Raw genomic sequence first — 144,179 nt, 5'->3', positions numbered from 1 at the left:
AATTTTAGATTAGAGGAAATGAAGTGTCAGTGTCAAAAAATAGGGAAAAATGCTAAGATCACTTTGGTGAAAAGAAATATCAAGAGACAAATCAGTTAGTTCTCACAGCATGGATTGACAGACAATAAAAAACATCCACAGATTTAACGTGGGACAGAGGGTACCGCATGCCAGTGCCGCTAGGCGCAATTCTGTAGTGTTCCTTTAGAGCCATTAAACAGAGTAGGGCTGAACTTAGCACCACTGGCATTTGCTACTGTACGGCAACCCTTTCTTTATCTCATGCCCAGAGAGAGAGATGGCAGGAAAATGTTAAATTGCAGTGTGAAATTTGGTTGAGACTGCCAAGAGTAAGTTTTGAACAAACTCACTGAAAAAAAGTATACAAATAGCAACTCATTTCTGCTAAACCTGATGATAGTTACAAGTCAACTGTAATACATCTAGGCTGGTGAGAGCTTTGTATTTTGGAGTTTTGTACCAGACTAGCTAAACAGAAAAAAAATCCCTAAACAATAGCTAGAGTTGCTGGGAGGCTACTTGCAGCTTTACAGATATTCTCATTATATTACAGGTTAAGTAGGTTACATGTTTGAAGGTAAACTACCAGCAGATATCTTGATTAAATATTTCCAGGCTAACATCACCCCCGTGTTTCACTTTTCAATAATTAATTCCATGTAGCATGTCTATTGTTCCGGTCACATAAAAGCTTTCATTATGGTCCTGATAGCATCATTAAGATTACACCAAATTTTACATGAAAGTAGGGATTCCAGCTCACTGTATCTGTACAAATAACATACATTCTCTACTCAAAGAGCAAGAGCTCTAATTTTGGAAGGGCACTGTATTCTCAAGTGAAGGTGCTCACAGAAGTAAAAATCTTGCTTAATGGAAACACTAGTATAGATTAAAGGCTTTATCAAGCAAAGGAAGGTCTGAATTATTCTACAGCTATATGATATATGCTATTTTCTAAGTATATAGGGGTGTAATATTTATATACTATGGACTTGCTAATTAAAGGTTATTGTACAAAGTAAAATATTTGATACTCATCCTTCTGCTCCTTTCCTAATTAGCTGAGCACATTAGTGGAGATATTAAAGCAGTACGGTTTCTGATTTCAAGAAAATCCCCTTCTTAAATCCCTTTCCTTGTTATTAATGCAGTGAATGAAACATTAATGCTGGTTTTCACCTAAATGTAGGTTGCAAGTGTTCTCGGTGGCACTCCAGCTATAAATGCTCAGCTCCCCCAGCACAGCCTGCAGTGCCTTTAGTTTGCACTTAAGAATTCCCACTGCACCCAGTTTCCTGCTTGTTCTTGTAAGCACTGAAGCAGCTCAACCACTAGGCAATAATCTTACGGAAGTGATTTTAATCACTAAAATTCCTTTGCTGGGCTACAGTATTTTCTACCTACTCTTTTCCCCTACCCCTTGCAATCAAGCGTGTTTTCAGCTCAGATATTATTAAGAGAAGAACACATGCACAAGGAAATATCAAAGGTGCTCTAAACCAAACTAGATCTAGGAGACCTTCTCACTACCACATCAGCCATCTTCCACCCAGTTGGGTCGCAGAGGAAGTAATAAATTTGACCCATACACAGCAATTGCTTTGTAATGTCTCATTATTGATTTGATCATTTGATATTGATCATTCTGGCATGCCAAAAGACTACAGCTTTCCTTACTCTCCACTCAGTGACATTTGCAGTTCTTTACAGCTACACCAACGGACCAGTCTGTTTCCCCTGATCCTTTCCCTTCTGAAGTCAAAAGATTTTCTCTGTGTCAGTCAGGGAAATTCCTTTTTCTGGTCTACCTCCTGAGGTTACTCTGTAGAATCTTTCCCTTTTACCATACATTTTGTCCTTTTTTTTTTCTAGAGTTGCATGGCGATTAGCAACCTGAATACGACTGGCACTGTTGCAATGGATGTTCATACTGGGCTTGAAACAAAGTTACTCTGGTTCTCCCAAAGTAATAAAGTATACTTCAAATTATTAAAGACAGTTGATTATACTAGACTCAAATTTTGAATCTGACATGGAAGAACATACAGAAGTGTCTCTACTTGATGAATCATTAACAGGTCAGAATTAAACTCGGAAACCTGCAGTATGAGTTCATCAGTAGATTCATTCCTTACTTAAGATATTTTTTCTTTTATCAGATAGAATAAGCTGCTTTGTCCTTCCATAGAGAGCTCTATATGAGATGCCATTAGCTTCTTAATACCTGCTTTATCCCTATGGACTGTATAAGGGTAAACTGTTAGGAAGTCTAATGCAATGAACTTCTATTTTTAAAGCTCATTTCATTAAGGAACCATAAAAAATATCGCTTTGATTTCCATGGGAATCAGATCAAATTCAGGGACCCATTGATTGCATTTGGTAGAAGAAACAGGAAGCAAAATGCTATCTCAGAAGGCCTAAAGTACAGCTTGAAACACTCCATATATCTAGAAGGAAGATTTCTTGGCTTTCAAGAAAATATCTTTAGAAAGAAATCACTGTGGTACTGCTCATATTTGTAAATATTTAAATTGATTTAAAGAAAAGTACCAAACATCTCTGGAAAGAAAGGCTTGGGAGGACAAAGTGGAATGGATATCTCTCAGCGGAGACCTTGTAGGCTCATATTTCACAACCCTGTCTGTCCCCATTAGTTCCAGTTGCTAGAGGGTTTGAATGGACTTCCCATTAAATGTTACACTTATCTCCCTCCCCCACATCCTTTATGCAGCCCTGTTCCTCAGAGAAAAAACTTGACCTGAAGCAAATATGAATTGCATAGAAAATTATATTTTGATTTAGCCAGATAAAAGATTTTTAGTATACTAAAATGGAAAGTACTAAAGAGTCCATAAAGTAAGACCATCCAAATGTAAAATAAACAAATATACCAACAGAACTTCACTGAGGAAATTAGTATGAAAGATTTTTGGAAAAAGGAACATGCCTTGGACATAAGATAATCTTTATTGGAAATAGCTGTTATTTCTTTAAATGAAAGTGTTATTGGCCTTTTTCTCTGGCATCATGAATTTTAAACATTTATGGTAGCATGGTAAGTTACTGTCCCTGGCTCTATTTTTTTCACATCTCCATTCCTAGAAGCATTTAATTAAGTCTTTGGGTCCCTTCCTATTCAAGATGATGGATGAATCCAAGGATGGATGAATCCAAGGACACTTTAGCGTATGGTTGGGTTCTTTTCTCAATTGCGATTTAACATTTTAAATCTAAAGGCCAAAGTTGTGGGTGACAGCCAGGTTGGAATGGTCTGGCAGGGAATGAACTGTTCTGGTCTCAGCAGCTCACTGCAGGCCTTTCGCTCGTAAATCCTTGGTCTGAGCGAGGCCTCCCTCAGCCACAGTCAGTTGTTGCCTCTCACGGCAAGGAAAGTGAGTCGGTGGTCTCAGACCGGGTGCTTGTGCATGGCAAAAGTCCCCTGCACTGATCGATACCCTTGATGACAGAAGTCATGGCAGAAAGGCCCAGGACCAAAATGAACACAGAAATACATTAGCACGCACAAGACTCTGCTCTCCTTGAAGTAGGTAGGAGAGGTATGAAGGGAAAGATTTCTGGGTCAGTATGGCAGGAATCAGTGCTGGTGCCAGGCTCTACTTTTTTGACACAGAGGACTTAGATTCCCAAAGAAATCCTGAGACATTTTTGTAGACAAAGTAAGATTTTGCACAAAGAAAGAGGCAGAATGTGGCATACCATGCAGGCAATCTGGAGATAGTAAATGATCCCTAACTAATTCTGAGATACCAGCTGCAAAAAACCTGGTCCTGTGTTTCTGTGGGACAAATGGAGAGCTAGAAACTTGATAACTTGCCCCTAAATCACCTAAAAAGTGTTCATCACAAATTAAAGCAAAAATCCAGGAATATTAACTCCCCTCCCACCTCCCTAAAATCTTGTCACTGAAACCACAAGCATAGCCATAGTCAACTACTTTTTACTTCACCAGATGGCAAAGACAAGGAAGGAGGAAGAAGCAACAAATCTCTGTTTATGATCCATCTTCCCCATCATTACGGAAAAACTAGTCACAGGCACAAAATGTTTATGGTTGATTATATAGAGGCAGTCAAAAGATGGAAAACATCGGCTATCAGGCAATGCTCCAGCGCCTTTGATCTAGCTGAAACACAGGTCACCTCATTGTCTCATGTGCATTCCCAGCCACCGCTAAGTCATTACTTGTAGACCTGCCCCTCATCCCTAAAAATGACAGATGCTGGTGCTACAAGGCGGATCTCATGGACGAGTCCCCCCATCGCCCCTGCCGCGGACCGCCAGCCCTGCAAGAGCCTTGCAGGCACGGCAAATTAAGCCTAAGATTCTCGGGATTCCCCACAACATAACAGCGATGCTTTGGAGAGTTTCTGCAGCTTGTTATGGGGGATGCCATGCATGGTTACTAGAGGGTATATTTTCATTTAGTCTGAATGCTTGGCACACTCTGACCGTAAACAGAAGCCTAGGTAGAAATAGATGGAATTATTTACTTACACTTGCAGTGATGAAAATGATTAGTCAATTAACTTTACTAATATACAGTATCTTGTGAGAAGATAAGGTGTCAACAAGCAACACAAGCTTCCAAATTGTGTCAAAATGAACAAGCTCCCTGGCATTTAGGCTGATTTATGGTGAACTATGACAAGTATGCAAATTATGAGAGTCCCCTTTTATGTTTACATTTGTGCATTTTTCTTTGGCTATTTCTGATGATAGGCAGATTAGTGCAGCTACTTATAATTTGATCTCATTGACAGAAGTGCATTCAGCTTGGAAAGATATTCTCCCATCCCAGCTCCAACTTCCTCTCCAACAACAGACTGAATGCACAGTGTTGGTAAATATTTTCAAGGGGAAAATGGCAGCTAAAATTAGCCATGACGACATTACAGTGATCACACAAAAAAAGCCTAGATGAAAAAAGTTTATAACATGAGACAGGTTCAGTTAGTTACTCAGTTCATTTAAGTAGTTCAGCTGGACAATTATAGACAGCTACCGATTCCATTACATAACCATAAAGCAATGTCCTCATGAACTTCTATTTGTGCATCACTGTATCTGTCCAGGATTTCTACATTTCTTTCCAGTTCACTTGTCAAATCCTTCTCCTTACACAGGATTTTCTCACTCCTAGGCTGTTAACTGGCACGTGTTACCTGTGCTTCAAATTATAATCTGTAGGTGCTTCAAGTCAGAGAGACACCTTAAACCATCTTCAACTGAATAGCCAGCTCAGGTACCAAATGTGATATGATCATAGGTTGTTTGACCTGGACCAGATGCTGCCATTCATTCTATGCAAAGATAACCTTAGGACCCTGCACTCCTATGCGTATGGGTGTTTTCACTTCCCCTGTGCTAACCTGCTGCTCCCATTCAGCAGAAGGAAGGGGAACCCTATAATATACAGCCAAGCAACAGGCTCCCCTCATGTGCATCCAGCTTTGGGACAGAGATCTTAAGTGAAACCAATCAAGGAACAAATTTTACCGCACTGCCCCAAATTCTCAGTTTGAAAAATGTCCCATGAGAAGTCCTGCTACAGTTGTTCCGAGAGAAAGGAGCAATGGTCATGCAAAGAGCCAGGATATTTGTAAAAGGCTTTCACAGCTGTAAAATCGCTCTTGGATTTCAATGGCTCACTTAGTGACTCAGATCTAATAATGTCATTTTTGGAAGCCATGCTACAGGGTATTACATCTGAGATGCTACTTGTCCCTGTAAATCTTCAGAGCACCAGTGAGAGGATAATGAATATCTCTTCAGCTTTATCTGGTTATGGACTAGCCCTGTCCTCTTGCAGACCTCATATCTCCAGACACTTCTGTGTAAACTTGGACAGAGTAGGAACTGCTATGTAAGGAATTTTATGAGATAGGAGGCTTCTTTTGCCCCATCATGAACTACAGTGAAAGCTCTTTCCTCCTGTGTGGCTTTATGAATTCAAAGAACCTTCAGGTCTTTGTAAAACAGCCTACAAAATCTTTTACAATTTCCTGAATGAGGAGCACTGTCCCCATTGGATTGAACTCTCCATGTCTTTGGTTTCAGTGGGCAGTGTTGGTCAAAAGTAAATCCAAGGGTTATGCTCTACAGAGAGCATACTTTAGAGATTTCCTGTGAATATTCATTTTCTATCTATCTTTGACAAGAGTCATTCAAAATATTTTGGTTGGTTTGGGATACTGATGGTTGTTTTACATGTACAAAATAGTTCACTCCAAGTGAAGGCCAACACTGTTCAGAATATAAGGAGCAATATGACTACACCTACACTTGCCCATATGCCTTTCGGACACCCTCTGTTACCTTGTCCTATTTAAACAAGGTCCAAGGCAGCTTTGTTCAAAGCAGGTTGGTTTTAATTTCCTGTGTGATGCCCCAGGGTTAAAATTCCCTTTGCTAGTAAGGAAAATGTTATACTTCCTGGCCTGCTGTGACATGGTATCAAAGTCAGCCATGTCCTCACCAACAGGTCCCACCCCACAAGGTCTGATCACAGCAGGCATAGCTGGGAGCTGGCAATGGGAGCCACTGGCAGCCCCACACATGGCAAGTGATGACCCAAAGCCAGGGGCTGTCCAGGGGCTCCTGACAGGAGCAAAAGGAGCTGGGGACAGGGACAGGGCTGCGGACAAGCTGAAACGTCTGACCTTCATTTTGACTTTATAGCTGTTCATCCAGCAGAGCAGCTATCTACATCACAGAGTCAGGTCCACCCAGGATGCAGGGCTGGAGCAGGCACCACTGCAGTTTCTGTGCATCTGGACATCTCGTCCAGGTAGTCCTGATATAGGTATATTCAGCTGTGAGGACCTTCCATCAGGCGTGTGTCAGGACAGTCTGAGGCAAAATCCAGGCTATGAAAAAAATACATAATACTAAAGAAAGGCCAAAACCAAAAGGAGATTTAGTATCTACATAATCAATTGTTCAGTGTGGGCCCAGTAGCCCCTTAGCCTCAGTTGCAGTGGCTCATATTTCAAATTCATCATGTCCTCCAATTCAAGCTCAAGTGGTAGACCAAAATGGTCCTATCACAATGAAGTAAGTGATGGTATATATCTGACCCATTTTTAGATCTTTTTATATTTTACTTAACTGAATGTTTCATGTAACTATGAATATTCAATTTTCTCTTTTTTTCTGACATTTGTCTCCAATGCACTGTGCTATCTATTCCAAAGCTTTCAATATTGCCAGCTACAATACAATTAGTGGCCAATGCAATCAGTGGTCCTATATCACCACAAACCCTCCCTGGTGGCTCCAGACTCTTCATCTCAGTCATTCATTCAAGGGTAAGGTGTTTGCCGATGTTCTACCTGGCCATAGTTTCTTCCCTTTTAAGGGAAAGATAATAATCATATATAAGATAATAATAATAATATAATGATGAAGAAGAATTATATGGAGGAAAATAAAAACACATCACACTTCTGTAGCCAAGCAATGATTACAATGTCATATTGGACTACTCCAGGCTAGAATGCCAAAGCAATCTAGATTATTTAGATCTGATTCCAGCTTGAACTTCTCTCACATCTATAAAGTCTGTGAACAAAAACACATGTCTCAACACTCACAAGCCTTGGATTCAGATCTAAAAATTGAGCAGGTCTGCAAGAGTGAGAGTGATGCAAAAACTCTCTCATCTGAGTGGATTCTGAGCATTAGCCAAGTACAGTCACAATTTCTTCAGGGGATGCCAATATTTCCACAGCAGCTTCCAGAAGAGTGAAGAGGAAGAGGCAAGGTAACGCCATCATCTTTGCCTTCTTGTACAGCTGCCACATATACCAATAAGTGACATCCTCTGAGCCAGTTGCCACTCGGGAGCTACAGCACTTCTGCTGCATTTCTACAGGCCACTTACAGGTGTGAGAGTCTGGGAGAAGACCTAGAAACTTTAGAATAGGAAGCTGTTTTATTCACTTTTTTTTTTCTTTCAGATAGCTGTGGAAAAATTGAGACGTTTGGGAAACATTAAAAAAAAGAAGCATTCTTCACAGAGGGGGAATATTCTCTCTCAGAATTAACAGTGAGAGAATTGGTGTAATCTTTTAAAGGACATAGCTGTTGAACCTCAGACAGTCAGTTTTCCCTTTATAAACATCAAGCCTTTCGCATGATGTTACTTCACCAAAAAATTATGTTATTAAAATTCCTTCATTCCTTTGGTCAGATGACTTAATATTGTCTGTGCTGGCAATACAAAAATATATCCATATACATTTTCATGGAGTCAAGCTATGTATCTTCTCTGAGCTCTATTTTCATTATTCAAACCCCAAGAACACATATATACTTAACTCAGAAATAAACCTGATATTTTCTATGTATTAATTACTTTAGAAATATAAAGCTTCTAGGAAGAGGTAATATATTTTACTAGACCAGCAGTCATAAAGTCATATAAATAGTCAGATAAAAGTCATTACCCTGTAAAGTTTCTCTCTCCAGTATCCTTAAACCACCAAGGTTAGAACACCAGTATTCACACGATTTCCACTAGAAAACACCAGAAGTATACTTCACATTCTAAAAGTAAACAAAATGTAGTTTTGATAAACAAGTAACAACCCCACATTGAAGCTTCAGACTTCAGTTACTAGAAAATAAACACCTGCAGGAAAACCTGATAAAGCTTGGGGAGGACTGTTGTTTCCAAGGGTTTCAAAACTTCCAGAAACTTTGCATCTTTAGCTCTATTTAGAAGCCAGTTGAACTCACCTGGAGCATTTAAAAGACCTGAAATAAACTGCTGCACAAATAAACTCTTCTGAGCACTCAGTTGTACCATGTCCAGGTTCAGTCCATCACATAACGTTAGAACATACTTGCTACACACAGCAAAGCTATATGCCTAGCTTTAATAAGCAAAGCCTAATTTAAAAGTAGAAATGAAAATGGAACCAAGTACTGATCTTACTCTGGAAGCAGCATAGACATTGTCAGGACACCACAATTTACTTATGTCCCTCCTTTTATTAATGGAAAAGAAGAAAACTGGAGTAACATCACTGATTCTGAGAAATACGAGGGCTTAGTTGTTGCCAAGAATATGTACTCACATCAGTGGGAGAGGGCACCTCTCTGTCTGCAGGTCTTATGCTCCTACCAGACCTCTAGCACATCTCTGGGGTAACTAAAATCATATGAAGTTTAAAGGTGAGTGCTTTAATCCTACAGGGCCCAGAGAACAGAAGGAGTGAGGAACAGGAGTAAAGGCCAGGACAGTATCCATCACTGATTATTGTTTAAAAATAAATAGTTAGATGACTGACTTCATTTTTCTTTTAACGTATAGATGGTGATACTATGCAAAGAGTGAACACAGTTATCAGGAAAGCAATATTTTGTGAAGCTATCAAAATATGTAGGAAATGACCTCTGTTTAAGCTACCTGCCAATGTCATTCTGTAATTTGACAGATAGTGTAACAAAACTTGCATGTGTAAACTCATCCGACGTCATAAGTTACATATGTGTAGATGGTTCATTTAATGTTTCTATCTCACTCTTTATTGCATGTTATTTACTTGCTTGCTTGCTTTATTGCTTGAGTTATTTACTTGCCCAATAAAATGAGCTTGCACTAGACGTATGCACACCTCAGGGCTGTGTGCTAAGATCACAGTGAAGGGTTATGTTGTTCCTGTCAGAGAGAAAGAAGCTAATTTTCTTATTATCCAGCCTTGGGGAGTACACTGCCACCTTTGCCAACATGCCAAAGATGGCTTGTTATATTTTGTGTCAGCTGCTCAAGCCTCAGCCTAATTTCTGTACGATCAGCAAAGACATCAAATATCCTGACTGCTGATCAACAGGAGCAGTCAAACTTGTAGCCATAGACTCCAACCCCAGAGGACTCATTGATTTTAATGTCCATATTAGATACTCAAGTATGTCAAAAATTCAGATTACTGAACTCATACCTTTTGAACTAAACCACTCACTGAGTCTAATCAAATGGCCAGTTCTTCCTCTCTCTATGGATAAGTCACTTGCAATGAAGCATGCAGTTAAACTTCTCAGGAGTCAGTAAGACATTTCTTTCTTAAATTCAATTTATTACTTTAAAAATGAAGTAGTGGGTAAGTTTGGGGGAAGTATATCAGTAGAGACTCTGATACTCAGTCTTTTGTTATAATCAGAGTTTCAGCAATAGCAGGAGCTAGATCTTTCATAGGAGCCAGTCTATGCTACTATGGAGCAACCTTCCTCAATAACCGAAAAACATCACTGAACCGAAAAGTCTCTGCTGCAAGAGCACAGCTCATTTCATACACACTTGGCCATGCAGCAGCATTTTTATGTGTGTGCATGCATATTACTTTTGAGATACCCAAACAAAATCCCTCTACTGAGCACATGATCCTTCTGGCCTAAAAGATAAGAAAATAAGCCTGTGGGAAGTGTTAATTGCATTGCCTGAAGCAACACCATAAGAAACTTGGACAATCTAATGATGAACATGGGAACTAAATATATGGAGAGCAGTACAGAATTTTAGCATAGTATTTCTGAACTGGAATTTCTGTAATCAAACTCTGTAAAACAAGTGTAGGCTTGCTTGCTTCTAAGAATAGCACCAATGTGAACATAAAGCAAACTATACTAATTTCTGTGTACATTGTATTGAGATCATGTTGATGGCTGTTCATTTTAAAAGCAAAGCAAGGTTAAGCTCAAGCTCAGTAAAATATCTTAACTTTAGACACATGCTTTGCCCGAGAGGACCTGCCTGCCAAACGAAGGCCTGACGTGATCAGATGAGAGAGGTTCAGGAGCTCAGGATATGCACTCCTATAAAGAACTGTAACTGCAGGACAGCGACAGGCACCTCTCCTCTTACCCGCGCAGCTGCTCTAGAAATACTCACTTGTTTACTGTCTGCAGCGGGCGCGCAAGGAGAGCACGCCTTTGCTGCTGCGCCGCAATTCAAAGGCGCACGTAACGCGGGGGTGCGTGCCTGCCGAATCCTCCCGTCAGCAGATGCTCTCAGTTTTCACTTCTTCTTCGCTGCTTTACAAACTCTCGGCTATTTTTTCTCAAGTTGTAGCACGGGGGTTCATAGAGATTACTGCCATTCTCCCCCTGCCTGTCATACACCTTGTTTCCAAGTATAGTCACTATGAGGGAACTGTCGCTTGCAGCCTTTGTGGAAAATTAATGGCAGACAGGAAAGGGCAAAAAAGACAGGACAGATGGCTCTGTCACCACCAGCAGCCTGATGCCACGAAAGACGTCCAGTGCCTTTGCAATGCCACTCCATTCCGCAGGCTTACTCTGAAGTTGATCCGATCGCGCCCTTGGCAGCTGTCTTTTTCCTTTTTTGTAAGATTTTTCCTTGCTCTGTTACCAGACTCGTACACGTGGCAAATGCGAAAGGTTGTTTTTTAAATTCATGTCTGGGTGCTGATGATCTGAAATACTGCTTAACTATAAGCACATGGGAATCCTGCTAGAAGTAGCCAGTGTTGAATAGTATTGTTAATAGGGCTTGTTTACGTGCTGGTTAAAATCCAAATCAAGATCAGCTGAGACCTAAAGGGGCAATGAGTAAACTTCTAACTCGGTAGGCGAGCAGGGTGATGTCACCTCACCTCTTTAAGCAGCGTTTTGTCTAGTTTCACTTTCACAGTGAAACACACACCCAGATTATATTGGGTGCACATTGGAAGCATGAAGAGTTGTCTTACTATGAGCAATACCACAGTGTGGTCCATTTCATGCCCCTAATCAGGTAAAGATGCGTTTAGGATTTTATGTGTTTGAAACATGATGAACCTTCAGTAGAGTTAGCAAGTTCTGCCATGACGATCGGATCATGCAGGGAGAAAGTGATCACCTCCTGCTCTGGAGAAGCAGGGCTGTAATCTCTTGTAAGGTAATTTCAGCCTATACAATCATCATTGTAAGAAAAGTTCTGCGTTGCATACAGGAAAATTTACTGTTAGGAAGGGACTGTTCATGCCAGGTGTATTTGCTTGCAAAGTCATATATTTGTACTATTTTGTTAATTAAATGCAGGATGAAGAGTTTTTCATTTCTACCACTTTTGATATTAAAGGAAAACATTTTTCAAGCTTGCACAAAATTATAAGAATAAGAGAATTAGACTGGCAACTGGAAGAGCTAGTGCAAATTGCAGTGCAAACTGGAATGGAACTGCTTCTCTACACATGAACATGTGTCACTGTCCCAAATCAACACACAATATTTGACTGCAGCTACTTGATGTGAAGAAATTTCAGAGATCTGGCATTTAATTGGGAATTCTGAGACAGAAATCGACAGACCATCAATCAATCACTGGAAATTCTTGTCATTCCTATATCTCACTCCTGAAAAGAGGTGCAGGCTGTTTCCCTGCAGCTAGGTCTAGACCCTGCATACTGTGGCCTTTTCACATGACATATTTGCATCAGACACCAACACTACTGTGTAGAGAAAAGTACTCTCATGAAAACATAGCTACAGAACTGCAGGAAGCTGAAACCCCAGCTTCTTCTATTTCTGTGAAGAGTTTGTTTCACCATCACAGCACTGTATCACCAGGTTTATGACAACACTTCTTATGTGGAAGCCTGCTATCCAGTTGCTCAAACAGGTTGATTTTCTTTTCCTCATCAAATTGATCTTCAAGCCTCATTCAATTAAAGGTTAAGGTGTTAACATTTTAAGGTAGAATGAAGCTCCAGTTTGGGCAAAAAATGTTCATTCCATAATAGAGGGTTCCAACTATGCCTAAGTGAAAAATATTAAAAGAATTTACACGATCTCAGTGGATCTGAAACAACTAAGCTTGCTACATTGTACTGTTGAGATTACCAGCATCCAACTTTGTGCCATTAGTCCACAAGTCACAAAAAACTACTTCGTGGTAACACACAGCATGGCCAAGTATTTAACAGCAGAATTTAATGAATATGTAGGATGAAGCACTCTTCCTATCATAAAGCAGTCATTGACAAGTTTTCTAGATTTAACTGAAATAGTCTGTATTCCTCCTGCTCCTCTGAGCCAGAAGCTGTAGCTTGGTTACACCATTCCCAGCAGCCCTCACTTCTGCTTTGTATTCAGCCAGATCAGAATGGGAGAATTTTATCTTTGAGATCTATAAAGCAAGATGATGCACACAGTGAAATTCAATGACATGACAATGTCACTTAGTAGATTAAACAAGGAAAGCTGCAAGTGCTTGTATGCCAATATATCTGTTTAATGAGTTGGTGTCCTTACCTTGTGAAGTCTCCCCTGATATATCGGTACTTAATACCTAGAACAGTAAGCACACTGCTCAATTGAAAAGTCTACTGTAGATGATACTACTGAATATGTTGCAACCAAAACTAGCTCATAGAGCTATTCACTTTGAGGCCTGGAAACGTCCATTTGTGTATTCCTCTCCTTGTGCTAACATTAATCAGAAGCTGAAAAGAAAAGGAGGGCTGGGAAGGATATAGAAACATAACTGCAGTCCAGTATTCACTCCTGACACTGGATGTGCTGTACGTGTGAGGTACTGTGCTGCAGTCCCTAGTGTAGTAACTTTGAATTAACTAACTCATACATGCAATTTCATGTCTCATTCATTCCAAAGACAGCTTCCACACTCCTTAAATTTACTGAGGGTACTGCAGTCATCATCTTTACCTTTTCCAGGGGTAACCAGAAGTATCCTCCTTCCTTTCCTGATGCTTTTGCCTCATGATCTCTGTTCTTCTCTCTTATTTGTCTTGAAAATTCCCCTAGCACTTTCGCTCTGTTCCCTCTCTTTAACTTGTCAAGTATTCTGTCCTTTGCTCAACTAGATAACTGTGTTTTCTCAGCCTTGGCCTAGGTGTGCCAGTTCTACTTATTATCTATGTGGAATATAAAGAATAAAGTGTTTCTAAGTGTTGTTCCATCCTGTTCAACTTTTTCATCAATGACCTGGGTGAGGGGACAGAGTGCCTCCTCAGCATGTTTGCTGATGATACTAAGCTGGGAGGAGTGGCTGATACACCTGAGGGCTGTGCTGCCATTCAGAGAGACCTGGACAGGCTGAAGAGTTGGCTGGGGAGGAACCTCATGAGGTTCAACAAGGGCAAGTGCAGGGTCCTGCACCTAGGGAAAAATAACCGTAGGCACCAGTATAAGCTGGGGGCTGACCTGCTGGAGAGCAGCTCTGCAGAGAAGGACCTGGGAGTGCTGGTGGATGACAAGTTGACCATGAACCAGCAATGTGCCCTTGTGGCCAAGGCCAATGGTCTCCTTGGGTGCATTGGGAAGACTGCTGCCAGCAGGTGGGGGGGGATGATGCTGCCCCTCTACTCAGCCCTGGGGAGGCCTCATCTGGAGTCCTGTGTCCAGGTCTGGGCTCCCCAGGACAAGAGAGACATGGAGCTCCTGGAGAGAGTCCAGCGTAGGACTATGAAGATGATCAGAGGACTGGAGCATCTGCCCTATGAGGAACGGCTGTGAGAGCTGGGCCTCTTCAGCCTGGGGAAGAGAAGACTGAGGGGGGATCTTATCAATGTGTACAAGTACCTAAAGGGAGGGTGTCAAGGGGACGGGGCCAAACTCTTTTCAGTTGTCCCGTGTGACAGGACAAGAGGAATGGGCAGAAATTGAAGCACAGGAAGTTCCGCCTGACCGTGAGGGGGAATTTCTTCACTGTGAGAGTGACGGAGCCCTGGCACAGGTTGCCCAGAGAGGTTGTGGAGTCTCCTTCTCTGGAGATCTTCAAGGCCCACCTGGATGCAACCCTGTCCAACATGCTCTAGGTGACCCTGCTGAGCAGAGAGGTTGGACTAGATGATCTCCAGAGGTCCCTTCCAACTTACTGATTCTATGATTCTATGATTCTAATAGAAAACAAGAATAGTAAAGGACATTTCTTTGAGGAAATAAACCTTTCAGTTGAAACTATAAATACAAGAGTTAGGGCTGCTGAGAAAAACTGGCCACTAGCTCTTGCTGTGGATGTCAAGTGGGATATAATATGTCTTCCATGGCTAGAAGGAACTGCAAATGAAAGTAAGGACTGTATGAGTGTGGTGCTTATGATCATGTGTGCTTAGGATCAGAGGGTTTCAGTCTACAGCAGAGTAAATAATCACAGGACTTCGGTTTTTGCAGATGGAGGCTTTTCTTCATGTTCCTACCTGCTAGGTATCACTTAGACATACCAAAATGCATCAGATAATTTCCTACTATTACATTTCCTTGTCAACAAGGCCATAATCCCCACATTAAAGTTATGTCATGATGAATAGGAAGGAAGAGTCCACTGTCATCCCCCTTTGAGGACAGAAACAGGGCCAATCAATAGCTTCACCTTCCCATTACAGAGCTTTGTGTCAGACCAAGATCCACAACTTGGCCACCTGCAGTTCTTGTTCCACGCTCCCTCTTTAGATGGCAATAAGTATATGTCACTGCCATGAGATTTCATTAGGAAAGTGGCAGAGGGAGTTTAGGAATATCAGGTTCTTAGGCAATCCACAAAGCCTAACATGAGGTTACTTTTTCCAGGCTGCAAGCCCATGTCAGGTGCTTAATGGAGGATAACTAAATAATATCTGCCAGCTTAGAGCATATGTTTGAAAAACAAAGGTGTTTTTAGAGTAAGCCTGGAGTTATGTGCACAAAATTGGACTGCAGTTCCTCTCTTTGGCAATAAGCATTGGTGCTATGAAAAGCCTAGATGATCCTTAATGAAAAAACAAGGTAAATGGTAAATTTACAACACCTGAGTATTTAGTTATTTCCTTTTCCAGACAGATAAGGGGAAAGACCATTTTCCAGAAAAGCCTAGAATTTGAAGATAAGGCTATAATCCCAAATTGGCTGATAGCGATAACTGCTCAGTGGCAGTATTTGGAGGATGAGCAGTGGAGTCAAACACTGTTTTAGGGACAAACCCATCGTGAATGGGGAGATGGAGCTCCCCTACTCCATAGGTTCGGATAGGAAGGCAGAGTGTGCTCTCTGGACTCCCAGTCAGAGAGCGCCACCCAGAAGCATAGTCACAGAGTCAACAAACTGCTCACTGGTGGACCAAGAAGAGCTCCAGAAACAGCTATGGGAAGGCTCATTGCCTCTCCCTGTCACCCATGTCTCCTATTTTCCACTGCAGTGCTGGTCCCACTCAGATTCCTGCAGCAGCACTCCAAGTGCTGTTGCAAGGGAAAAGGAGAAGGAGTTTAGCAAGTGAATAAAGTCTTCCCATCTTCACCACTCTTAAATTTACAAGCAATACTGGTGAGCTACTGCTACAGCTTCTTAGGAGAGAGAGAAGCCTTCCTCCTGCTCTTTCTCGGACAAAGAGTCTGTTGATAATCAGAGACTGACCCTTCGCCTCTTGCTGGGGATGGCTGAATGCAGAAATCCCATGGATTAGAAGTGACGTGGTGGCCAGGCCAGTCACATCACAGTGACAATGGAACCATTCTGTGTCTACCTGACACACAATTACCTCATACTTGCTGAACTCTGGAGAACACAGAGAGACAAGAGCTACTCAAAATACTAACTCCCAAACATCTCATCAGCTGTGTTGCAGCAAAGGGCTGGAAATAAGAAGGTCATGTTCAGTGACTCAGAGGTCATGTTCAGTAAGTAGTAGAGAGGGGAGGGGGAGAATGGGGATGCTACATGGGGCTACAAGTGAAAATACTAGAAGTCAGGACTATATGAACATGACCTGCACGTGGTCTTAGTTATACAGGATGCTTAGAATACATAGGATGCCTAGGAGGGCATAAACAAGGTGTTGGATAACAAGTTATTAAATGTCAAGTGAACTAAAATGTGTTCTAAACTGGGTCAGGTGAGCACTAATGAATTATATCTGTGTCAGCAAAATGGATAAATGCTTACAGTTGCTCTAGAAAGGCAGTTGCATGAAGTTGAACAAGATGTCTGTATCACTTGGACATTCATAGCGAGAAACATGGCTTACAGCATATGATGGTTACAATGCTTTTGTGAGGTGAATTTAGTACTTTTGAGTGGCAAACAAGGAAAAACCTGGAGAATATCACTGAAATTACGAAAATATATTTGAAACCTAGAATAAGTCATAGGATAGGAAATTAATGCCCAAACTGATAAAATGATTCGGATAGCTTCTGTAATAGAGGAAAATGAATCACAAGCAAAGCTTTTATGAAAGGAAGTGCATGCAGATGAATGGGCACACATGTGCAACATAAAGGAACATAAAGGAGGTGGAGAAACAAAGTGGCCCGCATGAGAAAGCACAGCCATCATCACCTGATGATGCCCAGACTAAGCTACCTACCCACTAGAATTTGGAAGTCATTAGTTCTTCATTCAGCCCTGTCTGCTACTAGTATCAAAGGTGCACTGCTCTAATATTCCCTCAAGAAATCCACACTACTCTGGTGAGATTGCAGATATCCCATTTCTTACCTACAGATTGATTCTCAATATCCAGAGGAAATGCTTGGAAGGGAAGGGTTGCTGAGTCCATTTTATTCATCAATCTGGAAGTACCTCTTGCCTACCTGTGTCTGAAGTTTGTTTTTTGATTGTTTTGGAAGAGAACCTCAAGAATCAAAAAAGTGGCATTAATGTTTGGGAGGGGGGAAAGGATGGAAAAAAAGATGCAGAGAAAGACTAACCAACAGTTCTGATCGTAGAGAGAAAGTTCTGGTCAACCTCTGTCAGCCACATCTTAGAAACAGTTCCTCAATGAGTGGCCAAGATCAAGGATGGACTATGGAGCTTCAGCTTGTGCAAGACTTACGTAGGAAATGAACTGTGATAATTGTGAGGGGGAATTTCTTCACTGTGCGAGTGACAGAGCATTTGCACAGGTTGCCCAGAGGTTGTGGAGTCTCCTTCTCTGGAGACCTTCAAGGCCCACCTGGATGCAACCCTGTCTACCATGCTCTAGGTTACCCTGCTGAGCAGGGAGGTTGGACTAGATGATCTCCAGAGGTCCCTTCCAACCTTACTGATTCTGTGATAATAATTCAGAGCATTCAGCAAGTTGTCAAATAAAACCTCTTGCTTTTCTTCCTTCCCATCCACCAGCTCCTTTTGCTAGGAATGATGTTAGGAAGGGCTGTGTTTCAGGGAAGGGTGCTGTTAATTGCAAGTTCATTGGAAGAAAAGTACAGAGCAAGCACATTTTTAGAACATTCTCTCTAATATATTGTGAAAGCCATATCAAACCAATGGAAATAATTCTTTCATATTTCCAGGGGCTGTGGCTGGTTCAGATTGTTCCTTAGACACCACCAGCTTTTATTATTTGATCTGACTCTTTAAATTTTGGCAGTGGCAATTAGTCAATATACGTATTCAGAAAAACAAGCATCAATAATGTCAGCCAAAAGAGATATGTGAGTAGTTTCTGTATATAGATGACATTTGTCACTACTGTGGAGACAGAGATGAATAGTTCTGTGTGACCAGACATAGACCACAGGCTCTTCATGTCTGCAAGATCTCCTTCATGACAATTCAGCCATCTACACCAAAGCATATATTTAAACTTTTTCAAAAAGCCACAATTCACTTGCTGATTAATTAATTGACAGCAAAGCCAGTCCCCATTAAACTTTTATTGAAGAAAGTTTGCAGTAAAAAGGAAGCAATGGCAACTCAGTGGTGGAAAGAATAATAGCAGTTGGGTCAGTAATGTTCAGGTCAACTGGCAATAGGGAATGGGGAAGGAGGGACTAAGAGCAGGAAAAGCAGACTCAAAAAAAAATGAGCAGAAAGCTCTCCCATTCAACTAAGCCCTATGCATTTGAAATTGATTAAGCAGCTCAGCTCAAATAAGTAATGTAAATGCTTGAATATTTGAGGGAGGAATTAATAATCTTCTGGCCTTTCCCAGAAATTCATGACCTCTCTGTGTCCTTGCTATACCGTTGTCCCAGGTCAAATAAATGCTTTATCTCCTCCTCCGTCATGTTCATAGAACAGGACATTCAAAACAGATCTTGAGTATTGTTTTTATTTTTGATTGAACAAGATGACAAGCGTGATGAAATTAAATAGAGAGTTTGCTTTTATATTAAAAACAGAACTAGGAAATTCTGTTCTGAAAAAACTGTGGGTGATTTAACAAACCTAAGCTACTTAAGATCAAGATCCTTAGCTACTTTGTCAGGAGAGAGGAACCTGTAGTACCTCTTGTAATAGCTTATCATTCCGACCAATCAGAAGCCATTGAGCAATGCTCAACATTTAAATTTATGCGAAAAAGAAAACATATCGCTTTTGTTGCACAGGAGATCAAATGATACGAGAATGAAAGTAATAACTTGTGTTTTAATGCCGCCAAACAACAGTTTAGACCTTGCATGGTTTTGATAAAGTTATTACTATTAAAGATGGATTCTTGCACACTTTTTAAAACTTTAGATTCTGCTATCAAAACACTTGGTACAATTTGGCTGAAAGATATCAAGAAAAAGATTTAAATCTTAAGAGTTAGCATCTCACTGCTGAGGATATACATATAATCACTAATCACGTCTAAAATGGGCAGCTCCTCTAACTCCATTACCCTTGGTGACTAGCCCCTTGCCAATTGGACAAGTCGAGTCTGCCTTGCATGGAATTTTCGTGATAGTCTCTCTTGAGTGGCAGCTCCTGACACCCAGCAAGTGCAGGGAATTTGCTGGCATATTGTGGCTCAGGCACAGCAGACACCCGAGCACAGCAGAAAAGCCAGCTGAGACCCTGCTAACTAAAGGCACTGAAGAGCGCTGGAAAAAAGAAAAAAAAGGGAGGTGGTTATTGGATCAGACCTGAAACACTGAAGGTTTTCTAATTAGCTTCTGTCCAAATAGTAATCAACAGCTTGCCTGCACTGTATTAATTAAACCCGGCAATGGCAATGTATTAAATTGCACACACATGCATACATGCACCACTACTGCTGAATTCAGATGCTGACAGTCACAACCAGCTCTCCATGGCTCCAGATAACAGTAGGCTGGAATAGCCCAGATAATCAAAAAGCCCAAATTACCGTCTTTGGGCTCAGGCTAGTGCTTCAGTCCTCTGCGCTTCTGGCTCTGCATGGGCTTTACTTAACCTGGCACTGAGGTGAGTTGAGGGCCAGCATAAGCACAGCTGCACCTCTTGGCCCTCTTGAGTCTAGCGGCAGGACGGGGAGTGCTATGCAGAGACATCTATTGTGGCAGTGAGGTCTAACATGGCTCTGCAAGTCTGGGCCTCCTCCAACCCAGAAAGTAGCATTCCTTGGCACACCTGGAGTGCCCACTGCATATTTCGCTGCCTCTGCAGCATCGCTTATACCCACAGAGAACGATCTGTCCATGAGGAATGAAATCAGCTCTGTCTGTGCCTGTGTGCACATGGCTCCGCAGATGTATTTCCTCTGGCTCCAAAGCTTTCATTAGACTGGAAGTGTTTAAAATACCAGACTGTTAATAGTGGCAGATATTTGCCAAAGAATAGCGGGCACATTTCTTACTGCTCTGTTGTTTAGTAAGTTTATTTCTTATTAACTTCAAGTAGGCTGCTTTGCGCTATAACTGAAGATGTCTCGGAAATTTCTGTTAGAGCAACATATCTCAGGCAGTCTCCCCAGCAGAGTTTTCTACAATTACTGTGTTACTCAATATGCGTTCAAGAAGACCATTTTAGACCAAGGAGAAGTGGGAAAAACCCAGAGACATTGTGTGGGACATTGCCAAACAGGCTGCCGTCGCTAGTGCTGAAGACCAAGCAGAGAAAGGTGGGTGTGATGTGAGAGGAAAGAAGTGTCACTGCTATCGGAGTGCTGCATCTGAGAACGTAGTCCTTGCACAAATGTTTGGACTGACTCATTTTTGCAAATGGAAGTGCTTGATTACTAAACAAGCCAAAATGCTTGTTTTCTAACCAGCTAATCTGCTGCTCTTTCAATTTTAATTTAGCTTTCCCAGTCAAAGTATGGCCTTGTAGAAGCCAGATGCCATGGTTCCTTCTTCTCAGGTAAGGACAGCCCTGCCATCAGATGACTAGATCATGTCCTGGTATGAAGCCAGGTCTATGGATGTCTACCATGAAGAAATGAATGGCATAATCTTGTCTTTAGCAGACACTGCTGTAGGAAACCTGTGGTCAGAAGGGAGCTAGAGAAGCCTGCTGTGTCCTCTCCATGAAGTAGATCGGCTGCCCTCTGGATTATGGGAGCCCAGACTGAAGAATTACACATGGCGCTGACATTAAATCACCATGCGTCTTGCTCTTTTTGGGGTTTTAAACATGTTTACCCTCTGTCGGAGAGTCCATGTGTGCTGTCACAGCTCGGCTGCCTAATTTTAACCCCACTAACGGGGCTTACTTATGCTCAGGATCCAGATTCAGGCCAGAAATAGGGAGGCGAGCACTGGTCATGTGCTTGACAAGGAGCCGGGCAGCGGGCCAAAACACATTGGAGCTGGGTGGAATTTCTTGCCCCTGCGAAAATGCGGCGCTAACTCGTCCTCCCCCAGCCGGCGCGGTGCACCCAAGCGCGCCGCTGCCGTACAGTGAACTGTCACCCGAAACTAACGAGGAGGATGTGTCTCCCGGCAATCCGAGCTGCGGTCAAAAGTTCACCGCTTGCCAGCCTGATGCCAACTTGGACCACGATTTCTGGAATGGTTAGAAAAATATTTTAATGTAATTCACCTTGCTACGCTATTTCATTAATAACCTCTAAAAATGCCAAGAGTGCGGCCTCCAAATTCCTTGACATCCTCAGCATATGACTAATAATAATGAAACTTTTTCGCTGGTGGAGCAGCCACTCTGTGAACGCTCTGCTTTTCCCTGGAGTTTCATGGGGTCTTTAGCAAATGCAGCACATTTGCCATGTTCGTTTTTTACAGCCTAGTAACTGCTGTTCAGCCAGGCTCATCTGAGCTAGCTCTTTGTCCACCCCACTATACTGCATTTTCTTTTCCCCTTGCTTTGTGCTATTTTTCTCACAGGGCATTTTGTCCAGGCATAATTTGGACGTGCGTGAAAAACTCTTTTACACATTACCTCTTTCTTATTTTCTCTATATTTGTTTTGATTCCAGTCTCTCGATGTCTTCCAAAATATTTTGTCCATGCAAAGCACGGAGTTGTTACCAGTTCAGGATTGCATACACTCTGTGCTGCATTGAGTGAAAGGGGCTCAGCCATCGGATTGAGGCAGAGCGTGTCTGACATGCCATTATATAACATGAAACCGATGTATACAAGCCCATCTTTAAAAGAGCATTTTACAGGGATCCCTATTTTTATATCTTGCTTCAAACATTTCTTTTTAAAAATAGTCTTTGGGGAGTCGGTGGACCAGATTCTGATCACTCAGTGCAAATCCAGAGCTATGGGATTGCCTTCTGCTCAATGGATGGATTTAGATTATCACAATCAGGAGTTTTATAAACATGTGGATGGTACCTAGAATTAAAATAACAAGCCAAGTGGAAAAAGCAGAACAGAGAGAAAAGTGTTTGGTTTGCAACACCTCCCAAACTTGGCCATTACATAAGTGGTTCAGATAACGATTACTTTACACTTGTGATTTGATAAAGCTAGTAGTAAAACAGAAATCCTCTTATCATCAGATTCTTTAAACCTTGTAATAAAGCCTGATTATGGCCCATGTACAATACTCCCAATCCATCCTTGACAAGTCCCTCTCCACTGCACACCAAAATTGGACAGAATCTTTTTTCCACAGCTCTCAGTGGGCATGGGAGTATTTGGAGGTATCATGCTAAGTCATTGGAATAACTCCTTTACCCAAATGAAGATCCCTGTGCACCTGGAAGGTTTGCAAAGGGGATATGAAGATATTCTTGGGAGCTGGTGATGGTTTTCCCACCATAAGAAGGACTCGAGAGAAAATCAAGAATACTGCCAAAAACATGAGTAGTTATAATCCAAACTTACTCTCTCCAGCAAGCTTATCTTCCTCAGAGGAACAGTTCTCTGAGGGTTATCCTGAGCACTCACCACTGCCACGCTGCCATATTTTGTATCAGGGATCTGTTCATACCTCACTCAGAGGTAAGCAGGCAGATTTAGGAATATGTCGAAAGGAGAAGAGGCTTAGAACTGTTTTTACAGCCTGATGAACTCTCAGGCTATAAGTTATTCTAACTATTAATTCTAAATTATCCCTTTCCTAATGAAATGTCATTTTTCCTAACAATGCCCTGTATGTGATGCAATTAACAGTTCATTTTAGATTAAGTGCGATGTTCATGAAACGTTCCATGTGCGCTGCAAACTTCTTTCTAAGACCTTCACTCACTAACAAATGCAGTCTTCCAACACGGGGTGAAGTTGGCCAGTGAAACACTTTTCCAGAGGTGAAATGAAGATGCAATATTTTTTTCCAAAATATTTTCCTATTTGCTGGATATTTTCCCCTATTTGTTCAAAAATTAGGTCCAGGGAAAAACAGAAACTTTCCAACCTGCCCTAAGGGTAGGCAAAAAAATGGGGAAAGGGAAACAGAAAAATGTATCAACAATAGCTTAATGGCATTTTAAAGTCCAGACTCCTCCTGGACAGCTGTAAATCTTCCTAACCCCAGTCCCCTTGGATCTTGAAATAGCCCTGACAATTAATGTTTGGACAATTAATGGCTGGAGAGTACAATTTTTGTGATGTGGAGATTTGATTTGCTTTGTAGAAAACAGAGACCAGCTTTCCTCTAAAGTATGGTCAGTTGTTATATTCGCAGCAAACACTGCTGTGTGAACATGAACACTGTTTAGTTATTTTTTTTCCCACAGGTTCGACCAATGCCTCCAGTCACCAGTTTATAAACCCACAGAACGTGGTGATGGAGCAGCTGCAGTCGGAGAGCTCCTACAGAGGGGGAGGAAGCATTCCCTTGCAGACGCGCTCTGGGAACAGCCACTTTCCGTGACCTCCAGGGTGGAAGTCCAGAGAGAAGGAAGGAACTGTTTCTGGCATCTTCTAATTTCAGAGAAGCATTAATTACTTGGCTGGCCACATGTTTTATGTTGATGCATTTCTTCCACCAGATATAAGATTTTTTTAAAGAAAATTGTCGTTTTCCCTGGTTTTGGTAGTTTTCAGGGGAAAATATGTTGGTTGCTGACAATTTGCATCCCCAGAGAATGAAAAATAATGCACACATGCATACATAAATACATATGTATATATATATAAATAATACACACATGTATACACATACATATACTATTCTTTCTTAATGTTTTCTTTGGAAAGTCAATATAAAATTAAACTTTTTAAACAGTCTTATTGTCTTCTTCACAGGAAATAGTTCTGCTTCCTGTTCATTTGTCACTCAATGATATATTGACTCGGGGAGGGGGGTGGATATCCCAGACGGCTTGTATAGCGGTGACGTACCATTCTGAGCAGTCTCAAACCCCACTTGACCAGTTAAGCCAAATGTGCATGCATTGCACACAAATTGATCAGTGGACAGAATCCAATGCATGTAAATTGATCAAGAAGATAGCTTTTGGAAAGAGCTACGAATACAGCAAGCATTTCTGCAGGCTTATTCTTAGTGCACTGGTATTGGCTCATGGTGCTCACACTGATTAAGTGTGCCTCTGAAAACTTCTGTAAACCAGCCCGGTTCCTCCACTCCTTTCTTGCCCTTCCCTAAAGGTCCTGCCTGTAGCAAACCATTTTCTTGTTTTTCCAACTGTTATTCGCTCTGAGTCAGTGAGCCTGCAAAGCTGGAAACCTCAGTGCAGGTAGGAGCAGGCTGTCAGAAGCATTTTTCACACATCAACAAGACCTGCCCTGAGTAGGTTTACATAGCATGGTGTCAAAGGAGGCTGTAGCAGCCAGCTGGCCATCCACGCTAGGAATGCCGCTTACACTGGCAGGGCTGATATGAGGGTGCAAGTTTCTAGGAAAATGTCCCAATACAAACACGGAAACGCAGGGCACCTGTTGAAGGCAGACTTGCTGCAAGATGTTGCAGATCTGGCCAAGAAAGCTGAAGGAACCATACTGGGACCTGCAGGGGCTGAAACGTTAGCTGACTTCAGAAAACACAAGTGGAAAGGACAACTCGGTCAGAGGAGGAGGGCATAAGGTGAAAGTTGCCCCCATGATAGAAGGGCAAGCATTAGGACTGAATACCATCAAGGAAAGCCCTGCCAAAGCTATCAAATACAATAGAATGAAATGGTGACCAGCTGTAATGCGTGTTATATAGCTGAACGCTAATAAATCTGTGCAGAGTTTGTAAAGATGTTAACGTTCCCAAAAGGTAGCTTTCCAACTTTCCTTTAAAAATAAAGAAAGGGGAAAAATATGGACTTGGTCGAGTTGTGTGAAATTAAAGGTTTTGGTCTGGGGCAGGTGTCTGCACAAATGACAGTGGCAAATGCTGTGGGTTCCTGAAAGACAAGAGACTCCGGGGGGTGAATCTTGTCTGTGGAGCTATTGCATGTTACACTGCAGGCTCCTGAACTCTGGGGAGCTGAAGTGCTCTTTCAAACCCACAGTTTAGTGTTCACCCTGCCCTGCCTTGCAGATCTGAAGGCTCAACTTGTAGATACTGAAATCTCAACCTTCCCTTTCCATTACATTCCCTTCAAATAGTCTCTACTTGGGCATTCAATAATTGTGAGAAATTCGAATAATATGCTATGAGGTGGACAGACAGGTAGGTAGGTAATCTCAGTGGGAACAATCTACCAAGCATTTAAACTACAACTTCCAAAGCATTTGGAGCTTTTCAATGTGAAGGTTTGTATATGCTTGGTCCATACTTTCAAATATATTTTAAATATTTTTTGTTAGTCTTTCTGATTCCTGCTGGTAAGTAAAAGGATTGAATCTTTATACCGATAAAGAAACTTTCAATTTGCTTACATTTTAGCATAAATGATGAATATATAGAAACACAGCTGAGTAAAAATGTTTTGGCTTAAAAATAAGTGTCTCTGTAGTAAGTTGATGAGGATCCCTTAGAGTTTTGTATAGATATATAATCAATACTTTACTATGTGCTCTCCCAAATGCAGAAGAAAACACGATTCTGACCATGGATGAAAACATGCAGGCTCAGGATGTCCTAAGCACCCTCGGAAAGTTCATTTTACTCTGGTGCCAGCTTTCTCTCATCTGTCTAAAAGCTGTGAGGCAGCATCACTGATTTAGAAGATTAACACTGATTCAATTCATGAAGCGGGTGTCGTCTTGCTTTTCTCAAATAACAAAGTGTGTAGAATAGCGTCACTGGACAGTTGGTTTTAGGATGCTACCGGGATTGAAAGAAGAATGTACATTTTTCAGTGAGATTCAGAGTGGAAATGAGTCCATGAAGGACTCTCTGGGCAGGGCAAACTGAAAGACAGAACTGACAAATGCTTAAATATTTTTATGGGCCAGTGTCTTTTGACCCACTGTCAGGACAGTATGCAAATATAACATTAAAAAGAATTTACAGACAACCTCTGAAACTTGAAGGAAGAGCAGGACACACACCCCTAACTGGTTTCAAGCAAAAAAGCAGCTGTAATCTGCATCTAAGGTCTATGGGATGAGAGAGAGCATAGGAACAAGGGGGCTACAAAATGTATTTCTACACTGTCTTCAAACAGAGTAACAATACTCATAGGTAAGAGGACCATTGCCATGGCACATGGTTGTATTTTGTTGAATAATCAAAGCTCTCCTCCTCCCAGATGAGAAGACGCTCACCTGGAAAAGAGCACAGCATCCAACATTTTGAGCTGTGTTTCCCCGGCGTGTGGCAGCAAGCTATGCTCCTTCCCGCAAGGGGCAGGAGCGGGACGCCCCGCGCTGCGGGAATGCAAGGACTGTGTAGTTTGCATGGTGCTGGAAGGCGAGAGACTGAAGTATGGCTTGGCACACACATGCTGGAAAGCTACGGCATACTGAAAGACATGCTTCTGTCCTCGGGTGGGCAGGAGGCTGGGGCGCAGCGCCGGGCGGCTGCGAGAGCAAGGAGCACGGAGGGATTCCTGGCACTCCTGCTCTTCCTCTGGAGCACGGAGCTGATGGCTGAGGGTTATGCCAAATTTGGTGCCTAAATATTTTCTGCCTGTTCATTTCTTGTGAAGCAGCATCTCCAAGTATTTGTTACCTTGTGATTATGATTACCGCACGTGCTTAGTTCTCATTGATTAACACAGGACTCCAAAAGGAACTTAAAGCTAACTTAGAGATTTCCTGAATCAGGATATTTTTCTGAAATGAGCTTGCATTCTCCATTATCTAGTCCAAAATCAAGTAAAACATTGTGATGTATAAACTGGACCTACATTTCTAAAGCTTAATTTGGTATGGTATTATCTCCATGAAGTCAGCTCAGGAGACCAGAGATACCTTAATGAATGTGAGTCTTTTTAAGGGAAGAAAGCACTATCATAGAAGAAGGTACAAAATGACTTACTTTCTCTAAATTCATGACTCATACCTCAGTGTGCGAAAACATCCTTCCTAAAAGCGTACAACCATCATGTGTGAAGATCCCACCACGTGACCAGTACGTTAGGCATATTATGATTTCCCTTTGGTGGTGCGTTAACTGCGTGGAACTTTATACCTATTCTATCTAGTATTTTTGTATACAAGCAGGGAGGTGGGGCAAAGATTGCATGTCTGCTCCATGGCATCTGGGACATCATTATTATAAATCATTTATCTCCATACTATCTTCTTATCTTTAAGTATTAAATGAAATAAACAAACAGAAATACAAGTGAGAAACTATGGTAGAGTTTCCAGTGTATGGTTTGGGCTATGATAAATAGGTATTATTATGAAAATCAAATGACATTTCTTTCCCATTCTCCCTCACATAGATGGCGTGCATACCTTCCATGGCAACTCCTTTTCTACTTTTCATCCTTTCTTAGTGTCTTCCTCTCTTTCTTGATTGTTTTTCCAACTTCTTTTCAAAAGCTGAGGTTTGCTTTTGCAATCATTAGGACTCAGTTCTCTGTTAGGTACAAACACAAAAATTTTAAAATATGGTCTCTGTAAATTTTCAGGAAACCAGGATATTTTCCAATCTTTTATCAAGAGGGGCACATTTCTGAAATCACACCTATTTACACTCAACTCTGGAACTACATGATTCGGGGGGATTTCAGGAGATGAGAACACAATTCCCTGTATCATGGCTCCACCTCCAGTATTTTGCTGTGAATTTTCATTTTGCTTCATTTTGCACTTATTTGGGGTAAAATATCTTCTGTTGACATTTCATAATGGCATTTTCTCCAGGCTTAGCCAAATGCACATTGAAGAAAACGGAAAGACTCCCATTTACTTCTGTGAGCTCTGTATTAAATCTTTCATGAGGGGAAATTTTACTGGTTGCCGTGGGCAAGATCGTATCATTCCAGAGCAGTTCACGTGTTCACTTCCTTTTCCCATCTTAATCTCATCTTGTCATTATTATATGAAAATCTGTGCAAATAGAAAAGTAGGCAGCTTACCTATTTATGCTTTACTAAAAGTCTGATATTATTATTTCCTTAAATCAAGCCACTTACTTCCTCAAGCAGCAGTCTCTCTCTGCCATCTACCTCCCTCTGCCTGAAATATTATCTAGAAAAGTGATAAGGAATCCATTTCTGAGGTGAAAATATTTGTAAGAATAAAGGCCTCACATACAAACAATTTATTTTTCAAAACAAAACAGACATGCATATGAATATGCACCATTAAAATTCTTGAGATTCGATACTGCAGAGAATCCACATCACATTCACTTGAAAAGTTTAGTGTACATATTGCACAGATAAGGCTGCTGTTTAAACAGCTTTGACAGAGCTTGGAATGAACACAGTCTGGTTTTATTTTTACATCATAACAGTCAAAAATGTAAGATAAACCAGAAAAAGACTATTTTGTGCTGACGAGTTTAGGAGTCTCCGTTAGGGGCCATTTTGCTGGAAATTGCCTCTCTGTTCTGAACACAGCTCTGGAGACATGTGTGTATATATTTTTTAATATATTTTTATATATTACACGTGTGTGCATTTATGTATATAAGCATGGAAACGCTCCTAGAGCATCCCGGCGAGCGCATCCCCGCAGGAGGCAGCCTCAGCCTCCAGGGCCGCAGTGCCGGCGGGGGGAGAAGTGCGCAGGGGTCCGCGGCAGCTCCGCGCCGGCACGGTTGGGAGAAGAGCCGCTAGCTCCGCTTCTGAGGGCAAACCCGAGCCTCTTCCTGCACAGAACTTCGTGGGAAAAGCTCTGGGAGTTCTCACGGCGAAAGAGCAAGCCCTGCACTCGACGCGTCCGGCGTGTTCTCAGGCGTGCTGATATATTCCCTCATGACAGCTCCAGGTTTCCCTTCCAGCCCTGCACGATGATCTCTTCATCTGCCGCGATCAGTAGAGGGGAGACAGGTGACGCCTGCAGCGCCCGAGCAGGCGCGCGAGCGCGCGCGGTGGCGAGGGCTGACTCGGGCGAGTGAGTGACACACGCCACATGCTGCGCCCTGTCCCCGGCTGCGGCTCCCCGCTAAATACATCATTGAGGAAAAATCGCCGCGTACATTCCAGCTGCTGCGCGCTGCGTCGCTCGAGCAGGCGCGTTGTCGCGCGGACGGACGCGCGCCGAGTAGGGTCTGTGCGCGTGGATAGAAGCTAACCGCTAATTTTTAGAGAGGTGAGGAAAAAAAGAAAAGGGTGAGGGGGGAAAAAAGCATACCTTTAAAAAAAAAAAAAAATTAAAGTTAACTCTAAAATGTTTCTGATCTCAAAAATTAAAAAAAAAAAATAACACTGTGTTCCTTAAAGCAGTGAAGGAGACAAGGAAGTCAATAGTATGTGTCCTGATTCTATTTCACCACGTGGATTTTTATTTTTAATTTCAGTTAATTCAGTGCCATATAAGCTACCAAACTAGCAGCTTGGTATAGCTGCTCCTCTGCAGCAATATTTGTGACTGCTCCTCAAAAACTCTGGGAACACCATGGTAACAGTTGCCAAGTCCTTAAAAAAAAAAAAAAAAAAAAAAAAAAAAAAAAAAAAAAAAAGCTTTTATGGAGCCTGAACACAAAGACTAACAGTATTTGAAGAAAAAGAAACAGCAATATTGATCTTAGTTCATGTCAGACAAATTTCAGCCATGTAAACTCACAAGCAGTGCATTCAACTTAGTTGTGTGTGCTGAATTCTTTGTGAAGGATTGAGAGAGAATAAGAGAGTGCAAAAATAAGAAGCCCAGTGAAAACTGAAATTTTTGTCTCATAAAGGAGGTATGACACACTAAAAATGGAGCACACAGCAAATGGACAAAAATGCATAAAACTGGAGTCAGCAGAAAATTCTTATTACATAGGAGCATTCTTATCTACTAGGTAGTGAACTATTCATCAGTAACCTGAAAGTCAATATTAAATCACACCAATAACACAATGGCTACAAGAATGGTAAGTAAGATGGGAAATGGGATATATGAGAAGACCTTAGTCTCTCGGAAAGTCTCTTGGCACTTTCAAATAAACAGCATGTGAATGGCAGCATGGTGCATCGAGAAACAAGGACTGCAGGTGATGGAAGGGATCGTGGAAAGAATGACTCTGCAAAGGCTCATGAGCAAATATAGGATTGCACAGGCTCACCCAAAGCAATGAGTCTGGTTACCTGCAATCTCCATCAGCCATGTGAGAGCTCAGAAGAAATATCCCTGTTATGGATTGGCAGAAGTATCCCTCTGACCATCCCATCTGCGCTACAAAACACATGAGTTTTACAAATTCATACCAGTGATTTTGAAAATAGCGTAGAGATCACAGTGGGAAAGCAAAGCAGCATGAGTTCCTTGTCTTTAATTGTGTTGTGGAAAAAGAGAGTAATCCTCAAATGTAAACAGAAGTTGCTAAGAAGAGATTTTACTTCTGTATATACCTTTGGCAAGAGAGGTATTAAATCAATAACAAGTTCTGGTGTCAACATTTTTAATACAATGTTGAAAAATTTTACAGGGTGCAAGTAAAAAGGCTGAAGAAATTATCTGAGCCTGGAGAAACTGCCTTAGAAACTTAAGGAGCTGGATCTGTGTATTTTGGCAGGAAAAAAAAGGTGATTATGTGGAATAAAATAAGTTTCATAGGAGAAAATATTACATATGAAAGAGCATTTTAGCTAAGTGAAGTAAGTCATTACAAGAACTAACAGCTGGAAGCTGAAGCCGGACCAACTCAAACTAGAAGTGAGAAACACTGAAAACTGTTAAGCACAACAACAAATTGCTAAAGGAATGGCTAAATTTTCCACCCATTTCATGATATCTTCCCATCAGGAAAGCATGCCTTTCTGAAATAGTGTAATTTAATCAGCAGAAACTTTTATGAGTTTGCAACAAGGTATATTATCAACATATACAGGAAACATACCTGTGATCAGATTCAAGAAGCGAAAGATCCCTTCTGGCCTTTATTTAATCTCCAGATTAAACATGAGGTTCTCTGCTCAAACTTTTGCAGATGGGTGGACATGTTGGCATTAGATGTACTTTTTCCAGGGAAGATGAGCAAAAAAAATAGTTGGACTATCATGTTTTCATTACTTTTTTGTCCCAGCCTTTATGAATGTTAATGCTTTGTTTGACGGTTTGTTTGCTTGTCCATCGAACCATTCACAGCAACATCCATTTCCTCTTTTGAAAAAAGCTAGAAGATAACTTTGATTTGCTTTATAAGATTTTTTTCCAAATAAAGCTGTAACTTTCTGCATCTTGCTTATTATCAGAACCATAATTCTTTACTCCTAACAATAAGCTACAACATAAGATTTTCTTTTCACATTACTACTGTGAAACATTGCCAGTGTATGACAAGGCCCATGTCAGTGTGTTAATGGTACACAGCTAATTCTAACCCTTGTCCTTTCAAAAAGTGTTCTTTGCTGCTGCTGTGATTTTCTCTGGGAGATGTGTCTCAGCTGTTTTTTCCAAGTCTTTGCAGCTCCTTATGTGACTCGACCTGCCTAAAATTCTTTAGTTAGAACCAAGAAAAAATATTTATATATAACTAAATATGCAGTGAGATCATTAGCCAGTATAGGTAGTTTGTGACCCTTGGTTTCCAGGATAATTTCCTATACAAGGTCTGATTTCACAGAGTGCATTGAAAAGGCAAAACAATGCCAGTACTTTTTCATGAATGCTCGTACTGCTCTGCATTAAAGCACCTGAGTTTGCTTGTGTCTTACATTAGCAAAGTTTTCAGTCAAATAGCTGTTTATTGAAGAACAGAGTTCACATCAAACTGTATTATCAGATCTAATTCCATAAACACGCATTTGAATGTGAAGTAAGCCCAGCAAATTCAGCCCTCAAGGAGGGATTCTCTGGGATACGCAATCTAGACTGTTGGTCACATCACAGGACATAGCATCACACGTTGCTTCTACACCTTGGGTTTCTTTCTGTGTATGAAGCAAATGCTCCACCTTGACAAATGTCAGGTGTTGCCACTTTGGTTTTGCACAAAGCTGCGTGTGAAAAGCTTGTATAAGTAGCAGGAAAGTACACTGTGTCTTTCAGAGTATGTATTTGAAGCAGACTTGCTTTCTGAGAAATGGACTTTTTCCACGTCACTCAGCATACTGTCACCTCTGAGATGCACACAGGTCTCTCCACCGTGGAGAAGGCGACATTCAAGCTGCCAGCCTGCAGCTCTCCTCTCTCAGGAGAGAGGTAACACAAAGAACAGTAGACTCAAGGTCCCATGGTCCCAAGTGAGGTCCTTCGATCTCTTGCTGCAAGGAGCGGAGGGGCTGTTCCTTAGCAGGCTGCCTTATTTTGGATGCTAGTCACAGACTGAGTCCTTACTTTGTTGCTTCTCTCTATCTGCTTATATTCAGAAGAAATAAAATGATAGAGAACGAGATGCATTTCTTTTTTTAAGGCCCAATACTGACAGCTCTTTCCCTTGTTCACTTCTCAGCCACTGACAAGAAATAGGGAAAGAGTTGTGCTGGGGCTGAACTGTGACATTTAGTTCCAGGTGGATGTTCAGCACGAAAAACAGATTTACCAAACTGATGGAAGGAGAAAATAATGTTTGAAATATGAATCTGGGTCAGGAGCAGAAAGATTTTTAAATCCTACTTAGTAGGCACTGAAATATTATTTTTGCCAAGGACAAGCATTCAGAATAATTCTTAGCATTTGGAATATAAACAATGTAATTTTTAGAGAAACAGACAGATGTTCATTTTTAAAGTATGAGGATTTTCTCGTAAAAATCAGTTAAAGAATTTGAGGTTTTCAACATTCAAAATGATCATTATTTTTAGATTTTTTCCACAATTTTGCAAATAATGAATATTTGAAAAGCAATTTTCTTTTCTTTCTTTTTTTCTTTCTCTTTCCTCCTTTTTTCTTTCTCTCTTTCTTTCTTTCTCTTTCTTTCTTTCTTTCTTTCTTTATTTATTTATTTATTTTTGTTGGCTTTATTATATAGGCTTAAAAATGACCGGGAAATGAGTCTCTATTCACATGGGTCTCTTTTGACCCGTTCTATGAATGTGAATGCTTCAAAGAGTTGGTGCTGAAATGAGCACTTGTACCTCTCAGTTACAAACTAATCTCCCTAAATTAAGAGTTAAAGTGCACTCATCAGCCCGTGGCTGTGTGTGTTGTCCTCCGCAGAAAGCTAGGGGCTGCGTCAAGTTTGCCTCCAAGATAATTTGGGCTTTTCACGTGCCCTTTGCCCCAAGGGTTGCTACTGAACGCGAAAAAATCGTCAGTCCCGGGGTTTGTCTTTATTCAAAATTTCTCAGCAGCTTCCTCCTCGTGAGACGACTCACCTGTCCCTGCTTTGCTCTATCCCGCCTTTAAGCCCCCGTCACTTTCGTGTGTGCCCCCCGCGGCCGGAGGCGCCCCCGGTGCGCGGCTCCGCTGCTCCGCGCCGCACCGCACCGCTCCGCGGGCGGGCGCGCAGTGCCGCGCGAGGCTGGGCGCGGGCGGCGGCCGCCGCATCCTGAGCTCGGCGCTGGGCTCCCCGGCTCCCGCGGAGCCCCTCCGCCCGCCGGGCGCATCTGCGGGCGCCGGGGCGCCGGCCGGGAGCCGCGCTGTAGCGGGGCAGGCAGGGAAGGAGGGACGGGACGGGACGGGACGGGACGGGACGGGAAGGGACGGGAGGGGGGTGTCACCTCGGCGCAGCGCGGCTCGGTGCCCCCCCTCACTCCTCCCACCCAGGAGCGCTGCCTCTTAACCCCCGGGAGCCTCCCTCCCGCCAAGCACTGCTCCGCGCCGCACAACGCGCGTTGATGACAAAAAAATACATTATCCGCCGCGCTCAGCCATGAGCTGTTTGGATGTTATGTACCAAGTCTACGGGCCTCCCCAGCCGTACTTCGCAGCAGCCTACAGCCCCTACCACCAGGTAGGCGCGGGGGCAGCGGTGAAGAGGCACCGGGTGGGAGGGGTGTCCTCTGGAGGATGGCCGTCTGGGGCCTTACCAAAAGGAAAAAGGGAAAAGGAGAAGGGGAGGGGAAAGGGTGGGGAAGCTCTGGGAGGCTGCGATGGTGATCGGAGCAGGACCGCATCCCACCTTCGCGCGGGGCCCGGCCGGCTGCTCGCCCGGGGTATGTCCGCCGGCGGCGATTTAAGGTCTGCGGGCTGCTTGGGGAGCGGGATTTTAGCCCTCGGTGGGTTTTTCGGTGTTGGGCGGTTTTTTGTTTGGTTGGTTTTGGTTTGGTTGGTTGGTTTCTGTGCGGTTTGGGGGTTCTTTTTTCTTTCTTGCTCCGAGGGGGGCTCCAGGCGAGCGCCGCGGCGACGGCAGCGGTGCCGGCGGCTCGGGGCCCCAGGCGGCACTCGGGGGCGGCTCGGGGCCGCGGGGGCATCCTGCAGCCGCCGCGGCGAAAAGCCTTGCCGGTCCTGACTGCGGGCTGCTATTTCACCACCCCTCTGCGATGGGGGGCCGGAGGGGACGCTCCGGATTTTCCCTCTTGAAGGCGTGGGGGGAGGGGATGTGAGGGAGCCGCGGTTGTCGGGTTTCTCCGGCTGCTTTGCGGGGCAGAAAGCCCCGGCTCCGGGGGGTGCTCAAGGCTTCGGGAAGGGAGCGGCATCCCGGGGATGCTCCCCGCTCCCGGGGCCCGCACGGCGCGGCGCTGTCCCACGGGGCGCACGGCGGCGGCGGTCGCCTTCGAAACACCAGCGGGGGGGGAGGAAGGGGGGCTGCGGCTAGGAATAAAGTCTCGCCACCGAGCTGCATGCAGCTCAGTCCGGGTTAGCAAGGGGATCGATTAATCCCAGGATTTCGATAAAATGACACTGCCAGACGCGAGAGTATTCCGTAGCATATAAAGTCCATCGAGAACTTTGCAGCCCAGGGTGTTCGCTGTCCCATCAAGATCCCAGATCATTTTCTCTGGGCTGCACCTGTCGGACAATACTTTCTAGCTCTGGGTTTTTCTCTTTTCCTCCTCCTCCATCTTATTCCTTCCAGAAATGGAAAGCGGGATATCTCAGCAAACGAAAAAGGGGATCCATAGAGACTGAAGCACCCCGGGTCCCCGGCGGGCGGCAGCTCCGGCCCTGCAGGGCCGGCGCCAGGCGGTCCCGCTGCGCCTCGCCCCCCGCGGCTCTGCGCAGCCCCTGGCGTGCTGCAGCCCGTGTGACACGGGTCTCCGTGACCCACCTCCAGCGCCTGGCACAGGGCCCGGAATACCTGTTACAAATAGCAAATGATGTCTTCCCCCACCTTGCCTCCCCCCTTCCCCACTGCTCCGTGACATTATTTAGGGGGATGATTACTACCTCAATGGTCGAGCCGGCAGCCAAGTGGAAAGGCGGTCATCATGAAGGAGTGACATTATTAAATATCTCGCGTGTCTTGGGCCCAGGCGCTGACTGGGCTCCCGCCCGCCCGCCTCCTCGGTGCTTCCCCCGCCGCCCGGCCCAGATCGGCCCAGCCCGGTCCGGCGCCGCTCCGCCCGCAGCGCCCAGCCCGCTCCGCGCCCCATCACTCATTTCTAGGAAGCTCCAGGCAGCTGCGAACACGCTAACGCTGATAAAGAAAATATGGGAAACATCCAGCAAGCTGCTGAATGCTCTTTCTTCTTCTTCTTTTCTCCTTCTCAACGGAATCCAGTAAAAACAGTTTAATCTTGTAGGAAATACCTGGAGCTTATTGCTTGCCAAGGAAATACTTTTCGTCCTGAAGTGTGTTTGAGGCTGCCAGCCCTTTCCCCCCGCTTCCTCCTCCTCGCCGCTGTGGTTTACAGGACACTTCGGGGGGCAGATTTTGCCGGCAGTCACATCTGTGCGAGCCGGGGGTCCCGCTGCCGCGCCGCGGGTGAGGGGCCGCATCTCGCCCCCGCGGCGGCCGCAGCGCCCCGACTGCCGGCGCGCAAAACGCCTTCGTGTGCGGGGCTCCGGGCTGCGAGCTCAGCCCGCCGCTGCCTTTGCAGCCCCGTCCGGCCGCGCTCTCCGCCCCACACGGAGCCCCCTTGCACCAGCCGCTCCCGCATCTCCCGCGGTCGGAGCTCCAGGCGCATTTGCAGGTTCTTCGCTGCCCCCCTCGGGACAGGGGGGTGCAAAGATGTAGCGATGGGGGGGCGGGTAGGGGGAAGGACGATGAGTTGCATCGTCGGGGCAGGCTGCGGGAGCGGCACGGGGGAGGCTGGGGCAGCTGGACCTGCGGCCGGTGTCCCGGGCTCCGCTGCACGGCATAACCGCCTGCGTTTTGTTTTTTTCTTTCCCCTCTCCTCTCCTCTCCCCTCCCCTCTCCTCTCCTATCCTTCCCCCACCGCCCGACAGAAACTCGCCTTTTACTCCAAAATGCAAGAAGCCCCGGAGAGCGGCAGCAGCGCCAGCACCAGCAGCTCCTTCTCCAGCCATGCCCCGGCCAGCATCAAGGAGGAGGACTGCAGCCCCGAGAAGGAGCGACCCCCCGAGGCCGAGTACATCAACTCCCGGTGCGTCCTCTTCACCTACTTCCAGGGGGACATCAGCGCCGTGGTGGACGAGCACTTCAGCCGGGCGCTCAGCCAGCCCAGCAGCTTCTCGCTCGGCAGCGCGAAGGCGGCGCGGAACGCCGGCTCCTGGCGGGGTGAGCGCAGGGCGCCGCGCAGGGGCGCGCAGGGCAGCGCCGCGCCGCGCAGCGCGGACACGCGCACTGCCCGCGCCCCGGCGCACGCAGCCGGGGGCCCGACGCAGCGGCGGGGAGGGAGGGTGCTCGCGGCTGGGGGTTAGCGCCCCTTTTCCCGCTGGAGAGGGAAAAAAAAGGGGGGGGGGGGGAGAAAAAGGTGCTTAAGCCGCGGGCGATTTGCCTCGAGAGGCGCTGCGGAGGGAAGCCAAACTCCACGAAACTCCAAGGGGAGCTTGAGCTGCAGGACCCGCAGCGCTGGAAAGAGCCTCCCCCGCCGGTCCCCGCCGCGGCAGCTTTAAGATCAGTGCGTTGACAACCGGCAGATTTTAAATGAAACACTCCCCCCCCCCCAAAAAAAAAAATAGTGGAAACGATTTCACAAGCTTCCAACCTTTAAAAAGCGAATTATTTATTTCCCTGAATGTCGCCCTGCGCAGAGCACCGCCTTGGTGGGTGCTGCAGCAGAGACAAGGACCCTAAATCGTAATAAACGGAGGCTTTCAAACAGCCTGCTGCACCGCCGTCCCGGCTGCGCACGGTTTCAGCCTTGCCCGACTCGCAGGGACACGCAGGCGACATGCAGAGCGAAGCATCTCCCTAGTTTCTCCTCTGCCCTCTGAACCGCCCAGCGTCGGCACTCCTGGATTTTCGGGGGCCCTCCCCGGCAGGGCTCCCTGCCCAGCCAAGAGCCTGCCTAAAGTTTTCCCAGCCTCTGCATGAATTCCTGACGGTGGTTATGAAGGTTGAAATACTAGTTGAACTATTTCACGGGTGAAAGATATTCAGTGCTGGAATTGATGGCAGGAGAGGAGATTTCCTTGCCCATAATGAACCACTTCCCTTTCTCCTGAGCAATACCAGAAGCTTAGAGCTGGCGTACCTCCCTGGCAGATGTGTATTATGAGCACAGTTTTTATTTGTCTCCAGAATGCACAGCATTCTCCATCAATAGCGCTTAACATCTCTGTCTATGCTATTAATAATCACTATTTCATCTTGCCCAGTGCTTAAGAAAAGGCAAATAAAATGCAGGGTCCTTGTCCTTTCCCCTCCCAGTCCTAAGATCTGCAAAATGCTTCCCAAATATAAGTTAAAATATACCCTACAAACAGGCATAAGTCCAGCTTAATAGATGGAGAAATTGCCCCCAGCTGTACAGAAAATTCAAGCTGACCCCCAGCCAAATCTCATCCTGCTCCTGTCCCCTTTGAAACTGCACTGAGAAGCAATCAGTTTCCCTGCAGGGTCAGACATCCTCTGAGCATAGATGCGCAGATAGGGAGATTATTACAAAGTGAAACAAGAGAAAGATAACCCTGGGAACTACTGTGGGGCAGTAGTTTCCAACTCAGTCTCCACTTTTAAGGAAAAGAGAAGACATTCCTCACCTTAGATAATTTATTTTCCCTAAATACTCACGAAAACAAATCTGGAATAAATTGTTCCAGTTTCATGGATAAGCCTCGGGCTGGGTCTGATGGGTGTTTAGCTGCAGAGGTATTCGCCCAGAACAACTCTTGTGCTTGGCAGTCGTCTGGAGGATAAAGGGAATCTGAGGGTTTGCTTTTGAGTAGGGGGTCTGGGGATGGGCAGAGCCCTGGGGAAGGAGATCGGTGTTTGCTGGGTGTTCATGCTGACTCTCCTCTTTCACTGTCTCCTCCGCCCCACTCTCTTCACCTAGACGGCTCCTTCCCTATGAGCCAGCGCAGCTTCCCACCGTCCTTCTGGAACAGCACGTACCAGCCCTCCTCCGTCCCCGCCACCCTGAGCAGCCCCTTGGCAGCTGCCGCCCACAGCGAGCTGCCCTTCGCCACCGCCGACCCCTACTCACCGGCCTCGCTGCATGGCCACCTGCACCAGGGTGGCCCCGAGCCCTGGCACCATGCCCACCACCACCACCACCACCACCACCACCCCTACATCGGGACACAGAGCACTGCCTACCCCCGCCCCGCCGCCATGCATGAGGTCTACGGACCCCACTTCGACCCCCGCTATGGCTCGCTGCTAGTGCCCACCGCCTCCGTCCGCCCCCACCGCCTCACACCAGCCTCCGTGCCCACGCCGGTCAGCCCCCAGTGCGAATTGGGCAAGAGCGAGGCGGGGGCTGCTGCAGCCTGGACGACACCGGGACCCTTCCCCAATGCCGCAGGGGACATGGCACAGAGCCTCGGCCTCAATGTGGATGCAGGTAAAGAGCTTCTCTTGGCCCTTTTGGGGTTCCTCCAGCTGAGCTCAACCTTAGCCCCTCTGTCTCCTTCCCCCTCCACTCACTGTCCTTAAGGTGAGAGGGAAGTAGCCCTTGTGGATGGGGAGCTGGGGTACCGCTTTGGGCAAATAAAGTAGGGGAGAGGGAGGTCTCACGGGAGACACCTGAGCTCTGCCTTTGGTGCCCCTCTCAGGGGACTCTTGGGCCAAGTAAATGAGGAAGAGGAAGAGGGAGGATGGGACCAGGCAACACATCAGCTCTGTCCGCACACTTTGAATTGCTTCAGACATGCCCTGAAGAAACTGGTCGCTTTGAAGGGCCCTTGTCCTGGCCCTAGCCCTGCTCTTGCATTGAGCAGCAAGTGCTAGGAGCAGGATGGAGCCGCCTCAAGGGTTTGCTGCCTCCGTGGGCTGACCTAGAGGCACAAGCACAGACTACCATAAAATTGAAGGTTTATTTCTAGGCTCTCCTTATTTTTTCCTCTCATTTTTTGAAAGGAAAATGCAATTGCAAATTGGTACTGGAATCTCATGGTCAGGTACCTGGACATAAGGCCAGGGGCCACAGTGGGGACAGGCATGTGACACAAGCACAGCCAGCACAGGCAGCACACCCAGGGCAGTGGTAGTGGAGGCAAGGAAAGCCCTCTCTCAGCAGCATTACCTTGCACTGCAGTTTGGTTGCTCCATCCACAAAGGGCTCCTCACGGTGGCCTCCCGCTGGGTGAAAAGAGCTGTGTGTCTGTCTCTGGTTTAGTTTGGGTTCTTCTCTTCACTGCTTCCTTCCAGTGCTGAGGAGTCTCTGGCCTCTTGCAGCAGTAATGAAGTTTGTCTTTCTCTGTCCTAAATGCCTATACCTATTTTTCTTCTTCCCTTTTTTTTTTTTTTTTTCTTCTCTCCATTCTCAGGTTTACAGCCTCAGGATAAAAGCAAGGATCTATACTGGTTTTAGAGCTGTCCTTCACTCCTCTTCCCCTGGCTCTCCCCTGTAGATCTCTGCCTGTTAGACATGGTGACATTCAGAGCTGAAATCGGGTCCGTTTGTAACAGCTTCTGGTCTTGGTTTGCAGCTCGACGTTACTCCTTCTGTGGTGGATCCCTTCTGAGCTGATCTGCTGCCTCAAAGCTTCCTAGATCCCCCTTGCCCTTTTCCAAGCCCACTGTGGCCCTGCAACTCGGGGAAAGACAACGGGATTTAAAACGACCTGGCAATGCAAGGACGATACTTTAGACTCATTTTGGAGAGGAAAATCCTTCTGTTGAAAGAGGAGAGCCAAAGACTTTGAACTTTTATTTAAACAAATTCCACACCCAGAACTGCAGTCAGACTACTTTAAAAGAGTCAAATGACATCGCAGATGGTGATGTAAAACCACTGGTCTTCTTACAGGGGACAGAGGAAACCTTCTTTTTTTTAGTGGTGTGAATATTTTTTTATGGCAGTGAAAATTATTTCTTGAAAGCAATGTGGGAAAACTATTTAGCAATTTTGAATGGGATTTTTACTTTACATTATAGAAAAGTAAAAGGAGAAGAAGTTGGGAATTCATGAATATTTTTGGACTACCAAAAAACTGGTCAGATCTTTCAGCTTTGTGGTTATGAGTGGCGACTGTCTAGCTTGGGCCACCTGCCTTGGGCTTACAGAAACGCAGCTGTTCCAGGGACAACTGTTCAAACTCCAGAAATACGAAAACCAAGGTGGCACTTCTCAGAGTTTGGCACAACATTTGCATTGGATATATATCTTTTTTTTTTTTTTTTTTTACAAGAAACATTTTATCACGAAAGAAAAATCCTATTAAAGGAGGAATAGGGGAAAGAAATGCGAAGAAACTGCTCCACCCCATCCTGACAGCCTTTAAGGGGAACACCGGCAAGAAAGGGACATAAGGACAATAGGTCTGGGTTACCTCTAATATTGCTCTTTGTCTATGTGTTGCTGTCATTTTGTCACTTTAATAGTTTTTTCTTTTTTGAAGGAAGAAATAAGATATCTATTTAACTGTAGGAAAGCTGAATTAAAAGTATCTTCTTCTTTTCACTCTGTGTGCTTTTATGAGGAATTTAAACTATACAAGAGGAATGAGGCACAGTAGAAGTTTCAGGATGAAATAGAAAAAATATCTGTAGTGTGGATGAAATGAGTTATTTTATTACTTTGCATTAAAGCTAAATAGAAATCTTAACAGTGCAAAATATTCTCTCCATGAGTATAAAATATAGCAATAAATACAAAAGAAGAAAAAATGCAGGAGTATAGCAATATTGTATTTTAGTATAAAGTATATTTGTAAGATGGGTTAATGCAAGGATGCCATTACACAATGACACATTTCTCAACAGACCTGAGAGAAGATGGGATTTTAGCTATTACATAGTGATAAATAATTAACGACAATAGTGCAGAAATGGCAGTTTTCCCCTCTACCTAAAAGCTGGCTTTCTATCTGCAAAGAATCTGACCAACACTACCGTATTTTTTTTATCTTTTTTTTTTATGTAATGTCTTTGGAGATTGACAAAGTTCAGTGTATTCAAGTGGAGAGTCCTAACATCACCTTTTTGACACTGGGAGAAGCAGCTGCCCTGCAGCAAATGATGCAGGAGAAAATACCCCTTGGTACTGCAGCAGCAGAGTTTGTTACCTTCCCACGTTCTGACCTAACGTGGAGGGAGAAGATAACTGTTAACATGAACCACATGCTGGAAGTGGAGTTATGAATAACTAACGTTTCTCCTGGATTGCAGATCAGCACTAACCACAGCAGTGGGGAAGAACGGGAATCTTAATAGTAAGAATAAAACAGAGCAGCGTGAGTAAATACTACGGGGAGCTGGCAAGGAGTTGCTCTGGATTACAGCGTATGCAGAGTATCCCCAGCCAGAGCACTGCAAATGGCAGCAGGTGACTTGCCGTGACTCCTTCAGCCAGACATACCCATGAGAATTTCTTCCTTAGTCTCCAATTAGTCAGATCCCAGACAAGCTGCAGAGGGCAAGTGAAGGACTTCAGGATTTATATTATCAGTTAAACCAAAAATGTTCTGAGGTGCCCGTTAAGAAGGTAGCAGCACTTTGCAGAAGAAAAGTAACTAAAAGTGGCATCTAACTTTGTTGTAGCAGAGGCTTGGGGATGGCAGTATCATTTTGTTAACATCTGCTTGCTGTTTTTTAGACTTTTGTAAGGTTTTTAAAAAAATAGATTAATCTGCAGATTAATCTGTCTCTAGTGTTAGCTGTGCTCCACTGCAACTGTTTCTTTTTTCCTTTCTTTTTTGCCCCTGTCCTCTTCATAAGGAGGAGGACTGGACAATACAGCCAAAATATATTTGGAAACATTCACATAAGCAAAACTGAGTCATTTGCTTCGTTGGCATTTACAATTCCTTTTGACTTGTGAACATCTTCAGCGTGAGAATTTATGCAACAAATACATTGCTATAGGTATCAACGCTTGCTCTCCAAATACTCATTGCATTGTGAAAGCAGGCAAACACCAAAGTCGAGACTATGGCTTAGGGTGGTAGGCATTTTACAAGCAACTTTTTAAAAGTGCTTCTACTCTGGCGGGATTGCAATCTGAACGATTACATGCCCTGTGCTGGCTAACCCTTGCAGAGTTTTGCTCCAGCTTATTCTGCTGTCCCAAGGGGGATCACCCCCAGCACCAGGTTAATTGCTTAATCATAAATGTTTGCAGGTAGCCTGGGAATACAAATACCGTGGTGCTTCTGCTGTCTAATTACAATTGGACCTAACAAACCATCTAGCCCGGCTGCAACAACACACCCGTCTCCTGACCTATTCATGCAAAATCTGGGGAAGGAGGCAGAGCAATTGGCTTTGCGGCAGTGTTGCAGTGCCAGGCATAGGGAGAGTATCTGCCGGGGGTGAATGTGAGCAACTTTTAAGGGTTTGTAAAGTGAGCTCTGGCTATATTCACTGCAGACATTTCTTTCTCGTGCAGAAAATAACTGAGGCTTAGCAAAGCACAAGGAAATAGTGGTTTAATGAACTCTGAGGTTAACACTGATCTTTGTCAGGGAAAGGATGGAGGTGGGGATGAGATATACTATTTACGGCAGCAACCTCCACCTTATTTTAGCAAGGAGCTCCCTTAGAGCAGCAATTAGAAGAATGCAGTATAGACCTCTTTAGAGAGATACAGAAATGCCCTAGCACATACAGTAGGCACAGTTGGCTAATGTTAGCTAGCTTTAAGATCTTGTTCCTTCTTGCCTGCCTTCTTTTCCAGTGGTTTTTCCATATGAGCCCCTGGAGGAGGAGGTGGGGAGGAAAGGCAGGGTTTGAATAATCCTCCGTGCCTCCCATGGATTTTTTGCTGCCCGGCTCCGGAGAAATGTATCTGCCCTGTCTCCTCCTTGGGTCAGGAGGGGCTGCCATCCCTTCTCACTTTCCCTTTGAAGTCCTATTTAAGTTCATGACAAGTTCTAGTGAGGGCTTAAAGGTTGGTCCCTTCCTAGAAGGGATGAAAATGCTATGGGTGGTTTTGGATGCATCAGGACTGTCTGACTGACAGTTCTCAGGCACCTTTTTCTGGGCAGGGGTTGTAATTAAAGTGCCCTTTCGACTGCAGGAAGGCGAGACGGCTCCTCTGGGGGACTGTGGTGTTCTGGCCGGCTTCCCTGGCCTGCCACCCAGAGGAGCAGTTGCAGCAGACTTGGTGGTGTGATTATTTGGAGGACTGAGGTATTTGTTTTGTACGTTGGGCAATTTTTCATGGGGAAGCAGGGGACAGTAAAGGAAAATGAAAAAAAAAGAAAAAGGAAAAAAGGAAAAAGAAAAAAGGAAAAAGGAAGAGGAAAAAGAAGGAAATGAAATGAGGAAATGGAAAAGGAAAATAAAAACAACAAAAGAAAAAAGAAAAGAAAAAAGAGGAAAAAGGGAAGAAAAGAGAAGAAAAATGAAAAGTGACATGCCTCATTTCAGACAGCCCTTAAGCTTTGGGGTTACAGCCTTGGGAACCAAACTGCTAACTTAGTTCCCAGTATGGTACAGTTTTCTCTAAACGCACTGCAGCAACTCAGACCAGAAGGATGCCCCTACTAGCGCCCATCTCTAATCCTGCAGGAGGAGTCAGTTTTGCTGCACCTCCTCAACAGCCTCCACACTCAAGGATATAACGTGCACAGAGTGTGCAAGGCCTAAACCCAGCAGTGCAGCAGCCGGGGTCGCCCACGTGGCTGCAGCCCCCTCCTCCTGAGCCTGCTGCAGGGGCAAGGGAAGGAGCCAGAGGCACTTGTGCCCCGCAGGTGCTGCAGCCCCTGGCTGTTCAGCGGGGACGTGGACAGGGCTGGGTGCCCACCCCACCAACCTGTTGGCCCGTTCCCCGCGGCACTGGCTGGCCCCAGGGTGCTCAGCCCATGCCAGAGCTTGCAGGAACCTTGCTTTGCTGGAGCAAAATGGAGAGCTGTCCTGCCCCACCTGGCCCAGATGTATTGTGCAGCGCCCTCCTCGTTCCCAGTGGATTCAGTCCTGACTTCCTCACCTCCTTTCCTCCCCTCCCTGACCTCAGGTTCAAAACTGCCTCTACATCTCACTCCCATCTCCCTTCTCCGTCTTCTCTCTTGCTCTCTGCACTCCACCAGCCTCATGCTTCAGCAATAGGAAGCAAAGGGATGAAGTTAGGAGAGACACAAACCTTCCTATCAGTTCTGTCTGTAGGTAAGTGAAGCACCTGTATTTATGCATGCAATAGAATCAGGCAAACACAGACCCTCTTCAGAAGAGCCAGTACGTTGGTTTCTGATCCTGCACCATAGCCTTGCAGCAGGGACCAAGTCCTGAGACCTAATCCAGTGGAACAACTATTTTTTTCCACCAGTGAAGTCCTAAAGACAGCCTATGACAGCCCCAGTTGCACACAGACACAAATGATTATTCTCTCTTGACAGACCTGCACAGCTCCCTCCTAGTATTTAACTGCAGTCACAGTGAGCTGGATCAGGAGAGAGACACTTGATAGCTGCTGTTTCCGTGGTTGAAATATTTGTAAAGTTAGCGCATAATCTGAAAGCAGAAGCTAATAAATTATAGGGTGCTAATTGGGGCCGGAGTGGAGCCGTCAATCATATTATCCTAAACACAGAGACCCTCATAACCTAAAAAGGCAAGAGAGACTCCAGGAACAGCTCCCAGTTGTCACTAGCCATGACCTCCAGTGAGAGCACAGAGAGTCAAGGCAGAGAGTTTATTCTACTAAGAAAATGCAAATCCTGTGGTTAAGAAGGCACTTGCATGTGTTTTTGTTTATCCTTGGGAGCATATTTCTTAGAGAATCTCACAGTTTTGCTTTGCCACTTAGCAATTTTGCCACTCTGGCAATTTTTAAAAATGTGCAAATCATAGGAATTTGTAATCTTTGTATTTGCATAGCCCTTAGAGTAAGTCACACATTTTTAATCACAGCCCAGCACCACTGCACAGAACTCCGTCTGCTAAAAGCCATGTTACGGTCCATATTTTCTGTTTGTTTTTCTTATGCCTAAAAACATATATATTTCTTAAAGGCTTCAGGAGTCTGTGATCTGAGCCAGTGCACAATTATGCAAATGTGATACCAGTAAGGCAGTCTCAGCTCCAGTCACTTCATCGTCATGCTTTCCTATGTTGTTTTCATCAAGGTCCTTCTATTTTATTCATATGATATATAGCTGAATCAAAGAAAGAAATTTGAAGAGATTTTTGGTGACACTTTGCTCCAAGAATTCATTTTTATCTTGAAACAATGAGAAGGTATTTCAGAAACCATTTCCATAGGGAAAATGTGGCAAAAATTGGGAGTAACCCAAAAGTGAGGAGTGGGATTCCTTGATTTTAGTGATGGTATGACTAATGCACGCATGCCTGACAACTGGACTACAGTAAAGCCAAACCCTTTTCTTGGTGACACCTCACCTGGCCCTTAGTGACTGCCTCATCTTACAACTGCAAGAACATAGCATGACTAAGTGTACAAACGCTTCTGAAGTTATTTCTAAATGTGTCATTTTACCGTCATTTTTGATGCCTATATTAATCATTTAACATTAAAACTGAATGCTGGCAGGGAGCAGAACCAGTCGCCCCTTCTCAGCTTGCTACCATGAAGACAAATGTCAGTGTCTAACCAGGTGACGCTGCCACTAAAGGCAAGAATCACCTCTGGGTAGAGCAGGCAAGAGGATGTGTTTGACAACTGAATGCAGTTTATATTGACTATCCACTCCCTTATCTCTGTGCAAAACAGGAGACTAGAGCTGTTTGTATAGGCTCATCATATTGTTGCAGCGGAAAGCCTTAAAGAATGGCAGTGTGGAAAGGACAGAAAAATAATCTTAATTTACCTGTTCTCAAACGGGAATCAAATGGCATATTTAAAAAATATATTATTTTATTATTAATTTATTCTTTCTTTTTCCAGTAGCAAGTATGTGGGAAAGCTCAGACAAGAATTAAGCACATGTGTGACGTACATTGCTTGCTCCTGCCTTCTTTTTGTTATTAGCCCATGGTCACCTGCACAACCTAATCTTCTGTTCTGCCGATCAATGGCAAAATTCTCACTGTAGCACCCTGGTGCAAGATCAGACACTGTACACTTATGTTTTAGAAAGTTTTGTTAATGAATTAGAATTACACAACTATACACAATGCATAAAGTGTACAATATGGACCAACAGATTTTAAAAATTTGGAAGCAAAAGCAGTGGGTGTAACAATAACTGTGGAGCTGTTGCTGGTCTCTTCCTCCTATGTAGTGCAAAAGTGTATTTAACAGCTCCTGCATATGATGTGATGGTGTGATCTCCACCTTTCTTGATGTCACCGTACTCAGAAAGTACAATAGCAAAGACCGTGTCAGCAAACAAAAAAACGAGAAAGCACAAAGTTGGCAATGTTCTGCTTGAAGAGCATAGGGCTGAACTGTGTGAGTAGGTTTCCATCCTTAAGAGCTGTGATGATGTCAGATTAAAGAAATTTGGAGACGTGAAAGAAGATATATCCACATAAAAGGTTAATTCTGTGACTCCTAGAATTCTTTAACTTCTATTTCTGTCTAAAAGAAAGTTAAACATATTTCTGGTTGGAAATTACTGAGAATTTACACAGGGTCAGCCCTTCTAGAAGGGTGCTTGAAATTGGGTGCTTGAAGAGAAATACACCAGAAGATTAATCAGAGTAGTTGGTTTCTGGTGCTAGAAATGCACATTGAAACTCCACTGAATTTCCTATAACACAGACAAAAGTAAGCATATCATACAATGTAGGAGAATAAAGGTGTTTCAGGGGCTGCATCTCTAACAACCACTACTGTCAGACAAGATAGGAGAAGAAGAAAAAGAGCCAGCTATCTCAACAGCATTGCAAAGGGGACTGGTATCCAAGTAGAGAGTGGTTATTTTACAGTTTTCTTACTGTAAAAGATAGTAAAAGTAAAAGGTAGTGATCCACACCCTTCAAACTGAAGATGTCACCTGAAGAAGAAGTTAATGTATTATTAAAAAAGGTTATTTTATATGTATCAGTCATGTCACTGGCAATAATGACAATATTTTGGCATCGTCACTTGGCCTTGAAGCACTGGGTTTCTGGTTATTTTCTCGTTAAAACATAATGCCAGTTAGAAGTGCCAAGTGACATTATAAATAGAGCCATGATAGTTTGAAAAATCCACTGGCGTGCAAGCTCCTGCAACTCACTCCAGTGCAAGCATGTGTGTGAGAAAAACCTTAAAGAATCCATTAAAAGAAATGAAGGTGAATTAGAACTTTTTAATCACTAACAAAGCTACAGAGACTCTTTTACAGACATTCTCTTCTATAACAACTATTCTTGTATCTGTTATAGCTAAGACCAGGTTTGTGTAGAGAAGAGGTAAGTTTGAATCTAGAAGAAAGCTTGTCCTCACTGTTAAGATTAAAATGAATAGTCCTAACCACAGATCACAGAGGATATGACTCAGACTATCATAGACAACATGTAGAAAATATCTAAGAAAGAAAAACATAGGAAAAATATCTAAGAATAAAACAGGAAAGAATGGAGACATTAGTTGATTCAAGTCAATAGTAAAACTCTCTTTGCTGAAAACAGCTGCAGGATGTCAAGCAAGAAGTGCTGTTTTCAGGCCTTAAATAAGGATCTTTTTGCCTTCCTTGTGCTCGGGATAAAGATGGTGAGGGAACCATATTTTGAGGCAACTTGTGGCTCTTCTTAGTCTTGTTGTATATGGTGCCATGAAAGCTGAGAAAAACCAACTTTGTTGAGTGGTGAGGAACCTCCTGCTCTCAAGCCCGGGTTCTGGCTAGAGCTTCTCAGGTAAGTGAGGCTGCAGTGCACACAGCTCTTGCTGTCTCTGTCCCCACCACCTATTAGCCTTTGGAGGTGAGATGCTTCTAGAAAACACCTGGGCTAACAGTATAGCAGTAAAACCTTTCTCCTTTCAACTTCAAGTTCCCCGAATCTTGAGACAATGCTATTAAACTGCAGATGGCAGAGTCTCCCGGAGTAGATGAGACCTGAATATTAAATATGAAAAAGGAAAAAAGGCAACTTAATGTTCTATATTTTTTCAGTCCCATGCTATACATTGCAAAGAAGCAATGACAAGCAAAACCCTCTTTTCCCTCTCCCATCACCTCTCAGGAATTCCTCCTTCTCAAGCTGTTTTTTCCTTTGGAGCTCCTGAGAGCCGCTTTGCCTTAGCTCTCATTTTACATTGCTGAGCGCTCCACCTGCAGCACACAGGGGAAAACCAGGTGATCCCACTGAAGCTCAGAAATCTCTCTCATCAACAGTACATACAAACAGTCCATAACTTTCTCTTTCACCTAATAAGAATTCAATATTTCTTACATAAGGCATATGTTTATGCGTGTACGATCTTGATTGTGGCCAGAAATGGAAAAACCCAGGTAACTATTTTTTGGACAGATTTGGTCACTGTAATGTAGGGTCAACACCCCTTGTGAGCAACTCTGGAACAGCAAAATGCAAAGATGGATAGGTGTTGCCTGGTATAGACCAAACCACTTCAGAGATGGAGCACAGTAGACCTACTATGCCTTAAAATATAGAAATGATGTCACTGAAAATTCTACTTTATTAAATAAAAAAATATCTGCTGATTCTACCCTGGCCCTTCACCTTTACAAAATAATTTACAGATATTAATTAATCACCATAGCACATATGGTATGCAGTAATAAATACTATTCATAAGTAGCAGTAAATATTTTTCATCCACTCATATGGATGTCAAGTTTACAGTTGAGAGATTAGATAAGTCATCTAAAGCCATTTAGCATGTCCATGTCTGTCCAAGCACAGATCAGAATTCAGTCACTGCCAGTGGAGAGCACAGCACTAGTAGGTCACCAGTGGTATCACATCCTGAAGCACGCTAACCATCAGGGCTCAGTAATCTCACAAAGTGACTGTGCTGGCATCAAAGAACAAGGAAGAGCCTGAGATGCTCACCTGGCTCCAGCCCAGATAGTCACCTGGGGCATCTCCTGCTAAATGCCTGGGGACACATAGCTCCTTCTCCCAGGCAGGGCAGCAGCAGTAGCTGCCCAAGTCCAGTCCCTCCCCATGCTTCCAGGCCAAACTGAAAGGGGCTGACACCAGTCCCCATGAGTGCTGAGAAGAACCACAGGCAAAGCAATTGCTAAAGCCCTAACGCTCACTGCAAAGTACAGTCTAAACTATGGCATGGATGTTTTTTATATCTAAGCAAGCTATAGCATCCTGCCCATTTGCAGCGTATTTTCAGCTTTCTGAATTTCCATCTTGGCAGAAGTATCTAACAGGACAAAGTATCTAATAAGAAAAGAGAGATTAAAAATTGAAAAGCCACCAGATTCTGAAAAAAAGTCAACATTGATCTCATACAACTCAATCTACTTGGGAAAAACTAACGGCCTTTGAAAAAGGCACTTCTGCTTCACAGGCTAATGGAGTTCTCTGAACTGAACAACAAATGTGAAAAAGGATGCTCCAGCTGAAATAGTCTAATTGGATTTCCAAAAAAGACCAAGATCCTCCATCAAAGGTTATTAAGGAAGCTAGATTTTCCATGAGGAAGGCTTCTCACCTGGATAAATAACTGGCTAAAAGATTAGAGAAAAAGGTTAAGCATAAATGGTCAGTTCTGGGAAAGGGATTCACCAGGAGAATTTCACAGGAGGGATTAATGCTGGGACTTGTATCATTTGGCACAGTCAGAAATAACATGGTGGGAGAGACAGGACACTAGGACAGTGATGAGGAGGCCCAGCTGTGATGAGCTACAGAAGGACTTCATACATCTGGAAATAAAACAGCAGGTGAAATTCAAATATAGAATGTTTCAAAGAGAAAGTGAAGTAACACGTCGAAATTATAATCATAACTTCACAAATAAAAGGGTGGGCTCTAAGATGGCCATTTTCACTCAGAAACAACATATGAGAATTATGATAGAGAATTCCTTTAAAATGTCATCTCAACACAGAGAGATCAAAAAGCAGATAAAATAGAAGGAATGATTAAGAAAGGAACAGAGAAGAAATGAGAAAACACCCTTATGCCACTGTATAATGCATGGAATACTATGTTGTGTGGGTCTCTCCCTCTCAAAAAGGAGATTATAGAACTACTCAGGATCTGAAGAAGAGCAGAGAGTATGGCTGAGGGTGTAGAGAAGCTCCTCCATGAGGAATAACCCAGTAGGCCAGGATCCCTCAGTGTGGGAAAGAGACAACAGGGCACAGGTGAGTGTGGGAATGACAGAGTCTGTAGAGTTATGGTACCATGAAGTAGGAGGAGAGGGGGTGGCTGTTCCCTCCCTCCCTATAAGAACATGGGACGACTCTAGTTTTCTGGGCTCCTTCTGTGGTCAGTAGAGATAGTCTCCTCCAAGAGGTGGCATTTCCACAGACCTTGTTCCTTCCCCAGTCCAGCTAGTTCTATAAAATCAGCAATGATTTGTGAAAAGCAAAGATGAGCCGTATAATAGGTGAACATGACGCTACACTAGATCTGGATTTGCTTTAGCATGTCACATTACAGCAGCCTTCAATACCTCTTTAGGGCAATTAAAGAAATATGCAATACAAATAGCCCTACATAATACTCCCCTCAAAAATGCTGAGTGCCAGAATGAATATTCAGAGGAGAGAAAGCAGCCTGGATCTCCATGGGGAAGGAGAGGGGAGAACAGTGCAGCCTCTCAACTGCATCGATGATGCAGATGTTCATTACACATCAGATTGTAATCAATATAGGAAGAAGGAGGTGTTTAATACTCTGAAAACCTGAAATAAACACAAGCCTGATCTATGTGGGAGAAAAAAAAATGCATACCAAAGTTGTTCATACTGAAAATGAAGATTTTGCATACAGAACTACCTAAGCTTCGCAAAGATGTGAGCTATAGTTCTTCTCTTTCAAACACTCCTTTTCAGAGTCGCTCTCTTGACATTGAGGTTTAAAAGTGTCTTCTCTTGGATCTTTACCTCTCAGTTCCTGGGATGTTGCTTTTGTGTTGGTTCACGTGAAAGAAGTCAGAGTTTGGGTATATGCACTGCCTGACTGCAGTAAAACATCAACTTTAGCCCATCTAAAATAGCACTGTTAATTCACATCCCTCTCCACTTCCAGTTCCTATCTGAATGGAGATTTTTCAACACCATGCCAGCCATAGTCTCTAGATGACTGCACTGAAATAACTGAAATTTGCTTATAATGACTAAAGCAGTACTTGCTGAACTCATGCCAAATCTTGAGAAGCTTAACACTGGGAGGCAGTTTCTCCACTGCTGTATATCAGCATAGCTTAACATATTTAAGTTGATTTACAGCAGATGAAGATTGTACCCATTGACTTTATAACAGTCTGTGAATGAAGCTTTTATTAAGAACCTTTCAGACTTGCTGACAGCAATTGCCATGCTCAGTGCATTTATGATTCAGACTTCAAACATCACTTGCTGGTTCTGCCAGTCCTTGCAGAAGAATTTTCCCAGGAGGGGCTTCTCCTTTCATTTAGGTAGCTTCCCCTGGCTAACAAGGGAAGTCAGGAAAAATTCTCTTACTAGATAGAAACCACACACTAGACCTGGTCTCACTGTATGTCTTAAAGAAGGTAAAAATACACAATATTGTATAACGTGTGTGTGTATGTATATATATATAGTGTGTATATATATATATATGTATGTATATACATAGTGTATCTTCTGGCCATATTATTCTTGTCATGTGCCAGTGACTCTCAGTTCAACCACCAAACCAGTTTCCCCATGTTGGATAGGCTCTTGCATCTTTCCTGACGCAGACCTACCCAGGAGACTGAATCCACTCAGGTTATCGTATTATGGAGATAGTCATGAGGCCCATGAAAGGCATTGCCAAGACAAACTTCTTGGCAGGATTCAAGGCTTTTCCTGCTTAAGAAGAAGAGAGCATGTGAAGTCACACTGATTTTCAAAATCTTTGTGACTTGCAGACTGAGCAGTATTCTTGAGTTAAGTGGAATTACACATGACTGTGAAATCATCTGGTGTGGTGACTACAGAACTGGGATCTTCCTGGTTTCTGGTTAATACAGGTTACTGGTTAGCAGATGTTACTTCTATTTAAGTTATTAAGATGGAATGGCTGTACAATCAATCAATCAGCACTTGATGAGGATGGAAATATTATACCATTATTTATTTATTGATTGGTCACTCACGGTGTGGTGAACACAATTTGGGGAAAAAGTGGTAGAAGTGCTACAGCTATTGTTACTACCAAATCCTGTTTGTATACCTGTTTTGTGAATGAAAACAACAATTGATTAATATAATTATAGATCATTTAAATGGACTTTGTTGGGATTTTAAGACCTTAAATCAAAAACTCTCTAATTTTTATTTTGTTTGAGTAAAATCTCCAAAAGGTCAAAAATCAAATTTCTTGTTCCTCTGTGTTGGATCTCTACTTAAGAAGCTTTTGAAACCTGATTTCAGTTTGGTGGTGCAGCTTAAAAATTTATACATACATCAGACTGTGCTTCTACTACTCATCAGTGCCCCCCACTATCAAATATTTGTACAAAAGCAAGTGCAATTCTAGATTACTGACAAATGTCAATAAACAGCCATGCGTAATTAGCAATTTACTATTCATGATGAAATTTTACCAAAAGCTTATTATATTTTATTCAGTATTCATTTTTTCTGTTGTTTTATTATATATTTTGATTTGATCTCCAAACACATCAAGGAAAAGTATTTCCCTTTATCCAAAGGCTCAGTCTAATAAGAAATGAGAGGATGACCAAGATTAAAAAGGAAAATGACAAGAAATATAAGAAAAAGAGGCTCATCTGATTCACAGATCAATTGCTATGCAACTTAACATAGAACATGATTGCAAAGATTTTTTTTAATTAAATAATAAAATAAACCATCTCCAACAGTGAAAAACACAGCCACCTTTCTTCAGCTGCTTTCTGATTTGGAGCTCATAAAACCACAACTACAATTTAAGCTAATTTTTCCAGTACGAAAAACCTTTTTTTCTGTGCAAGAATAAATGGATTTCAGTTGTTCTTGTTTTCATGAGCCATGGGTCCTGTCGATGGGACTGCACACCAGGCCTCCTTTCTAAGCAAGACAGTATGTATACCAAGATGTACCAAAAAAGCTGAGGTACATGTGGTTGAGTAAAGTTAATCAATGTAACAGTAAAATCATTTGTCATCTGATTACAAGTTTTATTCCTTTATCTGCTGTGAAACACTCAGATCATAAGGTTTAGAATATCTGAAGATACATAATTGTCTACTTATGCTCCTACACATCATTCAACACCTTATGATACTTTCTACAGTTTAAATATTTGAAAAAGGTGGGTTTTTTAAGAAGTCTTTATAAGTGTGGCAAAGTGCATAGTGTTTATCTTGATTTACGTCTTCTGTCGTAGAGCTTTCTCTCCTGTCCTCAAGCAGAGGTAACCAGACTTAACTAAGTTCAGTAGACTCAGCGATTCCTTGGTTGCTGTCTTTGACTAGCACCAAATAATTTAGGCCTTCTTGATTCCTCGTTTCCATTAAGGTGGCAGAAAGAATACTGTCTGAATCTGCACATGGAACCTCATTATCTGCATTTAAAACAAAAACAGCACAGTCATATACACACAGTATTAGCAAGCAAAGAAAGTCAGACAGCTGGTGGAGAAAGTTTGTCTGGTGACTGTATAAGGAGTGACTGATGATTCAAATTTATTTTCTGCTATTGCCTACATGGATTATATCTTTAACCAAATCACTGAGGGATGGTTCATCATCACCACTCATGCCATCATAGGTAGCAAAGCCATTATGAGTATATGATTTGCTTCTTCTAGTAGTAAAGATGGCCTACGTATGACCAATGTGATTTTAATCTGTACCTTTACATAATCCATTATGCTAAAGTGTCTTGTAATATAGGCAGTTTTCTTCCTACTAAATTCTAATAACCTCTTTTTCTAGAAGAGTTATAATATTCTGTCCTTCTAAAAGCTTAAGCTTGAAAATCCAGCACATTTTCACAATTCTAACATTTTTTTTTCTTAATTTGATGTTGTTCGTATAGTCAGAGTTGCCCAGAGTCTATTGCAAGGAATACATCTTTTTTTGTTTTAATGCAAAAATAATTAACTAAAATCTCAAGTTATTACTGTTGCTATTTTGTGTATTTATTCTTAGTAACACATACCTTTTTTTATTACCGTCCCTCCTTATTTTATTTCACAACTGGAAAACGAAGCATGTGACATGCAGGGTCATCTACTCGTAAGGATACCAAGCATTGCACTGTTGCACCAGACAACATACAGTTTATTATGTCACTGTAATCACCACCTCTCCCCTGCAAGCTATGAAGTCAGAAGTCTGTTCCACATGCTAGAGTCAGTTAGGAGATTATCAGGAAAAAATATGAAAGTGAATTTTAATTTAAGAAACCTATTAGCGAGATGAGGATTGGGATATAGAATAGACTGTGTTCACATACCACAGTGACTGACAGCTAAGAAAAATCATTTGATACTCACTTTGTCAGTTCAGGACTATTATGGCAATATTTAGTAATTCAATCCACACCAAAGCCTCATCAGCCAGTACGGCTTTTCTTTGTATTTGGTTTTTGTTTAATAAAGCTTTTAATGGAAACCCTCAGGGGCAAGTCGCTTTGGAAAAGGCATGCTAGCAAATGCTGAGGGCATGTTTGCAGCAAACTCTTAAGAGAGAAACCTTAAAATAAGGACCCAAGTAAAACCGGGTATTTACAGACTAGACATAAGCCGGCTGACCTGCCTAAGTATAGAACACCAGAGGAGCATTCAGATTTGTTTCCTGTATAAGTATCTGGAACTGATGAGGTGATGTTTACACAAATGTGAGTATGAGGTCACTGAGATATTTTTACCAGACATATAGATACATTACTAATTCTTTCCCCGACAGGTCTGAAGAACTACAGAATATATAAAATATTATAATCCTCTTTTAGCCTATATGACACTGCATTTCTCATTACACAGAAAAGGAGATATAAACTGAACACCTTGCCTTGCTTTTTACTTTTTGAGCTTTGCAGACAAAATAAGCAAGAAATACTATTTTTGCAGAATATGCATTAATCCATTCAAACACAGGAAGAATATAAAGTTGGTATCCTTTCTTCTATGATATGATAGAGATAAGTGATATTACATTCTTTCACAATGAGATTTTGACTGTGTATGCCCTTTCCTTCACTGCCATGTCTTTTCCTGTTAGCAGAGCATTCGGCACTCGTGAAAGCTTAGCACCATGTATACTGCTGTATAAGCCAAAAAGTCTATACAAATATGTCAAACTATGGAGTACAATGCTTGCCTCTCATACAAGTCGGCATTGCAATTTTTACTCACTTAGTTATTTGATGGATGGATATAGAAGAGACTGAAAATGAGCAGTTGAGAGAAAAAAACACAATATGCTGTGGAATTTCCCCTAAATATGAGAAGCAGAAGCAGCACCAACACTGGAAAGCCATAAGCCATGGCCAGCAATGGAGAGAAGCGTGAATACCCTTAGAAAGCCCCTTCCAAAAACCCATAAGAATTTAAAGGAAGGTAGAGGGAAGCTGGAGTGGCGAAGCAGATCAGCATATTCATGAGATATTATTCTTTTATTTTCAGTTTTAACATTGCTAAAATTAGTTGATTGATATATAGTCATGCTGGGTTATATGCGAGTAAATACCAGATAAACCATGTGATGTGATCCCCTCAGATTTCACAAGCAGTCTGGCTGAGCCAACAAAATGCCCCGAGAGGAGGCCTCCAAGGAACACCTTCATGGAATCTAAAGTCGTGCTGGGAAGTCAACTCCAAACACTTAAATCTTGTGGGGCTGTCTACACTGTAGACTGTTGCATAGTGTAGAGTTACGTATGTTGGTTTTAAACAACCTACCTCAGGACATGCAGCAGGCTAAGTCCAGATCTATGTACACGTTAAGCACACTAAAATCTGTGCTCTCGCAGGTAGACTCCTTCCAGTAACCAAAACAGTGTGTTCAAAGCTGTAGTTGCATAGACACCTGTCTCAGGTGTTAATTGCATATGATCTTGAACTTTTTGGGCCCTTTGCCTAGCAGAGGTGTTAAGCACAATATCCTAGCCAAGCTGCAGGTAAATTAATTACAATGCACCTCTTCAGGAGCAGGCAACAACCTTATTCTAAAGAACACCAAATCAAGTAGTACAAGAAACTATGACCTCCTGGCTCATGCTAATGAGGGACAGAGTTTGTTTGCTTAGTTTCCTCCAAGGATACTGGTCCCAATCTGGTAAAATCTGTGTTTCCCATTTCCAAATCTCAGCATCTCATTCAGCTGCTTCCTGTACTAAGCCAGCATGCAGTGTTGACCAGGCCTCTTGGGTGGGTTATGGATCCTGCCTCAGGGGTAAGAAACAATCATTCACAGAGTGTGTTTCATTACCTGCTTAGTAGGCTGTGTGTATCTACTAAATGTGTTGACATTCTTTGTGGAAGGGTGCACATTTTTACGATGTCTTGATAAGCAGATGGTTTTTAGGGAGTTTAATTTCAGAAGGTGATAACAGAAAAAAAGGTCAGTAGAAAAATTGGCTGGCAGAGACTGAACAAATTGATCTAGAGATACTAATCTTCTACTAAAATTATTTCGAGCCCAGATCCTCAGCTAGTGTATATTAACAGAGTTTCTTAGAAACCAGTGGGACTCCAGTGATTTACACTAGCTAACTATCCAGTCTGAGGTGTTACTAATTCTAGGTAATACATTCACATATAATTCTTAGCAGCTTGATATGGGAAGGATCACTTATTTGAGAAGGGCAGTCACATTTACTTTTTTCCCATTAATATCCTTGTTTTTCTCATACATGTTAGATTCTGCCCTTTGTCCTGTCCATGCACTTTATGTGCTAGAGTACAGGAGAATGGTTGATTTATGGAAATGGCAGAAAGATCTACTCTACAGTGGGCACATTCAAAACAAACACTTGGAGACTTATTTGTTTAATAAATATTAAGGGTGAAAACTTTGATTATCAAACCCTGACTTCTTCATCTCAGTTATGTCAGTCAGGGCAAGGAGACAGTTCTATGGATGGAGTATTTTACTGAAACCTGTTGACCACCTGCAACTGTAGGTATTGTGTTTAGGCTTCTGCATGCTTCCAGTAAGAATATAAATAGAACAAATATATAACTGTTTTAATGCTTTATTATGTATTATCAGTTATTATGATATATCAGTTGAGATATATGTTTTCTGTCTAATCAAGCATATCATCCCACATGGTTTCATAGAATCATAGAATCAGTAAGGTTGGAAGGGACCTCCAGAGATCGACTAGTCCAACCTTCCTGCTCAGCAGGGTCACCTAGAGCATGGTAGACAGGGTTGCATCCAGGTGGGCCTTGAAGATCTCCAGAGAAGGAGACTCCACAACCTCTCTGGGCAACCTGGTCCAGTGCTCTGTCACTCTCACAGGGAAGAAATTCCCCCTCACGGTCAGGCGGAGCTTCCTGTGCTTCAATTTCTGCCCATTGCCTCTTGTCCTGTCACACGGGACAACTGAAAAGAGTTTTGTCCCCGTCCCCTTGACACCCTCCCTTCAGGTACTTGTACACATTGATAAGATCCCCCCTCAGTCTTCTCTTCCCCAGGTTGAAGAGGCCCAGCTCTCGCAGCCTTTTCTCATAGCGGAGATGCTCCAGCCCTCTGATCATCTTTGTAGCCCTACGCTGGACTCTCTTCAGTAGCTCCATGTCTCTCTTGTCCTGGGGAGCCCAGGCCTGGACACAGGACTCAAGATGAGGCCTCACCAGGGCTGAGTAGAGGGGCAGGATCACCTCTTTCGACCTGCTGGCAGCAGTCTTCCTAATGCACCCCAGGAGACCATTGACTTTCTTGGCCACAAGGGCACATTGCTGGCTCATGGGTTGAGGGTGACTCACTAAGCTTTGCTATTCTGTCAGGTGCTAATGATGCTAAAAGTGAGGATTTTGCTCATCCTGCATTTCCACAGCACTAAACTACTTAAAGCATTGACTACCTATCTTTTATTTTAGTAGATTTCCCAATGATAAATTTGTGGATAGAAACCTATGTGCAAGATGCTGTCTTGAAGAACGCCAGTATAAGCCTGTTAAGGTTGTTTATTATCACTTATTACTTGCATTACCTAAGAGCACCAAAGAAAGGCCAGTTCCAATTAATGTGGCTGTATAAACAGGAAAGCATTCCCATTTCTCCAGGTCACAGAGTAGGATTCATTTTGCCTAGTTTTAATCATTCAGATCTTTTATGTTCAGTTTAAGCTCCTTGCTTTGGCTCCCTTTACAGTCAGTGGTCTACAGACAATGGGGTGAAAGGAGGGATTGAGTCACGTTGTGGAGATGCTTATTTTACACACTTCTCTTTAACAATAGTTTACTAGTACACAGTCAGAGTAACATCCTCTGAACAAGCCTACAACTCTCTGGTGACTATCAAAGAATCTAGATAGCCAGGGTAAACTCTGTGCTTATGGTTTAGTTGGCTATATCTATATACCCATAGTACACAAATGTCAGTTATTATCATTACAGTATCACATCATCTGACTGAGTTTTTCCCTCAGCATAAAGCAAAGTGTTACATTACCTTTCTAGCAATATCATATTGCTCATGCGTACTCTGTGGTATTAAACAATATTTGTCTAGGGGACAAATAAGAAATGATCCCCCCCACCAAGTCCCCTTTTGCCTGCAGTGCTGTAACCACTCACTGTTTTGGAAGAAGCCTTTTTGCTGACCTCTACTGGCTTTGGGTCAGCCACTTGCCAAGGTAAGTGGGGAAGAGGATTATTGACTTTCAGAAAAATACAAAGGAGACTAGATACAAGGTTTAAGAACTGTCTCTTATCTGCACATCTGTTTTAGAGAAGTTTCTGTTTGTCCAAGTGATTACTTCAAATCCAGAGAGGTGTGCAGAATAGTTTTTAAAAAGTAACTAGTTTTAGGAAAATAAACTTCTTATACACGGGGAACAGAAAACAAGTACTATTCAGCCAGCACAGTGGGTAGAGATGTAGTTAAAGGTGAAATCACTAATCTCAGATTTTAATACCAAATCCCCCAAACACAAATTTTTGCACCAAGATTTTAAAGGATCTAGTGACCATTTTAGTGAGCACTTTACTTGTTATAAAGCAAGTAAATACTTTGACTGGCTTTGGAAAAAAAAGCAGAAAAAGAAGAAATTGCTGAAGTCTGGTTTATCTTTCTTCACTTTTCAAGAAGCATCTCCAATTTATGGATTAAAACAGATCTTTTTCATTCCAAAAGTGTTTTCTTTTACTCAGTTTAAAAAGAACTATGGTTGGTAAAATAAAATATTGTGGGCAACAGCAACCAGCTTTTGAGGCTTTTTTGTTTCAGTTGCTATTCATGCCCATTCAAGTCAAAAGCATTTCTCTCCCAAATACTTTTCCTCTATCCAAAGAATGAACTAAAGAAAAACTGATTCAGATAGTTTTACTGAAGAAACAGCACCCAGCATATTAACAGCTTTTTTATAATGTGATTTGTTAGAAATCAGTATGGAAGAAACAATTTTGAGCAACAGATTTGAAGATGAAAGTTGTTTCCAGTCCACAGGAGAGCTACAAGATAACTGTGGAGATTGGCACAACAGGCTGCCCTGAACTTCCTCAGGCTTCTTCCAACTGTTTTACGTCTACTCTCTTCAGAGGAGCCACTTCTAGCAGTAACAGGGTAATGATCTGACAAAATTTCCGAGCAATTACACGTTTTCCTTACAGATCCAAAATGGATTATGGGGAGCATTTAGCAGCACCACTGGTAAGAACAGTCCTCCTGGGTCACAAAAGGACCAGGCTGCTTAATGCCCAGTTGCCTGGCGTAGGCAAAGAGGTTTGCCAGAAGAAATAAGCGTTTCCATCCATAAAGAGGATATATTTGGGAACTGAAAAAATACAGTGCTATCTTGCAAGAGTATAAAAGTACTTTTTTTTGTTACAAGAGTAAAAAGTTAATGTCTGCAAATAGATTACTTTCACAGCAACTCAGGATTGTCCTGTTAGCATGGTAACTCATGACACTTTACTTGCACTTGTTGAAACAACAGTCTTATGTTTCAGCAGTAAACAGAGGATTTTGGTGCTCTGGGAGCTGATTCAGCCTCTATTTTATAATTCCCATCTAATTCAAAACCACCTAGGTAACCTACCGGTGTCTCAGTCCTCCAGCTGGAAATTGCTTCCCTCACTTAAAAACTGTTGTTAACGAGTCTTGCCTGCCTGCATTCAATGTCCTGGGAAAGCACATAAGAGCAAGAAGGAAAAACTCAAGACTGGTAGAGCTCAGAACTGCCACGATGCAGAGCACCTGCAACAACTGTTCAGATTGATATTGTGCCCAAGCGATAAAATTAAAGAGGAACAGAGTATAGGTGGATTCAGATGCCGGACTCTCACTGATACCGCTTCTGGTTGAAATTAGTGTGAGGTAGATGAGGAAATATCCATAGTCCCAATAGAAATGCAGAAAATATTTAAAACAGCTGGAGCTTTATAAAATACTCATTGCAGTGCTTATTCTGCAGTCTGATACCCGAGAGAAACAGACCAGTGTTCTCCAGCCCGTGATGTTTATAAAAATGATACTGTTCCGGAACCACTGCTGCTACGGCCAGAGGACTGGTCAGCACATCCCAGTGGGCTGCTGCCTGATCTTCTGGTCCTGGAAGAGGTACTGCAACCTGCAGCCAGCCACCCCAACCATCAGGACCACAAAATCTGTCTCTTGCAGCGATTCCTTCCCTCCCTTCCAGGGAGCAGTGCCAGGAGCTGTAGGTATTGCTCAAGTATATTTGCTGCTATCTGATGCCTCCTTTAGAAGGGTAACTCCTGCAATGCCAGAGCTGGTGTCCCTTTGCCATCTCCATACTGTCCTGTTAGCATGCTGCCCAGGTCACTAGCGTAGTATCCGTATTAGTGCACCCACGCTTGCAGCCTGAGTGTCATACTGCACTGGCATTAATGTTGATGAGACAATCTAGTGTTTTTCAGCTCTCCCACCTATGACATAGTGATAATAGCATGCTCTGACCTGATAACAGTGTGGCTAAATACAGGTATGTAAAGATTCAACAGAATTTGGAAGATGTATGATCCAATGTAGGGCTAAGTATCATAGTTATTTTGAGGCCTATCATTTCACTTTGCTTGACATTTGGCTCTTTCTTTTGGAATCAAGTCTCTTGGTGAGAGCAAGCATTTCTTGGCAGGAGATTTATGACAGGAGATTCATTACACACAAAGGCCAATGACCGCCTAACTGTTTTGGAAAATGTCGTCTCGGACAACCTATCATGGAACTATCTTTTGGATTATTTATTTTGACTGTAATCTTTTCTACTTTTCTACTACTAACACAGGAGGTACTTCATTTAGTTCTAGCTTAAAATGAATGCAAATTTAAGGTTATTCTTATCAAAAAATGCTCATCTATTATAAGGCATTTTACACATTGCAGACCAAGACATATTCCATGTTCCAAACTGGGTCATTAAGGAACACACGTTTTAGTCTGAAAGTCTGAGTGGAACCTGAACTGACTGCTCTTGCTTAAATCAGCCGCGCTTCTGGAGCCAGTATTTCACTGAAATCCATTGCAAGAGATCTACACTGCCGGCAGATAAACAGCTGAATTAGTCTCTGGCCTGAGGGCTACAGAACAGCGACATGCATGTATCCCTAATCAGATGATCCAGCAACACTTAAATATTGCCAGGACTGTAGACCTTCAGTCACACACAGTAGGCTCATAAAGGCTGCGGCTGAGGAAAGGAGATAACCTACAAGGGAATTATGAATACATGGAGAAATAAGTATGTGTATTATAAGGACATGTAAAGAGTTTATCAAATGTTTGGTCTTTTAAAATACACCTGTATGGAAGGATGATAGGACGAAAATTCAAGCTACAGTGTTGTCTGAGGGGCATCCCCTGTGCGATAATCACCAAAAGAGCCCGAGAAGAAACAAGGAGGAGTTGGGAGAACTGAGGCATGAAAAGATGAAACAGAAGTACGAATAAAAGGTGCCTTGATTTCCCATCTCAATGCAAATCCAGCAGTGGGACTGAAGCAACAACAGCTGGACAGAGCCTATGGAAAGAGAAGTGTGGAAGAATGTCGGAAGAGGGACCGGGGCCATTGCGAGGGAAAAAGGCAAGGCTAGAGCATGCCAGGCAAAACAGCCTCTGGCTCTGAGAGTTATTGCCAAAGCTCAGGCTATACTGAGTTGCCTGCTTTCCAAATGGAATGGATTTTACCAAACTGGGTATTATAAACAGGTTTAAAGGAGTCTGATTTCAAAAATGGCCACTACTGACTGATCTCTGATTATAAGCTACATTATGCAGTACCACTAACTACTATTAAGGCTATTCTGAAAGTCCATTACACAATCATGTTTTCTGTTGTAAATTATTTTTCAAGTTTTAACAATTTAAATTTTCACAGCAGATGTCAGTCTCCATGTGTATTTTCATCTTCAGTAAGTTGGTCATTTCTAAGAACATTATTTTGTCCTTGGCAAACAAATTAAATACTGCTTTTTTCTTTGTGATTTCTGCTGTGTGTGGCAGAATCTGAAATTTTGGTAAAAGAATGACTTTTGTGTTAAGAATATGCATTTGTCATCCCAATGAAAATACTGACTTGCCTAAATTGAACAAGTTAACATGGGGAAAGAGTACAGTTTGCACATTAGTGTGAGGTAGATGAGACTTGCATTATGTTACAGTTGTACCAGGCCTGGTCCACCAAAATGGTGACAACCTATATCCCACAATTTCCTCAGCTCCCAGCAGCAGAGAGACAGGCTGCAGAGGTTAAAAGTTTCAGCCCTACCAAAGATTCAAAAGTTGTCTGGACAAGGTTTTTGGCAAACTCTTCTCGGTGACCTTGCTTGAGCAAGGGGGTTGGACTAGATGTCTAAATGTCCCTTCCAACCTCAACCATTTTGTGATTCTATGATTTTAACAGATACTGATACCACAGGAATTTCTTAACTCCTTTAGTTTTCATGTCTCTATTTTCAGTGGAGCTAGGAAACACAGAGCAAGGATATCTAAGCTAGGAAATCACATTAGCTCAGAATTGGATGCAAGCAGCCAAACAGCATAGCCCTGTCCGCAATGGACATTGCGTTATAGTAGCCATCTAAAAATCAAACAAGTCCAAGATGTTGTGTCCAAGTCTAATGTGTCAAGTCATCCAGATCCAAGCTATCAGTGGAGAGAACAGCAAAAGGTGATTCCTTTCATATTATGACAAAAGCCTAAAATATGAGAGACATGTCTGTAGACACCTGTTTCTCCTCCTGACTACAGAGCTAATCAGAGGAATATCATACACCAGAATTATTGGCTTTAGAACAGTGGTATTTAGGTGAGGTAGTCTATCCAAACAGAAGGCCTATGAGCTTGGGCAAAGTGCCTAATTAATTGGCTGTACTACTTTCCGGAGCCAATGCTAGGCTCAGATTTCTGCCAGTTTAAGTATCTCTTTCCCAAACTCCACTACTCAGAATGAAGATGCCCTTAAAGAAACCAAGAAATTACATTACATGCACAAAACTCTTCACTGTAGGATAAAGGGCTGTGAAATCAGCTGTTAGAAAGTAGGAAATTCTAGGCTGGCAGTGCTAGTGTGCTTTGGTCCCATCATACCTATGACACAGTCAGCCTTATAATGGCGTAGTACCTTTTCCTCATGACCTCAACCGATATCATGCACAGGCTGGGGTTGATGTAGAGAGAAATTATGATGGGGTAGGGCAGATTGACACTTGTAACGCTACACTGAGTGATAAAGATGAGAAAAATATCAAATAGAATCATCATTAACTGCATTGGACAATGTCTGTGAATGGAATATAGGTAGAAGCCTATAGAAAAAAGAACTACTTAACTATGTAATTAAAGACTATACCATACCTAGAATCAATTAGGATATTTTTTAGTAAACCATAAAGTACTGATGTATCAAAACAGTTTATCAAAGCGGACGATTTCCCAGTCCAATAACATTTTCTGAAAAAAAACCTTCAGAAAATTTAGAAACATCTATTTTTTAGAACAGGAAACAATTTTTCTGAGATTCCGTGGTTCTGTGTGATTCTGTGATTCTTTTAACAGGAATATTTTTCACTAGAAAATCATAATATAAAAAAAGTTACAGTAAAAAAGTTTGAAACAAAAATGAAATATTTCAATTGACAAAAACCTTCTTTTTTTGCAGATTTTCAGATCACATTATTCACTAAGGTTTCATCTTTTCCTATATTTAACCATTGAGGAATTACTACAGGATGGAACAAGCGTCTTGTTCTGATCCTGTCAGAATGTTCTTTTCCACATTTAGAGAATCTGAATCATAGTTGTACAAACAACTTCAAATTTGGTATTACGTAGTTTTTGAATTCCTGTCTTTGCAACCTTAATAATGATCTTATAAAATGGGGCTTTGTTGTGCCATTAAGTATATTGTCCCTAAAATAATCACGTTTTATTTATTCACTTTATTTCCTGACTGGGGCTATCACAGCTCAGGCTAGAATAAAGCTTACTTAAGAATCTAATTTATGTTTTACTTTCAGGCATTTGCTGACTGAACCAGTCCTCCTAAAGTACGTGCCCAACTTCTCTGTTTTGCTAATGGAGAAGAGGGAGATGCCTTTTAAAGTGGAGTGAATTCCCACCCAGAAGCCATCAAAAGCTCTCCTGACTCTGTGAGGAACATAAGCACTCCCTTTAGCAGAATGAGGTCATGAGGCATCTAAAATTTAGGTGCAAGCTGGACATCTGTGTGAGGCAGACTCGGTCTCGATTTCACAGTTTTTTCTGCTTTGTGATTTTATCCACTTTTTACCTAATGCATGATACCTATTGGTGCCTAATGCATCTTTACAAGTCCATTATGAGAGCAGTAAGTCTCATCTGTTCCCATTTTATAGGTATAAAATTCGAGGTAGTGACAAATGCAATAGAAAGAAGTGCTGAATCCCACTTGTTGCAGTTCATGGGGCAGAAGCAGTGGGAACAGCAGATGCTGGCCCAGACTCACCCTCAAAGGCTTCGTTGATGACTCCAGTTGCTGCCTTGCTGTCTTCAAGGCAGTGGACGAAGCACAGTGGAGAGTGTCTTATGTCTTGCAGTTTGTCCTGAATATTAAAGAAAGTAGGTCTGTTGTGAGGTTCTTGGGCCCAGCATTTTGTCATTAAATCACATCTAGAAAAAAAAAGATAAAATAAAAAAGGTAAAACATAAATATTAAAGATATTCGAATCATTCATCTCCAGGCATAAATCATTAAATCCTTTGAGAGGCAAGTACAGTCTAGATTTCCAACTGCTGAAAACTTCATATGTGGTGTAATGATTTTCACCAGCTGGTGAAGGAAGGAAAAGCAAAATTAAGGTCAGTTTTCAGGAATACTTACTACAAATTTTTTAATTTTTACAAAGCTGCATATTTTTGCGATTGAGAGTAGCTATAACATCTTTTGGTGGAAAAAAAAAAGACATTTGCCAGTAACACCTGCTCTCACCAAAGAAGTCACCAGTATTTTCAGTGAAAGCAGATAAGGTGATATTTCTCTTACAGAAAAGATGGGATCTCTAAAAACAGAAGTGAACCTAAACTCATGTCACCTCAACCTTAGAGAAAGTTTGGGGCAGAATCCAGCACTAAGGGGGTTAATATAGATTTCTGCCTCTAGTCCAAAACAAATACAAGTAGGTTTTCCCATCTAAGGCAAACATGGTATGAGTTTCCTCAGGATTTAGGGGAATCCTTGCTCATCTTGCACAAAATTTTTGGTACCATTCAGCGAAAAAATCTACCCTCCCTGCTTGTCTAAAGGATAAGGCTGATTTATATTGCTTACTTGAGGGCATGAATTGTGGCGAGTCCCAGCTACACAAAACCAAATCCTACAAAAGCCAGGGTGAAAACCAAAATGTAACCAGCACCTGGATGTGCTAAGTGTTTGGAGGGGAGAGATGTGTTAGGATTTCAAAACGGGGCGTGTAGCATTTGAGCAGTGAGTGAAAGGACGATTCAGGAAGCTGTTAATGGAATGCGGAGTATTCACCTCTAAGCCGTAAGTTCAAATCCTCCCCTGACAAGCAGCCTCTAAGACTTACTGCTATGTGATACCAGGCGTTAGTGAGTTATGTGAAATGAATTGGCTTGCTCGGATCCTCAATTATCCATCTTAAAAGGAAGGAGGCTGCTGTCCTTTCCTACAGATGTATATTTTACAAAACTCTTGATGACAGCTGAGAGGTATGTTTTGACTTCTGTTTTTTTCAATGACATTTTTTCATCAAAACTTTGGAACCGAAAGAAAACCATGATTAGAAAGTTTGCTTCGGAACCACCTTTCATTGACCTGTGTCATATCGCTGCAGAACTGGACAGAATGGTTGTTTTTTCAAAACAGTTCAGTGAAATCTTGAAAATGTGCTTTAGGAATCTAAAAAGTGCTAGTGATTCTCTACCTCTCTTAATCTCCTCAGCTCCTTATTTACTTTCAGCTGTACTAGTTATTGATGTCACAGGAAATACGGATGAAAAAGTACTAAACGGGACTCAAAGTGAAATAACTCAAGAGTTTTCCTCCTGCTGCCAGCAAAGTGTTTGCCACATTGAACTCTAAAGTCGGCATGAATGCCAGCAGCCAAACAATTTGCTTTCTAGCCATCTCCGTTTCTAGGATATCCAAGCGGAGAACATCAGCCCAGGTGCTGTGGTCCTCCGGGTTAGTGCTTGGTCTCTCATGAGCTGAGCCCCGCGCAAGTGGTAGCAAGGTGCTGAAACAGCGTTAGAGCTTGATGAATACACTTCTACTCTAACGGAGAGGGAGAAACGGACAGCCGTAAACCGACAGAGGGAGAAAGAAACAGGAAGTGATACATAAGTCAGTTAAGAACCAAGAACATGACAAATGTGAGTTCCGAATATTTTTGCATTCCTAAGATCAACTTTTCTCTTTTTAAATAACTAACTTTTTAAATAGACAATCTACTTCACAAAGCCAGTCAGGTTTATTACTGACTGGGGACATTCACTGCTGCTAAAAGTTAGAACTGGAATTTTCTCATTTTAGTTAAATTCCATGTTCTTATTTCCTATATCAAATTACTTACTAGTTGGTTTAAAAAATTAGTACCAAAACTGATATTTTCCACAAAGTATTTAATTCAGAGAGGTTTTTGATTTCTATTCACAAAAACTCTCACCCTTTCTCAGCACGTATCTGCAAATTTTGCTGGGACAGCTACTTTCAGGGTGATATTTAGCTTTCAAGGCTTATTGTGACATTCAAAGTCTTAAGTCATATGGCATAGACTTTCACTAACCCAGAAATGCACCAGCATGAGATTGATTAAGAAAGTAAAAGCCAGACTAATATATCTATCCATATATGAAAGACAACTGGAGCACATTCCTATATTTCCTTTGGGGTCAGACATGGACTACCAAATACCAAACTCCTTCAGTATGAAGGAGAGGCTCAGAGGATTCCCCTAACTCACTGGGAAAGCCTTACAAGCAGAAATCAAAAATAACAGATACAAACAGAACACTAGGTTTGTTAGGTTTAAGAGCTTATCTTAGGTGTACACCTAACATGTACATCTCTACACCTACGCTTTACAATTATGTTTTATCTGGGCTGGACAATAGGTAACAAAATGTCCAACAGAGTTGCATCTGTGGAGAAGGTAGGGACTTGAGAGCCCAGAAAACCAAAGAACTACTATTGGTTAACTAATAGTGGAGATTCAAAGTGAATTATCCCTGAAATTTTCTGTAGCGCATGTGAGCTACAGGACATTGCCACTTTTCTTTCAAGCAAGGTGGAAAACACCATTGATTTTCTTAGAAAAGAAAATAAAATTGTTGGGATGAGGTAGTCCTGTAAAGGTCCTCTGCCTTCATTTTGTGCACTTGCATTTTGAGCAAGCCTTTTTTCTCTCTCAGACCCTAAATCTCCCATATGGATTTTCCCAGAATCAGATAAAAAGCTTTTAGTATCAAGATTTCATCATCAAACTCAACCATGTAATTTAACATAGGAGTGAGCATTTGGTGGAACCAGAGCTTCAGATCAGCAAGTGACACCACGCTTGTACAAACTCTCCTAAAAGCAATCCAAAGGCATCAGGCTATTGGCGAGCTGAGCTCAGTTCACTCATGCCAGAATGTGGATCTCTGGCTACAAAACAAGTGCCATCATACACCCAACTCGTATTTCAATAAATGTGAGCTTGTTTGTAGATCTCCAAACCCCTTTTCCAATTTATTACTAAACTTCACTCACTTCACACTCCTCTGCGCAGAAGTAGATGATTCTCTCCCCGGAGCAATAGTTTGGGAGAAGAGAGGAAGAAGTTCTTCCATTGTCCCCTCCTCCTCAATCACCATCCTACTTTCTTACCGCTTTCTTATGTCCCAAGGCTTCTGTGTCAGCCCTACTTACCCTTGCAGTGTAAGCCTACCTCAGATTCCTAAACACTTCTCAGATGAAGCATTTTGGCCTTTGAACTCTCTTCCTATCAGTGATGGTTTGTTTTGTCAAATGACAATGAGCAAACCAAAGAGCCGAGGAGACAATTACTGATCGCTGATGTCCTGATGCAGGTTCAAAACCACAGGGCAGGAAGCAGGAATGTCAAGAATCCTGGCATGCCATTAATGACCAAACAAAGTAGCAAAAAGCTATTTATGCTACTGACAGAAGCTGCTTGCAGGTGCTGAGTGTTCACCAAATGAGATAAAAGATGGTACAAGAGTCTAAGAGCTCATTCAACCTCTTGGCTTTCAAAAACGAGGTTACTGCGATTAGGCCCTGGATCCTACAAGTTAAAACATGCAAGCCAGCCTTTAAGACCTACCAGGTCCTACCTCCTACACTAATTTTTAGGGACTGAAAAATAAGAACTACTTCAATCAAACACAGTTTTCATGATTCTAAAAAGATTGGCCAGATCTTCAGAAAAGGCAACATATGAGTCTCTGTGTGGGCCTGAATAACAAACAAGTATATGGATATACTTTATCACCTATAACTTTTATTCATGAGACAGCTATTACAATTTTTTTGAGGAAAAATTTCTCAGCAAAAAATATTGAAATTGAAATTGCCTCTCATTTGCTCTGTTATTTCCAGTTCTCTTTCTTCTCTGAATGCAAAACCTTAATGTCTTTACTTTCTCAGCTCCCCTAAGTGAAAAAGTTTTGTTCTTGTTAATACATATTTCTGCTACGCTACCTAATGATAAATTCTCACCAGCTCTGGAACTTGGAACGCTGTAATTGATGTGACGTCTACCAGGGAGATCAGGTTTTTCAATCACAGAATTATTCTTACATCATTTCCTGAGTCACAAGAGTAAGTTTTACACCTTAACTAGCTTCTCCTTCCATTCACAGGACCAGCTGTCAAGTGCATTGCTGTTACTGCTTATGCAGAGTGGGCGATACAGGAATTGAGACATGAAACTAGATTATACTCAATGATCATCAGGATCTGGTTCAAATTCCTCCTTCATACTCTTCAGGACAGTATGTGTTTGATACTATACATATATTTTTTCTTTTAATTGCATCTGAATTTTGTGCTCAGGAAACACACTTCTATTTCAAGGAAACTGAAAGTTTTGTTTATCTAATTCAATTAAAGACTAATCAGAAGTGCAGACTTCCTGCTCTGCTTTTCTTCTCGTTTTCTTGTTGTCCTGCTTTTGTTCTGTTTTTCTTATTGGCTTTTGTAGAAGTTATATCTGCAAAGACAGCATGGTTCATTTTCCAAATACATTCTAATATTAGCATATTTCCTGCAGCTATCAATGGGAGAACCAGTTACATCCACTTATATCATAGGCACAAGCTGTGCAGGAACCAGTAATTTGTCTCTTAAAGCCATCATACCTTCTAACCAATATTGAACTAGTGGATTCAAAGCTAAAACCCACTGCTGAAATGATGTCCAATTTTTTACCCCTTATTTCTTTGATCCAGCTATCTTTCTTCTGTACAGATACTTCTCAGCTAAGAAAACGCGATCGCAGAATTGGTAAGGTTGGAAGGGACCTCTGGAGATCATCTAGTCTGGCCCTCAAACAAATGGCCCATCTAGGGATCAAACCCGCGTCCTTGGCATTATTAGCACCACGCTCCAACCAACTGAGCTAAACAATGTCTGCATGCAACAGGTTAAATTTAGAAGAAACAGTCTGAAAGCAGCTCTCAGTTTAATCAGGTACTTTTGGCCTGTTATCAAATTACTACAAGATTCATGCCCAAGACTGAATTTATGTTATCTCTGAAATCCTGTTAAAAAGACCAGTATGCACCAACCATTCAATTTGACAACTTAATTTTCAGCTGTCGTTGAGTTTCTCATTCACAGGCTGAGTTACTGGATGAGTTGGTAGAGGGCTAGTGACTACAAGTGCAGGTTGTTTTATCTGAACAAAAAAAGGAGGAGGATGAATTCTGCATGTGCCTAAGTAGGCGTTTAAAATGATGGTCACTTGGCATTAAGCCTCTTGCTCTCTTATAAATATTACCAACAATATTCAAAGTTAACTTACAAATCATCAGGACAATTGTTTGGAGATTCCAGCCTTCCTCCTGACTGTACATGGTGTAAAACTTCTGTATTGGAGAAACCTGGATATGGCTGTTGACCCAAGGTTAATGTTTCCCACATTAAGACTCCAAATGCCCTAAGAAACACCAACAAATAACTTTAGTTACCTTAGTGATCATGAGCAATCTCCCTATCAGCAATTAACTAAAATGTCTCCACTCTAAGAATAAGACTCAGGTAAAAAAATTAGGAGTAAGTAGTTTTAATTTTACGTGGAACAATCCCTACATCCTTAAGTGAGTCTCCAGGATGGCTAAATTAAATATGTGGAATTGATACACTTTCCCAGACTCGTTCAGATATGTTTTAGAAGACTCTGAGCACCCACAGCTTCTCCAGGCACCACTCTCCATTTGAGCATGCCCTCACTTAATCAAGTGTTTAGATATCTTTAGAGGTGTCATTGGAAATGGAGAGAGTTACAAGTTCTCCTGAGCACCACTCACAAAGCAATCAGCACCTCATAGGGTTTGGTACAGAGCACTAAATGATTTTCTTAGATAAAGGTAAGAGTGGCAGTTAAATGGTTAGGTTGCAGGGGCTAAAGACTTAGATAAAAGTTTGGTGGGCTACAGCCTAGCTGTAAATGCCTATATCTACCCCAAAGATGTGAATCTCAGGCTTAATGGATCTATTTTTTTTTTCATGCATCCTATCAGAAGTCTCTGCTTCTTCACTGTAAACTCAAACTCATCCAAATGTCTGCTTCAATTATACTGTTGCAACAAACTACTGTGACCTTCCCCTGATGTTAACGAGAAATTTGCGTCCAGATAAAGGCATAATGACACAAATGAGCTTAAAAATAAAGAAGTCACTAGAAGAGCATCAAACTGAAAGGGAAAGTATTTGCCTGTAGGAAGGAAATGACAATTAATCTAATGTAAGACTGAATGGAAAAGCCAAGATGTTGGTAGCCAATTCACTGCCCAAACAAGCAAAAAAAAAAAAAAAATATGGTGGGCTTAGTACAATATTGTTTAATTGAATGATACCAATTCTTTCCAGTCAGAATCCAAAGTTAGAATCCAAAGCATTAAGTAAAAAAAATATATATATACATGCAAGTACTGTCATAGTGCCAAACTTTCCATTAGCTCACAAGATATCAGTTAGAAAGATATTTGCCTTAGCCTATAATGATTATACATAGCTATATACAAATTCATCATTGCTCTTGTAAATCATTCTTTTTCTGTGTGGGATTTAGCATTATTATTTGGACAATTGTATGGCTGCTAGAACTCACCAGACGTCAGAGTGATTGGTAAAGACACCATCAATGAGGCTTTCAGGGGCCATCCATCTCACAGGGAGTAGTCCTTCTCCTCTTTTCCTATAGTAATCATTTTTATAGATATCTCTGGCAAGTCCAAAATCACCAATCTTTACCACTCGGGAGCAGCTCTCATATTCCTTCACAGATACAAGGCAGTTGCGAGCAGCCAGGTCCCTGATTTGTAAAGCAGAAACAAGAGGATGGAGTTAGCATCACAGAGTAACTCAGGCCAAAGGGATCCCCTGGAGATCATGTGGTTCAACCTCCCATTCAAAGCAGTACCAGACATGGTTAGATCAGGTGGCTCAGCACCTCATTTAGTTAAGTTTTGAATGTCACCAAGGATGACGACTCCACAACCTCTCTGGACAACCTATTCCAGGGAGTGATCCTGCTCATAGTGAAGAACATTTTCTAATTTCCCTAGCTGCAACCTGTGCTCATCGCCTCTTGTCTTTTCCCTGTGTCCCTCTGAGAAGAGTCTGGCTCTGTGTCCCCTATAACCACCCATTAGGCACACAAAGACAATAAACAGGTCTCTCCTCTTGCCCTTCTCTTTGTTGCCAGGGATATGATGCTTGCCTCCTGTGCAAAGGGTCCTGCGTTTGAATCTCAGAGTAGCCCACCACTTTGTGATAGAGCTGAAGGCAATTCTAGCAAACTGGCACAAATTTATATTGTGCTCCAGGTGCTTTCCCCTCCACATCATATTGTGACATCTTGCCCAGGAAACCTTTTCCCAGGTAAAATAATTACTCAGATACTATGGGTAAAACTAGGAAGACCAAAAAAATAAGTTCTATACCTGTGTATGAAATGCATTTTCTCTAAATAGACACAACCTTTGCAAATATCCAAACATATATCCAAAAGATCAGTCACTGTCAGTAAGGGACTCTGGAGCTATAAGAAACAAAGACAGAAGTCAGCCATGTCTTCCAGCTTTACAGACTCAGAAAGACAGCCTGTATGTTTTCTCATTTGAAACTCATAGGACTTTTCCAAAACATGCAAAACACAGAGAGGTGCAAAATCACTGTACGTCAGAAAAGCAGACACCAATTACTGGCAGGGTAAACTGCCAAAACATTGCCCTGCAAGGGAGAAGAGCACATCTTGTTCTTTGGTGTGCGGCTAAGAATATCCCCGGACCCTCAGAATTGCTTCTTTGCTGTAGCAGAAGAAATGAGATCCTGAAAATTTTTTCCCCATATCAGGTTAGGTTTGCTTGCTGCTATATTTATTAGTAGAACAGATTATAGTGTGTATCACTGAATTCAATACTGACTGTGGATTTGATCTGATTTTGGCCTGCAGTCCTGCCATCCATATCCTTATTTTGTATGCTGACTACGAAAAAAAAATGACTTAATTGAAGAGGTTGATCCATTTCTCTCTTTCTCTTTCTTTCTAAAGCCTTTGGGGGTATAGACAGGGAGATCATCCTCTTCTATACTTGGTCTCTATCTAGCACATTAAGGATACTTCTGCTATTCAAAGAAAAATATATATATATATATGTGAGATCTAATAGACCAAATACGTGACCACCATCATTTATGATCACTTTTCAAAGCACTGTTCGTGGTGTGCATAGAAAGAAACTCAACAGGCATCTCATGACTGAAGAACAATTTTTGTCAGTGGCCTACTGACATTCAATCCATTCCATAGCACCTCTGCATTCAAATTCTGCACTTGAACACTGAGGTCTCAGAGCATTAGGGAAAAGCCAGGTAGGAGACTGCAGACACAGAAACGGCTGGACACCAACAGGGCCTTTGAGGAGGAAGAAAACTGAGAAACAGTGGGCAGCCACAGGTTAAAAAACATATCAGCCGGGGTTCTTACCCTACCTTTTGCTTCCTGGCTCCTCGTAAATAGCTAAGCAGATCCCCTCCTTCCATCAGCTCCAGTATCAGGTACTGAGGTTCATTTAACAGACACACTCCGAGTAACTTCAGAATGTGGGGGTGATCAAACTTACTAAAGAGAAGGAAACGGCTGTGAGATTATGTATGAAAAAGTCCAGCTTGTTGATAGCTAATAACTTGCACATAGCTGCCAGCAATGAATGAGCAGTTTGACTTTTATAATCCTGCCTCTATCGCCAGCGTGAACTTACAATGCTTGAATTTGCTCAGTCATGGGGAGAGACCAGGGACATTCATTCAAAATACAGACTTACACTATATTTTGGTGAGCAGTCTAATGCATGTACACACATTAAAAGCACACTTCATCATGTTTCAAGGAAAAGGGAAGTAAAGCAAGGTAGCCAAATGGCAATCTGAGCTAAGAATAACATGAATTGCAACGTATAAGTTAAAGGAATCTGTAGTATTTTAATAGACTGCTTTTACTACTGTAATCAGAGTAGAACAGTTGATTCAGAGAAATGTAAGAGCATGAGGTACACCACATTATTTACACAGTCCAAAGGAGAATTGTTTCTCACAGTACGTTTTCAAGAAAAATAAAATATGCAGGGGAAGTATTAGGAGTAAGATACGCTAGATATTGCCTCGTGTGTGTCCAAAAGGTTAGGGATTACGACAGAGCAATCAGCAGCCTGACATTTAGCACTTTTCAAAGAACAGAGAATATTTACGGGCTCTGTCAGTGCCTGAGCTTTCACAATTACATGTCTTGTGTTCAGAAACGGTTCTCCCTTCCGACTGCTGTGCGAAGGGACTCACACCGACAGTCCGAGAAACTTGACTCTACTGGGGAAACTGGTGGTGTCTAAAGTGCTGTCAAATACACCAGTGTAAACAAACAAATAAAGCAGAAAAACGTTTTTCTTCTAACCTCTTTCGATTCTAGTAATCTTAGGTGTGGTCAAAAAACTCTTTAACAAGAAGTGTGATTCTGAATTTGACAGCTCCCCCCTGGCCCCCAGCACATACCTCTCAGTCAGGCAACCCCAGCCCTAGCAAAAACAATAACCCGGGAAGGTGCACCTGGCACCTTCCTTACAGCTCAGCTCACCCAGACCTTTCTCCACTGAGCTGTCATTCATTACTTCCCAAGCAACGCATATACCCAAGAATTTGCTACATGTATTTGGACACAAATGACTCGCTGATATCCAGTATCAAATGACTGTTTGCAACACAGGTAACTCAAATATTTTCCAAGTGCTGCATAGTAAAAATAGAAGAAACAAACAGTCCTCGCTCAACTGGGACAGTATGCATTACACTGCAAGCCGAATTTTAATATGCTTTCAAAATAGCATATTTTGAAAATAGCATGTTCATTTTAAATAATGAACATGAGGATTTGTAAACAAGCAGGTATGCTTGTGTTCCCTTTCTGCCCTTTGATTACTTTAAGAGACCTTATAGAAGAATATCAGTAAGTACCCCTAAGCCCTCCAAGAGAGAATTAGATCATTCTTTTCTAGATTTAAAAAAAGAAAGCTTTAAAGCATATAAGACATACCAACTTTTTTCTTGATTTAATTACTGTTGGGCATATGCAATGTTTAATTTTTCCTATTCTCTCAGTTTCTTTATCTCACTGTATTGGTATGCATATGGACATACAATAGCATTTACATTTAGATATAATAATTTCCAATTACATATTTTTCCTGGATTTCTGGTTTTGGACTATTTTCTGCAGAAATAAAGCAGAACTGGGGATGCCTCCAAGATTTTCGCAAGGTTTTACCCTCAGTCAGTGTAGAGTGGGTGGAAAAAGTTACACAAAGAAATGCAAGATTTTTGTTTCATATGGAAACACAAACAAAAAAGAATTTTCTGAAAAGCAATTTCAAATTTAGTAGTACTGTGTTTCTGCACAGAATATAAAATCTTCCACTTTTCAAAAGATGCTTCTAATTCTGCACACACAAAATAGAAGTCAGAGAACTGCAGATCAGCACATCTGAAAACAAAACCTTGTTCTCAGTCTGAGGTACCAGCTGAGAACTTCAGCTCAACTTCTGCTAGTCTTTGTGGGGAGTCTGGAAAAGCAGAGTTCCAGCAGAAACACAGACCTTTCCATGTAAAACTCATGCATTGGTGGCACATATGTATTATCTGGTTGTATTCACCTCAGTAGAAGAGGTATGTGGCAGCCTCTAGTGGTAAACACGCACACTTTTAAACCAGATTTCCTCAGTAAATTGAAACTTGAAGCATCAGCTTGTGTTGATAAATTTATTCTCATAAAATGTGAGAAGCCAAATGCTGCCTAGGTGTCTTTAACAACTAACTCAATTCTAAGGGAGCAAAGATGTTGAGGTTTCTCAGTTCAAAACCCAATAAATCCATGATATAAGAATACCGAACCTACAGTTTGCATCTTAAATTTAGCAAATAAGTTTTATAACTTTGCTTTCATCAGTGATGATATAATTTCTCTGCAGAAACAGGAGGGCTCCCTAAAATGCTGCAGTAGTTTGTTCCGAAGAATGAAAGCACCACTGTCCTCTAGAAGGCCACAGCCCTCACCTGTACTAGCTTTAAAAGGGTGCCTGGTAGTAAAGTTGTCCTCACCTCATTAAGTGTGCTTCCTTCAGGAATTCACTCTTCTCGTGGTCTGTTGCACCTTTCTTCAAAGTCTATTCCACAGAAAGCAAAAAAGTAACGACACTCAGGACACCACCACCACTATCACGCAGCACTTAACTAAAGCAGTCAGATACAGACAGCCTCACGTACACTCTTCATACTTTTCAGGAATCATAAGGTGACAGTCTCAGCTTTAAGTGACTTTAATACTGCAGTGAAATCACCTGCAGCTCTCAACTCCATTTCTGTGGTATGACCTCTCAGGCTGTCTGCCCACCCAGTTCTGTTGCCAGAGAATTAGGCAGTTGCAATTACCTTGACTGCTACTTTGGACTCTCCACTTCCATCTGCCAGGATGTCTACTGCAGTCCCTTCATATACCTCTCCAAATGCTCCACTTCCCAGCAACTTGTGTAAGTTCAGTCTGTCCCGAGGGAAAGCTGGCAACAATCCAATCTCTGCTGGAGAAGGAAGAATGCTACAAAACAGTAACACTAATCATTTTTAGTAGTTAAAAATGGTTGAAATGTTATTAACATTCTTCCTCAAATGCAGCTGGTATTGTCTGTCTCATCAGACATATTTAAGGGGGACTCAGGCGAGGCCTGGACATTTTGGAAGCTATTGGAATACACCAGGCCTTTCCCTTCCTGTGCACTTGCATTTTCTTTCCAAGCGATCATGCAGAGTGCCCTAGAAGAAATCAAGGCCTCCTCCTGCCTTGGAGGATTCCAGTGCATGCCAGGGGACCAGCACTGCAAGGCGTACTTCAGAGCAGACCAGCCCTGCAGTTCAGATGTGGACCTTAACTCTGCATGGCAGGGATGAGCACACTGTTAAAAACCAGATCAGGGAAACTCTCTTGCTTTTTTTGTCCTGAAAATACACTTGCTCCAAGGACATACCTGACAGCATAACAGGCATTGGCTAGACCCACTGTCTCAGCCACCTCCCTGAGCTGAGCTAACTCTTTATCTTCCTTGACAAGTACTATCTGTCCAGGTGAGATTGGTTTTCTGGATTTCCATCGTTGGTGCCATACTGGAATAGAAAAACAGAATACCAGATATTTCACTTTGAAAGCATCCCAGCATGAGAGTAGACTGAATGGCTACAGGTTATCTGCTGACCTTCCAAAAGCCTGTGTACACAGGACATTTCAATCTGGTCAATACCTTTTCTCTACAGAAGGCAGAGAACAGCTCCTTGAGCAGAGAAACCAAACACTCGTTTCTGTTTACAGCAAGACCCAAGCCCAAAAGGCTGGTGCTATGTCCCAAGGAGAGGATGAGGGATGAGAGGGCAGGTTCGGCTTAAGGCTGGACCCTTCTGTTAGGGACAAAAATGGGACCCTTTGGTAAATAAATGCAGTACCCAACTTGAGAATTACAAGGTACAAGTTTTCATAAGGAGACACAAAATTATCAGAGCTCCCTCAGCATTCCTGGGCTCCCCCAGAAGGCAAACAACAGAAAGAAATGCCTGAGGGTGGAGCAAGCCAGTATGCTGTCACACACATTACAGATATAACCAGCCATCTCTAGGGCCCTGCAGGATGAGAACACCTGAATTCCCTCCAGCTCCCATCTCAGGGATCATTCAGCATTTCCCTGGAATGGGGAAAACCCTCGAAGCCCCTAAGTTCCTGTTATTTGAACTACCTTTTATTGTTGCCTGGCAAACCCAGAAGATGCAAAAAATGGCCACATACCAAAAACAAGCAGTACAACTGCAGTCAAACCTAGCATAATAATGCCAATCATAACAGCAACGACGGTGTCTGGGGAGGTCATAGTATCTGTTAAATAGAAGGGGAGTGTTGGTAAATGAGTGTGTATACAAACCATATCAACCCTACTGAACTAAGCAAACCTGTGTTCACTTGAGCTGCCTGCTGTCTTCATGTGCACAAAGCTCTCTTACAGGCTATATACAAACATCTATGTTTGGTCCAACTAATTCTCCTGCCCTAGATCATGGCCTTTGGTGATGTCCTACTGTGCATAAGGAAAAAGAAAATGCTGAACTGTTTAACCATTTAAGGTGTGATTTTCAAAAGCAGTCACAGAGTGTGGGTCTAACACTCCTGCTGAAAGCAATAGTTAGGTTCCCACAGGCTTAGTCAGCCCAGAAGCCCACCTTCACTTCAAGACTTATCTTGTGATGCAGAATACAGGGGTACAGAGACAAACCAGTATAAACAAGCACAAGCAAAGCTCAGGCCCACTGTCCCACGCAAAGAGTCTCTATGAGCACTAGCAGCTAGGATCACCAGATGAATGCAACCTTTTATCACCCCTTAGACATGCAACTTTATCTGTGCAGCAGTATCGTCATAAAAATAGCCAGCCTCTCTTCAAAAATCAGTGTGATTCTTCTGAACAAAGAGCTTGATTAGCAGAATTTGGAAGCACAGGGCATACCTTCGCCCAAAACGATAGCCTCGCTGGTGTCACTGTATTCACCAAGCCCCAGCAGATTTGCAGCTGCTGCTCTGAACTGGAAAGTTCCTTCTAAGTTCTCGGCCTTCCACGTGCAAACGCTGGCGCAGGAGCCATTGTAAACCACCTCCCACAAGGGCTTCATTTTGCTGGTGTTGTCGGACTGCGTCCTGCAGAGGGCACAGCAAAATAACACAGGTGTATTATTAATGAAGGGAGTGCTGCTTGCTGCTTCTCCTCCACTGCTCATTTCAATACCGCAGCTTTCACAAAATCTCTCTGCCTGCATGAAAGTTCGTTCTATTCATGGAGCATTGGCTGCAGAGCAGAAAATCATATCATGCTATTTCAGCAATGCTGGGAATCACACATCTTTAGCCTGGCATTGGAAATGAAATGCTAGAACCTTTTAGACATAAAAGGCTACAGCAACCTTTCACTTACTTCAGTATACACCTCACAGCCAAGTTTTCAAAACCTTCTGATTTGACTTTCAGGAAAAAAAACAAACAAAAAACAAAAACAAAAAAAACAAGCATTTATATTGTGTACCATGAGAGGTTTTGCTTTCTTGGGCCTAGAGCAACTCAGTGGCTCTTGTGCATCAGGTTTCACAAGCTAAACAGGAAGCAAGTCATTGGCAGTGAAGACACAATTCTTTAGCTAGCCAGTTTCCCATAGTATCTGCTGACTGCTGGATGCATTTCTTCCTTTCTCCATTGGACTGAGATTGATTGCTCACAATAAATTCAGAGCTGATTATTCACCAACCAAAAGAAGACCATGTATTTAAACTTGAAAGGCCATATCTGAAATATCATTTCATGTCACACAGGATTGTAATATTTCATGTGAAGTGACCTTCATCAATATGTCAAATGCTCTCCCAATATTCTTTAATGCAGAAAAAAAAGGACAAATACTTCTAAACCAAAGAGATATGTGAAAACTGTAATGTTTGTGTCCTTGGCACATTCACATCCTTACCAGAGCTGTGTGAAAAACAGGGGTTATATTTTAAAGGCTACGCAAATAATTTCTTGAATACTATTGGTCTGACTTCACACACTTCTACCTGAGTTAAAATGACCGCAAGATTCAACGTGAAGTTCAGTCAAAAACATCAACATATGCATTTTTTAACCACTGGAGAAAAACATATTTCATTAAACTAAAGCAACCTGTACCATGCATTGTGGATTCAAGAAGATGAGTGTGAAGCTGGAGCCCAGAGAAGAGAGCAACTAAAGCGCAGTCATGACACAGGACAAGGGACTGTCTTTTTTTTATCCATCCATAGCCAGCCAGGTACAAACTGGCTGCTGGCATATCAAAATTACCATGGTCTCATAGCAATCAGGTCAGTGCTGCTGTATACTCACAGAACTGTATGGAGGAAGCTTACAGCACCAGGAAAGTATGTCTGGGTGAAAACTTATATAGGTAAAGTATGCCCAGCTCCACAGTGCTGTCAGACCTTCGCTTTCATAAGCACCAAGTTAACCGAGGAAAAAAAATCTATCTGAGTTTAAAGTTTTGGTTCCTTCCATCACTCCTCATTTAGATGATGTCATTCAAATATCTCAGCAAATGGAACCGCTTCAGTTTTAAAGCCTTGCACTGATTACCTTAAAAACACACTCCTCCAGCATCCTGGTCAAAAATGAGAAGTTCCAAAGTCACTGTCAACACTCTAATACATATACTCTAATCTGTCCCATTCAGTCCCACCAAATGTGAATTAGCACATGCCTAATGAATGTGACATGTATAGTCCTGGTGATCTGTATTTTTTCACATAACACTTCAAAATTATCTAGTCATCCTGTCTTGGTGGGAATACCTTATGATCCTTTCTGGTAACTGTATAACATCTTTCCGTAAGTCCTCTGAATATTAGGATCTTTATATATTTTCATAGAGAATATTCACTAAATGCTTAAGAATTCTAATTTGAAAATATTTCCAAAGTTTCTACTAATTTACCAATATTTATCCAAATACATCCCTGTATCTGAGGATTGGCCTGGAAATCCTGTTAACATATATTTTCTTCTAAGATTTTTAGGAATTTCTGGAGGAAACAGGTATGCAATGCAAATCGTTCAGCAATGCAAGAGCACCCACCCTGCCCTCTGCTTTTCACAGGGACTCTGCAGTCATCCTTGGATTAGGACACGCCGCTGTGGAGGCCCTGTGCCGTGGCAAGGCCACGTCTGCCTCTCAGACAGCAGAGCATGCCACCAGAAATGCTGCTGCTGCTTCCCAAGCAATTTGGCCCCACAGCTTCTGGTCGCCGTCCTTCTTTAGAAGCAGGCAGGGATTTTTCTTGACCTGCCTTTGCACAGTGTCCTGGGGCTTCCTTCGAGGGAAGTGGGCAAGTACAGCATCTTTGGCACCTGAATTAGCCAGCCAGGCTTTTTTGCTGGAAAGGCCAGACATAGCTGCCGGAGAGTCGCCTGCCACCCCTCCAGGCCTAGATGCCTCCTGTGCTAACGGGTGCCTGCACACGCAGCTTACCTGCTTTCTAAGATGTAGTAGGTCAGGTTGCTGCCATTGTCTTCAGCTTTTTCCCACTGGACAGAGCTTTTAGTGTCTTCTGCTCGTTTTGGAACTCCTGGCTTACTGGGAACACCAGCTTTTATCGACCAGAGGGAAGAGACAGAATCGTTAAGAAGGGTTAACAGATCACAGAGTGAATTTAGACGTGCTCGTGGATATGCAGACATACAAAAGAAATTAGGATCTAGACCAATAATCCTGACAGAGAATAAATCTTTGCAACGGAAAAAATTCCAAATTTTCACTCACATGCAGACTTTCACCAGCCATGAGTTTGTATGGACATAGATATTTCATTTCAATTTCCTTCACTCTTTCCCTCTGTTCCACTTGGAAGGAAAGCTCAGTTCCTTTCCTCCTACTACTTTTGCAAATACATGATGTGTTTTTCAAAAACACAATTATTGGTTCTTAATACAAGAAAATTACCTGCTAAATTTTACAAAATATTGTGTTTGATTCTTCACATCCTGAAAACAATCTTAAAATCCTGTTATCCTACACTAAGTGCTTACCTGTAGTCTTAAAGCTTGTTGAAGAGGAGGTGCTTTTCACTCCTGTCACATAAACTACTGTTGCTCTTACAAAGTAGTTGGTAGAAGGAAGAGTTCCAGTGAGATTACACGTATAAAGAGGCCCTGCTGTGCACGTAGTGCTTGCAGGAGAAAACCAGCCACTTTTTGTTTGCCACTAGGAAAATAAAATATCATTGTGGTCAGCTCTGTCACCCTACTGAAACACATCTATTCCTGGGCAGATTACCTACTTTGCCACCTTTTAATACCACAGCAGAGAGATTATGCATGTGCTGTTTCAAATACGGGACTTTGTCCTCTTAAAGACCAAGGGCACAAAAACTAGTGTTTTCTTTGTTTTCAGGAGACCTATAAGTCCTGGTAGCCACAAAGGACAACAGATTAAGTGACTCCTTGCACAGTCAAAAGGAGCCTTCCCCTTGCTTATCTCCACGTAGTTTGTATTTCTGGGTCACCCGTGACGTGCCTGTGAGCTTGCCATGATGCAGCTGAAAGGAGGTGGTTTACAGGAATTGTGCTATGACATTTGTTTTAGGGCAGACGGTAAATGTCCGATATAGCTCTAATGAATCTGATTATCTATATTAAGGAGTCTGTTTGATCCAATTTAGCACATGACATTTTCTGTGTCCAGTGGTCCGGACACTAAAATCTGAAGCTTCCATCCATGTTGCTATCACTGCAGCACGTAATTCCACCTTACACCTGCAAGACAAGTTTTCCTCTCCAGTATTTTCTCCTAACCCTTATCACAGGAAAATAAAATTCAGATGCTTGGTTGTTCTTGATATTTAATGTTGAAATCCCACTTCTTTTCTTTCTTGGGCAGAGAGCTCAGATATCATTTGTAGCTACCAGACAGTTTGGGGGCAGTGAAAGAAGAGGGAGGGGACTGTACTGAAACAGGAGACCTGTGAGGAATTCTGGTGGGGTCATCCAGGATGTCCTTTGGCACTGTGGGGTAGTAAATGCTGCAGCTGCAACTCCCCCTTGTTCCTGGCAAGCACTACCTCCATCCTGACCCCAATGAGCCACTAAAGCTGATATCATCATGCCCAAATTAGCCACTGAGATGCTTCATATACATCCTGCCACCCTGTCCTGCTCACCAGGACAGAATTGCGTTAAGTTTGCTCTGATCTGGAAAAAATACTAAAGGGTATTTTTACCTTATGCAATTCAAACCAGAAGCTGGTTGCATTGATGTGCAGAGGAGCTTGCCATTCCAGCTGAAAGCTGGTATTTCTGGGTACTATGTTGACAGGTGCAGATGGAGTCTCAAAAGTTGTTGCAAAGACAGGGGCACTTTCAGAAAACCAGTTCTCGTCAGGGTGAAAAGCAAGAACCTGGCAAGGAAAAGGATGAACTGCACAACACAAGACCGATTGGAAAGCTGGCTTTAGCAACCGAGATTGTTTGGAAAAAAAAGGTGTTTTCAAACAAGGTAATACTCAAGCAATGTGGATCAAACATTTTGAGCCTCACAACTTCAGTGTTATAGATCTTCAAACTGAAAGTTTGCAGTTTCCAGGATTGTCCCTCCTCAAAGACTCCTCAGTTTCTCATTTCAGCTTTCTACCAAGATTCCTCTCTTTCTACATCTCTCTTAAATACCACAAGCTCTTATACAGGCATGCAGATATCATCATCACATGCTGGGCAGCGTTTTAGAATCAGAAAAAAACAAGGTGAGAAGGGACCTCAGCACATTGCTTTCCACTAAGTCATGATCAAATGTTTGTATTTTTTCATATATATATGCATATGCATATCCCCTTATACCATTCAAATCCTTAACCAAAAAAAAAAAAAAAGTGCAGACCAGATCCCTAGTCATCATCTGAATGTTTTCCAAGTCCAAGAATGAACTGTGAAAACCCCTCTCTGACTTTATTTCTGACCCCATGTTTACTTGGTTGCTTTTGAAAATGTCACTCTGATGTGTTAGTCTTGCTGTCCAGATGCCTCATTTACTATTTTCCTTTTAGCCTAGAATTCCTTTATCTATAAAGGCAGAAGTAATACGTTTTGTTCTTATGAATCCATATTGGACGTTTTTAACTCCCTTATTCTCCTCTAATTGCTTGTATATTGAAAATTTATCCTAATATAGTCCTAATAATACCTTCAGATATTTAAGTTACACAAACTGGCCTTTCCTTTTTGAAATTAGGTGTTACAATTGCTTTCTACTAGTCCTCTGGGACTGTCCCTCTTCCAAAAGCTCTAGAAGATAATCATGAACTTTCACAGACTACTTTATCTAGTTCCTTAAGCAGTGTAAGTCCATCAGATTCTGCTGATTTGAATGTGCACTACCAATAGCTACATGCAAATTGTCTTATATACCTAGTCACAGGTCTCTTGTTCATAAAACCTTTTTCCTGTTATGTAGAAATCCTCTTGTTCCTCCACCTTCTTGATTTTATCACTATGTTAAGTTATTCTTTTATGCTCATTCTTAGGGGCAATGGGACATGTGCTCAGGCAATTATTATTGGGATTATTTAAGGAAGCTGTCCCCTGCCTCGGCTCTCCACAGAGCCTCTCTGCTTGAGCTGCTGTCTAACAGCAGGACTGGCAGAGGAGTGATGTATCTGCACCTCAGTTCTCACACTTTGTAGCCCAGCATAGCAATGCAAGACACCAAAGACTTCACATGATGCTAACATGGGAGTCCATGTGAACTGTGGTAGCTGAAGGATGGCTATCCCATTCTGCTGCCTCTGCTAAACCTCCTCGTGTAGGCCTATTATTATATTTCCTATATTTCTGAGATCTATAAAAATTCCCATTTCAGTCTGGCAGAAGCATATAGATCATCTTCTCTCCATGACTTGCCTGGAAAGTGGAAGCAACTACTTAATCCAAAATCAGTATGCTTGCAACCACCCTTCAATATTCTTTTCTATAAAGATTTTCTTTGAAGGCCACTAAATAGTCAAGTCCCTATCTGCATTTTTAAGTCACTGTTCATCTTCTGCCTTTGTTAAAGAGTCAGCACTGATATATTGTTCTTGTTTTGAAGTCTGCATGTGTATTTTGTAGTATACTTTTCTTTAAAAATATGACTGCTGCAAGACAGAATCAACATTGTACCCTGCCAGCTATTAATTCAAACATGACATATATCTCTGTAGATCTGTCAGATGCTTTTTGTTTTATAGAACTGAGGAAAGATTGTTTTTGCTAAAAAAGGGAGAGGGTTATTTATTGAAGGAAAAATATCAATACCCTTGCTCTCAATAAAATAAACAGAGGTTTCTCTTTCATTAAAAGTTTCAAAATTGTTGCTTTCCTGAGAAAAGTCTTCATCATTTGAACATGTCCTATTTGCACTCTTATAGCCTGTTTACTGAACTATACCTCATGCTTCACAAGCCGGCCACAGATCCAGGTACCCTCCTTTGAGGGCAGACGTTTGCTGTCAGTTGACCAGCTCTTAGCACGTTGCATCAAGTATCAGGACAATTACAACAAAACTGCAGCAGAAATTCCTACTTACTCTCGAGGTCTGTCACATGCCCCCAAATAGAAAAGATCTCAGTTTTAAGAATTACATCTGAAAAATCCATATAGGAAGAAAACATGATGTTTAATTTTGTTTTGTCAGAAGACTGAAGAACTGAGAGAAGTCTGCCAAGTTTTGAGTTCTTATTTTCAAAATGCTTATATAACCCTGCTTTAAAGATGAGCAGTCTAAAGACTTGCAGGTTAATCAGCAAACAGATGAAACTGCTTACAACTAACTGTACCTTGAATATATTCTTTGTTCTAGGCTGGAGCCCGTTGACAGACCAGGTAAGTGTTCCATTTGGAAATTCACTTTTTCTCAAGGGTGTTGCTGGGACAGGAGTTAACAAATTGACAGTGATTTGATAGCGGATGGATTCTACAGGTCCATTCGGCTTTGAAGGTTCAGTCCAAGATATGTTGATAACAGTGTCAGACAAAACCACTGCCTGAATGAAACCAACTGCCTCTGGTACTGAAACAGAAAGAAAAACGAATGACTTTTTAGGTAAGGGTTTTACTGGAAAGGTTTTGTTTGTTTGTGCATTTGTTTCAGAGAAGTCAGAAAACGTCAACAGGGAAGGAAAAAATGTTATCCAAACATATGAGCTATTTCCAGCAGTTATACTCTCCATATGTAAAATTCATATTTTTGTGTAGTCATTCAGCACACAAATTCAAAAATATTTTCGGACTATTTTATTTTTTCCTTGACTATTCTACCATGTCATAGGAGAAAAGCAAACTGCTGCTCTCCTGTATTTTTACCATTATAGTCCTACCACAGAACTCGTGCTCTCTCTTAGTTTACCAGTTAGGTCTCAGATCTGAGATTAGCATGATGCTTACTTGGATATGCATTGAAAAATGTACCCATGCACTATAGCAATTGGAAAGTCTTTCCACTGATAGCAAAGTCTGAAAAAAACATGGCTATAACTTGCAATACAGGTTACAAAGTATATCCTTGTGATACAGGTTATCAGGTATATTCAGAGAAGAGTTGAATTGTTTAATTTTGGTTCTATAAATTCCACATTTTCAATATAATGCGAAACGGCATTAATTTTTGTCTGATCTAAAAGTTAGATTTCTTTAAAAGTTATTTTGAAACACTTTATATTTAAATCTCTGACAGACTTAAGGTTTGGCATAGCTTCTATTTATCTCTCCTTTCCTTAAAAGGAATCATAAAATTCAATACACTCAGCTAACATAAAGAGCTTTCTAAACTTTGGAGATGCACTACATCCTTTTTCTGTGGTAAACAGAAATACTGTATTCTAGCCTGTCAATCAAATGGACCACTAAGTAGTTTGTAAAAGAAAATCAAAACATTTGCAAGTACATCATGCAAGCAGGATGGAATGGAAAGGGCTATTAAATTAAACTAGGTCCCCAAAGTTCCTTTTTCCATAGAATCTTTCAATTAAAGAGTGTTTTCTTCTAATTTCTTTTGAAAAAAATGTTTCCAGAGTCCAAGAACAGTTATATATATATTCAGCAAAATGTTATATAGGCTCTGCACAAGAAGCCATCAAAAAACTCCATTTCCTAATCACTGTTTGCCATCATTTACAATTTTGCTCAGAAATAGATGCTCTAGCTTAGCTATGTAAACAAGAAACTGTGTTGTTGGTCTGACGTCCATATCAGCTGGTTACTCACTGTTTTGGAAAAGTCAGTCCTTTTTGAAGCTTGGAGATCACGAATTTCAAACTGTCATATGACGATCCCCAAACTCTACATTATAAAAATTCTTTTTTGCTATTGATCTGTCCAGGTAGGTAAAAAGTTAATAAGGTTTTGCACTATCTAGATTCCCAAACATATCAGGATGATGAGTACATCTGCTGTAATTTATGCCTTAGCTACAAGATTGCAGACTATTCAAGTGAAATGTGAGGAAGCTGCATGGGTTAGGAAGACAGATTTCCTGCTTTGTTAGCTAAAACATGTGGAGTAAGAGTGACACTCTGTGGCAAGAGCAATGCATTTATTTTTCCAAGTGTTTTTTTTTTTCCTCTCTCTCTCTCTCTCTCTCCAGCAAATCTTACTATTTGTTGGAAGTTTCAGATTAATCCAAGCTTTTTCATTTTGTTCCAGAATTAAGAGAATAACAGAGGGAGTTCACACAGCTTCAGAGGTGTTAAATAGCTTACACACTTCAAGAGGTTCAAGTAGCATCTGGTTACAATTTAAACTAGCAGTTACATTCATGAAATTGAGAACATAAGTGCCAGGACAGATATATATTCTGGCTACAGGTGGTTGGAAAATTTTCAATAAATGCAGTTTGCCCCTGGAAATTGCTGTTTTGTCAAAACTGAAAATGGGAAAAGCTCTGTATGGTTACAAAATTACGTATTAAAAATGTTCAGGGTTTGGGGACTTTTTTTGTTGTTGCTGCTGTTCTAGAATCTTCTTTTATCTTGATCCTAGTGTTTCGTTTTGCCCCAACTAGAGAATCCTGCTGAGTTCCATGTTTCATTTTGACTTGAGACTGAAAAATTCCATTTCAGCGGCATGACTCAGCCTCCAGTTTCACACGTTACCTTTATATCTTTCCACCAAAAGGATGCATATTGCTGCAGGATGGCTCAGATTACCACACAAAAAAAAGCAGCAGTGTGAAAACCTGCCACATCCCAGTGGTATTCAATCTTATTCAGTCAGTGGGCCCTACCAATTTACCAGTGCAGACATGGATCCCTGTGCAAAATAAATGAAATCTGCTGATTATAGGCCAGCTTTTCTGATCTTTTTTCCTACAGTCTCCTTAGGAGTAGTTTCACGATCCACACAGAATGGCAGCCTCTTTGCTTGATACTGCAGGTGCTCAGAGATCTCATCATTAGGTTATAAAAAAAATAGAGAGTTGGAAAAGAGTTTCCAAAGTATAGCAGGTCTCATCACTAGAGCAGAGCAGGTATCGTGCCTCCCCTCTTGTTCCAGTTTCTTTGGCAGGATGAAAAGAGGGACCTGAGCAGAAGTTTTCTTAAGGGATCTTGCCTCATGCGTTCTCTCCCACAAAAGTTCCTTAGCTGTCTTCTGCCTTAATTAGAGAGGTTTATTGATGTACTTATTTATATTAGCTAGTCCCTAACTCGTCCTTTTTATGCCCTAAGCAACACAGTGATGCAGGTCAAAAGCCCTATTCCTAGCTTTCCCATCTGGGTGTGAAAGGGGCTGAAACGAGCACATCATAATTATTGGAACGGACCAAAATCATGCTGGTGGCATTCAGGCCCAGAGATATAAAAATGAATTGGGTCTTTCCAAATTGATTCATAACAAAATAAGACTCAGTATCATAAGATTTTAATAGGCAGAACCTGCATCACCCTAGGAAGCACTAATGACGAGAGCAGTGACAGCCGAGAAGAAAAAGTCTTAGCATTGCATGCATCCCACACAGATGTAAACACATGCTAACATATGCATTCAGGCACAGCTTATTGCAAGCATGGTCCAAGGCAGAAACTGCAACTCTTTAGCCATTTTTAATCATAGTTTGTCTTTCCTCAGGAAGTCAAGCGCTAAAAGCTGTAAAGAACATACACGATCCTTACGACTCTTACAGGTTCTTCAAGTCTGGTCTCCAAATCTTTCTGAACACTACATTTGACTGATTACACAGATTACATTTTAAACAGAAAATTTCTCTACTTTCCAATTTACAACCAAAACTAATGCACACCTTTAACCGAGGTGAAAATCCCAATCAAAATCAGAACAAAGTATGAAACAAACCTCCATAAAGAGTTGTGCCAATTATCTCTTTTCCTACAGGCAGTTGTTCAGAAGAATCGGAATAGTAGTTTTTCGCAGTAACTTGTATGGCATAACTTGAAAATGGCTGCAGGTTGTCTATGACAGCTATAGGCACCTGAAATTCCTGTAACTTGGGATCAGATAATAAGTATGTGTTCTTAGAAAAGAGACAGTCACATGTCACACCAATCAACTGTCAATGAAATAGGAATGTTAAAAAAAAATACAGTAGCACTTTTGTATTCTAATACAATTTAGTGTGTGTATAAAAATGATAAAATGACAGTTTGGAAAATAGATCAGTACAAGTCTAAGGATCTGAGTTAGGATTCCAGCAAAAAAGCTGAGGTTGTAATTAGCATAGCTATAATACTATACTGTTCAGTAGCTAGTACTTAAATAGAAAATAGTGAAGTTACAAAAAAAAAAAAAAAAAGTAATAGAAAAAAAATTACTAGAGCAAGTACAACCACCACAAAGCACAAAGACAAACTGTATGGCTTCTGGACAGTCTCAACAGCTATTTAAACAGATTGATATCAGCCACAATTGTACTTTTAAAAAGTAGAAACTGAAGACCCGTTTCAACAAGATTTTAGCAAGGACATATTAAAAAGTCAAGGAACACTGGCACAGAGGAAAACTAAGGAATCTACCATTTAAACAAAGACAGCCAAGCAGAGATGAGAACTGCTGCTGGATATATGCTGAAGAAAATGTCTGATAGAGAGTTCCAGAATGGTTCATAAAATTATTAGAGGTGATATCCCACCCCCTGTCAATATATGATATCATATGCCTTTTTGTTCCAAAATAGTCATACCACTGTTTTTTGCAGTGACAAATGGTAGGTTGAGCTCCTGCGGTTGTTAGTCACTTCTCTGAGAAATACTAGATATGTCAGCGTAGGCTGGGATATGCCAGGGCATAGCTGCTGTGGCGAGACATACGGCAAACTTAACACAAAGCTGGTATTCGTCGTATTAAGGATAGTAGGTTTCTCAGTGTCTGCTGTTAGACTCAGGCATCTTTTATCTAGAAAGACACCAAAAAATTCAAAAATATAATTACTACTTGATTAGTTCAAACTTGCGTGTTATTGTACCACCATTCATATGGGAAAGTATTACCAGAAATGTTCCCTTTTCTTTGGTTTCAAAGTATAAACTGAATGCATCATGAGCGCAACGTGTTTAATTGGACCTGAATGTGACCTATTTGATTACTTTGGTGGCTGCAAAAGTAGCATTCACCAAAGTAAAGGCATGCTTATCTTTTATAAAAGGATAAAGATTTACTAAAGTATTCAGATTCTTCTTTAGGCAATAACTAAATAACCGGGAAATCCCAATTTTAATTGCTGTGTTACCGAGGGCAATACAGACTGCTGAGTTCAAACTCGCTTGTCACAGAAACGACAGATTTGCAGAGCAGAGGGTAACTTTCCCAAGCAAGGAAATGTTTCGTCTCTTTTCTTCCAACAAGCTCTCAATTGAAAAGTGCATAGTAACAACAGGGAAAGGAGAGACAGGTTTTGGAAGGAAACAGGGTGCATACAGGGAGAAAAGAGTAGAAAAACACTCTTCAATATTATACGAAAGGTAACAGAATATAAACCGTTATCAGTGTATGCATTTTTAAAATGAGTTAAAACTATATATTAAAATGGACTTGCTGCCAAGATGCTGAAGGAAGCGATGAAGGCACATACATAGGGGACAGGGCACTTGGACAAATGTTTGCCCTGAGGCCCGAACGATTGACCTCACCGTCAAGAGCTCTTCTCCCTACATGAGCAACCCTTCTATTCCCACCAGAGGCAGGTTCAAGCACATACGGGAAAGGGAATAACAAAGTCTGTTTGACAGACATAAATGTAAGGTTGAGCTTTTGTCAATTTTATAGTTTCTTAGAGTAGTAACACTCCCATGGGAAAAATCCCATACGGAATAAAGAATTGAGTCGTTTTCAGATTTAAAGTTTCTGACAGGCAGTTCCACAGAAATATGTTTACCCTGACAAGAAAATCCTTCACTACATATTCAGTCCCCTTCCTCCTAACCCTGAAGAGAAATCGTTCTCTCACAAAATCTGTGATAGGACAATAATTTTCACTGAGTGCTTCTGATGTGTTAAATGATCAACTGACATCATATCTCTAGATAGCAATTAAATAGGTTAGAACGACAGAAAACTCTAGCACAACTGCATGCACACATCACAAAAGCAGAAAAAACATTTCAGTCAACCCAGCTGGTCTTTGCAAACATCATTTTTTCACATATACACCATTTAGTTTCAACACTGAGGAGAAAAATAGGATTTTTCTTATTTTATTGCTTTAATTTCTTTTTCTCTTAAAAACTTAGGTAGTATGCATTTTCCCCCCTTCTGAAAGCCAAATCAGTATATTCCTCTAAAGATATTTCCAGGAGTCAATGTAAATGAGAAGAGCTCTGTGGGGATCTCAGGGCAGAAAGAGTCCCTGAGGACTGAACTTCAGGGTTTTCCTCTCTCGCCAACTAAGCCAATATAGCCTGCCGTTACTGCAGGAAACCCTATCCCTGAGCGACAGGGTTAGGGACCGATACGCTCTGTGCCAGGGCCAAGCCAGGCTCCTGCACCTGTGCCAAGCCCACGCAGACCTCATGGGAACTAACTTGCCCAAAGTGCTGGTAAGAATAGCCTGGGCACTCATCAGAGCAGCAATGAGCAGGAATAACTCCACTGGGTGGCCAAAACAGCATGAAATTCTTTCATTCCAAAGAAGACCATCCCATTAAAATATTCTTCTGCCAGATTTTTATAAAAAAAATTAAGCTAAAAAATTACTTTTAATACATTCAGCATGCCAGTAGGTGTTGGAAACTTCCCCACTTACAAACATAATTGCTGTAGGTACCATGACTTGTAAAACTAATATTTGTTTTTCTCATGTTATCCTTTTATGATGGTTTGTTTAAAACATTAGTTCTAAGTGAGGCTTGAGTCTACTAGCATGTAAACTCTAATTGCCTCTCAGGCATTTCTTTTCAGACCGCTTTAATAAGCAGAGTTCTTATCTGTTTGTCTCTGGAAGGGCATACATTTGTTTTCAGCATTGCACACTTCTGAACACCACCACCAGTTATCATCATAATGGGGATCATTAGTAAACTCTTGCAACAACACTTTGTGGCTACAGACCATCTTCAGGACACAGTGTTTGCTGGTTTTCTGTGTTTCAGCATTCATGACCTTTTCTAAATCTGCAAGTTCCAAGCAACTTTGAAAATAGGCTTGCTCTGGCAGTACATGCAAAGCCACATCCTGAGGCTTTCAAGCAAGGGCAATCTTCATTATCATTCTGCTCTTTCCCACATGATCCTCCACAAGGCCAGTCCCCATTTTCGTCCTTTTTTACAATGTGCATAGTGACTTGTTTCCCTCTGAAATGTGGTTGCAGCCAGCAAGCATGTTTTACATAAATATAGGCACCATGATTTGCAACTCAGATACATGGTCTGAAACAAATTTGTTACATTCATGAAAAACCCAAATCCCTGCTACCTGGATATGGTTGTACCGCTGTGCTGTAGGTTAGGATTTTCAGCTCATGATTTGCTCTTTTCTGAAAATAGAGTTTTTTGCTTTCTTTATTTGCTCGAAGAATTGTAGTGTATTCCTTTGTTTCAGCACTCCAATATATAAATTCTTTATCTACAGTCAGGCTGCCAACTTTCATATCTATAGGAAAACATCATATAGTTAAGATTCAGAATAAACCCCGAAGAGACAATTTTAAAAGAAAAGATGTATGCTTGCATTCACTGCCAGTCAGTGTGGGTAAGTATCTCAGTCATACCATGTCTTCAGAGACCTCCCTGGAAAAGTGATACTTTTTGATAGGACTCCTAAAGCTGAGACATTTTGTTATTTGGGTTTACAAATGCGTATTTGAGCACTTTTCATTATCTTTAGTTACGAGAACTGCAATTCAATTAACTAACACCACAAATCACATAGCACAAGAATGAAAGTCATCTGTAGAAACTTTCATTACAAAATGAAAAACGTAAAGCACTGACATCTCCCAGGAACAATTAAGGCAGCTCCTTTGGTAAAAGCACAATTTTACCCATTACTCTTCTAGGATAGAGCTGAAGACTGAGCAACAAAGACCAGGGCTTATGAGAGAGTCAACACAGATGAATTACCGTACAATATTCTACCAGCATGAAGTGCTCTCCCCACATCTAATATTAAAGTCTGCAATGCCACTTTCAGGCATAACCTGGTATTGTATCTTCTTATAGAGATAACCTGTAATAGGTATTTCTATTATTACATTACTGCAAAATAATATACTAATACTATAAAATGATATCTATTCATAAGTAGCCTTTGATGTTGTAGCATCTCCATTTGACTGACAAGCTACTGGAATACACATATGCATCAACAAATATCCCCACACTGCTCTTTCCTCTGCTTTGTTTCAAGAGGGCACAAAACTGAAAACACAGAACATAAATATTTTTGTCTGTTTTGCCTGTAGATAAAACAATTTGCTAAAGAAAGCATGTCATAAATGCTATTTTACTGAAACAAACATTATTTAAGGGGACAGTGACAGCAGCAATCACAAACAACCTAGAAACATAACAAAGCAGTCTGACCTTGAAAACTTGGTATTCTGGTAATTCTCCAGCAGTGGCAACCATCCACATCTGAGGCCCATATTTCATCTCTTCCTCTGATAAAGAGCAGCTGAGGTTTCTTGGAGTCAGATACATCAATACTTATAGGTTTTCCTAGCTCCGCTTCTGCCACATTACAGCTGCAGTAGTTCCTCATCTGATCATCTGCCAGTACGTTTCCCAATATATGGTGCACAGTGTCATTCATAATATCATAATAAAACATCTGGCAGCCATAATCAAGGACTTCTATCCAGTAGAGACGGCTATCAAAGAAAACGCACGGCTTACAGTAGAAAAATTTTGACTTATGCAGTTTTCCCTAAATGTAAATGGTTGTGGTCACAAACCTTCTTAACATTTACAACGAGATAACTACAGCAGAATACTTTCAGGGTGATTCTAGGTGTTTTACGTGATATTTTTAAACAGAAGATCATGATAATTGATCATTCTGGATAAAAAGGTTACTATCATAGAATCAGTAAGGTTGGAAGGGACCTCTGGAGATCATCTAGTCCAACCTCCCTGCTCAAGCAGGGTCACCTAGAGCATGTTAGACAGGGTTGCATCCAGGCGAGCCTTGAAGATCTCCAGAGAAGGAGACTCCACAACCTCTCTGGGCAACCTGTGCCAGGGCTCCGTCACTCTCACAGGGAAGAAATTCCCCCTCACGGTCAGGCAGAACTTCCTGTGCTTCCATTTCTAACCATTGCCTCTTGTCCTGTCACACGGGACAACTGAAAAGAGTTTGGGCCCCGTCCCCTTGACACCCTCCCTTCAGGTACTTGTACACATTGATAAGATCCCACCTCAGTCTTCTCTTCCCCAGGCTAAACAGGCCCAGCTCTCGCAGCCTTTTCTCATAGCGGAGATGCTCCAGCCCTCTGATCATAGCCCTACGCTGGACTCTCTTCAGTAGCTTCATGTCTCTCTTGTCCTGGGGAGCCCAGACCTGTACACAGGATGAGGCCTCTCCAGGGCTGAGTAGAGGGGCAGGATCACCTCTTTCGACCTGCTGGCAGCAGTCTTCCTGATGCACCCCAGGACACCATTGGCCTTCTTGGCCACAAGAGCACATTGCTGGCTCATGGTCAACTTGTCATCCACCAGCACTCCCAGGTCCTTCTCTGCAGAGCTGCTCTCCAGCAGGTCAGCCCCCAGCTTGTACTGGTGCCTAGGGTTATTTTTCCCTAGGTGCAGGACTCTGCACTTGCCCTTGTTGAACCTCATGAGGTTCGTCTCCACCCAGCTCTCCAGCCTGTCCAGGTCTCTCTGAATGGCAGCACAGCCCTCAGGTGTATCAGCCACAAGTATAAGTATACAAGTGTACAAGTACTATAAAAACTGTTTCTTCATACTGACTTCCATTTACATCGCTTAGATAGTAACAGGCTATCAGTATGTAAGTGTCATCTGAAGTCTTTACTCAAGAACAGACATCTTTTTAAAGTCATACATAACCAAGCTCAACTATAGCAGTATAAAAGTAGAACTAGACTCAGAGCATTCTATGACTTACAAAATGCCAAATACTCATTAACTGTAGGAAGCCCTTTTCAGCCCTTAGAAGCTGATGACTTCATGAAAATCATGTTTCAAATATGTTTTTAAAAAGGTATTAGTAGTATATACATTACCTTAAGAAAGGATAGGCCAACAGAGATGATAAAGTTGAATTCCTGTTACCCAGCTCTATGTTCAATGCTTTTAAAGATTTTATCTTGAGCTCAAGATCAATAACAAACATTTGAGTTTCATTCCATGATGTTCTCAGGGCAACAAAGAGGTGTCTTGCAACCCAGTCAACTGTGATGGCTGTGACATTGTGAAGAAATGCATCTTTGAAAAACTTTAGAAGAGAAATAAACTATTATTAAAATTGCATGGAAGCAGCATTTTTCCATTTGATGAGAAGTTAGGACATTCTGAAATTTTATTTGTTTCACAAATCATTTCTACTTGGGACAGAAAGTCAAAATATAAAAAGATGCCACAGAATGAAAATTCTAATATTTTTATAGAAGCAAAAATTGTTGTTTCAATAATATCAACTGTTGTATGTATTTTCTTGGGTTACAATGAAATTAAATGACAGCTTTTACTAAAATTAAACTTCTTGTATTTAGTAATGTGGTTTTGAAATTAATTTTTTTTGAAATATCTTGCCAAAAATATTCTTCCTGATAGAGATGACATTTTCCAGAAAAAAAAAAAAAAAAAAAAAAAAAAGGAAAAAAGGAAAAGGGGAAGGGAAGCGAGGGGGAGAAGGAAAGGGGGAGGAGAAGGGAAAGAAAAAGAAGTCATACATCATTAAAATCATACATTTTTAATAGGAAATCTTTTCCCAGGATATGTTCTGGCTTGTTCTAGTAGCTATTGATAAAAAAATCTGAGGTGTAAATTTTATTATACTTATTTTTATTGTCTTGCTAGAAAAATAAATTATCTAGTCATTACCTTTTTATATTAACATCTTTTATATTAACAAGAATATTGCATCTTTCCAGTTCTGTTTTCTCCATTGCATTTTGCCATTAAAAGTGTTCTTTTTATCCCGTTTATTTTTTTCCTGTTTTAAATATGCGGTTTTCACTTCTTCAAAACATAATTAGCCTCAAAATAATGATAATAATAGCCACACATTTTCTTCAAGGAAAGGAATGAAGAAAAGAGTACCTGAAACCTTGAAGTACTCTGTACGTTCAGAAGAAAAAGAGAATCTTCTAGGATATAGTACACTGTGTCATCATTAGCAGTATAGCAGATGTCCTTTATATTTTTCTTTGCCAAAAATTCCCATATGGTACGATTATTGTCTACGTCAGTAAGGAGCAACTTGTTGGCAGAAATGGTTATAAGAGTTGGAACAGGGAAAAGATCTAGAAGGAAAATGGTACAGTGGAATTGACAGCAAACGTTCTAGACAATAGCAGTCATTCATAATAAAAGCAAGTATAAGATAAAAATAAATGCTGGCCCTACACTAATTATATTTGATAATAGGTCGTAGCAAATATATGTCATAGCAAATAGTGGTATACATAATCTAAGCTTGATGTTGCCTTCTTGACATGACATGCAGACTCCCACGAATTTTTCAGTGGCATTGTGGATGCTTACATAGCAAATTTAAGCCTAGTAAAATATACATTTCCTCTCTCAGTCACCTTTCACACCTCAGTTAGAAAGAGCCTAGTAGCCTGCAGATTAAAGACCAAAAACTGCTGTTCCAGCTTACTTTAGGGTTGCTTAGAAAAATTAATCTAGCACTGTTTTGAGAAAAGGCTCAAAATTCACAAAGTTTAAGCAAATTATAAGAAATGTGTTCATCATTTCCTGTGGAAAGTTGTAACTATTTCCTCTGTGGTGCCTATCATAGGATGAAGAAAATGTCCCTCAGAGTAGGAGCCTATTTATCATATTACTAAATTCCTGTACCATTGAGTTCACCAGCTATTACACACAAAGCCTAAGAAGACACCTGAGTGGCCCATATGGTCCCTACCTGATGAATTTCTCTCTACTATAGCAGACAAAGGTCCTGGACCTGCGGAGGTGAAAGCTCTCACCTGTAGAGAGATGGGACAGGAGACTGTTAAGTAGCAATACTCAAGACCGCTGAGTGTTCAGAAAGTCCTTAGAGGCAATACCGACAAACACGTGAGCAGATCCCCTACTGCCCAAATGTAAAAGCTAAGAACATATATGACTGAAGGCTATTGTTGGCCAGTTCAAAGGCTATATTGGAAGTTGGACCACGGCTATCAAAACGATTTGTAGAAGTGGCCCAGAGAGTGGCAATTCACCCTACGTCTACCAGTTACAGCTCAAAGGAAGCCAGACGGTCTCTCTCCGTCCCTAGGCTGGAGGAATTCCCACTGCCGGGTGGCGCTCAGGCCTGCAGTGTTCTCCTCCATCAGCAGCTGGCCCTGCCACAAACTCTCATGTTTATAACACATTCTCTGTTCCAAATATTTTATCATGAGGGAAGCACGTCCTCTTGCCAAATTATCAGATAGAAGTCTCATATTACAGACATCACACAAATTCCTGCATTACTCCAGCAGTGGAGCTTCTCTTAATCTGTGGTTGTTTTACCTTCCACCAACTCAACAGGATCTGTGTTTAACCCATGGCTATTAGTGGAGGCTTTGGGAGACCTCTAGGAAAGCTTCCTTTTGGCCAGATCAAACCTGTATAATACTGCAATATTATTTTCCATCTTACTTAATGGGCAATGCAGCATACAGAAAGGTGAAGCCAAGTACCCAACGGGGAGTTAGTGAATCATCGATTGAGTGGAGCCAAGAGCAAAAACAAATTATTGCCCCAAGCCCAATACCATCTCGCAGCCACACACTTCAAGCTGTACTGATAACATCTAAGAAGCAAATGAGCTCAGCACTTTTTCACACCTGAAACCTTACTGTGAGCCTGGGAAGCACATCCTTGAGTGAAAAGAGCATCAGGGTAGGTTCAACATTGCTGATGTTCCATGCTGGGAAAGTGGCAGTAGCATTGCTCTGATGCAATAGCTGATAGTAGATCCTGAACTGCATTAATATTCCATTTTCTTTTTCAGGCCTATCCCACCTGAACTCCACATGGACTTTCTCATTGCCTTCATGCGGGTTATTAGGTAACACATATATTCTAGGGTTTAGTGGGGCTGAAGGAACTGTATTAAAAAACAAAACACAGATTAAAGTACTGCTGTTAAAACACACTCTATTTCCTGATTAAAACACAAACTCTAATTCCGAATTAACTGACTTAGTTTTGAGCCTGAGCTCTGTGACCTTAATGCTGACAGACAGCAAGTGGTGAGCTGCAAGTTAAAGAATATCTAAAACTTTATGGTGACCCCTTCCTGTTTTGTATCATCACATGGATTTTAGTTCACTTAACAAAAAAGAGCTATATGACAAGGCAGACTCAAAGGCACATATGTGCACTCAGATTGGCACACGTCTGTTTAGCCAAGCCCTGTAGGCATCAACGGAGCTGCAAGAATTTTCACAGCATAGAACAAACTCCATCCCTCCTCCTGCCTACCTCAAAACCTACCATATCTCGTATACTCTCTTAGTGCTCCTGTCATTCAGCAATATATCTTAGCTGATTTGAATTTGAATTTTATGTGAGCGAAAGTATACCCTGAAGTCAAATGTGCATTCCGTTTATTAAAATCTTAATAAGAGCTTTCTCATTCTTGCTCACAGTCATAGGTATGTGGTGGAATGTGCTTTCTGCTCCAAATTCTGTTACTGCAATGGTGTTCATTTACATTTACAGCTCATTCCTCTCAAGACTGGGTTTTACTTGTTGATGTAGACCTCCTTCCGGCACCCATTAAAGGTTACAGAACTAGGGATTTGAAAGACTGGTACCTCCTTCAGGGGCTTGAAGGACTGTAGATGTTGTTGGTCCCTTGCCCCAGTACGTGTATGGAGTGACAGTAAAATTGAAGAGTACAAACGGTTCCAGCCAATCGACTCTGTAGGACGGCACTGTCAGATTGTGGGGATGAAGGCACCGTTCACTCTCCAAAGACTGTAAATAGAACAAAATAAAACAAACAAAGCAAAACTTTTTCAGTCTCTCAGGAAGACCTTGAGTTCTCCAAATTTCCCCTCACCAACACTGGTTAATTAAATCAAGGCAGAGCTTCCCTTGCTGTGAGTGATCACTGTTTCCGTAACTCCTGTGGCAGTGTAGCAACATTCAGCAATCTGCTAGCAATCTGCCTTTTGAGTTGAAAGTACAGCTTGTCAAATGTGCTAAAATTAAGTGTGGGTGAAGGCTCGAATTCACTTTCAGGCAAAGGTTGTCCCACCGGCAGCTCTGAGGACGCTTCTATCTCAGAGTTGCTGCGAAGGCTTTCTTGAACGCCTTCGGGTGCTGGGAGCTCCTCGCCTGGCAGTTCACACCCCAGCAGCCAACCTGCAGCTACTGCTAAGCCCCTGCTCCTCCAGAGTTGGCCTCAGCAGTGGAGAAACAGGACAGCTTGCTTTATATTTACAGTTCAGTTTAGTTGTTTGACTGATTCCTAAATGCCTGAGAAGAAAGAAACTGTATTTCTGTTTAAAAATAGATACATCAGCTACTAGAGGCAGTAATATGTATTAGATAATAGGGAAGAATTGCATAAATACTCTCTCTTGCAGAGCTTTTGATCCCACGCAGTAGAAAACAGTTCCCCATTCCACATTTGTGGAGGCATTCCAAAAGATGTGGAAACTTGAAGAATTCCCTTTAATCCTAAAGGAAGACTCTGGCACTGAATCTGGGATCACCTTTGGTATAAAGGAAAAATTTCCTGTCCACAAAGAGAGAGAAAAAAATAGCAACAATTTAAAGAATAAAAGCAAAAGGTCGAGTTTTCAAATCTGGGTATTAAAATATTAAGGTACTGTAGAAAACCTGGAAAGTGGTGGTTAAATAGAAACAATGGTCTCTGAATAACAACACTAGGTAGTCTCTTTAGTTAACCTTACCGGCTTTTATTATTGCAGTTATCCAGCCATAGTCTGATAAATTTATTAATAAATTGCTATTGTATATATCTTCTGTCAAATGACTTTTAAGAATTTTAAGAATGAAGAATTACAGATTGTCAGTGAACACCTTTACTAAGGGGTTTAGATAAAGAAACGAATGTACCTGGCAGAGGTTTGAGTGATTTATGAACAAGGGTAAAGGCTGCAAACTCTGCTGGTTGTGAAAAAGGAATGCTAATGCTCTGATTGACTTCTTGTGTTGCAATGAACTGAAGACTATTAATCCAGAACAGCCGTCCGCTGTAGTATTCCAGTGCACTCTGAGATATTTCTGAAGTACTCCATGCTGCAAATTCTGTGACTATGACATTACCACAACTGTAAAAACACGTATGACGTTAACAAACTGAAAACACCTTGCGTAAAGAGAACAGGATTTATGCAGTGTTTGGCACATTAATGTGTTTTTCTTCCTCATTCAAATTCTTAATACTGATGGAGGAGGCAGGAAAAAAAAGGTTTTCTTTAAGTTCTCTACGGCAAAACACTTTTCGGAGTGATACATTGCAGGAACAGCAAAAACAAATCCTTCAGTCCTTTGGTTTCATTAGAAGATGATTGTAAAATGGCTCAATGTTCAAAAACCTAAAGAAAGTATTCTGATGAACGCGTGTAGAAAATAGAGTATTTTGAAAAGAAAATCAGCCCCCTTCCTCTTAGCAATTCCAGAAAAACAGTTGAGTTCCCTTCTTAGTTAAATTATTTTGAGGTTAATTCTACTTCATTAATACAAATCCCCAAATGAATTTGACCCTGCTAGTTTTCTTGATAACCTTCCATCATCTATGAATCTTTACTGCCATTTTCCTCTACCAGTATTTGGTCTGTCTCATTATTTCTGTCTAAATCTTAAAGGCCTTCTTCAATCCCGATTTATCTTCTGGGTAAGAGATTAAATATATTGTAAGAGGCATCATTTTACTATCCTAGAAATGTCTTTCAGCTTAGACACATGCTACCCAAAGCAAATTTGGAGAAGCTTTGACACACCATCAGGTCCATTAGGATGGATTACTTCTAATCTCTCTGTTCTGGTATGCCAGAGATGATTTATGGATGGCAATTGGTTCACAATAGGGCTGCATGTTCTGGCTAAAACTAGCCAACATATTTTGATTCTTTAAATGTTTACCATTGGACCATAAGCAAGTCTAAGATCAATCAGAAAATCCAGCTGATTGCACATGAAACAGGTTTGCAACATTATGAACACAAATGTATAAACATACTTAATTAATCTCAAGAGGTTTAATCTGATGTTTGTAGAAAAGGGGCTACAGTCCATAAAAAAAGAGAGCAAAAATACAGTTTAAAGAGCTACTCACTAATACCATAAAATAGCTTCTGTATGATGGACTTGCCACATGCATTCAGAAAAAGTTACCATTTGTTCTCATGGTCTTATTGTCATATATCTGAGTTGACCCACAAACACATGCATACATACACACACACAGTTTTGCTCATTTTTTTTCAGCTTTGCCTTTCATGGGTAAGGAAGCCATTCCATGCTCAGGAAGATCAAGAGGAAAGCTCACTGAGCACTAACTCAAGTGAGAAAATGATGTTTCTTCACATCCCAAGCTCCATGCAAGATGAACAAGTTACAGCTCTTGGCATTTGAAAAGTGTCAGGTGTTAGAAATGCCAATATAAAGTAGAAAATAAATGGTGATTATTTCCTAAAACTAAATTTAAAAATTGATGAGCATGATCTCAGTTCACTCAAGCATCCTATTCACTGTATTTTTCTCACACTGTAATACCATGTTAACAACCACCTCATAGCACATAGTTTGCTCTCAGCTAGATGTGACCATCAGCTCTACCTTTCTTCTTCTTCTTCTGTTCAATTAGCAACTAGTGTGCTCAGCATTGGATAAAATTTTGTATTTTTAAAGACTGAATAGCAAAAACTAGAAAGTACAGACTTTCTCACCTGTGCAAAACACTCACTTACCCTTCTTTGCAAAGGGAAACTCTGTATAGGTTTAGGCATAAACTATCTTGCACAAGCCAGTAGAGAAAACCATAGGTGAGATCCAAACTTAAACCTACCACCTTTAAAAATAAAAGAAAAGAAAAAGAAATTGCAGTTTGAACACTTTTAAGGGAGAAACCCTTCAGCATGGATGTTCTCCAGAAAGCATCATGAATAGCTCTTGATTGACAAAAATAACACTACCACCATAAACATTTATTCTAATAGAAAAAAGTAGCACTAGAAAATAATCAGGTCCTTGGTGAATACCTATTTATAGCAGCTGATGATTTTTTAGAAAACATTTTATAAGCATCTGTTATAGTGTTCATCCCTAAAGCATCTGATGCCTTCAGATACGATGGCAATAGTGTATCAAGTGGTTAGTGAAACTTCCCATTAAAATTTCCAGAACACCTCTGGTATTTTAATATTCTTTCTCCGAAACAGATGGTTGATATCCAGTCTGAAAGTCAGGATCACTCTTTGAAATAAATATTTCAGACCTTTTGTTTTTTATTTCCAAGGTTTGATTTTATGCATAGAATATTTAATGTGATACATTATTTATGGAAAATACATGCTAATTTTTTGGCAAAATATTCAATTTAAACAGGAAACTCAAATGCTTATATTTTAGTAAAACGTTTATTATTAAATGAGAGTCAGAGCAAAAAAACAAAACAATCTTCCTATTTATTGTTTCAATATTTCATTTTCAGTTACACTAGCTGCAGAATTTTTTGTTGATCTTTTTAAGCAGATCTAGTATTCAAAATACAGCTTTCTTGCCATTGTAATAAACAATAGATTCAATATCATAGGCAAAAATAATAGAAACCAAACATCTAATAACCTGTTCTATGAGTGACAAAAAATTTGCATTCACTAATTAGACTGCTAAACATTATGTTTGGTACATGTCATGTCATCAGCTCAGCTTACAAGTTGGTATGAGCCTCTCTGAAAAATGTTTTCCTGTAGCTCTCAAACCTTGCATACTCACATTCTCATCCAAAAAATAGTTGTAGTTATTCTTTTATAGGTTAAATTTCCATTATGGATGCAAGGAGAGCTTTTGTGGGTTGCTTTTTTCTTTCTTTTTTTTTTTTTTAAACTCTTCGTTAATAAACTACAGAAGACGTTGACAGGAAAGCAAATGTCATATCACTTAGTTGTCTGTTGGTCCGTATGTAAGTACATTCCTGACATATTTCTGCTGATATTGTATGTCAGGAAATCTAGGTTTGAATGATTGCTCCTGTAGGGTTTCTTGTTAAAAAATATCTCACACTATGCATGTGCTTGAGTACATATTTAGCGAAGCATGAACTATTTTATCCCACTCACCTAGCCTCCCTCCCACATTCATCAGCAAGTTATGTCTTCCTAAATCTACCTTGACTTTTATTTATTTATTTACTTCTAGGTATTTGGGTCTTCTTTCCTTTCCCCACTTTCTTTCTGCAGTGATTATATTTTCCCACAGACATGCCCATCTTCCTCCTCTCTACCCTTATATCCCTATCAATAAAAGGCAAAGAAATATTTGTACCGTTCACATTCAGGGGTTAGGCTGTAATACAACACCTCCCTTCTCTTATGCTTCAAAAATAGACTTTTTTCCATTTCATGGCAGATATTAGTCTTTGGATATGACATGTAGTTGGGATCATGCAATACAACTCCACATCATAAGATGAAACATAAACCTAGCTACTTGAAATACCTCTCGACTAGCAATAATAAGAGGCAACACTTGGAGGGTTCTGGCCCCATCTGCATACAGCACACTTGACACAGCTCTTGTATAAATTACTTACCTCTCAGGCATATTTTACACCACAAACTACTTATTTAAGGGCTTTGGACATTCTGGGCCAAATCCTAAACTGGAACATGTCAAAGTAGCTCTATCAAAATCAATCGAGATATGCCAACATGCACTAGCTAAGCTGTACAATTGATTGTAAAATAAAATGTCATAAAAAGACATTACTCTACCCAAAGAAATAACTTCTAAAGCTCTACCTTCGTATTTATTTAGGAAACGTATTGTTTCTATGGCAGGGATCTTGTACTCACGTTACTCAAATATTTCAGGCTGAAAGGATACTGCTGAAGACCCTGTGCTGATCAACTGAATGGCTATTCCTTATTAGAAAAGCATTTAGTAAATTCCAGCACAGATCCAATTTTATAGAAAAAACTCTCTAACTATTAATAACAACAATTAACAATTACATCTGTGTTTTAGTACTGAGGTAAGAGGTACTCTTTTCAGGATAAAGGACTCCATCGTGCAAGGGAGCTGCATATTTTTACTTGTACAAACATGAACTCACGTATTTAAATTGGCTAAAACAACCAACTCAATAGTTCCACCATTAAAGTATATTCTACTCTCTTGTTTCGATTGGTTTGTTTGGGGTTTTATTTTAATGAATAAACACCTGCCAACTGTAACCGGTCACTTCTTGATCTAGACGTGTTTACTTGGCTTTTTTCCTGTATGCATCACAGCAGGAGGCTGAGTTCAGGAAAGTCAGTGCATAGATTAAGGGCAGCAAGGAAGCAAGAGAAGAGATGTTTGTTTGTAGGAGGTGTGAATAAGTGGATGGTTGAAGGCTGGTATCACTGACATAGAAGAAGGTGCAGAAAAAAAATGACAGCAGTAGACAAGCAGCCTTCTTGCTGCCAAGGGCCTTGAAGCTGAGGACAAGAAATCTGAGGTTAGCATGAGGCAATTTAGAAAAATAGATAATAAAGCCAAAAGAGAAGGGCAAGAAAGGTGGTTTTAGCAGCTTAGATTGGGCTGCCAGTTGTCGGTTCTTACAAGCAGGTCACCCAGAAGATATGTGATAAATGTAAGCACGCTGTTGGGCTGGGAAAGAGTACCTCTTCCCATGAAGACGTTCCACACTAGCCATTCAGGAGAGTTGTAAGGCTAGTCCTGGAAAAAAACAGTAACCCTTTGCAGTCCAGATGTTATTCTTTACATGTGAAAAAAAGTTTTCCAATTCTTCTGCATTTATATTCACAAGTATAGCAGGTACCACACCAGCTGACCTTTCCAAATGCTAATTGCCTTTTTTTTTTTTTTTTTTTTTTTTTTGGAGAAACAGCAGCATCTTTTCATCCAGGCAAACAAGATTGAAATGTTCTGGGGAATAACACAAGGCTAACCAAGAGATAAAAACCCCTAAAGCTCAGAAAGGATTTTTACTGAAGAATATGTCTTTAGGTAAAGTGAGAGTACAATTTATAGGATAGAAGAAACAAAAGAGGTTTCTTTAGCAAGAGCCATGTTTTAAAGAAAGCTTTTGCAGTAATAGTATGTCTGGGGAGGGAGGTGTATTTTTAACACTTCTGTGATGGTCAGGTTATGCCTCACTCCAGTTCTTGGGAAAGAGGGAAAAACTCCACAGAGATTTGAGGAGGGGAGCATTCAGCTCTTCTTTGAGGCCATAAAGTAAAAGCACTGTAGTAGATGGGATGGTCCCTCAGCCTGACCTGCTTTGCTAGGTCTGGGGCTCTGATCACACCAATCCCAAGTCCTCTGGACTCCCTTAGAGCAGTAAGAGGGGTTTTTTTGGTCTAAGAATTGGATCATCCACCTTCTTTCTTCCAAATACACATATAAGGGGAAGGAAGGAAGGAAGGAAACAAAAGCAACTGTAGCTTCTGGGACTCTGGCAGGTTTTTACTTTGGGGGGGAGCTCAGTCCCAAAGTAGCTTGGCTGCATAAGCAACATTGAATCATGCCTCTCAAGAACAAGGACAAATCCATGGCATGGCAAATCCCGTGTAGTGGCAGTAGAAGAATAGGTTTGAGGAGAGTAAGGAAGATCTGTGAGGATTCAGCAGTAAACCAAGGATTGAAAAGGCTTCATAGGACTTCGGAGAGGGGTGATTGGAGAAGTGTCTCAGACCAAAACTGCTCGTGCCGGGACCTGTGAGCTGGGGAATGGCACAAAGGAGGCAGGATGCTATGGAGCACTGAGCTCCAGCTCTTTTCTGTAACAAGTTGATGCAAAAGCCAGAACTGACAACTCGAGTTAAGCCCTTTGGGAAAAATAAGTTTGGTCATTGAAAGAATATAATGTTCAGCTGGTTGTTCCTGGGCAAGTACATTTCACACGTGGGAGGAAGCAGCCTTACAACTAAAAAGATGTTTTTAATATCTCTTTTTGTTTCAAGTGTTTGATTTTAACATTAAAGGCCAAAGTTTCCATACAGCTATTATATGCAAGGCATGCTTTTCTTCTGGTCATAACAAGGCAATTTTGACAACCACAAACATTGACTCTATCCTAGAGACCTAATCACTAAAAAAAACACTTAAAAAAAATCACTCACTTGTTTACCAGAAAACTGTAGCTGTTCTTGTAACATAAGATAATGTTCTCCATTCAATCTTGTGCTCTCCACTGAGTACATTGTGGCCCAGTAAAGATAACCGTTCACTGAATCCACTACCAGATCCTTCACTAGGAACACAACATGAGCCACAACATCCATATGGCCTCCCAGCAGTGATTTTCTGAAGATCTAAGGACAAAAGAATTGCTTTTAATATCACCTAAATCATCAGCTGTGATTTCTTGAATGTACATAAGTACTTTCCAGTCTTTATCTCAAGTCTTTGTAAGCCTAAGGCTTTCAAAGCCTATGCCTTTGCATTTAAAGTATAAGATGAGGTAAAAGGCAAAATTATTAGTTAATGTTTGCCTGAAAGTAACAAAAGAAAAAACTCAAATTTCTATCCCCCTTGTTTTCTCCAGTTTTGGCAGCCTTCTGTCTGACTAAGTTTCTCACCCACTTCATATTCACTATTCACAAGTGCAAATGAGGGTGCAAGGCAGTGTGAAATCTGGCCTTCTAGCTCCAGTTTTTAAAACAGCTTCTGACTTTGCACTTACAAGAAATGAAAGGCATAATTTGACAGCACTGCATAAATTAGCACTGCAATTTTGAAGTCAAATACCTTTTAAATAATTCACATGTCAATATTCCTGATGTAAGAGCATACAAAGTGCAATTGTTTTCTTACCAGTAGGTATCTGCAAAATATCACATTATAGAGGCCAATCTTGAAAATCCCCTTGCAAACAAATCATATTAAATTTGCAACATATATAGGATTAAAATAAAGTCCATCTACTGCTTAGCTGAAAGCAACTTGGCAGCCTCCATTTTCACTATCTTCACTTAGTTTTACAATATTGAATTGTACAAAACTATTGACAGCACACGTGATTTGCCTGTTTTGTACTGGAATTCAGTGTCCTGTATTAGCAAATATTCGTGAACATTTTACTCCAAACTTTTGCATAACTGGTAAACCTCACAAGGAAAGAAAGGCCTCCTTGTTTTGTATAACTGTAGTAAAGGTCTAAATGCAACTCAGGTTGCAAGAAATAAGGACTATCTTCACAAATACTGTTTTACAGCCTTTCTTATTAGCTTGGTTTTAAAAGTGCAACTCTACCTACCGTATTTGCTTTGCCAGCCCAATACAAGCATTGGCCCAACCAGTCAAAGGCCAACAGTCTTGCATTTCTGATGTCAGACACGTAAGTATTCTCGGCCATACCCTCTCTCCTGTTCAATGACCAGGTCAGAACTTCCCCCATGGAATTGCTCCAAAACAGAGTATCATTATACCAGTCAAGGTCTTGAAGAAGGAAGGGAAGATATTAAGCATCTCACAAATATATCAAATTAAAAAAAATAAGAATAAAAAGGAACTAGAAACTTCACAGATTTTAAAAATCAGTATAAATAAACTCTAAGGCTTACTTAACATAAAGATAGGTACTTTCCTGTAGGAACCCCATACTTGCATGCATATACCTCTAATGAATATAAATATATTACATCACATTAAGATTCTGAAGGCACAAACTTTTAGCCCAGAGAGCTGCGTTCAGCTCTGCTGTAGCTGTTACGAAATCCAAGGGTTTCTCCAAGAATTAATTCGACCCATAAAGTATAAAAAAGATGATGGTCACAAAAGCTTGACTCAGTGAAACTGCTTCACTGCACACTCAAGTCTGGACAGCTGCAATGAAAGTTTTCATCTTTCAGTCTTGTTGATTAAATTTATGGAGTTCTGATAAGTGTCGACAAGTTGGTATCAGCAGCATCCAGCTTGATTAGTATTTACCTGAAACATTTCTTATATCAGGATAGAGGAATTCTCCTGGCCCATAGCTATCCAACCGCTGCTTCCAGAGCCCTTCAGCCCCCACCGCCAATATATACGGTTCATCTTCAGCTGATAAAGACAGAAAACTGAAATCACGCATACCAAGAAACAATTAATTTGTAGTATTTCTTTGCTAACAACAGGGGTGCTTGTTTCTAGAAAGTTACAGAAACACAGTTAAAACTGTCCTTGCCCTAAGGAATAATGGAGAAAGAACAAAGGCATGAAAGTACAATAATTTGAAAAAATTAAGTTTTAGACCCAGAACCTTGAGGTGATTTGAAACCTTATTTGATGCCTGAACACCAGCGTGGCTTTGGACCTCGCCTTACCGAAGTTGTGCAAAAGTCATCCCAGATCTCAGGTACCAACCCAGTGCCTTAAATTGAAACCTCTTCTCCCCTCAGATATATATTATTATGGGTAAACAAGGTTTCAAAGAACATTCCAAATATGTATAATCCCAGATATTGTACACACATCCATTTCCCCCATTGTCTGTACTAAAACTAAGAGTTCTCAGCTATTTCCTTCAGTGAGCCTGCACTATCCTGAAAACTGTCATTAACTCCCAAGACACTGCTCAAGCCAGAGACAGCTGTTCTTGTCACTTTACCATAGAAAGTGCTTTACAGAAAGCACAGGGAAGCATAAAGCCTCTCATATATATGTTTACTTGACAGTATGTCAAATAATTCATTTGTCATTACATTAGAAAAATATATATGCTATGTATGTATTATTATTTGTATATAATTAGTGTACTAACTACATACTAACATTTGTATATAAAATGATATACTAGTGATATACTAATATTAGTATACAATGAAATACCGGTGCTGTAGTTTGAGAACCTTACTAGTTTAACTACATGTTAACTTACTACATTCTTTAAAATTTCTAAGACAATCCTTTTTGGATCGCTCATTTTGCAGTCTTTGCCCAAAACCTGGGCACTTCAGCAGGTGGAAAGCTATACTGACTCATTTCTCATTTCTCCTTGGTGAAGAAGCAATTCTCACCTTCTTCTAAAGTCATGCCTCTAAACAGCTCTGACCAAGGTCCTTTGCCAGCAGGAGACACTGCTCTGATTGACACTTCATACGCTGTGAAGCTGGACAGACCCTTCACTGTAAACCTGGTGTCACTAATGTTTGAAACAACTCGTTCCTCATCAGAGGAGTGCTGAGATGATACTTTCACGTCGTAGGTCCAGTTCTGCCAAGCGGATGGACCTGTGAGATGTAAACAATCACACTATTATAGACTGGATGACTGTAGCAAAAGACATGTAATCTTTGAGAAAACTAACTTAGAGACTCATTTCAAAATAATGCCAGTATCAGAGAAATTAGGAAAGGGATAAATTAAAAATTTACATTTCTCCAGGGAACTAGCTAGAGCAATGGCCCTTCCTCCTATGAAGGAATTTGCAGGAACCAAAATTTTCCCCAACTCGGCCTGGTGTCACTGTCTAAACACATATGCACAGAGGATAGAGGTCAAAGTACATTCACTGGTCAAAAGCCACTAGTGTGCATTTTCTGTGTGGTATCAGCAACCAGCTGTACTGCCACGCCACACAATACTTGAGGTGAAGCCTTGCTTAAAATCCCTTGGAAATAGTAAATTAATCAATTGACTAAAACAAACTTTTATTAATTTAGCCAGTTGTTTTATTGGCAAATTTGGGGTTAAAATTTTCACACTGAGGTAACTCCACATGTTCCAGCAGGATAAGCTACTGAAGTCACTAAAGCCCCACAGCCAACAGAGTCATCAGGAAAAGGAGAACCAGGAGGTTTTCCCTATAGAAAACAAAGGACCGATCTTTTAAGAAGAAGAAGTTGAACTTACTGGTCCCAATAGTGGGTTCAGGTGGTCCCCAGCTGATCACAGCTTGGTCCGATCCAAACAGCACCATGACAAGCCGAGGAGGTGTCGGTAAAGGAAAAGGTTGAGTTGATGCCCCATAAAAAAGCAAGTTGCCAAAGCCAAAGTACTCTGGATATGCCAAACTGCAATCTACTATGTACTCATTGAAGCTAGAGCTTCCCACTGAAGAGACCTCCTCATGGAAAACTGCCCTGCCATCTGTGACAGTAAATGTGTTATCTTCATAAACAAAGCTCTCCATGTTGTTAAGTGGCACGTGTGATCGCAATGTGTGAAATTCTGAACCATCCAGAAAACCCGACACAAAAGCCTGCTTTGTTTTGTTGAAGAAAATAAGTCTCTTAGTCTGGAAGTTAATCATGAAGTCTCTCAGAGCACTAGATTTTACAACTGGTGAAGCTGCAGAGGCAGCCTCAGCAAGGAGTGGAAGATTTGCTCTGTATATGCCATCCTCCAGGAGACAGAAGATATACCTGGCCACGGAGCAAAAAAGACCCATATAACTACAACACAAGAACTGCGTAGATAAGTCACAAATACTTTAACAGCTCATAGACCTGCCCATCTTTGCACAGACAATAGGAAAATGCTTTTGGTTCTATTACCATATGTCCTGTGAGAATTAAGCACATCATTTTTCACCTCCTGGGTATCTGGCTGGTGGATTTGAGAATATTCTTCCATAATACCTCAAGTGTTAGGTGCAGACATTTAAAATGCAAAGAGCTTAATATTCACAAAGCAGTGACTGTCTAAAAAGCCAAATTTCTGCACTGGAAATTCTTTATCTCCTCTGACAGCACCCACAGGAGAGAAAATGCAGAAAAGAATACTATACAGTTCCCTCTTTTTCTGACTGTTTTGTAATTTGTTACCATTGTATTTTTGTTTGGCTAAGGGAAGATTTTGAAACAGGAAATAGATGATTAACGAAGAAAATTAGAGACAAGCTTTATAGCACTTCTGACACAAAGTTCTCAAAAGAGGACACTTACCCGTTATAGGGATCAGCTATAACCTTCCTAGGGGACGTAACTAAAAGAGGAGTAACGTCTTCAGCTACCATGCAGTTCTCTACACGGCAGACGTATATCTAGGGAATCAGAAGAGAAACTGGTAATGCATTTGTTGGGAGCTTGCTAAAGAGCAAACAACCTGGTCTGAGATGCCTCCAGGGGCATGAGGCTGGAAACAAAACACCTTTCACACTCTTAGGTCCTTATAGGCTCCTGTGTTGTCAGTCACCCAAGTGAACCATCTGCCCAGTGTGGCAAGCATGGCCATGAGAACTTACCCCAAAAGAGCTGTAGGTCACTCTGCCCTTAATTGCCTGTCTCTAAGCTGGGGGAAAAGCCTGATCTTGGGGTCAGGCTTTAAGAAGGATCTGACAGGGAAGGCACAAGAGGGAAGGAAGCCCTCTCTTGATCCTGGCAGGGATCTCAGGACTTCTCTAACTTATAATGGCTTCAGAAAGCTCTGCTGTCAGTCTGCTGTCAGTCTGTTAATCTACACCTGCATTTGCATAGTTTTCTCACTGCCTCTCTTCTTTCTACAGGATGTTCCCTGAGTAATAGGAAAAAGGTCAGGAATGGCCAGAGGCTTGTGGAGAAAAAAAAAAAAAATCCCCCACTGCTCATTTAGGGCAGCTTTCTTGTGTCCATTGTGCGTTAGAGAAATAAGAAGGAAATGCAAAGTCTGGCCGTTAACATATATGACATTTTGTGAGTATTCAAGTTTATCAAGTGCAGGGTTGTGACCTATATTTTTACTTCAAGTTAAAGCAGTTGTAAGCTGAGCTGTCATCACTGGAATGACATTCTTTCCCTCTTGAACATTTTTTTTTCATTTATGAAGAGTATTATAATCAGTAACTACTTATGACACCACCTTTCTGAGACACAGTAGGAACTGAACAGGCAAGATGGAAAGCAGAGCAACAGAAATCAAGTCACTCATTCTGGGTATGACCTGGATGTGAAGTCAATCTCAAAAACAATGTAGTTGAAACCAAAGCTATTTCTTTCCTGAGAAGAAAAGTAAGACAAAGAACTAGAGTTCTGTATTGCCTGTTTACTTTAAATATGACCTGATATTCAAGCTTATTTCTCTATTTTAAATCTCTGAAATATGTGAATATTATTAAGCTAAAGAATGTATTTCTATACTTATATTTAGTGCATATGTAGCTATATAAAAATCAGACCTTCTCATGCAAAATAAATCACAGTAATGACTCATATGAAATAAGAAATTAATTAAGTCCCAGAGCCCTACCTTTTCATTCATGATAAAGTATATCCTCTGGTAAAGCCAGTCTACTGAGATTGATGTAATATTCCCCCAGCCAGCATAAAAGAGTGTTAGGTCAGATACATCAGACATATTTGCAGCACCTTTCATCCAGATAGAACTTCCCTCAGAAAAATAGACAACTTGCTGATAAACATTCACAGAAATTCCTAAAAATAAAAATATATGTGCACACATATAACACAAGAAATGAATTTCATTTTTTTCAGTTACTTTTGTCTAATTGCCTTAAAATGAGGTACTTTTCAATCTGCAATCCAACACGATTGGAAAAAAGGTTAACTGTTTCTCTCCTCCATGTCTAGTCTTCATTCAGATAATGAGGAAACCTTTCTGCGTGCTACCCAACGACATTACCATAGACAACTGCTCTTCAGAAAGGTGATTAGAGACAGGATAAATAACAAGCAGACCAGCTGATACTGAGTCCCCTTCCCCAGGGCAAAGAGATGCAATTTGCATCTCCTCACAGAGCACCATTCACTCTAATTCAAGTTAGACATTATCTGTACCGCAACATTACTATAAAAGGGTATTTAGTCTGGGGCACCATTCATTCTGCTGGAGTCTTTGAACTATGGTAGATAAACTCAGATTTCCGTAATGTCTCCAAGGACCAAATACGGCACCAGAGCAGATAAGAGAGATTAGAGTCATGGGCAGTTTCAGAAAACATCGTTGTCTGGTGATTTAGACTATTAAATGCCTAGTTACAAGACACGCTGCCCCAGACCTACTAACACAGCAGCACATTTTAGGCAGTATCCTTCGACTCTTCATGTAATTTAATCCTTTAGTTTAAACCAGTTTCCTTCTTCACATTCATGTTGAGAGAATATACTCATTAATAATAGGGAAACGCCTGGTTTGGCTTCATCTTATCTCATTTTAGATACCTACTGTGGAGAAGTTCGCCTCTGAAGTTCGCCTAGATTCAGTGAAGGAGAGATGGCACTCATCTCCTCACAATGTCCTTCACGTTAAACGAGTCGAGACAAGTCCTGAAAGTTTCTCTTTCTCCCCATTGGCTATAAAGGGAAGCTAGACACATTTTCAGCCTAGTTGAGGCATATTTTGTCCCTGGGAAATATAGAGGTCTAAGCTGTAATTAGGAGAGAATGGGAGAGCCTGATCTGATTTACCTGTAATATTGTGGTGTATCACATCGTTCTGCAGGCACTGGGCTGCTTCCAAGAAAGATTCCATATACCTCTTCCTCAAGGACTGGTTTCTGGATAGAAAGAGCCATTTTGCTTTTTCCTTAACTAACAAAAGGAGAAATTCAGAATTAAGGCAGATAATTGAAACACAAAGAATCTTGCTAACTTAGATACCTCATTAATATTTGTGAATGTATGCATGCGCTATACTTGCACCAGGAACGAATGACTAAAATTAAAACTCTCCAGGTGTTGAAAGTGGACTGAGTTATTCACCATTACAGTGCCCTCACACAGGGTGAAAATGTGCCACACACATTTCAGACCGTTATTCCCTGTAACACAAATGAGTCCCCAGCGAAGGGGGCGAAGCTGCCTTTCACTGCTGCAAATGAGACCCTACTGACTCCCAAGAAAACAGAAGCACTAAGACATCCATGTCCCCCCGAAATCCAGCGGAAGTGGGATATTTAGCCCACACACGCCCACACCCAGGTCTCTCTGAAAACCCCAGTCCAACCATAAAGTTATCCCATACAGCTGAGGAAGAGTAAAGCAAGTGTTTTTACTTCACGTATTTCATCATGCTAATTGGCAATTGTTTTAAGGAACAAGTAACCCAGTATTCAAGAAGTCCTCACAGGTAAAGGTTGATAACAGGATAATATTGCTATCTTCTTCAGAGCAAATAAACTTTAATTAAAAATAATATTTTTAAATAAATTCAAGGATTTTAAGGTCAAGAAGGAGAATTATTGACACGTAACCCGACTTCTTGCTTATACAGGCCCAAGTATCTTAAAAATCTCTGCTGCAAATCCATATCTTCTGTCTGAGCTATGCATAGCTCTAGAAAAGGCATCTGGCCTTGCTTCTGTATTTCAAATCCCTGAAAGTCTACCACATCCCCTCCTAAATCGCTTCATAAACTAATTACCTTCATTTTAAAGACTGGCGCATTATTTCAGGTCTGAATTTGGTTAATTTCAGTTTCTAAACAATCCTCCACATTTGTCTTTTTCCTCTGGTTTAAACTACTATCTGTTATCAGACAACAATTCCTTATATGGGTACCAGGAGATTGCTCAAATGCTATCTAAATTCTTTCCTGGATAATGTAGACATACGGAGCTGCACGCATCACATGATGCACATACTGCAAGTCATTTTGGTAATGATCTCGGAGTAGAGCACAAGAAATTAGTATCACTTCCTTATTTCTTTTCCATTTTTTTTCCTGATTCAGGTCTCAAATCTATGTAGCTCAGTATCTGAGATGCAATAAAAACATTTCTGAATGTAATACTGGCAGGAAGGATTGCTCCTACCTACATTATCACAGAAAGAAAGCACATACCGGTTGAACTCAGAGGAATGAGCCAATTGCAACCTATAAGGGCTTGCGTTTTCCTCCACCACCACCAGAAGGTGTTTTTGGAGGGAGAGTTGTTTGTTTGTTTTTTAACTTTAATTTGTTGCTGACTGACTTAACGAACACAGTCAGATGTACCAGTCTGGACACTACACAAATACTTACGGCTTAGACTCAGCCAGTCCTAGAGCAAATCCCCGTGGACTATGCAGATGAGCACATATCAGTGTGTTAGCTGATTTGAGTTAGTTACAAAACAATTTAATTCACCTTTTGAAAAGCATTAGTGAAGAGATAAATTTAATTTCTCCAGGTAATAGCTGAAGAGAAATGACTCAGGGGCAGAGTTAAAATGTTTGCTAGAATTTGGCTAACAGTCTCCAGGCGTTTGACAACCAGAAATCCAGGTGGATTTCTTCATGGGAGGTAGCAGTCTTTTGCTTTTTTTCTTAAAGATATATTTTGAAAACATTGATGTAATTCTCACACTCTTATCTTAACACATACTTCTCTCTGGCAAATAATTAACAGTTCAAAAGTTCTTTGAATGATACTCATAGTATACCATTCCTTTTATTATTAATAAGTAGGCATAGTAAAAAATAAATACAAGAATGAAAGAGTGTCAGAGAAAATTGATATGATTTCACATATTTGGCATGAGACAGCCGAGGACTTTTGACAAACTTAATACTATTAGAAGACACACATTCGCTTGCAACTGTTAAAAGTCTCACCCTGAAAATGAAAGTGTGACGTCTCAGTCACTGCCTCAGACCACTGAGGTGTTTTTCATCTGTAACACAATTCAAGCTGAATTTCTTTGGGTCTACTAGAATCTCAAGTTATTACTGTGATGTGTATTCCAGCAACGTCTACAGCCAAAGAACAGGACTCTCTGAAGTGCTATCAGCTCCTCCTCAGTATATGACTCCTGACTGTTTACAGTCTAAATATCACTCTTTTCTTCTGGGTACACCGCAACCCAGTGAATGTGACTTTGCCCCCAGGAACAGTCAGCGATAAGGACTCTGCTAGTCTTGTACCTTTGGATTCTGGAGTCGTGATATTGGCTTCTGCAGGTGGTCCAGCACCAGCCTCATTCACTGCTACAATACTGAACCTACAGGAAATAAATAAGCAAATAAAGTTTTTTGTTTGGGGTTATCTTTTGAAACACTGCCTGAAAAATGTATTATCTTTTTCAGAACTACAACACTTTTGGAGAAGTACTCTTCCTATTCCTCCTTTTGGAAACCATGTACTTAAATAAAATGTTCTGGGAAACTTATAACAAAAATAGAACCAACCATCTGAACCATCTGAATTGCCTGAATTCGAAAGATGGGGCAGCAACAACATCTGGTAAAGCAAAATGCCAAATGGGGCCTCAGATTCAGAAGGGCAACCCAGTTACACTTGAAATGAAGGTGTGCATTTACTTGTGCAAGTAGAATGCAGCCTTTTGTGTTCAATAAAAAAGATAGGAATTTTCCAGATGCATAAAGGACCAGAGAGGGTTGCTCTGTCACTCCTTGAATACACTGAAAACATGCCATGCAAGCTTAAAAAAGAAAGCTTCTGCAAAGAAAATCCAGCTCCCTGGCTCTATATCAAATTGCTTTTCCCTCCTCCCAATTTTAATTATTCCAAATGAGATGGCTGTTTATGTGGAAATAACTCCATCATCTGAATGTAGATACCCTTGGTTTTGGCAACAACATAAGTAGGGAGAGAATTTTGTACTCAAGAAGTGGAATTTGGGCATGCTGTACAATCCAGGCAGGAGCTGCTACTGACATACTTGGTTACTTCTTTTCATACCTGTAAGTGTTGTTTGGAAAGGTGGAGTAGAACTGAAAGCTATGCCCCCTTGATGCTCTCAGCAGTTCATGATTTTTGCTGGTCAAGAGCAAGTTATATCCAACAATCAATCCATTGGGAAAAAGTGGTGGAGACCAACTAACTTCAACAGTGTTAGGACTTGAACTCTGAATATCTTTAATGATAGGAGCTGTAGTAGGAGCTGCAAAAGAAAGAAGTAACTGAATCAGGAATGCCATTTAAGATATTAATTGTTTTTCATTTTTTAAATTCATGTCTATTCATTCATACTAATAAATATGATCAGGGATAGTAGTAATTCATACGTATTATATAAGCTGTTGAGAAGTTAGACATTAGGACCAGGACTGTTTCTAGATGATCATTCAAAACAGCTAGACTCCTTGCACATTGCAAAAGGCAAATAATTCCCACTTCGGGTGTGTAACCTTTCAACTCTTCACTCCCAAATGTATGCCTCACTCTGCTACGTGTGAGAGAGGGCACAACAGGCATAGTCTAGCCTGTGAGTCACTACCCTCTGTATCGAATGCAGCGGTCAGTGCTGCATCCTTACATTTTCACTGAAGCTTATTTGGCACCTATACAGTGACCTTCCCGTAGAAGGAAATAAAAAGACAAACCTAGCCTCACAAGAAGGTTCTTGATTTCTCACACAGCTAGGATCCCTACTATAATATACATGGAAGACTGCTGGGAGCCAAGTCTTCAGCCTCCATAGACCTTCCCCAGTATTGTATTCCCTGGTCAGATGGGTTTATCACAGTCCATGAAGTACAAACCCTGAAGTTTTATTCATTCCTTCAACCTTCAATCCTGATAGCTTGTTTTTCTTTATTTTCCTGAGCAGAAGATGCAAGATGAAAATGAAAAAAGTACATATTTTCTCTAGGGTTATGGAACAAAGCTTTAGTAATTATTTCAGTATTAATCTCAGTGAAGCTGGAAAACAGAAAGATTGGAAAGCTGGAGAATATGGATGATTTCAAAGGGATTATGTTCACTATGCCATGGAACACAAAGTTGTGACACCTTCCCTAGTGCCTCATTGGAGTGCACATCTAGTTTTTAAAATGAAACTGTGCACGTATCACCAACAGGAAGGAATTTGTATCTTGACAATAACTTCTGTGCAAGATTCCTGATTGGAAACCATTTCTTATCTCAGTTCTATGAAATGTTGATCATAATCATGATGTCACATATTTTCCGTAAGACAATAAAGTACCAGGAAATTATATTAAAATTGGGCTTTTTTTCCCATGATAAGAATACTGCCACCTTTTCCTCTTTCTCATCATGATGTCTTGGTTAAGGAACATTGTTTATAAGCCTTTTTTGTCTCTCATAACAGGGTGCTGGGAGTTTCCTATCTTTCTGTTGTAGATCTACAGATTTTAAAGTGTAAGCATATTAAAAGACATGTCATAATCAACATTTCAGCAACAGTTAACCTCCATGGATGTTTGGGAAAAAATGTGTGTATTCTACTCAAAGAGCTCATGTGTATAATTATGCATAAAAGTATACAATGTGCTCTCACAATTTTGACCGTGTACTTTTCTGGGTATGTGTTTAAAACTAAAAGAAGGAAACAGTCCTAAATCTTTTAGCCCAAATAAAAGAACCTGTAGTATTTTAGTTCAGTCTTCTGTAGCTACCAAGCAGACAACATGCATATGCTTCTGAAGATTAAGCCTCAGTGTTTTCTATTAAACAAACAAGGAAACCTAAATGTTTCTGACAGGGTCTTGAAAGATGTTACTAATAGCGCAGTTCGTTACCTCCAAAAGCATGTGTCCGATAACTGGGACTCGATGGAGAATGGAGCTGCAGCTGAGATGTGATGATCCAAACCACTCGAAACACGTATTCTGTGAAGGCTTGAAGGTCTTTGACTGCATATGAAGTTTCAGATACTACCTAGACCAATGCAGACATACAGTCATTTTCTTCCTCCATTCTGTAGCTGTTACGTAAGGTGTTATCAGACCAAATAGCTCTGGTACAACAACATACATATTTAGGGATATTAAAGCTCAGCATCCTAAATTTAAATAGGAAGAAATTCTGGGAGATATTTTCACCACAGACATTGACTTTTCTTTGCTTCAGAATCTTTTCCCTTCTCTTTTCTTCAGAACAAAGCATGAAATCTAAATGATGATTGGATGGATGAAAGGATGAATAATAGTAAATTTGAAGGATAAGGCAAAAAAGCAAAAATAATAATACATTACACGCAATGTCTTTTAAGCTTTTGATATGTATACTAAAGGTTTAAGATTCAAAGGCTTCTGGATAGCATGATATATGTATGTCTTGAAGTCATCACTCTCCATTATTTCAACAATAGTTGATTCTAAAGAACTTCCTACTTAGCAAATGATCTTTAACTGTGATTTTTTGACTCTAACTTGCCATGCTCAATAAACTGGTGTGACAGATACAATGGTGAGATAACAGGCAAACAGCTGACACAATAAAAAACATCACGTAAGAATGACCATACAGAACAACGATCCGTCTGCCCAAGTATTGTGTCTTTGACGAGAACCAAAAGTAGATCTCCAGGGAAAAAAATATAAGAATGAAGAAAGCCTACAGGAATATTTCTCCAGAATACTCTCAGTCTTAGCTTTTTAAGAGCATGGATCAACAGGTAACAGCAGCAATGTTTCTGTTTAGTAGGACTGAGGGTGGGGTGCCATTAATTTATCCAGTCACTTTTTGAACTCCTTAAAATTTTAACTTCTACATACGTCAGGATGCAACTGAATACCTTAACTACACATTCTGTGAGGAAATACCTCTGTCTGCATGTTTTGAACCTGCTTGTTTCTATCAAGGTCCCTACTTCTTACATTGGAAAAGACAGGAAATAATTGTCCACTTCTCAGCTTCTCCATGCTACTCGTGATTTCATAAACCTCTGCCATGTGCCTAACATAATACCCATTTTTTTCTAACATAAAGCAAAGAGCAGAGACAACAAATACAGCCAGTGCACTACAAGTACACAAACAATCCTAATACATTTCACCTTTCTTAGCCAACTGTTACAAAAAAGATAAAGGAACCAGTTCATTCACATTCAGCCACTTCTGCTTCAAATTCTGTTCTTTACTCTCTTCCCTCTCATCTTTTTAGATATGATTGCACTTTGTTAATAATTGTCATTATTTTCCAATGAAACAGGACTGCAATATAAATAAAACGAGTCCATTTCCTTGCAAAGCAAAGGTAATTTCCCTTCTTTACCTCTGTGTACCTCCAGTCTCCAGGGAGCTGGCTGAACTTCCACTGAATGATATATTTCACCCCAGAGATGTTAGCTGGTTTCCATCCTAATGTCACATTGTGGCTTCCAATGATAGATGCAAACGGTGCTCTAGGCTTGTTCAAATAGTCTAGAGAGAAAATACAATAATGTGTTAATGGTGAAAACACATTACCTTACTCCTTAGAGCTGTGAAGCCAATAAAAATACAGAAAAGAGTATATTCAAAATGTTGTAGAATAAATCTCAAGAAACAAGTCAAACACATAGGTCTGATAAGCAATCCAGCTAATAAATGTGACCATAGCTCTGCACTTGGGTAAGTGCCCCTTTAGTCATAGGTACTTAGTAGATTTTTAATGAGTAGAAAACTAGAGAAGGTATGAGAGATTTCTGAAGACAAGATTTGCAAAAAACCTATTTCAATAGCACTATATTGCCCTAATTTTTCCCACGTAAGTCATAGGAGCTTTAGTCAGTGGTTGCAACAGAAGCAGTCAGATCAAAGAGGAGTGCTCTACAAAGCACTATCTTAAACAGTTCAAGTTGGATTCAGAAGGTCACATGTTCACCAGGGTGGGGGGAGAACAGTTTTACTGTAAGACAGTTAATTTCATTATATTTGCCAAAAGGAAAAAAGGGGAGAGTGGTAATTTTTTGATGAACTAAAAAAAAGATAAGACATTCCTGATTTTTTTCAAATAAATCCAGGTAGTGGAGCAAAAGTGTACTCTCAAAACTGAATACATCAAGCTGTGAATCAAACTCAGCAATACATTTAGACTTACTCTGTACTTCAACACCATAAGCATCTTCTGCACGGCTACAGCCAAACTTGCAGGAAACTCTCTGTTTAGGATACAGAACTCACTGGTTAGGTTTGAGTAAATGTGGTCTCCTACTAGATGTATGAAGACACTTTTTGAATACATACCAATCCTGTGCAAATGGTTATGTTCATTCTAAAAAAATAACAGAATCACAAAACTCACTTCAAATATTCCACCAATTTCAGCGGGCACTAAATTAAGGTCTTTGTTATCCCCTTGTGGAAGGGGCAAACATGGGGTAATTAAAGTTGGGAATAGACTTCTATGATAACCACAGAGTTTGGAAAAAATGTTTTTTTAACTTGATAATGATATAGTCTATATGTTGGGTTTCACTCTTTCCCACTTTGAATATCTCCTATGAACGTACTTCCCATGAATTTTCAAATTGTTGCAAAAAGTACTTTTTCAGAGCAGCTCTGACCAACTCACACTTCCTTGGAGAAGTTACTCTCAGCCTACAGGCTGCAATTATAACAAAACCCCAGAGCAGGGACTTCTCCACCTTTGCATCCTAATAATTCAAAGAATATTCAGTTTAGGGAGGGAAGACACATAGTGTTACCTTGCCTTATAGATGAAGAACTAAAGAAGAGGTGGAAACGTTTTACAAAAAGGATCCTAGTAGCTTAAAAATAACTTATAAGACTGAGTCTCCTGAACGCCTATACAAAAGCAAAGGTTTCAGCTTTTTGTAGACAGGCATTTTATTTGGGCTCATTTATTCTGTGAGTTGATTTGGTCTATAAAACTTGAAGTTCGTGTCATAGAGCAGCCACCTTTCAAGTGATAATTAACCTTTAGATCATTCAGAGGCAATTCATTATATTAAGTGGTTGGATATTTTTTGATTGCTCTCTTCCTTTGATTCTAGGAGATACACTTCCAGCACCCTATAGAAACTGGTAAGACAAGTTTTTCCAAACAATTCACTCACGGATGCAGCTGAGATTAATATATTTATAAACTAGTTTATAAATATATTCCGACACATATTATCTCAAATCCAGACAACAAGTGCCAAGTGCAAGCATTTAAAGAATTTTCCATATGTTTTCATACCTAGAGGAATAAAACATCAAGTAAATACAACAAATACAATAAAACAAGTAAATACAATAAAACAATAAGTAAAATATCATAAATAACAACAAACAAGAAGAACAAAACAACAATATCATGATACTAAGTAGGCAAAGGTTTGGGTATTAGCAGATATCAGTTATCAGCTATAAATTGGAGCTTTCCTTTACATCCAAGAAATGTTTATTTTGTAGAGGGTGGTGTCCTCAGAGCTACATGCTGACTCATAGCACTTTCAGCTCCTTTCGATACAATCATTTTCCAACCATTCGTCTTTTTTTCAAGTTTTTCTTTCTCCTTCTGATCTTTGTCAGAGCCCTAAATCCAATTTTTGCTTGAAGAAAGAGGATTATTGAAACTCCTACCCTTAGAAATTTTGAGAAAAATTTGCCATCTGCTGTCCCTGAAAGCAATAAATCCTCATATATTCTCCATCCATAAGAACTGCCCCTTTATAAGCCAGCTTCTGATGCCCTTTCTCCCGAATGCTCCCACTGAAATCAGTGGCATGCCTCTCTTTCTAGAAGAGAGGCAATATTCAACAGAAGTAATACTACCAGACTTGAGTACCAAGGTATAGTTCCACCATAGTGCTGAGCCAATACAAAGAAGTCCCACTCTGATGTCTCCTCCTCTCCCCTGCAGATTGCTATGACCTCTGCATGCACTGGTCTGGTGCTCGCCTGACCACATAGGAAGACAGTTCAGCCACCTGATCCAGCAGAAAGATAATCCAGCAAAAAAACCCTTACAGGGTCAGTGAGTTGAACTAACATATTGTGCAGCCAGAAGGGGAAGGGGGAAAAAAAATCAAACTAGTTCCTTGTTGCTACAAAGTAAGTTGATTATTCCTTGGATTGTTCCTGCTCTCCAAAATAAATAGTGAATTTTAAAACCATTGTCATGTTCAGAATTTCACAGATTAAAAAGCAATCAAAAAGAAAAAAAAATCCTTTTCATCAAGTTTTCCAGCCTCCCAATATGCTTGTGTTGTACTTGGGATTCTCTCCAGCTCCTCCATCTCTAACTTGAAGCATGTAGACCCCATTAGAGACAGTTTTCGTACTGAGGTCTCAACAGTCCCAACCAGAATCCTGCAATCATCTCATCACCGTCCTATCCTACACACCATGTTCATGTTAAGAGATCCCAGAAAGGCACTGTCTTTTTAGCAGCAGCACTTTGTTGACTCGTGCTTATCGCTCTAAATGCCAGTCCATCTGCAGCACAGATGGACCAGGCCTTGCACATTTTTAGGTCCCTTTTTAAGGGCAACACATTGGTCCTTATTGAATTGCATTTTACTTATTTTAGACCCTTTCTCCAATCAAAAGAAATGTTTTGTATTCTAGTCTAGCTCCCACTCCTCCCCAGGCTGGTGTCATATCAGACTTAATAAGCATTCTCTCTGGTTTATTGTTCATGTTATTAATGAAAAATTGAATAGGACAAACCTCTTGTGAGAGCCTAGAAAATAGTTTAAATGAATCTGTGCTATGTTCCATACTGGTATGATCAGAATGCTTTGTTTAAGGCAATAATATTTTTATATAGCAGTCTTCAATGCCAACATGTCCTTAGTCACCATGCTAGAAAGAAACGATTATATATTCAAATACTTTTCTCATTCTTCAGTTTTACAGAGTGCAAAATAATTAGAGACTTAGATTCATGAATTTGTGTGTCTACATTATGTTTCTTATCACTGTATGAGCATTGTAAGTGAACCTTTTTTAAAAAAAAAATGATTTTTAAGTTTGTATTGATCTGATGGCACCTAACTTACCTCACATTCTCTGGTATATGTCTTGTTCTGCCAACATACAAATTGAAAAAACACAGGATTAGCATAAATACAGAGTATTTCAAACAGATAATATCAATAACTTACAAATTTCTTACAGTGAAAGGTACACTATGAAACTTTAACATTGGTAAATAATGAAAGAAGAAAAACCCACACCTGAAAAATCTCAAAGTCAGCACAAAAATGATGCCAAGGCAGATGAGCTTCAGTTGTTCAAGAAAAAGATTCAGAAAAAGAACAGTTTAAAAACTTCCATGGCAGTTGTTCCAAATCTGTGCTAATTCATCTGGTTTGGTTAAAGCAAGAAATCAATCTAGTAAAATGCAGATGTAAATGCAGCACATGCCTTAAGTTTGAGATAGGCCCTAGAAAGGCAAAATCCTGAAAAGTACTAGATTGCCTCAGAATCTGGATAAGAGCTTGAGCTTAATGAACTCTTAAGCATCTCCACAATTTGACAAACAGAACAAAAGTTTTCAAAGTTACAGGTAACTCCTATAGCAAGAATTATGAGTTTCCAAATAGAGAAATTATACACGCACTGGGGAAGGGGCGGAGGGGAAGACATTACCTCTTTTATCATAGAAACATTGGTCTGCTTACATTTTGCATGCCTACCCTTGGATAATGTAATTGATGGATTCGAGGCAAGTGCTGTGAAACCACAACCAAGGCAATACTCACACACTGCAGTGGGCAGTTGTCTTGCACCGTTGCATTCCAAAAGTGACATCCTTCTGTGCACTGCAAAGAAAGAAGGTGACTTTCAAGATTTGAAAAGGACTTTAAAAACCATACTTTTAAAGAGCAAGAATGCTTTATTGTTAAGGGTATGAGGATTATATTTAGGGAACCTGAATTCAGTTTCCCATTGAGTATGACCAAGTAATTTTATTTCTCCATGCCCTGATTCCTTATAAAACTGCATATATATATATATATATATATATATATAGTATATGTAAACTGTCTATATATGTTTTTATTTATATAGCTTTTATAATATATATATATAAAAAAACCACAAATTTGGGATTTATAACTCTTTCCTAATTCAGAACATTGTAATAAGAACATTAGATATAAAAAAGATGAGATAATGGGGTTACATTCATAGGGTTACCTCTATATATAACCATAGAATTGGTAAGGTTGGAAGGGACCTCTGGAGATCATCTAGTCCAACCCCCCATGGAGTAGCAGAAAAAAAAAAAATCTTTCTTAGAGCTTGCTTTATGCAAAATAGTAGATGCTCAAATATACTTCTGGCTCCAATAAAGACTGATATCATCTGTACTGAGAAGACTGAAAGATGCCTAAGAGGCCTGTGACTATCACCTGGGGAGAACACTTATCTTTACACAGGCCTTGACACTGGGCTGATGCGAAGCCCCAGGCGCAGAAGATCTGGCTAAGCCAATCCTTGCGCCACCCTTGCTCTGGGAATGAGGCACCCAGCCGGCCGTGATGCGTGCGCCCAATGCTCCATCTCTCCCTAACTAAACTGTATTTTACCACTTGTTCCCTGGGGGGAAGTTACAAATTTGCAAATGTAAAATTCTGTATGATGCATGGCCAAGTACAGCCAAAAGCCATTTGTCCAAGCTCCATACTCTCCAACAGGCACAGCATAGGCTTTAAAACCAGGAGATTTAGAAGATGTAATATATATCATGTGCTTTGTATTTGCTGTTAAACATTTCTTGCTCGTTCTGTCCTTTTCTTAAAGGTCACATGCTTTTATCTTTTAAAACGGAAGCTGGAATGAATAACCAGAAGCAGGGAGTTCTGACATTAAATATTGCAAAGTTTCATGAAAAAGAAAAAAAAAGAAAAAAAAAAAGACTTGATAATGCTGAGCAAACATTCACAATAACCTAAAGAGGCAAGCTGATGTTGCTATGTATTGTCATGACAACATAGCCTTTTATGGTCCCAGGATCATAAATTACCCAACCTCGCTAGATACCAGCTGCTGAGAGGCTGCTTCCCACTAGTTTCTGTGGAAAATATCGATGAATTCTCCACAGCTCTTCAAAGAATATGTATAACTACCAGCGTGAATTGCATTTGAAAACTGAGCTGCAAGAACATCAGCTAAAGTTCTTACAAGAATGCTTCTATGGAAAGGTCAAGTTAAGCTAAAGAGCCTCCCTCTACAGAGACAAATATTTGAAATCCTACAGAACTCTAAAACAAAGTTTCAACAGTTGTCATTTTGTGTTTCCTCCCATCAAATCCATGAGAAAACAAAATAAGCAATACTTCCTTGTACAAGGCCAGCCAAATACAACAGAGTTCATGATATGCATTTTTGGAGGGAACGCTGGGTTTGACCCATTTTCTCAAAAATGACTGGACTGTGAATTTTGTAGATCAGAGATCTCAACAGGACTCACAGACACCAACTCTCTATTACCCAAGGCTTTCTTTAAACAAAGAAGGGAGTTGTCTATTCAATAATTTGAACCAAATCTAATCATGCTACTTAATGACTTATGCCAGACAGAGAACTGTACACATTTACAAGAAGTTTTTGACAATATGATCATTGTACCCAGGTTATTCAAATAGCAGTGACATAAACTACCGGTAATTAACAAAGCAAATCATTACTCACCGCCCCAGTGATGTCACTGACATTGCAAAGATTATTAATTCCAAGTTCTCCTTCCTATAAGAGAAATATTTACATTTTTACAATAACAAAATGTTTTCCCAAAATTCTTTGATTAAAATATACTAAAACATTAGTTCCTTGTATAACAAATTTTCCTTGGTTAATGTTTCTTCATATGAAGGAATATATTAGTGACACACCAGTAGCTTCTTACTTGAGACTAATTTGAGAGTACCATCAAAACAAAGAAGTTCACAGAATCAACTGGTGCTAATTAAATTATCTCAGGTAGGAATTTAGCCCTAATCTCCTGATTATGCTTCACTAATCATGAATGCTTCATAAATATATTGGGCATAAATAACAAAGCAAAGTGGTCTGACCTCTTGGGAGCAGAAAGATTTTCCTTTAAGCTAAATGCCTTTTGTCTGGCCTCCTTTTGAAGGGGATTTATGCAGCCATATGGTGACCCTGCCGCCTTCTCTTGCCAAAAGTACTTTAGAGCAAAGGTGCCTATTCTTTCACAACATCATTCAAAGGGTGTAAAACCGATCACCTCCTGTGAAGTGCAAATGCTTTGGGGATGTATCTAGCAGCCCCCAAGGAGCTGGATGTTAGGTCTTAAGTTTGGTCCTGCAAGCAGGTAAGAACGTGCTTAACAAGACAACTCTCAGGAAGAAATTTTCAGCATAACGTGACAACAGTTAAGAACCCCCAGCTTCATGCAAAATGTCGCAAAGCAAACGCAAGCACACAAGTACATTTGGAGGAGAAAAATGAGATTTACAACTCTCAGGCTCCGAGATTATCTTTTCCTCATGTTCACTGAACATGACTACCATTTGCCCGTCTTTCAAAGCTGATAGGAAGAGCAAACTGCTTCTTCTTCTGAATTAATTTAAGCTTAAATCAAAGAATCCCCTTTAAAGCCATCATTGCGTGCGAGGCTCCAATCAAGGATGGCAATTAGCTCTTTCACTGGTGCCAGATTTGACTGTGGCTCTGAAGCAGTTTTAAAGGAACTGTCAGACAAATATCTGAAAAAAAATAGAGCAAGTGAGAGTCCTCTGCAGCAGTTTTACAGAGCTAATTAGCCCCAGGGCACAAAATGTCCTTTTCACAGAGCAAAGGTACATGGTCTTCTAGACAACATCAACATCTAGGGCAAATAGAAACAAGCAGGTAACTTCTGAAAGTCTGAAACAGAATTACTGTTTGGATTTTAGAGTTTTTGCTTATCTTTGTTATGCATCAGTAGAAGGAAGAATAATGAATTCCACTCCACTACTCAAAGGAACACTAAGAAAGCATAACATCAAGGCTTTAGCAGCTTACTTTCCTTCTTAAAGATATAGCCACAATTAAAAACATGGACAATTTAAAAGAGAAGCTGGAACCAGTCCAGGATATTTATGCAAGCCACAGACCCCTCCCCGATTTCTTATAATTTTCCTATTTTTACATAAGAAAAGTGGTAGACTAGACAGCCACAATTAAAGTGAATATACTGAAAGGACAAAGGGCTTCCCCCTCCATCATCCAGTAATTTCAGCAACTATTGGAATAGAATGTACAAAATAAAAACCTTGCAGTCTGATGAATGTGGTTTTTTTCCCCTTACAGGGTTCTCTACAAATTCAAATGTAAAACGTAACTTCTCAAGCTCTGCTATTACTCAAATACATTTTTAAAAAACAATTTCAAAAATATTATTTGTAAAGGAAAATTCTGATAGAGCTAACAACCACCTACATTCCAAAAATTATGTATAGTTTTTTTTTTAAACTTACCAGGTTGCTTGTACAGAGGTTTTGACAATTTTTTGAGAAAGTACAGTACACTGCAGAAATCCATACATAGTGAAAAACAGCAAGTCTGTTTAGCAGGAGATTCCACAGGCAAATGTTCCTCATAACTTAAACAAGTTCATCTGGCAGCCTGATACTTTCCTTGATTCAGCCATACAAATTCCTTTAAGTCTAGATGGCGGAGACCCAACCGTGAAATGTCTACATTTCAATTTATTAAATATTTTTTAAATCCCTGTGTACAGTCCATTCCTTCTATAACTTTTCAGCTTCCTGGAGCACTTGTCTTGAAATTACGCAACATCTATTTCATAGTTTCTTATTAAACCACTGGAACAAAAGAGGCGACCAATGAAAATCAGTGTATCTCCTTACATAAATGTCATTAACATGAAGAGGAAACTAAGCAAAATGTTTTTAATCAGGTGCTGCAAATAGTAAAAAAGGAAGAATGGGAGAAACCTGGCCCAAACTTCATTTCTACTATGATTCATTTCTGCTATTTCCAAATATTCAAGTGGTTACAGCTGAGAAAGTCTATTTATGATGAAGAATAGCTTTGTTAGAACACCCATAGCTAGAGTCCATACAATTTAGCACAAAAATGTTGATTCTATTTTTAATGACCATTTCAATGTTTTTCCAAATGTTCCACATCAACAGCAAAACACCGCTCAAAGCAGACCCCTCTTTACCTCCTGAGGCACTGTAGAAACCAACCAGGGCCAATTTACAAGGGAGTCTCTATATGACCAGGTAAAATTGTACTAGCAACTTTGTGCCCATACCATGGAAGAAAACGAAGACAAGAGATAAATAATAAATCTGATTCAGAGAGAGAAGAAAAGTCCTAAATATACTGAAGCTGAAGATTCATATTAAAGAGGTCGGTGGCAATACAAGTTTAAGATAGATCCAGCTCCTTTCAACCCCTCTGTGGTGCTTCTCCTCTGTCGTACTGGCAGAGTTCATTCTGTGAACAGGATCAGGAAACTGATCCAACTTATATAAATATATATACATACATAAAAGAAATATATGTAAGTGCAAAAATAACATAGCATTTCAATGATCAGTTTAAGTTCCTCTTTACTGCAACTTAAAAAGGAGGCTTGCTTTCCCCCATACCTAAATAATCCATCACCTTCCCAAGCCCCACTCTCTGGGAGAGCAAACATTCATGTGGCCGTGCAATGAACCAGGGTGAGAATTTGGTTAATACCAACCCCATAACAACAGAAACAAATCAGTTGGCATAAGCCAGTGCTTATTTCTCTAATTCAGCTCGTGGCGTGGCCCCACGTGCTGCTGTGCAAGCGCATGGTAGATGAAAGGATCTGACAGCCCAGAGGCAGGAGCAAAGGTTGATCTGGGCTGGGGAGAGCTGATTGATACTGCTGAGCACATGGCACCAGGTGGCCTGAGGAAGGAAGGGCTTTGTGGAACAGGTTCCTTCCTTTCCTTCCATGTTTGGGGGCCTCCTTGTGTATCGTTTTAGCCTTGCTGTTGCTTGAGAGCTCCTAGGTGAGAGTGACTGTGAGCTACCTCAGCAAAGGAGAGTTACTGCCCTTTCCACTTGTCATCATTCCAGGACAACACTGCCCTCTCCAACCCACCAGCAAGCTCAAGAGGGAACTCATTAGCTCCAGACAAAATGAGACAGGTTAGTCTGACTGCTTAAATAGTAGCTCTTTGGTAATTCAGCTCAATTTGGCTGAAGAAAGAGCTCACAGGAGCAACAAAACAAAAGGAAACCAGTGACAGGCAGCTGTAGCCTGGGATTTCTTCTAAAGGCAGAGCAGTCTGTGCTTTAGATCTCCAGATCAATTCCAGGACCCTCACGATTTGATCACTGTGGCTAGTAAATGTGCCCAGGCCCATAACCTGGCACACAGGCCAGGTAGCATGGAATAGCTCACATCTTCACTTGAAGACTCTCTTGTACTCCGAAAGAAGATGGCCACAACCAAAACAGCTTTGGAGAATGGTCCCTGGCTTTTACTAGCCCCCAAATTGTTCCTATAAATTGTTTGGGATAGTGATGACGTGGATAAAAACCATGCCAAGGACCTTTCTAATAATTACTATTGATCTGTGTGGTCACTCAAAACCTATTGATCAGGAATAGTAGCTTGCAGAGCTTTGATTTACTAGTTTAGATGTACCCTGGATAAACATATATGGCTATGTTCAAATCTTTTTTTTAAAAAATAAATATTTTGAAATTTCTTTTAGTTATTCAGTACCTTTTTTTATACAGAAATTTATTGGTTATCTCCATTATTCATTGTAGGGTAACACAAAGGACACCATTTTGCTATATCTGCACAAACTCTGAAAAAGTGTACAGTGTAGGAGCAGCCAAACCACAGCTTGCTTTCTACAGCGACTGCTGCTGCTCCCAAGCCCTATTTTAGCACTACTTGCCCAATACCCCATCCTCCATGGCAGGGAGTGGAAGGAGACACAGTATCAGACACATGCCTGTGTCAGGTGCCCTTGAGGACAGCTGGTGACTGTGCTCTTAGACTACCGAGGGTCGCACTGTGCTGGATACACCACTGAGCTTGGGCCTCCACTCCATAAAGTTATGTTGAAGGCACAGCTGGTGGCAGATCACCAGTCACACCCAACAGCCACATCCGATGTGTGGCATCGCAGAGAAGAGACTCTACAGCACAAGTGTTTGCGATGGGACAGGTAGGTAGGTCACTCTAGCTTCTACTGCCTCGCTGGAGGAAAAAAGACAGTAAAGGTCTGACACTGCAAACACTTCACAGGCCTAAGGTTATAAATGTCCAAGATATTAGGAGCTTGGAGTGGGTGCAGACAGGGCTTGAGAAGGCTTGGCTGAGAGGAAGAATAAGGCTGGGATACAGGAGGATGTTGTTTGGGGATGTACAGGAAGGAGCGGTAGGAATGGGGGAACAGGAGGGATCAAGTTAAGATCCTGGCGAGGAATGCAATCAAGGCATGGCTAAAGGGCTGAAGAAGAGGAAGCTGGTCAGCCATATAAAAATATTGACCTTTGGCACTTAAGGGAAGGAAATTTGGCTACTATATTGAATACTGTGTATGCCAACTTGTCTATGAAACAAAACTTCAGCTGTGTTAGGGATCAGTACAGACTATTTCAGGTCTAGAGGAGTTAAAGGAGAGTGTACATTTGTTGCAATCAAATACATATAACTAACATTTTCTTGGTAATTGGAAAGATTTGTCATTACTGACGCTGAAAATCTTGTGTGAGAGCATTTGCATATTCATATATGGGTACTAAACATACATACCTTGCACAAATGGGATCTTGTCCTTGAGCAGAACTTCTAACCATTACTGCAATACAGATAGTTAATGAAACAATAATATTAAAGACATTATTCAAAAGAACAGCTTAAGAACCATTTTTTTTTTTTAAGAGTTCAAACACTATTTTCCACCAGGTGTCACTGTAACATGCCATAAACCACGATCTTTGAAGGAAAAAAAAAAAAAAAAAGCATTGAAATTACTCCTTCCCTTATGTTTTTTTCTAACATAGTGGCCAAACAACACCAGTGTCGTCTGAGCCTCTGGATTTGTCACCTAAATATCAAGAACTGCCTTCAGGGAGAGAGTATTTATGGGCTTTAGAAACTGAACTTTAAAAGGAGGGTTTGTAAAAATCTTTGAATGGCAGAATATTAACTCATTTGTTATTTTTAAGGTCATCTCTTCCATCAAACTCAAAACTAGAGATTCAAACTCTGAGACTTGTAGCACAAGAGTCACTGCTTGAGGCTACTGCACTACTTGCAGCACATCATCTCCTTCATCCTTACAACCAGTGTTAGGAGAGAAAATTCTAGGATCTGTGAATGAGCAGCAAAATAACAGTACAGTAACTACCAGAGAAAGGCAAATTCTGTTACACTTCCCTATTTGAAGAACGCCATATATCAGAGCACCTCTCAAAGAGTGGTTTCATCTTTAAAACGCCCTTGAGGACGATAGACATACGTACAAACGGGCGATCAGCTCCGATAGCTATGAATACGGGCTATTATATCCTGAAGGGAGAAAAACACGCGTTTTATTGCCAGCAACGCAAGTAACTGACATTTTCTTTACAAGTGGAATTACCAGGATCAGCAAAGACAGCGTGCGTGAGCACACACGTGCGTGTTAGTGCATAGGCGCATACGAATGGTATAAGCATATACAGATTAACAATCTCGGAGGAGAGATCTCTCACAGAGGAAAACACTTGCCCGCCCAGCCCCGAAGCCTCTGCGTCTGACGCGGACTGTCTGCACCCGGTTACGTGGCAATAAAAATTCCTTGAAACTACAACAACATTTGTGGATCCTACCTTTGGGGGGGGGGGAGGAGGGGAGAAGATGGGAGAAGGGAGCGAGGAGAGGAGACACATACCACAGGCAGCCAACTGGGCAGAGAAATGAAAAGGAAAATCTCAGCTTTTACTTATCAGTGTCTAACTCCTTTGTCTTCCAGGGACAGCCCTGAAAAGATACGCTGATATGAAGCACTTACTAGGCGGTGACAGATTTTCACCCTTTCCCCAAAGATCACGGGTTATTCTCATTTTCCCTCCAGCAACAGGCCCTCATTAGCCTTCAAATTTCTCGGGAAACTACGGGAACAAGAGCTTCCCCCTCTGCCCCTGCCTCCCACCCCTGCTATTTGTTAGTGCAACTGCTCGGGCAGCTGTTTGTCTGGCAAAAACAGCCAACCGGCCAGGGAATGCTTTGCACAGAGGCGAGCGCGCGCAGGAGAAACCCCCTGGAGTCTGGCTCAGGACTTATATCTATCTCTGCAGATTAGCAAAGTGGAGAAGGGGGAAAAAAACAGACTGTTAAACTGGATCAAATTGGAAAGACAGTCATGCATGAGATACTTAGCTAACCCAGTCAGGAGACAGGGATTTGTTCGTATTGATCTGCAGTAATGATGACTGGAGAAATGTCTCGTTAAATGATGTTCAGTGACGGATTTCAGACTGAGCAAATTTGAGCTGTGGAGATTAACAACAGCGAGGGATCTAAAAGCTGGGCCAGGAGAGAAAATATAAGGAGTGCCTAAAGTGTATTCTGGATCTATAAATAGCCAAGCATGTAGTATGACTAGTTACAAAACATTAACTTTAAAAAAATAAAAAATCCTTAATTGTTAAAAAGATCACATCTAAAGGAAGAATATATTGAGGTTACTAAACAATGTTTGTGTAATCACCTTACATGACATCAGGGGAGAAAGAGAGCTGGCACAAAGTGACAATAGAAGAAAAATCATCCATTAAATACACAAAACTTTCTTTCCCCTTTTTATTGCTTTTAAGAGGAGAGGTTGACAAGGTATTTGCAATACTCTTTAGAGATTTGTTCGATTATATTATCTATTAGATATCTTCTGATTGGTATTGATTAATCATGCAGTTTGAAAATTGAAGAAAACTAGATTACAACATGTACAAATATCAGATGGTACTACAGTTTAAGTACAAAATGGCTTAACGCAACCCCTCTGAAGAGGGCTGCATGGAAAGGATTTGCAAAGGTTTTTAGAAAGAAACAGAAGGAAGAGAAGATTGCTTACTACAAAGGCAGTGCTTTGAGCATGTAGATCAGTGCATAAGAGGGTATAAAGCCAAGATTAGAAGAAAAAGACAAAAAGAACAGAAGCTGTAATGTAGATTACATGATCTTTGTAGAGATCCTCAGAATGGTGTCTCAGTCTGCATAAACATATCCCATGAAATGCTTCACCTCTAGCACCTCCTGGTTTCTCTTGTACTCCAAGATACCTGAACATTTTATCTCCTGGTAGTCTCATAAAAAGAAATTTCTCAGCCAGTAGCCCAGAGGAGCATCCACTTGCATGGAGTCTGTGACAGCCTGAAAAGCTGCAAATCCCTCAGTGGGGGGGAGTAGAAGGGGAACAGGGGCTGGATTTGACCATTTAAATCACCTGCTGGAAGAAGAGGGTTGCTAGAGCACAGATTGGATACACCACTCAGTAACTTTTCAGGAGCTATCTGGAGTTTTAGTTCCAGTGCCCCAACACAGGCTTCCAGGGAGAGAAGCCCATAGTGATAAGTAATTCCCTTTCTCCGCAAAAGCAAAGCTGCTGGGAACTGAAAAATTAGTAAAGACAGAGGTGCAAAATAATCTAAATGTTTAAACAAATTTAAACAAGCTTTCCAAAATGTTTTTGAGCCTCCAAAAGACAAAATAGGCTGGTTTCAAATAGCTAGGGAAATGGTAGATCTCTTCTTATTTGGGGGAGAGCATGATCTGATGAGCCAAGCACAGGGCTGACTCTCAAGGTACCCTGGCTGCTGACACTGTGTAGTTGCATAGGATGAGCGAACTTTTGTCTTTATCCCCCCTTCTGGGTTTTGGCTGTAAATTCTAAGCCAGAAACATCCACTATGAAAAATACAGTTGCCTGGAACTACTAACATAAGAAACTCCTGGCGATGGTAATCCAGCAAGTAATGTTCACTTGTGCTTACAGGCCAAAAGGCAAAGGCTTTGGGAAAGTTGGCATTTTGTCCTGACTTGCTGACACATGCAAACACCACGGACAACGGGGCCAGGATCACCTTAGGATCTTACCCTCCAAAGGTTTCCAGACCTTTCCAGAGCACAAATAGCTGCAGCCATTTGAGACGCCTCCTTTCCTCACACACCAGCTGTGCCCTGATGGGAGCTGCTGCCACCAAGGATGGGCTCAGGGGTCCTGCAACCAGGCAGAGGCCGAGCCATTGCAGAGCTAGAGCCAGCAGTGCTGCAGCATCACAGGGACTGAGGGCCCCAGCCTTGGGGACAGGGACAGGAAAGTCTGGTAGTGCCCATGGGGCCCTGACAGGGAAGTGCAACACCAGACTGGTGGCACACTAATGCCCTCTGGACCCACAGCTATGTGTTTACTGCCCCTTGTACCAGCATCGATGCACCATCAGCACCCAGCAAGCCAGTTCAGGGTGTCCAATCAACTCTTTCCTTTGCTGAGGAAATTTCCTGCCAAGCGAGGACAGTTGAGGATAAACATCCAAGCTAAGCCAATATAATACTCCTCTGAAAGAAAGCAGTCCTGCTCCTCCACCCTTGACATTTTCTCCCCTTTCCAAACTCCCAGACCTCACTTTTTCTCACCCTACTATAACCACATAGCACCCTCCTCCCCCACTTTACACTACCTCTGGTGCTTTTTTTTTGACCCTTTACTGAGATAATTCAGCTCACTGACACACCAGAAAGCCATTCACCTTGTCAAGAAAATTTTCTGCTGCCTTGGCAAGCTGAATTGGCTCAATGCATCAGGTGAGTAGCAGGAAGAGGGGAAGGGAGGCCAAGGAATGGGTCCTGTGACCCAGCTGCCTTGAATCTTCACTCTAACAGCTGCTATTGTTAACTAAATTTGGGTTTAAGAATACAGCATTGTCCCTCAGCCAAGACAAGCTGGGGGAGCAGGGCCTGCCGCTCCTGGTGCGTTTGAATGCTGTCTAGCACAATAGAGCAGTGACCTCTCTCTGCATTGCTGTGATGCAAATAATAACAGTTGGCTTTTAATTGTGAGCACAGCTGGACTCCCCAAAGACTTGCAACAACAATGATATGCTTAAAATGTAAGGACAAATACTATGTCAAGGTAAAGCAGCATAAGAGAAAGGAAGCATTAAACAAGGGGTCTCATACTGGTTCATATGTTTATCCTCCTAACATTAAAGATATAAATTGGCTGATGAAAAGTTTGTCACTTTTCCGGTATTGCTCATACGTGCAAACACGTGCACGCACACCTCTTTTAATGCTGGAAGGAGTCAGTGGGCCTCAATGAAGAAAAGGAATACACTAGAAAGAGAAAAGCTGCAGATCAAAAAAAATTATTTATTTTACAACAAATGACACCGTATATTTCTAAGGAGTTCCTTCCATTTTTGTTTTCTGGCAATATCTGGGATATGAACTAATCTGTAAATTAGAGAAAGCCTATCCTGGGGAAAAGGCTATCATGCCCTTTTGCAGCAAATTACTACCCACAGTAGAGACTGGAGAAATGATCGTATCCTTCAACCTCCTCCTCCATTTGCATTCACAGTCCTGTGTACCAGTGCACACCCGCCCTTAAAAACAATTTAGGTGTGGGTCAAACAGCTGAGGTGTGCCTACATGCTCTGTCTCTCTGGGTGACTCCGCTCCTCTGGAAAGGGCAGGAGCAGAGCAGAGAACAGGGGGCACAGCACCATCATACACCACTGCAGCAATACCCGCACTGCCCTCCGCACAAGCCCCCCGTTGTCTTCATGGCACTTTAGATCAGGCTCAAGAACTAAGCAGAAGGCAAAGGCTCTGCCCAAGCAAGACTACTAAGCAGTCTAAGAATTCAGTAGAGCTTCCAGGTGCAGAAAGAGCATCCATGCACATGTGCCTAAATGCTGTGTGCCAGTCAATGCTAGTTTACTGATATTTTGTGAACGGTTTTCAAATAAAGGTGACACATGAGAGAAATCATCTGTATGTGGATTTCCATAAAACCAGTAAAACAAAATAACTACAAACTTCATTGTTGTACAGCAACAAGTCAGCCCTTTACCCAGTGGAACATCTGTCTGCGAATGCTATCAGTATCTCCTGATTGTGGTATCTCTGCCATGTTGTTTTTGTTTCTTTTGCTTCAGTGTTTGCTCTTTCATTACATTAATGCAATTCCACAGATCAAAACAAAGAAATCACCGTGATACTGAAACAAAGAACAAGGGACAGTAAGAAAAAATACTGTTTATAAAACACAAGGAAGTAAGCGAGAGTTCATGGTCCACCAAAGCCAGCCTCTGCATCCAGAAGAAACCAATGTGGGAGGACCTGCATGTGCTCCAACAACTGTTTCCAATCAAGAGGAGGCTGAAGAGCAGCCTAGCTTCCTGCTCCTGCTCTGCTTAGAAGTGGTCACACTGACTTCCTATCACAGGTAGTAGAAGTGCACGCTGTGGCACAGAAGATATTTGACCATTGTTTCACTTGGTTTTACCTCGCTTGGATCCTAGTAGACCCAATGATGCAGGAACACCAATGGGAATGAGGGAGAGGGACCAGTTAATGCCTTCAGAATGAATCACAGCCCATTTGATTTTGCTCTTTCCCAAGCAGAAGTTACCAAGTCAGTCAGAAAAGAGTTCAACAGTGCTAACATGAATCCTGTTAACTGATTAACATAGCAGTCTTTGAAACAGTAGGTCAAATATCTAAGAATGCAGTTATTCAAATGTACCCAGGAGAAGGCTGAGCCTGAAAGATGGTGGCAGCCTCTGAAGAGGTGCTGAGTCCTCTCAGTTACCAGATGAGTGTGGTGCTGAGTCAGAAAGTCAGCCTGGTCTCTGCCATGGGTGCGGGTGAGCAGCCCATGAGAAGGTGAACCCAGGCTTGACTCCATGTAAGCAGCTGTCCCAGCCCTACTGCACCAAAACCACTGCCATGCTCAAGAGAAGAAGGACACTTCACCTTCAGTTCTGGTGAGCAAGAGTCGTGCTGGATATGGAGCAAATAATTGAAATCCAGGCTAAATTTAAGTCTAGGTGAGAGATCTAAATGGGCTGCATGTACAAATACCACATTTTAAAATCCAGTAAGGCCTTTAGGACTGCTCTTGAACTGCTAGGTCAGCAACAACCAGTTGTACAGTATGTGTCTTTCATAACTAAAAATGCAGTACTTGACTGAAAAGAAGTAGACAGAAGGGTGCCAGAAGTTCTTAGTTTGAGAAGGAATTTTTGAAAAATGACACTGTCTGTATGAAACTGCTTTTAAGACACAAAACTCTCAAGCTACTGCTTATTTGTTATGCTATCAGGAATGAATGTTTAACACTGATTTGAGTGTTCATCACCCTACTAAGTTAATTTTCTCTTATCCATTTATCCTTGAAATCAAACCTAGGGTAGGCACTATACTTTTTTTTTCACATATAAGCACAATAATTTGTTGAATGCTCTAATTAAAATAATTGACAGTGTCCAAATTCAAGTCCCTTTTAAAAAAATATTTAAGAATGAAGACAGATTCGCTCAGATGATTTTTTTTATCATTTTTTACGTGTAATAAATAATCTGGGTTTAAAAGCAAGCGACAGTGACCCCTTAAACTATATATGCAGTTGTAATTCACAGCTGCGACACTTATGAATTACAGGAATTTGACCTTGTAAGTCATTGGTGTAATGCCCCAATGCTATGTGGATAAGTTGCACAAGAAGCTTTTTCTCCACACATAATGATTATTACAGATTTATGACCCATGCTTCCACTATGCGTAACTGGCTTACTTCTGTGAAGCTCACGAGGAATGTGGGCTTTAATAAGGCCCAAAGCGAGCAAGAAGAGGGGGAGGGAAGGCAGACCCACCCATTACTAATTCCTAAATTAATAAGCATGATTCCCATTCCTCTCTCTTCAAAGCAATAAACTGAATTAAAAGAAAAGCATCACGGGACTCACTTCTCATCCCCTAAGACTTTCTGCCAGGTTTCCTATAGCATCCTGTAAAAAACTTGGTATGAAAACTTGAAACTAGGAGGAAGAGCTAGACCTGGTATAAACTGGCTGATTTCATTTAAATCAGTCAGTCATTCAGATCACACTTGCATTTGCCTTCAGCTTTCTAAGTCCTTACTTATATAGCCTGGCATATGGTGGTAGATAAGTCACTGTGTAAACTGCCCTCTCTGGTATACGTGAGAGTAAGTGCCACACTGACAACATTAGAAATGGGTAAATTCTGTTTACTTGCATTCATCCTCCCTGCCTCCACACTCTTTTCGTGAGGCTATAATTACACTGTTTATTGTCTTTATAAAGAAGCATATAATTCAAACAGAATTGGTTATTCCCTTAAGTGACCACCGCATTGCTCCATATTTTGCACAAGTAATTTCCTAGCTCTTACTCGGAAGAAGCTTTATAAACATGAATAAATGATTAAGGCTCCTTGTTTGTCATGGCAAAAAAAAAGAAAAAAAGATCACTATGCCAATTCTGGTAGGAGCTCCCCCTCAGAAACACGGTAGGGTTAAAAGTTACATATTACCTATGGATTAAAGGGGAAAACTGGTTATTTTTTAAATGTACAGAAGTGCTAATAGCGCATAGAAACATGAAGACCCCTTAAAAGAACTATAAAAAGCAATGAGCTTTGTCACTGGCAAATTGATCAATACTGTCAACAAGTAAGCTATAAAATAGTAGACTCTGTTTTGACAAAGAATGTCATGAATCTTTAGATCATAATATTTTTCCAGGCAACCTCTAAAACAATATGTCTAAATAAAAAGGAACATTCTGCCCCATATTTCTTCACAGAATTTTTAGATGACAGCATGGCACTAGCGCTTTTGTTGACGTTTGGTAGATTATCTTCAGAATCAGGGTGATCAGAAACTTTATTTCATTCTGTGTGAAAGCAAGGAAAAAAATAATTACGGCGGCAGGACCGCTGGGCAGCAGTGCGAGGCCGCCGGATGTGCGACGGGAGGGGGGCGGACGATCCGTCTTATGCCTGATCTCGCCATTGCGCCCTTAGAGGTGACCAGACTGGCCAGGTTATAGTGATTAATGTGGTGAGGGGTGCCCGTTCATCCCCGAAGTGGCGCTCATTAGGGCTACACCCAAGTGTTGTCACTGCCGTGAATGAGCCTGTGCATCGCCTTGAGCACCCAATTATCCCGTACTCATCCCGCGCCCGTAAAGAGCCCGGCTACCCCTCCTTCCCAAACGGGATCTGTCGTTCTCTGCGGTTGAAAATACGGAGAAAATCTTGAAGCTTGCTGCAGTTTTTTTTTTTTTTTTTTTTTTTTTTTTTTTGCTCCTAGAGATTAGTGCTTGAGTTTATTGTCCGTAATTTCTTCATCTGTGATTTGCGGACAAAGAATATTTACGGTCTCTTCCAGCCCGGGGGATTGCAGCTGCCGCGGTAGCTGCACAGTTCCACGGCGGTGGCTCCGGCGCAGCAGCAAGCGTGTGGACTGGGCCCGTGCAAGTGAAGCTGCTTCGCATAGATTATTTCTCAGTGATTGCTCTTAATAGACATGCCTCAGGTAAGCTTTTTCTGTCTGATATTTACCTGGAATTTCCCTCATAAAGCAGTGAAGTACTCAGCCAATACCTCTGAATTATTTACTCAGATCTACTTAAAAAGTGGAAATGTTATTCTACTAACTCCTTCAAAACGCCTTCATTCCCATTTCCTTTTAAGGATACATTTTTGCATCTAGAGAAGCATGCCAACAGTGAGCAACAACAGACGTTTCTAATGTGTTCCCCAAGGCTGGCTTTGGTAAGAGGAGCTCAATCCTGCAGTTTGCCGCCAATGGAAAAGGCCTTTTCCAAGCCCGGAGGAGTCGCTGCAGTCACCCCATCCCTGGCTTAATGGTATGCAGGCCTTAACAGGGGAGGTGAGTACCCAGGCTGAAAGGCCTTCACAGCTCCAGGAGCACAGGCTTAGCCTAGAAGATACAGCCGCAGTGAGGCGGTATCCACGAAGTACTCCACATATACAAAACAGTTAAGTGTGTCTGAAGGAACTGCTGGGACTTTCTGCACCATCTCAGAGCCTTGAAGCGTTGGCTTTACTGTGCTCTGGTCATTTTTAACAAGGAGGCTCCTCACATACCAAATACAAATGCTGAATCCAGTCACATTTAGGAGGCTTTTACTTTACATGTTGTTTTGGGGGGAGGCTTTTACTTTACACATTTCACTTTCTTTCCTTTTTTCCCCCCCTTTTTAAATGCAACTGCCATGTACACTTTTGGTGTAATGCTGCACTTGAATACACAGAGATCAGTGACCAGCGTATTTTGTTCTCAACTTTATCCTGTAAATCTATGACACTATTTGCTTTGCGCCAATGAAAATGTAAAATGTGCCCCACATATAAAGACCGCAAAAGGCCTCTCAAGCTGCAAGCTGTCCTTCTGCTAAGTGACAAGATTAACATACCTCTCAGTGTCTGGAATTGTTCTGGCACTTTGTGATTGGTGACCTAGGGATCTCTCCACTTCATCGGGCCTTTTGAGCCCTCCCCTTCTCCGGCAAAGTCAGCAAAGGAAGCACTTGAAACTTCTGAAGAACAAGAACTTTCCTGTTAGCCATACAAAAGCAAGGCTGCTCCAACAAGCTGAAATTTAACCCTCTTTGTATAAATTAGGCTTTGGCTTTCGCTTTTCTAGGACAAATATATGAAAAGATGCTTTTGAAAGAAAGAATGTATACAGTGTCAAGTTTGCAAGATAAGCTTAGGTAAACTCCTCAATGTGTTTTTCCATCCTTTTCCCTCCCTGCCCCCAACAAACTACTGGTTAAACATGAGCATCACCACCCAAGGCATGCTAAGGACTGCTCAGATCTGCTTAGAAGACCTTTCAATGTGTATTATGTATAATAAAGGTAAGAAAGTAAATCCATGAATCTATTAAGCCAGTAAAAGTCTAGATTAAACATAGGTTTTCCCTTAGGATATTGTTACACAAACCATTTTCTTAAGTGATTTGAGCTTTGTCTTGAAAGCCCTGTCTTGGTGTTTGTCCTGAGACCACTAGAATAAAAAACTAATTGCTGATTTGCTCAGTCTGTATAAGTAAAGGTATCCACACAATGATTACTAGACAAGATATGTTGCATCTATTTGTAGGCAACTCAGTTAATACCACTTGCATCAAACACATGAAATATTCCTGACTGATGTGTTTGGAAAAATGACTGTAAAAAAGGAGTACATGCTCAAGCTAAAAAGTCATCTAACTACGTCATTGTGCGAATCCCATTTCTTCCAAATCAGTGACCAAAATCGTATGTTATTTAGAGAGCTCTGAAATGGTCTGCTAGAGATTTTTTGTGCTATGAAGCTCCCTTTATGTGATCTCCTCACAAGTTATTAGTCAGGCTCCAAGCATGCCTTATTTCTGCATTAATCTTTTGCCTTGACCCAACATCTCCAATATTAAACGATGTGTTTGTTTAAAAGCTGGGTTTAATTCTCCTTCTTACAAAGGTAAATTTGAAAAAGCACACACAAACCAATGTAGCAATATGACAGGGGTTACACAGGTTTCTGAATAATACCTTTGAGAGCTGTAGACTACTTCATTCGTCTTAATGATTACTTAATCTTGGAAGTTGACAGTAAGTTCCTTGCCTACAGCATATTGAAAACTGTCAGGGAGAGTGCATGATAAAGTAATGTGAGTTTAATAACAAAATAAATAATACAGAAGCCACTGTGCTGGTAAGATTCATTATCTTACTGAGGTCAATAAAAAATCTATGCTGCCAACACCTCCTGCAAAAGGTGCTGAGTTTCCACCTGAGCACTTGAGTGTGCACTTTCCACAGAAAGTATGTGGCCTTGGATGGGCAGGCAGCTTCTGCTGGGTCCCAAGGCCAGCAGAAGACCAAAAAAGCAGGCTGCTTGCCTTTCTGA

General features: G+C 41.0%; 2 protein-coding genes across 3 annotated transcripts; one reads left to right on the top strand and one right to left on the bottom strand.

Annotated features, from left to right (window-relative positions):
- Positions 1-34,341: 34,341 nt before the first annotated feature.
- On the top strand, positions 34,342-40,450 carry VGLL2 (vestigial like family member 2). Of its 2 annotated transcripts, XM_062570937.1 has the most exons (4): positions 34,342-34,422; positions 36,801-37,092; positions 38,813-39,322; positions 40,410-40,450. In XM_062570937.1, exons 1-4 carry the CDS (start codon positions 34,342-34,344, stop codon positions 40,448-40,450), a joined length of 924 nt encoding a protein of 307 aa, XP_062426921.1. The 2 variants fall into 2 exon arrangements, with proteins under 2 accessions (XP_062426921.1, XP_062426922.1); XM_062570938.1 differs by lacking the exon at positions 38,813-39,322.
- Positions 40,451-54,334: 13,884 nt separating this feature from the next.
- Positions 54,335-129,810, bottom strand: ROS1 (ROS proto-oncogene 1, receptor tyrosine kinase). The gene is made up of 44 exons (XM_062573068.1): positions 129,688-129,810; positions 127,898-127,951; positions 125,962-126,021; positions 125,257-125,283; positions 122,346-122,406; positions 121,539-121,687; positions 120,062-120,200; positions 118,257-118,458; positions 117,479-117,555; positions 115,043-115,165; positions 113,865-114,049; positions 112,586-112,683; positions 111,552-112,063; positions 110,717-110,929; positions 109,650-109,760; positions 108,976-109,157; positions 107,840-108,031; positions 103,460-103,560; positions 101,604-101,818; positions 101,096-101,259; positions 100,331-100,493; positions 99,356-99,618; positions 98,446-98,509; positions 97,617-97,819; positions 96,578-96,789; positions 94,917-95,203; positions 93,808-93,984; positions 91,082-91,293; positions 90,238-90,382; positions 86,727-86,959; positions 84,141-84,317; positions 82,951-83,125; positions 82,394-82,511; positions 79,856-80,043; positions 79,144-79,230; positions 78,338-78,473; positions 77,748-77,910; positions 77,418-77,482; positions 74,766-74,895; positions 73,715-73,812; positions 72,880-73,083; positions 71,572-71,706; positions 66,033-66,196; positions 54,335-54,474 (listed from the first exon to the last, which is right to left on the bottom strand). The coding sequence occupies exons 1-44, from the start codon at positions 129,808-129,810 to the stop codon at positions 54,335-54,337; spliced, it is 6,927 nt and encodes a 2,308-aa protein (XP_062429052.1).
- Between the last annotated feature and the right edge of the window lie 14,369 nt (positions 129,811-144,179).

Source organism: Rhea pennata, chromosome 3 (assembly GCF_028389875.1).
Source record: "Rhea pennata isolate bPtePen1 chromosome 3, bPtePen1.pri, whole genome shotgun sequence".
Classification (NCBI taxonomy): Eukaryota; Metazoa; Chordata; class Aves; order Rheiformes; family Rheidae; genus Rhea; species Rhea pennata.
This window is presented reverse-complemented; position numbering and strand designations above follow the sequence as displayed.

Excerpts from the sequence above, each read along its gene's own strand:
- VGLL2 (XM_062570937.1), top strand. The coding sequence starts at position 34,342 with ATGAGCTGTTTGGATGTTATGTACCAAGTCTACGGGCCTCCCCAGCCG. Across the intron at positions 37,093-38,812 it reads GAACGCCGGCTCCTGGCGGG|ACGGCTCCTTCCCTATGAGC; the intron begins GTGAGCGCAGGG and ends CTCTTCACCTAG. Across the intron at positions 39,323-40,409 it reads CGGCCTCAATGTGGATGCAG|CTCGACGTTACTCCTTCTGT; the intron begins GTAAAGAGCTTC and ends CTTGGTTTGCAG.
- ROS1 (XM_062573068.1), bottom strand. The coding sequence starts at position 129,810 with ATGAGGAACATTTGCCTGTGGAATCTCCTGCTAAACAGACTTGCTGTT. Across the intron at positions 126,022-127,897 it reads TCAGTGACATCACTGGGGCG|TGCACAGAAGGATGTCACTT; the intron begins GTGAGTAATGAT and ends CTTTCTTTGCAG. Across the intron at positions 73,084-73,714 it reads AAAATGCATTTCATACACAG|GGACCTGGCTGCTCGCAACT; the intron begins GTATAGAACTTA and ends TTTACAAATCAG.